Source organism: Harpia harpyja, chromosome 7 (assembly GCF_026419915.1).
Source record: "Harpia harpyja isolate bHarHar1 chromosome 7, bHarHar1 primary haplotype, whole genome shotgun sequence".
NCBI lineage: Eukaryota > Metazoa > Chordata > Aves > Accipitriformes > Accipitridae > Harpia > Harpia harpyja.
The window spans coordinates 44,249,333-44,382,873 of NC_068946.1; the positions used below are offsets into that span (position 1 = coordinate 44,249,333).

Below are 133,541 nucleotides of genomic sequence, written 5' to 3' on the forward strand. Positions count from 1 at the left end.
GACTGCGGCCAGAGCTTAAGATTTTGTGCCAGTCTGTTGTTGTCTAGTGAGAATTAGGGTAGCAGGCTTGTACTGCTCTCCCAGTCTCATTAGGAGTAGCCCCTGAATTCTGTTCAGGAGATCGAAAGAACAGATGTAGGCACATTGTTCACCTGAATGCCACCCAGGCTAAATGAAATATCTACTCCAGAATACAAATATTTAAAAAAATACCCACCTAAAGTCATTGAAACATAATTATTAAAACCTTTTATGTTACTCTACAGTACAATGTAAATTGTTCCTTTCAATTAAATTCTGAAATACACTAGATTACATCATTTAAATAATCGCAAACTTTTAAGTTCACTATTAGTGGTAGCAGAGCTATATTTACATACACTTCTGAGATATTTCAGATGCGGCATTATGTTCTAGTCCCTAAGTCAGTTAAATAACAGACTTTCAGTGGGGGTATACTGCTCTTCCACAGGTTCTACGCATATTTGGGGTGTATGTGTCAGAGAGCAAGAACTCCTATTATTCTTGTTTGCTTTTTTTCTTTTGCTGTGTGCATGCAGCTGAATCTGAGCAAATTGATACCTACTTGATTTGGATTAAAGATGAAAGACCTTTCTTTTTAAACAAGTATTTTGACTGAATATACAGAAGTGAATAATGAAATACAGTCCTTAGGAGTAGCAGTGGAAAACGTAATTGTCTCCAACTTTCATCCTCTGTTGCATAATACTGCACCTAATTTTGACCCTGACTTTACCTAATGCTGATGAAATACAGTCAATGGTGGAAACCTCTCTCATGTTGTCAAGACTGGCTTTCAACACGATCCATGCAATGGCAAGCATCATACATCATTCTCCTGCAGTGCAATATTAACAAGTTAAACTCAGTATTTTCCTCCAGAGATCTGCTCCTCGAGGGAAGCCCATCTCTGTATGTACATCAGCCACAAAACAGGTTGTGAGTCCTGAGCCTGGAGACCAGAATTAGGCTGTGATGCTTGCTTCCAGTGCTGCTAAGAGTCTTTGTGGGCCAGGCTCCTCCCTGTGTTGTCTACGGAGCAGAGCAAGTTCAAGCCACCAAGGCTCTAGATGGTCCTTGCACATGGCACTGGTCAAGCCAAGTCTCCCTGTGTGTTGCCCGTGCAGGACTTACGGCCTGGTGTGAGGGGTGCTGATCATGATGTTGGGCAGTGCGTTCCGCCGCTTCTTCCAGGAGCCCAGCTCCCTCGAGTACCGCCTGATCTGCCTGAACCAGTGGTGAGTCCGTGCCCGGTCACTGTCCCGGAACACAAACGCCTCCCGCCTGATCTCAATGAGTTCAAAAGTGTCGTCGCAGTCAGGATCAGTGGAGACAATGCAATTACTCAGCCTCAAGGGCTCCCTGAGCAAATGGAACTTCCCGTTATTTTTGTCCCTGATGAGTACCAGCACGGCATCCTTCACAGGCCCTGGCTCGGCTGATTCCAGGCTGGACTCGGACACACGCTTCATGTTCACCAGGAGGAGGACCTGCATGTTCTGGAACTTCAGGGTCTTGCTGCCTTTTTTCACCCACTGGCCATCGGGGGGCTGGGCCAGCTGCAGAGACCCCTCCATCACAAATCGTGTTTCCTCCCGCAGCCAGCCTACAGTTTTGAGGGCAGTTTCTCTCATCTCGATGTTGATGACTTCCCTCTTCTTCTTGCTGTCCTGGCGAAAGGATCGGAGGGTCCACGTGTTCCCCTCCTGCTTGGTTTTCATGTTGATGTGCTCCAGGTGGGACTCGATGCGGCTCTTGGCCTCCCGCAGGCTGCCATGATCTGGGTGGTACTCAGTGGTGGCCTTGATGATTCTGCTGAGCAGCAGTGGGTACTTAGTGACTCTTTGCAAAGGGGCCATCAGGAAGGACCTCAAGTTCATCCGCCGCAGTGCTGTGTTGTCATTCTGGGAGACATTGAGGAATATTCTGCAGGGATTTAAGAAGAGAGAATGAAATGGTGGCTGTTCTGCCAGCAGATGCTGCAATCCTAAATGCAAATGGACAATGTGGTGCTGACAGCTGCTGGGCACCGCAGCCCCCCCTCTGGTTTTAACAGCCTTGTGAATTCTGTCTTCTCAAAAACTAACAACAATTTCTGCAGCTGTGTTCAGCTGCAGAACAGCAATGAGGTGCCTGGGACACTAGCATGTAACATCCTAGCAGTCTTCTATTAAATCGTTGTAAAACAACGAGGGTGTGATCTTTCTCTGGTACACACTGATGTAGGCCTGAGGCAGATACATCAGCTTATATCAGATTACATTCATTTGTAGCTCCTTTCATCATTAGATTACAAAGCACTCCAAACAAGAATTTGGTACTGCCATCATTTTAAGCTGTTGCAGTGGAAAGAGAAGTGACTTGCCTGATGCCCAACAGGGCTACAAATGGGAAATAAATTCAAATCATGCATGCTTCACACAGTGGCTTTCCCCAGTGGAAATCCAAATCATGCTCTGGTGCAGCGACTGAGAGCTGTTCTCAGCTGGGTGTTACTTGGTGATAGTTCAGCGCAGTGGTCAGTGGGCAAACACTGCTACCACAAAATACAGTACACCACTGGGGACCAACTGGCTGTCTCAGTGGAGATAACAAGGACTGAATATCTTTTGGAGAATAAATTACTCTCCTCACTCCAGGAGAGAACAGCTCATCACTGAAGAACATTAGCATCAAAACTTTGATCTAGATGAGCTGACAAAGGCTTCAGCCTCAGCCTGGTGCCTTCCTGTCCCCAAAACCTGGAGGAATACGCTCAGCCCTTTTCTCACCTGAGCAACTCTTTCTCCTTCTCCAGTGCGTTGAGCATATTCACGGAGGAGGACTGCTGAAGACAGTAGGTCTGAAAGGCTGGCAACATGTTGACGAACTCTAGAAACACTTCGCCAATGCACACGGTCATCAGGTCGTCATCACCCTACAAGCATGCAATACAGCCCCTGCTGGGTTAGTTCAGGAGAGGCACAAACACAGAGCCTGCATTCAGTCCTATCAGCATGCACCTACTGCAGGATCTGGTGAACACCAGACCAAAGGTGGAACTGGGCTCACCCCTCCTGGTGGAAAGGCAGTCCCTGCAGGTCTGGAGGGAAGCAGTGCATGGGGAGGGGAAGGAAAGCTGGTCTAACTGCATCTACACATACAGAGATGTCTTCTCTGCTTCTGTGGGCTCAGCCAGCTCACCGGAGCAGGGGCTCAAAAGCCAGAGGCCAGAGTGAGCCTGCTAGTCAGGAGGGTGTACTGGGGCCCTTCTTGCCGGCAGCTCTGCCATATAAATTAACAGCGAGTGTTTAAGAGCAAATGGGCAGAAGAGGCATGTAACTCAAGTAACAGACATAGCACGTAACAACTTCTGCAGCTGATCCCAGCAACTGGCCTGGCCAGGAAACAGTCTCCTTCAGTTATGCTCTTACTGGCTACTTTGATGCCTAAATGAAAAATAAATTTCATGGTAAATTGTTCTCTGATTTCTGGATGTGCAATAAAATAAGGGCAAAGTAAGAATCTGGTGCCACATGATGCTCTTAGCTTTGTCTAGGTGTATGCTGACACGCTCTGCAATCCCTACTCATTTGAGCAGTGAGAGAAGGAGCAGTTCTCTGGCTGCTGCAGCTTTTTGGTGCAGTACTGAGCTCTGACTGCAAAGGGCAACATGGAGGAGGAGATACAGAAACCCACAGCTGTTTGTAGAAGACATTTTCTCAATAAATTAAGCACAGGGGACATCACACCCACAGCGCACATCTGTTTTCACTGTGCCAGGTGCATGAGAGTGGTTGTCAAAGTTGCCAGTTTTTGAGACATGTCGCTCAGTCTGACGTGCAGGGTTTCAGAGAGGGAAAGGAGGGATGTGTTTCCTAGAGAGCAAAACATCCTGGTGAAACTGATAAAGCAACAAGTGGGTTTTAGGTTTCTTGAAAAAAGGAGGCTGTGGAGCTGTTTATATGTCCTTTGGAGTGATTGTCTGCTGCTCTAGAGTCTTATTTCCATGTCTCTGCCGTCTGACCACCATGCTGGTGGGGCAGGGAAGTTCCTTGTGCAAGGCAGCGTGCATCAGTAGAAACAACTGGTACACAGAGCTGCAAGGGCCAACTGTCACCAGGGCAGGGGGCAGTATGTGCTGCCTGGCACCGCAGCCAGCCTAGGGGCAAGCTGCGATAAACTGCAACCCAAGGCAAATACACCCAAGCCAGCCTGAAGCAAGCCAGCTCAGGGTTGCCAGAGCGTGGCCTGTGAGCCAGATCAAGCTGATCTCTGTGCCCCCATGGTCACACTCTTATCAGTGTCCAAGCTAACTGGCTTAAAGCTAACTTTGGTAATGGGACAGCTAGGTCCTGTTAATGGGATAAATGAACTAGACTGCTGATGGCCTGCTAATGTCAGTGGCATTACCACAGCAGAGAGTGAGGCCAGCAGCTGTGACCTGGCACAGGCCTACTGAGATCACTGGTTTACAATAGCTGAGGAAGCAATGGACTAGGTAGATGACCAGAACCCAGGAGTCCTACCCCCTGATCCTCTGCTCCACCTACGCTGCCTCACTAATACAAAACCTATTCCTGTCTGCCCAGTCTGGCCCCTTTAGAGCACACAGTGTCATACCTGGTCAAAGGCCTGATCGATCTCTTCCTGGAGTATCTCCAGGAAGTTCTCGTTGAGATCAATGAGCTCCTGGATGTTGCTGAAGATGCCCAGGAGCTGCTCCTGGCTTAGCAGCCCAGCCGCCTGCATGGGGAGGTAGAACTCCTCTTTGATGATGCGCAGGTCCTCTCCATAGCTGGCCTCTGTGTTGACAAACTCCAGCACAGACTCCTTGCGCTCCGTCCTGCGCTTGCGGCACTTCTCACAGAGGTCAGCCCGCCTCTGATTGCAGTTCTGCACATCCGTCTCCACCGGGAGGTCCCTTTCTCCACAGTCAGTGCAGGGACGGTGGGCTTCCCAGGCCTGCAGTGAGCTCAGCGTTTCAGATGCCCTGTTCCTCCACTTTCTGGCTGGCATCTGGCCAATGCCACTATCTGCCCTCCCCACATCCGTTGACTTGGTCCGAGTGGCCTCGCTGGGATCCAGGTCATCCCGGACATCGTTCACACCAACAATCCCACTGTCCGTGCTCAGGCTGCTGACATTGCTCCAATGATGTCTGGAGCGGAGGGAGCCACGTGGGGCACGGTGGGTCTCATCGAAGCTGCCACCATGGCCAAGGTTGGCTTTTGCTACCACTGGACCTGAGAACAGAATACAAATCATTACAGGCATTGCCAGCTGTACAGAGCTTACCCGCGGAACTCAAGCTGGCACAGCCATGAGTGCAGGAACTCTGTAGGAGGGGGAGATCTGGTGAAAGCAGGGCTGTTAACCCTTCCTCCCCGCCTCTTTTGCTGCTGGGAAGGGCAGGGGTCGGAAGTAAACGGCTCCCAGGTAAAGCCTGGGGCCTGTCATCCCTGCACTGCCCATACCTGTAAACTCATTTGGGCTCTCTCTTCCCCTGCCATCTGCCAGTCAGGGACAGACACAGCAGAGTAGATCCTGACTTCTTGCACGCCTGGGTTAAACCCAGAATGCTTCCCTCCCCTAGGTCAGTAGAGCTACTCCATATTTACACCAGCATAGCAGGGCTCAGCATCTGGCCCATCAACCACCTCTGAGTGTGCAGAAATGTGGATACCGTAGTCTCGCTCCTGCCGGCGCTTCTGTGCATGCTGCCGTGCTGCAGCTGCGATCTTCAGCTCCAGCTGCTTCCTCTTCACCGAGTCTGTCGGCATAGGGTCACTGAAGTGTGGCCGCAGCCGGCACTCCCGCTGGGCCTTGGCACCATCCGTGCTCTCATGAACGATGTCAGAGCTGGATCGACGGCAGCCAGGACTGGGGGTCTGCAAGAAAAGCAAGTGGGTTTGGAGCAAGGAGGTGGTCAAAGCAGCGCCTGGTTTGCAGCCACTGGACTTCGGTTGCCAAAGGAGTGAAAAGGCAACTCATCAGCTGTGGAATTGTAAATGCAGCTCTGCTACATGAGCATTAGGAAATCTGTCACCCCAGGTCCCTCTGTCTTGCTTAGTCCTAACAGCAAGGACCCCTCTCCCTCTGCTGTTGTGTAGCTCCGAGTACCGTGGCTTTGTGGTGGCTGGATCACAGCTGTTAAATAACCATGAATTAGTCAACAGCATAGTCCTGGCTAAAGGCCTAAAGGGGTGCCTAAGCCTGTCCTCCAAGGATCTGAGCTAGCTTGCCTCTGTTCTGTGAACATTTCAGTGCTGCAGGGTCAGGAACTCCAGCCTCCATGCCTTACCTACATTAGCGGTTTGACCAAGTGGGATCTAGGAGGGATTCTGTGATCTCCTGGGCAGTCCAGCAATGAGGGGCTGGTGGCACAGTGAAAGCCATAAGCCGTAAAGGAGTTACTGCTGAACTCCCTGCAAGAGATGCAGCAGCAGATAGGCAGGGGCACAAAACTGACTCCTGTTTCGTTAATTGTAATAGAAAAGGCACTAGAAATGCTTCTAACAGAGTTTAATCACTCATGGGAGTTGTTGTGATTTCAGATCCCAGGCTCCCAGTCTGCCCAGTTCCTACAATGAAGGGATCCTTTAGAGCTTCTGAGAAGAAAAAAATCCTAAACACATGCTCAAGATGAGAGGGGAATTCCTCTCCCTTACATTCCCTGCAGGTGGAGTGTCGCTGGATGTCTCATTGCTTGGCTTGTCCTCCCAGGTCTCTGTTGCCATGGACATCGCTGTGGGCTGCTGGCTGTCCTGCGGAGGTGGGAGATCAGCTTCCCTCAGATCACACTGTCCCTTGGAGGGGGATTTGGCAGCAGTCTCAGCATTGCAGCTGCAGGGGAAGAAGCAGACTCTGATGAACGTCATGCATGCAGTTCACCTGCCGTTCCTGACACAGATGAGACTGAGCAGCAAAGCCCAGGTTCAAAGAACCAGCTGCACCAGTTCGGGAAAAGTGCAGGCAGGAATCTAGACTGGTCAGCATGGATGGCTGTACGTGTGTTTCAGGGGCTCTAAACATAGCTCAGTTACAGCAGTGCAAATTGGGTAATTGCACTCATGGCAGCATCAGTCTGGGGTATCAAAACTCAGGTGTTCACAGGGCGTTTTTGTGTCCATAAAACATGAGGTTCTCCCATAGGGACCAGAAAAACCTTTCGAAGTAGGCCATATCCATATTTGCTGCTGTTTAAAGAGATGTTGTCAACACAGAAACCATATTGCTCATCTGGAAGAAAATCACCTGCTAAAAACCGTAATACTCTGAAGAGATTAGAAGATTAAAGGAGCTTTCCTTCTGTTCTTCATCTCATATGATCCCAAGCCCGCTGAAACCACTGGAAAGATTCCCTCTGCTTTCAGTGAACTCAGGATCAGCCCTTCTGGTGCACTTAAGAGTCCCAAAAAGATTGGCAGAGTCTGTTGTTCTCACTTGGCAATTCTGGGATGCTCTTATTCACGGCTGTCTGGTGCTAACAAGGGCCTGGCCTAGCTGATACAGGCAGCCTGTTCCAACCCCATGTTCCCCTCTCTGTAGACAACACCACCTCTCCAGACAGACGCAGTCTGGTACAAAACCACTGACTTGACAGAGTAGTTGGCAGGCTGTAGTTTGTGATATTACTTGTGATACATTTTTTTTTAACAGACTTTCTAAGACACCTTATTTCCATGCATAATGAAGCCTGCTTGGAAGTATATTAATTTTTTCATTTTGGGTTTACTTAATTTTTATGGGCTTGGATTCCTTTAAAAAGAAAGGTTGTGAGGACTGGATATGGATGCTTGTACATACAGGAAGCCAGTGTCTGGAACATATTTCAGGTTATGCATGTATTTTAGGCTTAACAAAAGTCTCCTATGACGAAAGTCTGCTTCTTCTTAAAGGCTTCATTTGTGAACTTATGCTGGTAGGCCATACTGCTAATGTGCAATTCTAACACTGTCAGCTACAACCAAACACGTGAGACAGATGGGCATTTTCCTTACAATGAATGACAGTTGGCTCCGATAACAAACCATCAGCCAATAGTGAAATCACTGAAGAGGGAACAAATCTCCCAGAACACAAACTGGCTCTGATGTCAAGCCAGAAAAGTTGGTTTCAACTTTCCAGCTGATGCTTTTTCATCTTCATTTATGCTTCCAGGTCCCAGATGACACTACCAGAGAATTTACCAACTTTAAAAGAGTGTAGCCATGGCTGTGCAGCAATGACACAGTGCTAACAGCAGGCTCCTGGCTTTTACTTTTTGCTGTGCTAACTCCCTGCCACGTGGATTTTGAAGCATCGCTTCATCCCCTCAGGGCTCTGCTCCCCAGCCTGTACAAAGGGGATACCAACATCAGTGCTGTCATGGAGCAGTCTGCAGTACAGACTGCATTAGCCCCCTTACAGGCTTGCAGTAAGAGCAGCGCAGGCACACAGCAAGGCTGTGGTCCCACCATGGTACTGTCCTGGCCTGGTCTGGCTTAAGAGGTTCCTGTCTCCTTCCTCCCTTCCATCCCCAGCTACACTTGGAGTACCACACCTTCGGCCAGTCCAGTGTAACTGTCTGTGTGGCCATGATCTAAAATCGGTCTTGAAATCATCTGGGTTTAAAAAAAATACCCTCCCTCATGTACTCCCAGCCAGATAATTTCATTGATGTTTCATTGAGTTGGGTAAACTATGAACAGTTCAGCTGGGCACACCTGTGGGAGGGACAGCAGAGGTTAGGGAGCAAGAAAGCTCTTCAAGAGGATCTGCCATTGCCAGAAAACCACCATTTCCAAAAGCTGCTCCTACTCAAACAGTTTCTGGTTGAAATGTGCAGAAAGAAGGGACCATGCTGAGGCACAGAGAGGCAACAGGATGTGTCCAAGGTCAGTAGCAGAGCTCAGAACTGGAATATTATCTTCTCTTGATCACCACCATACGGACCATAGTCTCAGAAGGAAGCTGAGCTTTCATTTGTCATTTTTACAGTGCTTCAAGATCATCCACTTAAACATGGAAAGTACTCCAGAGTATATTACTGCTCCTCTTAAGTGAAGCTGACAGCAGCTCTCTGCTGATAAGGTCTGCGGACCAGATGCCATTGCTTATTGTGGTTTCCGTAACACAATAGGGATATTTTTTAAAAAATCTCCAGACATGACCTGCAGTGGGAATAAGCCAATACTACCCAGAGAGCTGAGCTAAGGAAGTGTGACTGGAGACTGAGAAATTCAACCCACCCCATGGTTGGTCAGCTAGAGGTAAGAAAGGCAATGATGCAGAGCCCACATCATGTGAAAGGAGATTTCCTCATCCCTGGTTTGACTGCTCTACTTCTAGTTGTGATTAGATCCCTCCTGCATGATGTACTGGCCATGCCATGTTGGGGTAAGTGCTGCTCCACAGAGCAGTCGCTGTGCACCGCACCATTGGCGTGATCAGAGGGATGTTGACAAAACAGGGAGGATACAAGCAGTTTTGTAGAACTAAAACTTAGGGCTGCTCCTTTAACCTTTGCCCCTGGGTTAGGAGGAAGAGGAGACATTGCCAAGAAAAAGGGATATTGGCCCTTCCTCCAGATCCTCTCCCCCTGGCAGAGATCTGGGCTGCCAGCATGTCCACCCCAACACCTGCTCAAGCCATCCCCTCTGCTCTCACGCAGAACTGCAGGAGGGGGCACTCTGGCACGTTTCCTTCTGTGGGATCAAATCACTTATTGGGATAGGATTTTTCTGCCAGTCTTCCCTGTTCTCTCCAAGATGGACAGCGCGCTTGGGCCAGCACAGGGACAACAGGTTCTTTCCAAATGTCCTTTTAAACCTCCGGGCCATCATCTCTGAATCCCATGGAAGCAAAGGCAGTGGGTGTGTGGTGTACAACAGGAAATGCACCTGCTTTGCTTCATGGTCTCTATGGGCCTCTTCATGGTTGTTTCATTGTCCATGCCAGCAGTTCTCAGCCCTGTCCACATGTTCCTGGCTCTTTCTGACCAATGGAAACATTTTTGACCATTGCTGGCACCTGCCTTCAAGACTTGGAGTCCTCTGCTATGAGAAGCTGTTATTGTACCCACCATCCTGGTGTCATCCTAAATACACCCCATCACTCTTTTCAGGAAGCCTTCTTTCTTAGTCATGTCCTTGGCTTCCTTGTGCAGGTTTTTATTGTCACCTTGTCCCCCATTTCATAGACAGGAACCCCAGGTCCTTGCATGTCCTTTTCCTGAGCAATTAGCTGCTTAAACAATTTCAGAAATTGGACTATTGAAATGCCTACAGGATTTCCACCTAGATCTCAACACCCCTTCCCACCCAGGACTACAACCTAAGTTAAAGGTATCCAGTGACCTATGAGGGGGCTAAAGCCACCATAATTATGAAGCTGAAAATCAAATCTTCACTGATGAAATATTAAGCCATTTGAATGAGTCTTAAGTAATTAACTATGAATCACTAGGGAGGCAATTAACTTATCAGACAAAACTGCTTTGTAAAACTGTAATACTTACACAGAACCACTAGAAAGAGAAGACAATTTCATCTACCTTATTCTGTGATGCTCCATCACAACATCTCTATCAAAGGCTTGCTGAGCTCAGTATCTGGAAATGGGACCAAATCCCCAGCTTTCAGCTCATTTCATTGGAGACTTGGAGAAAAAACATGGCCTGGATGTCAGTGATCATAATTTAGGACCCCAAAACATCCAGACAAAAAGTCTCCCACCTCTGCAGTGAGAATCAGCTTGAGTTATAAATAATATTCAGGCACATTACAGTCTCAGGTGAAAACCATGGAAAATAACTGAGAAATTTCCAGACAAAGGAAACTGGAGTTTCCCACTAAACAGTACCCTGACACTGCCAACAGATTTGTTTTCCTCCTGCTGTCCTGAAGAAATGACAATCTTTATCATTAATTGTTATTACTATGGAAAATATACAGGCCAGGGTGGTTCCTTCACATGAAACAACTTCTCTAATACTGGAACCACTGTCATTCTCATTTCTAGATCAATTACCATTTTGGTGTTAATAAAATCACCTCATATATTTTAACAAATCCAACTAGGGAGACTGAACACATTCACAGAAACAAAAACCACCATGGATATTAAAAGCACAGAAACCACACTGAAACCATAAAGGCCCTGGGCAGAAAGTGTTTGGAGGCTTGGAAAGTAGTGGGAAGAAAGATCATATGCACCACTCATTTCCTGTATACTTTGCTATGCGTGCACCTTGGGCTCCAGATACTAGTCAAACCTTTCACCTGCCTGGAGACAGCTGTTCTTATGCTCTTACTCATGGCTTGTGCCATTCTGTGTACTTCATTTCACATCAATGATGAAAATAGCCTACTCAATGAAAATGGTTGTATACCGTAACTTTCTCATCTGTTTCTTCTTTGGGTTTTCATACTCTAGAACAAAAGCACAAATGCTGGACAGCTGAAGGAAGCATTTAGGGCTCTGACACCACCTACTTCCCTTTGGATTGTAAAGTTGCAGAAGTACTTCTGCTTGTCTCTCTGGCTCTGTCTACACGGGGAGCTTCAGCTCCACAGAAGTTCTTTCAGACGACTCTCATTCCTGTGCAGAAGTCACTATCATCTCCTCTAAAACCTGAGTCCAGTCTCAGACCTCTAGCATTCCAGAAATACCAAACCAGTGTACAAGGTTGATGCCCTGGCATTTCACACACCGCATCTGTGGATGTCGGAAGCAGCCAGGAACCAAGTCAAATGTAATTCTTTGCAAAGCCAGTCCTGAAAGCCAAGCATATGGAAACAAACCATTCCACCAACACTTACTCCTCCTTTTCCCATCAGCCTTATCTAGTGATAAAACAGTGATAACTGCCCCAAATTCCTAGCTTCCAGAACTTTGCTGATTCCTGTTGAGCCACCTGCCTGCATAGAAAGGGATCCCCATTTCTTTGGCAGGAGGGAGGTAACAAGGACTGCAGTGACCAAAACCAGGATAGAGAAAGCAGTCCTTGTGAACATCTTACCCAGAGAAGGGAAAACACTGGTAGAAGAGGGAGGAAGGCTTTACGCAAGTATTTTCTCTCACGGCTTACACTGTCTGAGTTGGCAGAAGGACAGTATTTGCAAGTACTTTCACTTGCTGCCTGTGCTGGTCTCCAGAGGATGGTTAAAGACTTGTAGCATCCATCTTGCTCTTATTTGCTAGTTCACTACATACAGGCAGCAAGTGAAAGCACTTGTTGCTGCATGTCACGCTACCTAAATTCATGTCCTGCAGTGGTGGGACAGACTCTACATCTTTTTTCAAAAGAATCTTATTAGTACTTTGCATCTCTCGGCTGTCCTCTACTTTTAACAGGTGTTAAAAAAAGAAAAAAGATATTTCAACAATTTATTACAGAAATAAAATGGGTGGGAAATTGGCTGTCAGGACTACTAATGGCTGCTGTCTTGACAGAATTTAGGTGTACAAAAAGGCAAAGTCTAGATGAAAATGCTTTTTGATGTTTAATCCCACACAAAGATGGAGTTTAAGCTCAACAGCTTAAAGACACGTCCATGTGGCTATCAGAGACCCCAAGATGAAAGGCTCTGCCAACAATGTATTTATACAGGAGTTAAATGTACATATCAGGAGAGAGACCAGATTGTTAAAAAGGAAACTGCTTTCAGGTGACCCCACAGAGCATGTTACCTTTTCTTAATAAGTTCCAGGGCTGAGCCTATGAATTCATCCTTCATTTTTTGTAGCTTAGCTCCATAGCTGGATAAGTCTGTGGCTTCTAACAGCAGCGATGAACAGCAAGAGGACTGGGCTTCAGAAGCCAGCGACTGCCCTGCAAGGTGGAGAACATCATTTAATTGTCTTGTCTCTCCTTTCTGCTGCTCATCACTGAAGATCTCCTGCCCAGCTCTGTGTATTGCTACTGCCTGTAAAGGTGATCGTGGAATAGGGCTAGAGCAAATGGGCACTGGCGATCTATCCAGGCTGGAGATCTGGAAGGTTCTGTCCTTCACCTCAGGGCTGCTCATTCTGAAACCATCCCATGTGGCTGGATACTGGGAAAAGCCAGCAGAGGTGTGGTTTTCATGGAACACATCATCATCATCCTCTGCTGTAGCAGCGGCTTCATTCACAGCTTTGGTCTCCTGAGCTTCTGGACAGATATTCTTATTGCTCTCCTCCTCCAGGGTCTGGTTTGCAGGCAGACCCTTATTCAAGCAATCTGTTGGCCCACTGCTCCTGGCAGATGAATTAGCCTCCTTACTTCTCATTTGCTTGAATTCCTCAAAGGTGGGTATGTAGAGCCTCCCTTTGCAGCGGCCTTTCTTGCTCTGTCCCAGTGTGGCTTTGACATCTGTTTCCCCACTATATTGTTCCAGGGTTTCTGCTGTTCTGGATTTGGCCATCTCATGGCTTTCCCCAGCATGCTGAAGGGGCAAATTGGGGGAGCTATTCTGCCTTCGGAGCTGAAGCCTCCTCTGAGCCTCCTGCTTGATGTCTTCTGGACTGATGATCCTGTGTGCAAAACACAGTCTCTGCCTCCCTGTGAGGCTGTGCCTGAAAGCAGCGTGTTCCACCAAAACTGTGCAGCAGTTGACAGCACAACCGTTCTTGTACTGCCGGCACATCTGGCATTCAAAAAACTCCTGGGCCATCAGGTCAGGCAGGGCCACCTGTGGACGCACTGGCTTACAGGGCTCTGCCACCTTACTGCTCTGCAGTCTCAGCTTCTCCTTCAGCTCTTTTTTGGCATCTCCATGTAGGGCTCTTTCCTCTGCAGAAGGGAAGAGCCACTGAGGCACTTTGGCAAAGGGAGGGAGGAGCACATTCTGTGCCGATCGAGATGTCTGTTTAGCACGGAGAGAAAGGTTTCTCAGAGAGTCCGATGTGCTCTGTACTGGGGCCACATCCACACAGCCTTCTGTCCACTGACTGGTGCCTCTATAGCGAAAGATGATCTCATTATCCAGGCTCCGGCAGTGAGAATACAGCCCAGAGTCAGCAACTGTTGCCCAGTGAAGGTTCTCCACGCTCCGATACATCCGGTTTTCCACAGGACTGGCCAAAGGTGCCTTGCCTGTGTGGCGGTAGTCTAGAGTGTGGAAGTCCCCAGAAAAAATATGAGTGTCTAGGTTCTTTAGTGGATGCATGCTGCTAACTGAAAAATCCTTTAAGCCATGTTGTGCATAGAGCTGATTATTTTGGCAGCTCAAGATCACCCGGCAGTGTTCCTGTCTCTCATCAACACTGATGTATGTCATAGCAAATGCACATGGAGGCTCTAAGACAGTGGCGTCTAGGGGGAGAGGAGGGAGCTGGGGTGTCGCTTAGATGCCAGTCAATGTCCACAGACCACAGACAGCAAAGTGTGCTGCTGGGTACTCACATAAGAGAGCTCTCACATGGGTTGAGTCGCCATGCGTAGAAGACCTGTGAATGGAAGGAAAGATGAGTTACTGAAGCAGCCTGGTGATGACTCGCAGGATGCAACAGCAGGTCTGCTTCCAGGGAATGCAGAAGCCAAACACCAACAGCTTGAGTAGAAACAGAGCAGTATATCTAGGAGATGAGCTGTGGGGCTTGGGGCACTGAATCTTTTCCATCTCTAGTCAAGCCAAGAGTGGCCTTACGCTGCCCATCTGAATTTGGAGAAGTTTATCCTACCTACCCTCAGCAATTCCCTCACAATAACACTGCTCAACTGTAGTGATGAATGCTCAGAAGTGCTTGCTGCAGGCTCAGCTTACTCACACAGCAGTGCTAAGGAGATGGGAGGTTTACAAGAGATAGTGAGGTTCTTTCTCTTAAATGGGGTGCAGACAACAATGTGTGGGTTAAGGAGGAGGCTGGGGGTGGGAAAGGATGACATGACAGTGTGGTGTCCTGGAAGGCTCAAATAGCAAGGAGGAAGAAGAAGCCTGACTGGTGCTGGTTTTGTCCCTGAGAGTCACACTGCAGGCCTTTAACGGTCTGATTTACCCTTCACAGGGAAGATGCATATGGTTTAGTGACTGGTAGCCAAGCATTTCCACGGCCTTTCCAGTGCAGAGACAAAGGTATCTCACAGACTTTCACAAATGTGCCATTGTCACCCCTTAGCAATAGGCCCAAATGATCACCCCCCCTGTGACAGTTCAGCGGAGGCCCAGAAAGAGAAGGTGTGGTTTCCAAGGCTGTTTCTATGATCTGTGTTCAGCATTGTAAAGCGCAGTGAATCTAAGTGACTAAATCACGTGTTCAGAGCAATGCAGAGAATACAATACCAAAACTTCAGTTTGGGCCAGCAGGATGAAGGCTAAGTGTCTAAGTCATCCTTGGAAGTGGAAGGAGCCTCCTTACATTGAATGGGGAGACTCCAAATTTCTCTTAAGGATTTAGGCCTCAGGGACTTGCCAGCAGTCACATAAGACATCAGTGTCTGCTACAGCCCTGTCCACTCCCTCCCTTGGCAACCAGAGCAAAGGGAACGAGTGAGTGCCATAGGTAAAGTAGACTAAGATTGGGCAGGGGATATGGGGTTAGCCTGAGATTTGTAAGGGAAATGTAGAGCTGGGATGGTGGGACATCAGTCTCTAATAATAAGCCAGGCAAGAACCAACCAGGTTGAACACCCAGGAAGAGGTCTTGGTAAAGCAAGACAGGACCATGTAAGTTACAGACCAGAGTGTTTGCTTTGTAGTGCAGCTGGGTTCTCCACATACTGCCAACCATTCAGGCAGCACAGCCACCTTGACCAGGAGGGGAATGAAGACGCTTGTTACTCCCTGAAGGTTAAGACACCTCAGGTACCTAACCATGTGAGGCACCAACAGACATCTTCCACCTGAGGAGAAGTCTGAGGCAGTGTATTGCCTGGAAGCCAATCTTGGTAACTCACTGGTAGTTTGATTCACCTCTTGCTTAGAGTGGTTCAAATCAGCATACTTTCCCTGCATTAATGAAACTCTCTCTAATCTAATCCCAGAGCGGGAAGGCAGAGCTGCTCCTGTGGATCACTGCTGAATGGAGAACATTATTTCTGTCCTTCATAATTGCTAAAAATAAAAATTAAAACTAGCTCTCAAAGTGTGGCTGTTCCCCAAGATGTCACAGGCACTTCTCACCCAGTCTTCTCATGGTGGGGCTGGAGTTCCCCCTTCTTCATGGCTCTGGAGGAGCCCACAGGTGACAGCAGAGAAACGTGAGGATCAGGACTTTCTGTGATCATAGGTTATAACATGATCTGTCAAGAAAGAGAGAATGAGATGATGTGAGAGCCAGTCACTGAGTAGGGAACAGGGCTCCTGGTAGTGCTGAAGGGCTCCTGTGAGAAAGTGCTGTTAATGAGAGATGCCATGGCCTGTCAGGTTGTTCTGTGATCAGGTCACAGCCACGGGACTAAAAGCCACGGTGTATTTTCTGCACTCTGCTTTCAGACCAAGTAGAAAGAGAAAACAACCCTTGCTGTAGTGAGAGCTGAGAGTAAAGCTGTCCTCGCCCAAGGCAGGGAGCTACATACAGTAAGGCCTGAAGAGAAACCAAGGCCCCTGTGAGGCAGGTTCTTGGGCTACACGCTTGCTCGGCAAGCTCTGCGTGTATGCATGTGAGAGCAAGGGAGCCGGAGAAGGAAGCGCACAGGCAGGGGGAGAAGCAGTCACGAGAAGAGCAAGGAAGCAGAGGCACAGAAACAGCGGGGTGGGATCTGTCTGTGGCTGCTCCCTTCACCAATAGACGGGGAAGCACTGAAAATACAATTGACTTGTGTCCTCACGGTCTCTCTTCACGTGGAAGGTCACTGCTGGGGCCCGCAGCGCTGACCCCTCTTTGGGCTGCAGGACAGCTGCAGGGACACCAGGCATGGGTGGCCACGGCCACTCTGCCCCTGCCTGCTCAGGTGCGTGGCACAGACCACGCAGGGGGGGTTTGCATCCCTCCGTTACATGGGGGAATGCCTCAAACCCTCCAGCAGGAGAGGGTACCGCTTTGCCCCGCAGGAGAGCAGAGGGCCATGTCCTCAGCGGGTGTGGAAGGTGCCAGTGCAGATGAGCACTGCCAGGCAGCAGGGACTTGCTGCTGCTCTGCCAGGGCAGGATTTTCCAGAAGATGTGCGTGGGGCAGCAGAAGTTGCTTTCAGGGAAGGAGCAGCTGGGAGAAACCTCCTGTGGGCAGAGTGGGGCAGGCAGAGAGTGAGGGACAGAGACAGGGAGCCAGAGGCAGGTTTGCAGAGGGGAGGACCCAGAGAAGACAGAGAACGGCCAGAGCTGGCTGTGAGAGATGGCAGGAGACAGAGACTTTCCGGAGGAGGCTGTGCAGAGTTTGCTGACACGTAGGCAGGCACTAAAAATTACTAGATTAAGTGAAGGAAAAGGGGAATTTTCTTTCCAAATAGTTTATTTTAATCTTTGTCACCCATCAGAGCTTAGTTTTCTTTCTCTAAAAAGTGAATTTTTGCTCTAAGAAAACACTTCAGACATGGGAATTCCCTTTGGTACTTTCAGGAGAGCTCAGAGCAAAGGTCTGAGCACATGGATGGAGCTCACAGATAGGTGTGCAAGGGGGTTTGGTGCCCTGGCTGGAGTGAGAGGGAGCCTCAGAAATTAGTGAGCTCTGTTTCGCCTCACGCCTGCAAGGCAGCTGTGGAGATCTTGTAATAGCCAGCTCGGACAGGAGCACCTTTCTTCCCTGTCACTACATACTTGAAAGGACCATCTCTTTCCTACTAAACTCTTCTAATCTTGCCCATTCCCCCCATGTCACCACCCTGAGGGCTGTGCACAGCATGTCAGATAGCTGAGTTTAATTTCGCTGAGCACCCAGGCCAACTGCTGCCCGAGTCATGACCTGTGAAGGGGGACCAGCTGTGCTGAGGCACAGCCTGCTTCCCCCACTGCCCAGGGATGTTTGGAGTAGGAAGAAAGCAGAGGTCTCTTTACAACACCAGATAATTCTGACCTGGCCTGTAACAGGAAACACTGAGCCCTTCTCCATCCTTCCGCTGTTCTTGTGCTCCATTCCTCGTGGCACACAGCAACAGCATCACAGTTTCAGCTCAGATGCCTGCATTTGTCAGGTCAGTGACACTGCTATAATATAAAGCATGTGTCTACACACTCAGCTCTAAAGTAACATGACCACAAGCATGTTCTAGGCACTCTGCTGGAGGAGAGCACGAGATGGAGACAGAAGAAAACCATCTGAGTTAATATGCTTATGGTTGATATGCTAAAGATGATCTTTCAGCACACCTTTGCAGGCTTACTATACATACAGAATATTTAGCTGCAGTCTTACATAGTCACCATTGAAGAAACACTGGGAACTACAGCAACATGAAAGAGTTTGCCCTCCCACCACCTCAGAGCTATAACTACGGTCTATAGCTACAGCAGGTGATCCCAGGTATGGAAACTACCAAATATCACAGAAGTGTGAGGCAATGGAGAGAAGTAAATGATGATCACTCACATGTGACCCAACTCTGGGTCCTAATTCACCCTCTCCTAAAGGTACACAGCAGTCCTAATGCACACTGTCTCTTCCAGTTAAACCAAGCAGTGACTTGCCAGTTCTTTGTTGCTTCCTGGTGTATGTGAGCACTGTGGGTTGACGCTGCCCGCCGTTTACCAACCTGGGTACTTCCAGGTAGTCCTGTCCATACTTCCGCAAAGCTAGGGCTTTATTCTAGTTCAGCAGTCCTCCAGGCCAATGCTGATTTATTCCAGGCCAAATAACAAAAAGGAGCTTAGTGTTGGCTGCCACTGTGGGAATGGCACATCATCGCTCTTTGATCACGTTGTCTGTGCAACATTTGCCTGTTCCCTGGCTCAGGGACTGAAAAGCTCCTGGTGGTTATGAGCCTCATGCCTTAAATAAGCATAAGACTAAAGGCATCGTGGTCTGCTCAGCTTATTTTCTACCATGTGATTCTGTTTAATCAACTTCTCCACTACTCTGATAAGTGCCTGCTTGGAGACTTGCCACTAACCTTCATTTTCCTGCAAAATCCCCCCAAAGAACTTATTTCTCAAGGATTAAAGCTTGAAGGATAAATTATTTCTTCCCATACACATAAGAACCATTCTGCCTGGCTGACCTTCCCAGCAAAGCACCAGACAAAGCGTCGGGAGGATGAAGCAGGCAAGCACAAGAGAAGTTGTTAAGTGCTGGTGAAAAGCACTGTGGAGAGGACCAGTCATGTCCAAGGACTCCAGGGACATCAGGACAGGGGACCACAGAGCCTCACAAGGCCTCAGGAAAAGAGGCCACCAAATCTGGCAGGGCCGAGTAGGTTTGCCAGTGCTGCTCCACAGAGCTCACTGCAGCAAGATTTGCTCGATAGACTTGTCAAACAGGGAAGCTTGTTCCATGAGATGGTGGAGAGCAGCTTGCTATTGTCTGGCCTCTCCTGCCTTGATCAGAGAGATCAACTGAGTCTTGTACATTTTTCACTTTCCACATTTACAACATCTCAGTCACAAGCAAATTAACTTCTGAGTCATGCCATTGCACCAAACTCGTTTCCAGGGGAGGGGAGTAACCGGAGTCACTTTACTCCATCTTGAAATAAGAGATCAAACTAAACTTCAGGTCTTATTCTAATTTCTCTGCATTGGGTTTTGCAAATTGCACCACGGAACAGAGGTTGGTTTATTCTGGAGTACAGTCTCCCTTTTATTTCAGAGATCTAACCAGCTAGAGGGATGTGAAAGGCACATTTCAAAGAGCTGTACAAATGATTTTAGCAAGCTATGATACTGCTGTGAGTTTTCTGCTATCTGATACAGCAAACCTCATGGACACAGCATGATCTGTCTACTGCCATGTCATGCACATCACTTCAGCTGCTTAGCAGAACACCAGCAATCTCAAGGGAAAGAACGCCAGATACATCTATTTTTTGAAGTTAAAGGTTAACAAGAAAAATAAAGGAGCCTTGGCTGTATTTGCTTTCTTAGCTGTTCACTTAACCAGAGCTGTGCTGCAGGAACTAGTTGATGCATTAGGATGATTAGGTGTATTTCTTGGGTTTTTTAGTCTGTTCTAGCAGCTGAAACAGGAACAGGGCTTATATAGTGTCTGTTAATTGCAGCAGGAGAGGTACAGCCACAGTAGTTATCTAAACCAGTGCAATTTCCTGGGTTTCTTTTCCTTCCTAGGGTAAACAGCTGAGCATAACTTTCCTTGAGTTTACAGTATTATCACTGCTTTCATTGTCTGCTCTATGGCACAAATCAGGATTGCTAACAAGAGGAACAACTGCCATCTTGGTTTCAAAACTAGGTAATATAGAGAAAACTATAACCTCTATAGTCTGCTCACTGTATTTATAGTCCTTGTGTTCTCAGCTTAATCATAAGCATGGACCATGTCATCTCAGACACAGCTTGGTATGGGGAACAAAGTCTCTCTTGAACCTCTGAAGATCCAGTGCAGCCCAGGGTCTAGGGGGTTGCTGAGAGCACAGGCAATAGCATTAAATTTCTGCTATGCAATGAGCTGCTTGTCCCATCACATGATATTGTCCAACCATTTTCCTCCTTTCACATCTCTTCTCCATTCTTTCAGGTTTTTTTTTCCTGCTTCCCCCACTCTTCCTCCATCCCACCGCATTCAACACAAGTTTACACAGTCCATCTGTTGCTGCTGCTTAACAGGTTCCACTTCTGAAGCATCACCACCATTACCATTGCCTCCAGAAAAAGAACTGGTCTTGGCCATGGTCAGGGCTGGCTGACCAGAGCAGCCCAAAGGTATACACCTGCCAACCAGATGTGCCAGAGAAGAATATGTCCACATTATCTGTTGATCATCATGGGAACATCCTGCTACGGTACACACAGTTCCAAGAGGGAGAGTATAGGAATCAGCATAATTTCATGTGAATTTCTATTTTGGTCAGATTGGCTCCTATATAGTCTCAAGGCAGTGGAAAAGCTAATCTCAAAATTTTATGGAATCATGTAAGGTCTTAAGCATTCTTGGCTCCCTTTCTGTGGGATTTTTAAGCTGTTTGGGAACTTTGCTTTATTGACGTGAGAGGTTTCACCTGAGAAGCCCTACTGCTCCACACATCTGTGCACTTGGCAGCAGTGCCTTTGATGAATTTCTCTGGCTGCTCTCTAAGTCTGAGCAGCTTCTCCTTCTTGTGTCACAGCATGGTTTTCTCCTTGTGTTCCTCCTTCAGAAAGGCTGTGATGACATAATACTTCCAGCCAACCTCTAAGGGCAGGCATTCCAGTGCACTGATTTCAGGCAGCATACTTTCAAGGTGACCTGCATTCCCTCTTGATTCCTTGCTTTGGGAAAGGGTACCCTCTTCTGTTTCACCAATGCACCATTCAACCTCTTGGACAATACCACTCCAACAGGCCTGCTGACAATGCAGCAGAGGGAATGGAGCTTGAGAGGATTAGCATTCACCTTGCAGCAATGGAAGGCTGAGTATGTTGGTTATTGTAACAAATGATCCTGGATACACCAATGTGACACCCCCATCATGTGTCCTAGCTAGAGCTGCTTGGCAGCATTGGCTGTGAAGCGCCCCAGGAGATGGCATCACCCATCATCTGCAAAACTTTCAGTGAGTCAACACCCTGGCTGGCCGCAAAGCTCTTTTGGATGACTCCTTCTAAGGAGGAAGAAAGTCCTATTTGCAATAAAGTCCTCTCCTGGGACAGATCACCCGCAGCACCTATGAACCTGCAGGGTGCCTCTTGATCGATAGATTCTGCACTTGTCTGTAACACCATGAGCCACTCTGCTCCCCTCTTATAGCTGGAGAAAGAGCCCATGGGGTTTATAACCAAGCAGAGCCAATGCTTAGGCTTGAGTTAGCTGATGTTTAGGACCCAGGTGGTTTCCCCTGTCCTGTGCACACACCATGAACCAAGCATTCCCATGCCTTTGGGTCATGCAGAGCAGATCTTGCCCACCAGCCACCTTCGTCTTGGCATACACACACAGCAAGCACTATTAGCCTCACGAGGAAGAGATGTGAGCTGAGCACAGCCTCCAACCCTGCTCCATACCTGGCTCCAAGCTCCCTGGCTCAGACACATGCAGTTCTCAGCGGCAAACCTGAGCCAGGAAAACCTATCCAGCCCCCTGTGAGATCTGGGAAGTATAAAGCCACATGTGAGCCCGCTTTACAGCCTGGCACCTCCACTCCTCCTTCAAATTCCTGCTTTGCACAGATATAACATCAGCCCTGACTGCAGAAAATGGTTGCAATATGGCTACAAGTGAATTTATTTTTACTCAGGGGTGAGGGGGCAGAAAAGGTCAAGGCTGTGACTTGAAGCTCAGCTCCAGCAAAGGGTCCAACATCAATCATGAATTCCCAGTGCCAGCTCTAGATGGTTCTTCTCTGGCTTCCAGCTGACAGAGGTGCACCCCCAGCACAACACCGCCAACGCTCAGTCCATTGCTAGACATGCCTTTGTGAGTCAGCCCAGTACTCCCAGCCTAGAGGCCTGTCTCCAGCAGTGATCAGCGGCAGATAATTTTGGAAAGAGCAGACACAGAGCACGTCTGCAGCAGGTAGCTGATGAGGTGGAGAACTACATCTCAGGTCATCTAAAACCATCTTGATCCCCGGCATGTGTTTTGTGAAGGCGGAGGGGACAGTGCAAAAAATGCAAGGGGGATGTTGGGTTAGGCGAACATGAGAATTAAGAGAGAGAAGTAAATCAAGCCAGTAGCAGGAAAGAGCTGGCCACACCCTTCCGCTTGCAGCATGTGATGAGTATCAACAGAGCCTTCACCTAAGCACTCAGCTGAACATTTTCTTCTCGTGTGCACTGAAGATCGGCTTTTCAACCACAATTTTCACTCACTCTCTGGCAAGAAAGAGGTAAAAACCAAGTCACACTAAATGGGAAAAAACAAACCCCAGTCTTTTTATTAACACCATCATTTAACCCATGATTTAATCTCATGATCTGCAGGGCCTGAGTCATGATGCTGGATTTTTTCAAGGTGGAAATACTCCTGGCTGGACTAGCAATACATGACCAACAGGGAACACAGAAACACAGCTTTTCTCATGCCCTGTTACATTGACTCCACCAGACCCAGGAAGGCAAGAGAAAACCAGTCCTATACAGTTGGATCCATCAGGGTTTCTGAAGGGATTCCTAATTCCTTGTTCTAAGATTGCCCCAAAAGTCTCAACCCAATCCTTCAAATGCATAGGGCAGAAGAAAGAAATCATACATTAATTCTAAGAATAAGCTGTACATCAAAAGTTTGCGCTCCCTTCCTTGCACCAGGAAGATGTATTTTGCAGCACAGCCATAAACTTCAAACTCTGAGTGCACTAGTGGCTTGCTGCATTGGTCTTCCCAAAAAGGCAGCATGAACCCTGACTCTCATCTCACTAGTGGATAAAAAAATCCCCCAGCCTATCTCTGTTCACCTCAGTTCATTAACTTTGCACTGGAACCTAGTCCAGCACCCCCCAAAGCCAACGGAAGGTGGATGAGCAGAGTCCTTCCAAGCCGGCAACGCACACCTCATCGGTGAGCTCAGAGAGAGGCCTGGGGGAGGAAGGAGGTGTTCAGGAGGGTGAGGGAGATGGATGATCTCATCCTACACCTTGTTTGGTCACATCCCAAAGCTGTCAGACACTTTGGCATATTGCTGGTGGAGGCAGGTTTGGCGTGAGGAAACGTGGATGGCAGTAGCGTCAGCAGCCCTGGCTGGGGTGTGGATAACCACGAGCAGTCACACTTCCCACTCCTCTGAGTGGGGAGGTACTTAGCAATGCTTCTACAGAAAACCTGGGAGGACTGTACCCGTCAGCTGGCTCAGTTGAGGGATTTGTCCTCAGAAGGTCCAGAGCCACATGTTGCCTTCTACCAGGCAGTGAGAGTCCGGACAGGCAACTGGTGCAGCTGGCCAGGCTCAGCCTCTGCATCAGCCCCAGCGAACATCACGAGCTTTTCCCTACCTACCTAGGAGAACTCCTCAATCCGCAACTCCTCCCACAGGCCTCTCTAAACAACCCCCTCCTTTTCAGATGCTGATGCTTTTCAGCTGATTAGACTGTGGGCCAGACCATGAGCTGGGTGTAAATCAGTATAGCTTGTCAATGCTAATTTACACCCACTGAGAATTTCCCTTCCTTCACCATTTAGCAGAATTATATGACATGTCTTTTATCTCTCCTCGCAGTTTAGCCTGCCGTTCCCCTTTCCTGGCCCCCGAGCCTCCTGCTTTGCTCTGAACTCCCTGTAGGTTTGCAGGATAAGTTGCTTATTTGCAATGTAAAGTGTCTCTCAGTGCCACAGCTCCGTGCAAACAAACGGAAGAGAGGCACACTTATCCTTACTTGTGCAGCAAATCCAGCCCTATCTTTTCCTGGCAGCAGTTCCCTACAACACACACTGCACATGACTTGCTAAGGGAAGAAATATGTCCCTTATTGCCACTACGCAATGCAGGACCTCTCTGGGGAGATGTAGGGGAGGGAAAACAAGAGGACTGATCCCAGAGAGACCCTGAGCTCTCGCCTTTCTCCTTGAAGCTGATGGCGATGGCTCATCACCCAGCTCAGCGCTGTGTAGACTCTGACTGTCAATAGGCAGGATACCATTAATGACTTCTTGTTGCTATGGTGATATTGATAGATAGTCCCTGGGGTTGGTGGGAATTCACAGAAAGCTAGCAAAAAAAAAAAAAAGTGGGTCAAAAAAATCCCCCAGGAAAATGTGAGTTTGCCTACAAATGGGCAGTTGTGTGACATCCTAGACGAATTCAGTGGCACTTCACACTTCCTGACTCATCCTCCCTCTTACAAGAACGACAGGGTGCTCTTCAGAGCCAGTGCAAACACTCCTGCTCGCAGCAGGGCTCTGGCGCATAGGCGCACTGCTGCAAGTGGATTTCATTACCAGACGTTATTTTTGCAGCTTCACCCTGGCAATTCATTTCACATACAGAATAAAAATCTTGGCTCCAGTGAAATCACTTGGACCTGTGCCAGTGGGCACAGAGCCAGGATTTTCCCCAGCTCTCAGGATGCCTTATCACAAGTGACAATTTCATTCAACTGCCATGATAGCCACTGGAAACCCCCTGCCTCTCCAGAGCTGTTTCAAGCGTGGAAAAGCCGCTGTTGCAGAGTTTTTTGCTCTATTTTCCTGAGGCTCAGCACTGTGCACTCTCCCACGGTGGTGGTGTGGGGTCTCTCACAGCTTCCTACTCTGCAATATGCAGTTTAGAGTAATCTTTTACCTTTCATTCTAGCCGAGTAATGACTGCTGGCAAGGACAGGCTGTGCTCCAGTCACAATTGGGCCCTCTCACCTTTCACAAGTGTTCTAGGGATTTGGGGATGAAGAAATCACCTTCCTAAAACACCATTTCTCTCTTTGGCCTTGCTTTCTCTGGGAAAAACATTCCTAATTCAGGTTGGTGACATATTAATGAAGAAGAGATAAAGTCCCAGTGGAACTCCCTCCTCCTCTGCACATGCTGTTTATCTAAGCCCACCAAGGGGTGTACAAACTGCAAGATGCCTTGTTTTAGGGGGGATTTTAGTATGATTAGTAAATTTCAGAGTATACTTTTTGTCCTAGCAAAGACTCATCTTTCCTGCTGTGTTTTATGTCTAGGAGTTGCCCTACACACACACAAACTTACTAGAGAACTTTTTACTCCAAACAGTAGTACCACTCCAGGCATGTACTGCTCCATCACCTGATGGGCACTCTTACTCCAGAAAGTTGTTACTGGTTTGGATCTGTTATTACAGAAGAAGTATATCCACAGGGGAGCAGTATCTATAGCACTATCATTAGACAGACAGTTTTGCTAGTAAATGCCCTGGTGTAGATCAGATCCAATTGATACGCCAGCTTTTCCATCTACCTGTGTGTCCAGATCCTTTGCCTCCATGTGAACTCAGGAACTGGAGACAAAATTATCCTGCCCCTCTCTTTTGCATCTTTTGATAAATGTAGTTTTAATGGACTATGGAGTCTGAAAGCACTTTACATCAGGAACAGATCCCAAGAGCAAAATTCAGTTAGTTTCTCATACATTACATGTAGCTGTTCATCAAATTTATTGAGCAAGGTTCCTAAGAACATGGAGGCTGGACCAGCACTGACAGAGGCTCTCTCTTGTATAGCAACCCTTTGATCAGACTGTCAGCATCATTTATTTGCTTGTGTTTCATATTCTTCAATGGTCCAGTAAGTTATTTTTCCCAGTTGACTATCAGAGGCAAAGGCTGCTCTTTCAAGTTGGATTTGCACCTCCTCCCTTCCCCTCCATTTCAATTAGCTATGGAAATGATTTGTTTGTTTGTTTGTTTCCCTAGCTCCTTTTGCCTGCCCATCTGTATTAGAAGCTTTAGGAACACCAATGGCTGGAGAAGACTCCAGTTGGCGTCTTCCCTATAGGAAATGTTGTGGCTTGCAATTAGTACGCCTAATTTCTCTGCTTGACCTGCTGCTGGCCAGGGTGGAGAGCACAGAACCAGCTGCAGTGTCCTGCCTTTCCCCCAGCTAGGAGCGAGGGGATGTGGGGGCTGTGAGTGCTGTGGGTGGAAGAAAGGAGGTATCACCACAAGCAGGTGGGGCCAGACAGGGGCAGGAACTGGTTTATTGCACTGAGAGACAGAGAAGGCTATAGGACATAATAGCTTCTTGAAATTGGATCTCTGCCTGTGGGGAACTGTTGTTCTACAGCGTATGCAGCTATTATTTTTCTTCTAATGACTCTGTGACTGCAGAGACATGGCAGGTGGTGAACTGCCCAGAGCAGCTCAGGGCTGAGCAGAAGTGGCCAGTTTGGACTGGGCTAGAGCTCTTGGGTTCCTCCACTTGCACCAGGGTAAATGCCTTTAGGCACAAATCCCAGCACACTGGGAAGAGCACATATTCCAGAGGGCAGCTTTCCAAGTGTGGTCTGCCCTAAACAGCTGGTCACCAAAGGTTTCTCAGAATAGATCTCTTATATCAAGATATTTAACTTAGAATGATGGCAGATGCATTCAAGATAGGAGAATCTCTCTGGGCTGTCTTTGACCCCAGCTGGGCATTAACTCCCAGGTGACCTGACAGGAATGGGATTTGGAGAGATCAAACTGGGATTTCTCACCATGCACAAACGTGGCTTCACCTGCCCCCACACGCATCACATCATGCATGGTTTACTGGCAGTGTTTTTAAAGTTGCCATTAAGAAACAAATTCTAACACTGATTAATACCAGCGCATATGCTCTTGGGATGCTCCTAACCACATCTATATAACTTACCAATATTGCCAAGGGACTCTTTCTTTTTGGTGCTCTACCAGTTCCTACTCTATAGTGAAAGGTGGAGGAGGCAGGATATGCCCCTTTGTTTAGAGCCAGCTGTAAGAAAATGGTTTTGTTTGCTCAAATGCACTGGATACTTTGTGCAAGTAAGCTGCATCTCTTTGCAGTGCAGGTTAGCCATTGAACATGTAAGATTGGGAAGAAAAGTAAGAATACATGCAGTGCTTCTGCAGCTCTTTCTAAACGAGTGAGGGAGAAGGACAGTGAACCAGATCCCTTCTCTCTGTGCTGTGATTTCAGATATTAGCTACATCACATAGTCCCCATGACATTAAGTGTGAAGAAGACCCGCCCTGGATCCAGAGTCACAAGATACCCCATGCCCCTTCCTATGCCACTAACTTGCTGCAGGGTCTGAAGCTGGCTGCTCCCAACCAGCTCTGGGCTCTGTATTTCCCTCTCAATCAGAGTCAGGTATCTTTATGTTCATGCCATTTTGCAAAACATTCCAAGTGCCTCATGGAGGTTGCTACATTCTTGTTAACCTTTTTTTTTTTTGTAATTGAGAAAAAATAAGACACAGATCATAGCAGCTGATGAGAGGCCTTGCATGCACGTTTATATTACCAAGGCAGTGCTAAGAGCTAAACTAAGAGCATCCCAGCCGAGCTGCAGGCAACCAACCAGCTTTCTTCTAATAACACGGCTCCTGCACAGCACTGAAAGTTGGCAGCCTTTGTGGGTGTCTCAAAGTACCCACACATACCCAAAGCTGAACACTCTACAGCAAGGAGAGACAAAACCACTCTATAGATACAACCTGGTAATATCAATCAAAAGAGAGGAAATATTGTCTATGCAGACACACAATCACTCATGGGAAACAGATATGAATCCTCCGTAAACACCTTTTTTAAGGAGTACTCCGAGAAGATAATGGTGGGGATGCTGCAGCCAACATGATGGTAAGAGTCTCATGCAACACAGCATCTCAGAAAAGGATTTAACCTCAACTTCATAAATACTGCCCATCAACAATTCCTGCATGTAGCTATAACACCTCAGAAAGTTTAATTACCACTTAAGAAATGGAAGACAAAATGAGCTATGTGACCTTTCCCACCCCAGATCCTGTAGGTCAGCATTATTTAAGACAACTGGGAGCCTGAAAAGCTAAACATTAGTGTTGGCAGATGAACAGATGGATGGATCACTGCCAGCATAATCCATCTTCCCACTTGCCTCTGTAGGTCTGGGTGACATTAAAAACTAACTACTTCCCTGTGCAAAGAGAAATGCATACAATGCAATGAGTAGGCTTTAAAATGGACTCATTAGCCGGCAGGACCAGTGGTAAAATGCTTTATGGCTGCTATTTAATGTTGCAGGCGAGGCTGTAAACAAGAGGCATCAGGCTGTGACAGAAGTGGGGAACGTAGTGACCACAGTGGATTTGCTGTAAGCCAACCCCTGAGCAAGTTATAAAAATGTCAGGATGTTGTCATGTTCCCTTTGTGTATAAATGCTCTAAATCTAATAACCTTTTACTCAGAGAAGATAAAATTATGGTGTTATCATGAAAAGGGATGCTCTATCTACAGTTTCATGAAAAATTTCTATCTCTGCTCAACTTGGACTTTTTTTTTTTTTTTTGCTTGAGGCTCTATGAGTAAATTCCCCAAACACTGAAAAGTAGAAAAGAGTAAAGTCCATTTCATAGGAGATTTCTTAATACAGCCAGTTACTGTGAAGACATCAGCTTGCCTGATGCCAGATGGGACTCAGTCCAGAGCTTTCAGATCCAGCTCAAATACCTGTTGCCTGAGCACAGAGAACACTCCCGCTTCCTGACCGTGGCAGGCACAACAGCAGCTGTGACGCACTGCACCAGTATGAATCACATTACCCTCCCTGACAGAGAGGGCACTGAAGCCCACAGACTCCTACATATCCCACGACTTTCTGGTGATCAGCGAGGATTCAAAAGTAAAATAATTTCCTTCATCTACTAGCTATAGCAGACTGTTCCATCAGCTACTAGACTACAATGTGACTTTTCTAAAGTGAACAAATAACTCTTAACGTGTACCTTTGTACCTATAGTACTCCAAAGGGCAGTGATCTCTGTCTGACTGGTCTACAATATCACCCAGATCAGGCTGTATGTTGTGGGGTTTTATTTCAACAGCTGAAGTCTTCAGGATTTTCTACATCTGCTGGCAAACATCAGTACTGCTGACCAAGTCAGTCAGCACAGCCAAGTGCTGAAATAACCCCAATCAAGATCTGAACCTGGGACTCCAGGTGAATGAAGCTTCCTGACTAACCCCTTGCAGCATCTGGCTTCACTGAACTTGCCTGTGTAATCTGAACCAAAAAACCTACTCATCTCCATTTACCATTGCCCTTATGCCACCTTTAAATATACTTAACATATTAGCATTTATGCAACATTCAGTACAAAATCCATATGGCTCCTTTCAGCAAGCAGCAACAGCAAGGAGGGCTAGTTGCAAAGAGAGCCTGGAGATGGAGCTTGTAAAGATTTTTTTCTAAGCACCATATAACATTCATTGCAGATGGACAGTGATGGAAGAGTTGTTACGACCTGCTCCAGACGGGCTGTGTTTTCTTTTTTGCATGAAGCTAAAATGGATTTCTTTTATATGAGGTGTCTACTAGCAGTCCCTCTGGAACAGAAGTTGGGTAGCAGAGCAGATCCAGGCCTAGGTTAAGGAGTATCAGAGCCTGTAGTACAACAGCCTCTAATTACCTTGACCAGCCTCATCTGGAACCTCCACCCTTGCTCCTGCCACCCACTGGCCTGGGAGCTGCATTGAAGTCCTTACCCTGGTCCTTGCCTGAGCTAGGCTGCATGTATACCGATTCTGGTCTCGCCAGCTTGACTTCTTGGGTGACATCAGAGCTGTGCTGGGACTATGGCTTTCTCTGGGGCTTGTTGGACTGTTGGCTGAACCAAGATATAGTCATGGGGCCCACTCTGGTCTTCCCATTTGGATGCAGTGGGACTGTACGCCTTGTCCAAGAGGGCTGTCTCAACCTGCCCTGCTGCCTGGCTTCCACCACACCTCCCTTTCCAGGGACGTCCATCCTTACTTGCTCCCTAACAAGGGGTTTTCTGAGCTCTTGAGTTTGGTGAGTATTACTTCCCCAGGTTAAACAGAAGAAAGAAATGTTCACATGGAACAAGAGAGTAGAAAATCAAGAGTTTTCAAATGTCCCATGCAGAAACCACTGCCTGGAGACCTTTCAGGATGTAGGAGCAAAGCAACTCAAGCCTGTCAAAAGTGGCCTTCTGACTTCTGAATGGCAAACCACCCAAATGAGAGCCTTTGAATGTTAATGATTTGCTTTAACAGATAAAGGGTAAAAATGTGGTTGCTGTCACTGCCTAAATCACAGAAAAAAATGTGGCAGCCAATTAACTACTTCTGGATAATGCTTACCTTAACCATCAAGACTACAAGACCGTTAAACTTTCACATCCACTGAAAGAGAAAAAGGCTACATGCCTGTAAGACACTGCAGTCAGAGTGGTAAATCAGGGGCCTCATGCTGCTATTACTCCCAATCTTATAGATGATGGGTTCTTAATTCCAAAAATTGTTGTATCCCTTGTGAGCACACACTGTGTTAGACTTAATCTTGACAGATAGCAAGGAATTGATCACAGAATTAAAAACATAACTGGTTGCTTAGTTACCAATGATCACTACACAGTTATATTTGCTGTGTGCAAACAGAGCCCAGTGCAAACCAATTATCCATCATTACGACTCTAAAAATGTCAGTTTCAGAGAGCTGAAAACAACTGTGAGCCAGGTAATAAAGGAAATTTGAGTAGAAAAATACAAATGATAATTGGGAGCCTATTTTTTTGCTAAATGTTCAAATAGCCACAATCTTGTGGCTGAGGAAAGTAAATACATTGGTTTGGAAAAAAATAGGATTCTTGTTTACTGGGAAAGTGAAAGCAAGCGTGTTATGTGTATAAACACTGGGAAAATAGAAAGGAGTAAATAAAAATGACAAGCTAAGAATTGCATAAAACTGATAAGGCAAAAAAGACACAGGGAGAATTAAAGATCTTCAGGATTAATGATGGCCTGAAGGAGCTGAAATACATTGGGTCCTGAAAACAGCGTAGTGTCATTCCAAAAATGAAGTGGAACTACAGTCAGTAGCAGTACCATGAATGTAGAGTAAGTAGAAAGCTACCTCTGTCAGCTGCTCAGGAATAACTGTCTTGGGAGCTCTGCAACATTAATCTGAGACGATTCATATCATTTTTTCTTTGAATACCAAAACATGTGATATGAGTGGCCTTAGATTTAGGTCAGTTTGGAAAATATATTTCATAAGAGCAGCACATTCCTGTTGGTTGGGAACAGAAGCTAAACTAAAGCAGACTACAGAAAGGTGCATGATTTCATAGTGAAGACATTTAACCTCTAGAACACTTTTCTGGGAGCTGTGATGATTAGTAGGAATGGCTCGGGCACAGGAAACAGCCCTATGTCTGTGTGAGGCAGACTAGGAGACCCAACAGGTGCAATGGTTGCAGGGATCTGCGCATGTCCCTCCTGCTTCTTGAAACACAGATATATGGATACTGCTATTCAATACACTGTGAGGAGCCACACTCTTTATTTCTCACAATTAAGTGCTATTCTTTCATGTTCCACCCCCAAAGATCAAATCATTAAATCCCCCATAACTCTGACCTTCCTTTAGCAAGGTCTGTCTTTCATCTATCAACCAAACTGAGCTATGGTGCCAGATCTGTGGATAAGCTGCTGTACTTGGGATGCCTTACCAGTAGCACATTCACAAGAGTATGCACCACATAGATGCTGGCAGGTTGGATACTCATGGGCTAACCCACGCACTGAATTTATCACCACAACTGTAAACAATTAATGCTCAGCATTGCTGGTGTCCAGCTTCTCTTCCCCTCAGCAGTTCATCTTCCCTCTCCTAAAATACATAAGAAAGCAGCTACAGAGATTTCTGCCTTCTTTGCACATGCTGTAAAGTGCAGCTATGCTATATCCGATCATGCCCTCATGACAATTTAAGCTCTCTGAAGACAGGAATAGTCAGGGCTGGATGCAGCCACAGTAGAAATGGGTTTGGGCTGAACGCTCTGCTTCTTTCCAGTAAAAACTGCATGTCCTGTGTACAGGAAGGATAAGGGCCATAAGTGCTACACCCTCTACAAGACCTGGGTTGGAAAAATCCCCTGCCCTGAGTAACCTGCAGTTTACAGAGGAGGAAAGAAAGGAGGAAATAGGTCAATCTGACTTCTTTATGCAACACAGCATAATATGGTAAAAATAAATTCTATAAGCAACATAGAGCATCTTTTTGCCTTTGACTCCATTATGAGATTGGTTCTTACTTGGCCAGGAGAGTGGAAGCAAAGAACAGACTGAACAATTTTGAGGTTAATAGCAAATGAACAGACAAGTGTGTTCCTGCCTATTGAAGAGATGTACAGAAAGTGCTAATAGTGCTTCAGTGTCAGAAAGTATTTTCTGTTGTTGAGTTTGAGCAAAAGCTGAAGGAAAGACAGGTTACAAGAGTCACCAGATCAATGTTGCATTTGCTGTGGCAGCTATTGCACTGTGAAGTTTATCAGCAGCCTGGATAGGATGTACACAGTGTTCTGAGAGATGCTGCTTGCCTATGTATTAACAGTTGTGCATGGCAATGCATGCATGTGTTACATATAAGATCGATCCACGTAGACACTTACTAAATGGGACTGGTTCGTAAACACCACAATCTGCCTGCTCTGGAGAAATACTAGACACCTAGGAACAATTTCATGAGAGAGCCTGTGTGAAAGATGGGAAGTGCCTCTCAGCTGCTGTGGCCTCCAGGCCATCTGTCTGAAGGGTTATACTCTGCCCTGGAGGTCAGCACGTAGCAGCTGAGTCCGTTTCTGCACATGCAAAGCCATCTTCCCTGTGTAAAGACAGGACTTTGCCACCTCCTGAGAGATGGGGGAGTTCTGCTGCCTTTTCTGCTCACTGTAGATCTACCCCAAATTAGCACTGTCTGCTACTAATCTCTTGTTAACTGTAAAGGCCTTCAGGTATGTAAACCTGGACCAAATGAAAAAGGCCCCAGGAAATAATAGGCTTACCTCATCATATACCAGCTGGCAGCAATGCCTAGAACATGGTGGAAAACTTGATTTATTAAAATTAATGAAGGAACTGGCTAGTCTTGAATAATTCATTACATATCAGCTGCTGCTGAGGTAACAGGAGCTCAGCAAGATCCTCTTTAGCACTGCACAGTGCCTAAAATCTTTAAATAAAATGAAGTCAAAGATTGGCTAGTTAAAGATTGAAGGGCTTTCTCCATGTGAAGTGGGAGGCCTTGATTCCTGCCGCTGAGGTCATCCAGCTGCCATCTGCGAAAATCGATGAGGTCTCTCAGATGGAAGCCAGCCGGCTAACATCACCAATTTTTGACAGGGCACAAAGAATTCTGCCTCAGCCATCAACTTCTGCAGAATATAATGGCTCCACTTTTCACTATTCTTACTGAAATCAAGTTTAGATTTCAATATTTACCATAAGCTAGGGATGTCTGAGAGTTTTGGCTTGCTTTTCTGATCATTACCTATGAAAATAAATCAGCCGGACATGCAAAGAAGTAGGCACTACCATCTGCATATGCAGATCTTAAGGTGCAATCTCTGCTGCTGCTGCTCAGGGCTTTCATCAGCACCAGCAGAATCAAATTACCCACAGCCTGGGCAGCATCAGGGCTGGATTTTGGAAGCATGTCAGAAGGCCTGGAACAGAATCCCGCTAACTTAATCTGGTGCCACTTGATGAAATAAGGGCTCTTTTTCAACTCTGCTGAAGTCAATGGTAAAACCTTTGATAAATGTGTAAAAGCAGCAGCAAAATCAGGCACTGTAATTAGATGGCTGATACTCTTCTTCCTGTATGTCCTCCTTCTGCAGAGGTCAGCGGAATTGTAGTTAATAAAGAGGAAAAACAGATAATGCAATGAACACCCTCCTGCCTCCCAGCTGCTGCTATGGGGTCTCCTAATGCAATCACAAAACTCTCCACTAGCCACAGCTAAAAACCCTCCCTGAAGTCCATGACTTCTCTCCTTCCAACTGGTGATGATGGGAACTGCCCCCACAGGCCAGCACCGTGTCCAGTGATGGTACTGTTCTCAGCTCCAGCTCTGGTTTGCATTGCCTGTCTTTCTCCCCCACTGGACACCTAGGAATTTGTGATGCCCTGATGGTACAGCAGCTCTGGATCATATTAAGACAGTTGGACAAGACAGCCTTTGACTCCAGACCCTGATGAATAGGGAGAGATCCTGATGCCTTGTTGATTGCCTCAAGTCAGATTTTATTTCCAGATGCCATTCCTGCTTCAGCCAGAGCAGATGATTTTGGCCAGGCCTCAGTGTCTGAAGTATTTTGGCAGAAGTACTCTGATGTAGGCAATTGGCATCATGAGACATTTGACCTAGCCCCCAGGAGACTGCCAGTTTCCTTTCCCCTCCAAAAATACTGCTTCATCAATAACTTGTGAAAGTGTTTTAAAAATTAAAGCCAACTCCCCTTGCCTTGAAATGAAGGCAGCACTTTTTCCTCTTGCTGACTGTTAATACCCTCTCTGCGGGAGGTCACAGGACATTGATTTACGTTCCTGAGCTTTTTGTGGACACAGGTTAAGATCATCCGGAGAAGCCACAAACTGACATTGTGACTTCTCACCCTTAAGTGTATGAATGAAGCAAACATTGTAACTCTCACAGGTGCAGGGTGGGAGATGCTGTGAACAGGTTGTAACCTGGTAACATGCGAGACTGATGTCTGGTCCCTGACCTCCTGGCGTCCTCCCAGACAAGACACTCCAATTCCTGTATTTCAGCTCCGATATCTGTAAAAGGAGATAATAAAACTACCTTCCAGCATCTGTGAGAACTAGACCCTTCCTCTCCTTGCAGTCTTTGAGCACCAAGGAAAGTCGGGTATGGTTTCCTAAAACTGAAGTGTAATTATATGGAACTAACTGAACTCTAGGACCTGTGTTAAAGTGTAACAGCTCCTAGCCGCTGTCTGAGCACAAGCTGGCATAGCTATAGCTACCTCGAAGGACACAGGTGCCTTGCCCTCTCAAGCTGTAAGGAAATGCAGGTATGTGGGCAAGGACAGCACTGTGGTATCAAAGGACCAGTCCATGAAGCATACATGCCTCTCTTTACACACCACCAGTGTAACTGTGTGTGTGGTTGTGTCTTTGCAGCTGCTTTTGGCCTTTCACCATTGTTTTCTTCTTTTCTTTCTTTCTCTCTCTTTTGCTCTCTCTCTCTCTCTTTTTTTTTTTTTTTTTTTTAAACAGTCATCTGTTATGTTCTGGAAAGGGCACCTGACTAGTGATGATGCACAGTCACTCTGGGAGCTGGTTTAGGAGGCACGGTGCCCCGCTGACTTGCCAGACAACAGCAGTTGCTATGTGGCTTCCTTTGCTTTGTTCCTTCAGGAACCAGGTGGTATTTACAGCATTTTCTCTAAGCAAGGCATCATCCCTGAGATATGCTCATGTGAGAGGGCTTCAGGGAATTCCAGCTGGGAGGTGAGAGTAAAGGATTTCATCACTAAAAAACAAAACAAAACACCACACCACAAAAAACCCCCACAAAACCCCAGAGAAATCCTAGAGGAGATGCTGTTTCCTTCCAAGTGATTCTGTGAGGTAGGGACTGTAAGAGAAGTAGGGAAGCAAGAGTTTTACCAGTTCCAATACAGTCCCGTTTTTTTCAGGAAGCTATTAGAAGTCCATTTCAATGCAAACCATTTTGGGGAAGGGTAGAGGCTGGAGACTGTTCCAACATTCACCTGGTTTCCACTTTTCCAGCTTAAACAGTGAAAAAAAGTTAGAGAAGGGCACAAAGCAGCCTAGTTCTTACTTCAGGCAGAAAGGAAGGCAAACTTTGGTGTAAATCAAGAGTAGCACAATTTAGATGCTTCTGTTAAGTCTGTTTGTTGGGGGGTTTTAACCTGAAAGATAGAAAATGGATGTAACTGAGCTGGCTAGGACTTTGGGGACACTGGTATGGCTGGGCTGGGATCACAAAACGGTCTGAAAGTTGCTTGAAGACACACATTTGTTTCCCTGGAGTGCGGCAGTAAGGGAACAGAAGTGCCCTTCTCCCAGTTCTCCCAGTTCTGCCCTCAGTGGTGGTGTGCTGAAGGCAACTCAGTGGCACTGACAGGTAAGCCCAGCTAAGTGTTAAACTTGGCTTAGTCTAAGCAGGGAAGAAAAAAAAAAAAAAAGTTAAATGCTTTTTTAAATTTTCTCTAAGGATATGGTGGAACTAAGCTGAAAGTGTGTACTTGTACTGCTTTGCCTAAGGCAGCATAAGCACCTTCTCTGGTGATTCACTAGTTCCCCAAAGCTTTTGCTCCTCCTAAATGAACGCCAAGTAGCCTGGGGAAATGCTGCCAGGTAGAAGGACGCTGTGACACCACTGGGCTAAGGCAGGATGGGTGTCCGTGGCTGAGGCTCTGCAGGATTCTGCCCCAAACTCCCTAGGATGATGACGTTTGGGATCTAATCCCCAGTATCTGACTTTTCACTGTGCCCCAATTTACCTCAGTTTTTCTGCCTAGTGCTATTTTCTAATCTTCCAAAAGCATTTTTCCAATCTGTTCCCCAGTATCTCTCAGGAAGCTGGTGACAGCAGTTCCTCACTGTTCAGGGGCCAGCATGAGCAGGATGTTGGCAGGTAGCTGCACAGGAAAGCTTTGGAGGTGAAGGAACACAAGAGATGGACAGAAGATTCCTGCCACCATGATGCTATGGACAAGTCACACACAGCAAGGTTTGGAAACAAAACTTCTGTGAGATGGAGATAAGGGGGGTGGGGCAAACCCACTCAGATAAATCTGAGGCTTCTTTGCAGCTACAGCAGCCATGTTAACATGTACTAGATGAAGACCGGGCTCAACTGTTTTGATGTTAATTGCTTGGCTGCTTTAATTGGATATAGGCTTCTAAGTCCTAAAGTCAGCTGTGTGACAAGACAAACTGATATTTACCTCTCATCTCCTTTGTCTTGGCTTGCCCAGTTCTGCATGGTCAGTACATATGTTCCCATGCGTAAGAATTGTCCACAGAGCTGATGGATTTTTTTCCAAGAGGAAAAAGTAACGTTTTACATCTGAAGTGACTGTTTGGACTCTGAGTTGAGGCAAAGCTACTCTGGCCTGAGTTCAGTTTCTGCTCCAGGGAATGCCTCTAAAGCACCCATAACCATCATCAGCAACCAGATCATAATCACTGAGCTGCGGGGCTACTCATCTGCAGTGCACTGACTGCACTTGGATACTCGATGGCCTCTGACGATGTGACACTTCCATCACTCATGCAATGCAGTCAGTGTCCCTCTGGACTTGCTAAGGGACACACTAGTCTCATGCTGTAACTACACACGGAGCCAGAGGATCAGTTATCACAAAGCAGTGTTTTGAGCTGGGAGGTTATGAGTATGGCTGAGGGCGAGGTAGCTTTCTAAGATGGGTCCTGGCACACTGGGCTTCCTGCTGCAGTCTGTGCCAAGGGGCTGGCACGTGGAGGCATGCAGGGCTGCTGAGTCCAACTTCTGCCTTTCTCCTCCCTTCCTCCTTTGGCTCTTTGCTATCCAAGATGACATAGGATAGGAACACCATGGAGGACAGAAAACACCCCCACTGCTTCTGAGCACCGCGCTGCCCTGTGAGCTAATTCGATGAGGTGGAACACCAGGTTTGCAGCCAGGCCCAGCAAGCCACCAGCCGCAAGCTGTGTGGTTCAGAGCCAGCGTGTGCTTCCAGACTAGGGCTGGCTGTGCACTTGCACCAATATACTGATGCACCCAGCCTGACTCCACTGGGGTGCCTCTGAGCCTGTGGAGCAAATTCCTGCTAATGTGGCTGCAGGTTATCTTATAGTCACACCTGTTACAACCAGCAAGACATTGTCAGGCTCCTTATCTCAACCTCTGGTTGGGCTTTGTATTGAGAGAACTCAGGCTCTGTCCCCTACCCCCATTACAGCTTCAATGATGTAAAAACAGAGGAAAAAAAGACATGAATTACTCTGCATCAAGGAGTGCAGGGCCTTTCACTAAAGAAAATGGGGGAGGATCCCTCAGTAGGGTGTAGTCTCACACCACAAGCTTTGCTGTCAGGTTCCCTCACTGAGAGGGAGGCCCCGAGGCTGAGCCTCCCTGCTGCTCCACAACCCCATGGACAACTGGGCAGTGGTGCAGTCTACCATTTGCCCATCAGCCAAGCTTGGCACATGGGGACAGGGGCAAGAGGCTGGCCAGTGCCTTGGAAGGGGCTTCCTGGACAGGCGTGTGCTTGCAGGAGCGCTTCCAGAAGACACCTCTGTCTGCAGCTCTCCTCCCTCCTTGCAGGACAATTCCCTTCACTGAGGGCTACCCCTGTGTGCTGGGCCTAGAATCAGGTCCATCTCCATCAAATGACCACAAACCAGTCCTCACACTCAGTACATTGAACAGAAAGGAAGCTGGGAGACCTGGACTATTGCATATGAAAAAGCAGTACCGTAGGCTTGAGTTTATCCTCAGTTACATGGATGTAAATAACCTGATCAGATGCAAGCAAAGGTACCTGATCTTGGCTACTGCCAGAGCAAGGAGGACACTGCATGGGGTACAGAGCTACCAAGGGAAGCTGCAGTGAAATCTCCCATCTCTTCGAGCCATTTACCACATCATGAGGCAGGATGAATCAATAATATGTATTGAGCTGGGAAAGTTAATCTGCATCCAGAGCATCATAACAAATTAAAAGGAAATAAAATCAGTACAATTCCACTGGCTCTCATTACTATCACAGTGAAGAGTAATTAAAATCCATGGGCCAAATTCAACGCTGGAAGAACTCTCCTGAAGCCAGAGGCACCATACAAGGGCATTGCTTTTTCCAGATGCCGTGTGTTTCAAACAGCAGCAGGAATGGCAAAATGGGCAGAGAGGATAGGGCAGGGTAAGAGGGGAACCTATTTAGGAGCCAGGCATTCTGCTTCTCGCTCTTTCTTACCTGGAGTCATGCTGCCCGTCTGCTGCTTTGGTGCTTGATGGGGCTGAACCTCAAAAGCTCCAGGCATTTGTATGTGGGGCTACTGCTCTGATTACAAGGCCTTCCCAAGCCAATACACTACTGCCATTCATCAGCCCTGGCTAACACCCCTGTGCTGCCTCTTCCCCGCGCCACTGCCTTGCCCTGCTTCCTCTGAGCTCCCTTCTCCTCCCCACTTCTCAGCACAGCCACCCCTGCTACACCCTCTCTTCCTTGCTACAGAAATTCCTTTCTTTACCGCAAAGCACCCTCTGCTATCCTGTTGCTTGATGAGGCTCTCAACCCATCTTTCTGTTCTTTCCTATAAACTCCTTGTCCTTTGGCCCTACCATGTCCCTGAAGAACAAGCTGAAGGAGGCCATAGCCACTTGCACTCCTATTACAGCTTTGGTCCTGCCCTGAATGAATTACGAGCTGAAGCTGTGCTATGAAGCAGGGATTCAACTTGAAGCAGCATCTGCCGCCCACACCTTGGTACCCTGCCCCTCTGTGAGGCCCCACTGCCCCACGTGGCTCTGTCTCAGCTCAGTCCAGCAGCTGATTCCCATTGAGTGGAAGGAGATTGTGTGATGCACAGAAAGCACATCCTTCATCACCGCACACAGCACTGTGTCCAACTAACCAGCACTGCAGCACAAGGTGAGAGTGCAGCCACCACACAGTGATACCAGTTGCTGGCAGCCAGCAGGACTGGTGATGTGAATGCCAAAGTTTGGTTCACAAGGCTCAGGGGTTGGAAACAACCATTAAAGGAGAGAGGCATTGGACAGAAGCAAGCAGTTTGGGGAAGGCCTATATCCATGTCTAGCAAACCACTAGATCTCAGGATTCTTGTCCAGCCGTCAAGTTTATGAACCTCTTATCTCCTGTTACCAGACCCTGTGCATGGCTTCCACCTATGGAAGCTACGCTGACATCAGCAGGATTAGGCAGCTACTAAGTACCATGTGTGGCAAACTCCAGTCTGCACATATACATTACTGCTGAGGACTTTTACACATGGACACATTTACTATGCAATAATTATGATAATCTACAGCAATAATCCAAAGTGGATTGTTAATGCTATTTTACAAATTCAGGTAGTATGGTCCTGCAGGTGTAACCATGGACTGAGAGTTGTATTTCCAGAAATACCATGCTCTTGTTCACTGTCTGGAAAGGTGGACATCTCACTTGACCTAGCTTTGCCTCGGTATGCCTTTCAAAAGTTCAGTCACTCTACTAACACATATCCACCTCTGTAACCATGTTCATATCCACCAATGAACAGCACAAAAGCCTTATCCTTAAAAGCGTTCAGCGCCAATATTCATAGCCATATTATCACAAAACATGCTACATCATTTCACTAAAAGTAAGTGCTCGCACCTTTCAAAACAGTTCAGCAGGAACTGCAGAGACCCTCTGGAAATCTGCCCCTTAAATAAGTACCTATCTAGGGGCCGACCTCCTTCATTTCTCTAATTTCCATCTGAAAATAGCAGACCATCTCTCCCAGTCCAGAAAGCCAGGACTTCTCTGCTAGGACACCTTTTTAGCTAGCTCACTGAAAATGAGCAGCATGAGCTTCTGCTGTGTCATGCAAGCAGGTGCACTCACCTTGGCTGCTGTGGGAGGGAAAGGCTGGGTCTTGTTCTGGGAGAAAAGCAAAAGGCATGACCAGGTAAGGGGAAGTGTTTCTTCCACAGATCCTAAGAAGGGAAAGTATACCTAAATTTTTCTCTTTCTGGTGGGCTAGGAACATTATTTTTAATGAGGTACTACTTAGCATATATATATCATCTGCCTTTCTTATTACAACAACTTGAGTTGATTTGTATACCATTTAGACACTCTCAAAGGGATTACTCTTTATGGTAGCGTTAGTTTGAGGCATAACTGGAGTTTTGTCCTGAATATGACTTTAGTCAAAAAGGACTGCGTTTTGACACAGTCTTTGTATGAGGTAAGATACAGGTAAAAGCATGGCTTCTAATGCAAAGAGGAAATAAAGTTGCTGACTCTCATCCCTCTGGACAGGCCAAAAAGCCTGTCCTGTCACAAAAGCCATCCTGTACAAAAAAAATCCAAGCTATGCACTGTCATAAGCATGGAGGTGATGGCTGACATGGCTGTGGGCTATGCTAGTGCCTGCAGTTGCTTCTGGGCTGGGCTAGCTCTGTTTTATGGATTTACTTCATGCTACTGCTGAAATGAAGAAAAGCCTGAGGAGTGTACTGAGAGCCAGAATAAAAAGTATTGCAAAGTTATTGCTCTACTGTTTGCATGTGACCAGAAATAATGCACCACTGTGTACATGAGCAATGACTGTGTCCCTTGGGGATGTCACTGTATGGCAACCAGGTAGGACAGAACCCGAAATAAAGGGCAGAAGATCCTCCCTGAAAGACACGACTGGCTGTGAAGGCACTTTTGTATTAGCAGACGTGATTCTCAGAACCAGGAATGGGATGTCAGCTCTTCCCATACCTGCTGGAAGGTGTCCTAAGACTCAAGTGGTAGATCAAACAAGCAAGCTATGCACCTTAATCTTAAAATGCTGATCAGCTCAGGGGCTGCTTATCAGTAAGGAAGGCTTCCATGGCCTTCTCCTTCTTCTTTCAAAAACAGATTTCCTACTTTTTTCTCCTGTGACTTTGGCTGATGTTTGTTCTCAATGATACTGAGCTTTCAGAGAAGCTGAATGACTGACTTGTGAAGTCTCCCTACTGCAAGTATGGCTTCCGCAAGCATAAAGCACCAATTTCCAAAACCATGTCTGGTCCTTAAACTAGGAAGAGGGCTGCCACATTGGGGCTCGCAGACAGGTTATCCTGTGTTGTGGAAACCTGAACCCTGATTGTCCACAGAGAACAGAGCTGTTGCAACAGCTGTGGTAAAAAATGGGGCACATCAGTGCAAAACAGTTAAGTACCGCAAACCAGAACTCCTGAGGGAGTGTTCTCAGATCTTGTAATTGAGAGGTCTCATTTCAGGCCTGAGGTTTTTCCAGGTTAAACTACCACAGCACAGATTAGCAGTGAATCTGTATCGATCCTTTATGAGAAGCATTTACCTCCCTAGCTCTTGAAAGGTACTTTCTTGAACATGGTCTTTCAAGAGGGACCTCCTCTTGAAACGGGTTGCTTCTGTCTACTCCTAGAAGCAGGCTGGAAGGGTCAGCCACATGTCACACCACCATGAGTGACAGGAGTACTTCAGCACAGAGCTGATTGATATCCCCAGGCACTGATGTCCTGTTAGTCCAGAGGGCTCAGCTTCAATCCAGTACCAGCCACGGCTGGTGCTAATTCTGCTCCAGTCAAACTTTGACTGTTTTGCCTCTAGACCTCTCTGCAGGGTGGGTTTATCAACCAAGGTGCCCGAGATGCAAAGGTCCTTAAGGTGAGCAAAGACTTGATTAGAGGGAATGGTAGGTGAGTTGTCCTTGAGACAAGCTACAATGCCAGCAGATAAATCTGTCACAGCAGCTCTGACTGGCTGTGACACTAGAAACTAATGTGCATCACTTCTGTGCTAGGTCTGAATGGACCTGTCTCGCCTCAGTGCCTGAGGGTCTTTAATTGCCTTCTTCCTGGGGGAAGAACCTTGCATGGAGAGTTCAGCTGTGTGAACTCCAAGTCTTGTGAATCACTCACTTGTGGTCAAAGCCACTGTCATCTTTCAGTCGCTAACTGGCTTCCTAAACATGCCTGCAGAAACAGTCAGATTGCTGTGTTGCAAACAAATGAGTTTTGACAGGACGCTGCCGGCACTGCTCCCAGACGCCAGGGAAGCCACAAGATGGGCTGCACAGTGTCTGACTGGAGCAGCTCTAGCACTGGATCCACAGCTAGTGCAGTGTCTGGCTGCTTCTGCAAGCACTGACAAAGAACCAAGCTTGTAAACTCCCACTAGCATCTGCTGAAGCTTCATATTCCAAAGGAAAAATGGATTTTTGCTTACATGTATCTTTAAGCATTTCAGCAGCAGAGAAGGCATGGGCGTAGACACGCTCTATAGCTAAAAACACAAAGCCATGTTTTTTCTTTATAAGAAAAAATTTACTGCTGCTCCTTGACTTCCTGTCTAGGACAGGAGATGGAGAAGGATTTCAAAAGCTTTAGTTCCTTTAGCTCCTTCCTGGAAAGACGTCTTTAGGACAGGTCCTGTTTAATTCCCAATCAGGTTATTTCTAGAAGGCGAGGGGACTGTCTCAAACCCAGGTTCCAAAAGGTCTGCAGAAGGCCCTGAGTTGTTCCAGGGCCTGAGCTGTTACATGGCAAAATGAATATCAGCAGACAGTGGAGATTTTTTTTTTCCCCTTCTGCTTCACCTTGAAGCAGCTGTTAGCAAAGCCAGAAAACTCCTCTGCCCCTCAGTGTATTTAATACAGCCTTGGCAAAAGAACTGCAGTCTATCATCTCATGAATATGGGAATTGCCTAATTCTCCTGCTATTCTTATTACCTCACCCTGGGGGTCCCAGATTTCCATAACTAATTCCTGAAATCACAGACTTTCCACTGTCCTTGCTGTCCTTGAGCAGCAAATCGCTGCTCCTCATATAACTGATGCGGTGTCTGCTGTGGTGACACAGGTTTTCCCAGGGCCCTCCCTGCGCAGGGATGGCACTGTGGACAAGGCTACTGACCCCAGGACTCCTGTGAAGTTCCTGGAGCTACTCACCCTTTGATGCTGTAACTTACAGCAGGGTGTTTTGAAAATAACAAATGCTGCATGGCACTCTGCAGTGGCTCAGGGCTGGCTGAACAGCTCTGAAGCTTGGGCAGCGGACTGGCAGCAGTAACACAATCCATCCCTGACAGCAGAGGAGATCCCTCGCCCTGTTCCTACAAGCCACGGAGCTCTCTACCTCCTTCCACGTCCTACCTCATCTGCGACTCCAACAAAGTCTAGGGATTTGCAGTGCCTTCCACCTGTCGCTTCATTTTCCCCTCACTGTCACGTATGTTCTCAGTCTACCTTCCCTCCCTGTGCCCATGCACCTGTTTTCTGCTCCTTCAGTATTTTTCCTAATATGACTGATCCTGCCAGCCCTGTCTGTCCTCCCAAAGACTCAGAGCTAAAGCTGTTCCTGTGCTGGAAGGTGATAATGGCTGCCAGGAACCAGCTGTTAGGGCTCCTGTGAACTGCAAAGCAGCTGGAAGCTGAGGCTGAGCTAATTATGAAGCAGGGACTGCAAAACTTGTGGAGATTCTGGCCAGAGGTGCCTAGTTTATTCCCGGAGACAAATGGGCACATCCTTTGAATGCTGGCAGGTGACATGCGAGCAGGAAAGTCACCGAGCTGTGGACAGCTTTACAATCCTGGCTATGGAGTGCTGCATGTGATGCCTCCTCATCTCACAAACACCCACGACTGCTGCTGCCAAGCTGCTCTGGACAAGGAGAACGTGCTCACACGCTGCAGTGGCAGCTGAGGAAATCTTAATGCTGGTTTCAAGGGCTAGATTCCTACAGAGCATAGGCAGGTATGAGCTTTTCTCAGAGGCCAAGAAGTACCTACAGTAGCACAGGTTACTGAGTCAGGGTCATGGCAAGGTGGAAAAAACACTTAAGTTCTTTCTGTTTCTTTTGTGACACGGGAATTTTTCCCTAGAGTTTGCCAAAAGGGTAACTGCATCAATGGTAAGCAAAAACTGGATTGTGTCTTCTAGTAGTTAATTTCTTCTTCATGGTTCAAAACTGGCCCATACAGAAGCTGCAGAAGAAATCACCTTGGAAGTCCATGGTTTTGTAATCAGAACCTCCCTTTCAATTAGTCATATTATAGGGCTGTAAATACAATAATTCCATCAATACTATGGAACAGTCATGCTGCATTTGTATTAACATAAACAAGTGCTAATGTGCCATAGAGCTAATCTGATATGACAGTAATTGGCTGATGCCCAGCCATGGAGGCCCTGGAGCTACACTTGCTCTCTCTTCTCTAAAAGAACTGTCCTCTGAAACACTGGAAAGGAAACAAACTGTGATACCATATCTTGCCTGCCAGCAATGAATGATGCTTCTTGCAACTGCAGCACCAAGGTGTTTGGGGTTGGGGGGGATTGTTTGTTTTGGGGGGACTGTATTTAAAGTGGAACTTGACCTCCTACAAACTTACATATTAAGAAATCAGGATTTCCAGAACACCTTGTAAGACTAGACCAGACTCAGCAAGCACCCAATGGATATTAAACCCAGAAAAGCCATAAAAGCATTCCATCTCCTCCTTTACCTTCCCTCTGAGACTACTGGGAGCTGTACATCATCACCTAGTCTGCAATAGGCTTTTCTTACACAGATGAAGCTTAAGAAGCTTAAAACTTTGTAAATGCTTTTAGGCTACCGTTGTTGCCTTGTGCAATGCTCTACGGACAGGGCAGCAAGACTTAAATCTGAGACTGCAGCTGGGGTTCTCTGGTTAAAAGCCTTAAAGGAGATCAACATAAGCAATGCTTAAGGATGGGAACCAGATCTCAAACGCAGCCCATCTCCTGTCTGGGCCATGAAAGGAAGTGGACAGACTCAAAACCAGGCTAGATCAGGAGTCTTCTGGGTTACAGTCACAATAGGAACCACTTATTTTGCTTTTGGAAATATGCCCTTCAAAGAGAGTCTTAGTGAGGAGAGACCCGTCTCTTTTGTGAGGGACGCTGTCAAAGAAGTCATAGCGGATATCTAGGCTTTCTGTATTTGGCTCACCAGCTCTGCGCATGCTTTGCTGTCTGGCTGTACAATGCCTTGCCTAATGCACTCTCATTCATGATGAAGCTCTTGGGTTCTACCCCAGTACAAACCAAAGAACAATCAGAGACTTGTTTTAATCAGAAACCATTCTTCTCAACAGTATGGCACTAAAGGCACATAATTTTTGGCAATATGCAAGAGCAGTGTCGCAAAATCCCAAAGCATACATGTCCTGTCAGTGCCCAAAACAGCTCCTGGAGCAGCCAGTAAAATTAAGGGAGAATTTCATTAAAGGAGGTGGGGAAGAACACCCTAAACAGAGGATTTAGGATCTGTGAGATAATGGCTTAGGTTCTGGATTTGACTTAAATCTTTCTAGGTCTCTGATTTTCTCCTCCATCTGTAAAATGGGATCAATAAAACCTCCCCGACTTGCAGCAGGGCTCCCAGTCTTAATTGATGTCTATGAAGCATTCTGAGAGCCACGAATGAAAGAAACCAGTACCAAGCCCTCAGGCTTTACTATAATACCAACAAACAATGCAGAGTTGTTTATAATGCTTTTCAGTGCCACAATGACTAGGAAATGAGGGAAGGCAAAAGTGTAGATGCACCCAGCGCTGTTTTGCTGCAGCATAAATAAAAATGGTAGGAGCAGGTTTTATAGATCTCCCTCTGGGGAATTCTGTCATAGCTACTAATTTCAACAATGCAGTAAAACTTCTACCTCTGTGGATTCAAACAGATGCCCTTGCTAACAGCTCAGGTATTGCAACCTACTATGAATTTGGGAAAATGCATCCTGGAGTTGAAAACGTTATGAACCACATGGAAACAAATTAAGAAATGACTCACTTGCACCCCGCAGATTTAAAGAGCTAGGTGCTGCTCAGCTACCCCTTACAACAATTAAACTCGGGCTAATACCGTACCAGCACACAATATTCCACCTTGCATAGGACGAAAGCCCCCAGGCATCTAAAAGGCTCTAACCTGCCAATTTGCAAAGTTGCCTCTGCGGTTGCTGTTTTAGGACCCGGAGAGAAAAAGCCGGGGGGCTCACCCGAAGCCCTGCGCAGCGAGGGCAGCAGCCGCCTGCAGCCCGGGCGAACAATTTGCCCAGAGCAGAGCGGTTCAGCCCGCTCTTCTGCGCCAACAGGAGCCATCGCTAAGGGCTGCGAGTGAGGAGCTAGCAAATGCAAGGGGGCGGGGGGCATGCGGGAAACGAGCAGGTGTCAGCCGGGAAAGGTGTGGAAGGGTCTGGGAAGCGTGTGTGTCCCCCGCTCCCGCAGCGCTCCCCGGGCTGGGCGCGGAGCTAGCGGTTGTAACCCGAAGAGCCCCGCCGGGGCAGGCAGAAGGACCTGGGGAACGGAGACCCAACGACCAAATAAATACATGAAAGGCTGCGCCCGGTTCCGCTCCGTGTGCCGCCCCGAGAGAGGGGCAGAAGCCCGGCAGCGGCAGGGAGGCCACCGCCAGCCCCGCAGCCTTCCCCGCCGCGCAGCCATTTGCCTTTGTTGCGGCCCCGCGCCCGCAAGGTGCGGCGCCGGGGCCGGGGCCGGGGCCGGAGCCCGCGCGGGGCCCGGGTCGCTCTCCCCTGAGGAGAACGGCCCCCGCAGCGCAGCGGAGGGGAGCCGTCCTGCGGGAGCGGCTGCCGAGAGGGACCGCCCGCACCTACCTACCTGCGGAGCCCTCCCGGGACGCGTCGCCTCCCGCCTTTGTTATGCATGCCCCGGCAGCGCCGAGCCGCCGGCCCGCCGCCGCCCGTCCGTCCGTCCGTCCGTCCGCCCCCTCTGCGCCCGCCGAGCCGCAGCCAGGCCCCGGCTTAGCCCGTCGCCACGGCAACGGCGGGCGCGCGGCGGCGCGTGCGGCGCGGGTGGGGTAACGGTAACGGCCGCGGGGCCCCGCCCGCCGCGCGCCCGGGCTTGTGGGGGGGGGGGGGGGAGGGGGCGGCGGCTGAGGGGACAGAGCTGGGTGTCCCCCCGGGGCGTGAGGCGGGCGGGGGCCGGGAGGAGGCGGCCCCTCGGCCTCGGCTTTATGGGCACTTGACTTCGGGGAGGGCTGGGCGAGGGCTTGCGCTGCTGGAAGGGGAGAGGGTGGCAGCCCCGCCAGCCCCTCGCCGGAGCCGGCGGCACCGCGGCGGCTCCTGCGGGACCCGCCGCGGCCAGGACGGAGAGGAGGAGGAGGAGAAGGAGGAGGCGGCGGGTCGGCTCGGCAGCCACCCGCCCCGCTCCCCAGCCCTGCTCCCCTCCTTGCCTAGCGTGCCTGGCAGTTTCCGAGCTGGGCTGGGGTTAGCTCTCGCCTTCCTCTTACGGTGCTTGGGGTCCTTCATTTTCCATATCGCGTAGCTTTTCTTTAGATTGACCGCCTGGGAAGTCCCTAATATCTGGTCAGATTGGACGTCCTTTTGTCCTAAAGCAAGCGTGGCTCTGGTGACTTTCGTGACTATCTTCCTGTATCAGCCTTCACAGGCTTCTGCACGTGACAGGCAGTCTCGCTGGAACCCTAATAATAAAGAGAATAAAGCCAAGGCGAGGGTAATGCCTCTGTTTTTCCCTGTTCCTGAGCATAGCAATGAGTTGTATCCCGCATTTGCAACTATTTCATTTTAATTCACCATTCGTTTTAGGGGTAGCAGTGCCAGCTTGAACGCCTCTTTGCTTTCAGTCAGTCAGGACTTGGCAAACTTAATGGTTGCTTTGATTGTTTCTAGGATTAAATGTCACAGTTCACTGGCTCTATCATGTAATGCTGGGTTGAGCTAGGTCTTACTATCTGTTGTGTATGTGTATATGTTCATCTTGTTCCAAACAGGCAGGTTCTGGATTGGTGAGATGTGTTAAATGAAGTTTCCCTGATCAGAATTGCTCGCTTTCATAGGTTTTATTAAGTGATCAAGCATAGGTAAAGACATTGTTCCTGTTTGAGGACGTAATTAAATAGAGAAGAACTAAATTCTGCAAAGAAAAGCTGAATTTGGAGAGAAATAAATAGCATGGCAACCCTGAGCTCTTTCTGCATGTTCAACATCTGATTATACAAATGTTTTTTCTTCCTGGGGCCTGTCAAACTCCCATTCCACCTTAGTAGAAAGCAATTTCAGTGGCACTGGGCTTACACAGCATCGTCCACTGAAGGCTCTTAAATTACAAATGCAACATATGAAACCTCCTCAGTAAGCCTCATCTGAGAGAGGAAAAGACAGAGGCAGAGACAGAATGTGCTCAAGGTCACAGAGGAGTTCTCCGGCACAGCTGGGAAAATTTGCCAGAGCTGCGGTGTCCTGACCTTGGTCCTCACCTGCCAGACTTTGCCTTCCTGTCCTAAGATGACAGCTGGAGTGAGCCCAGCCCTGCCTTCAGGGGATGGCAGGCACCTGTCCTTTAGTTCCCCTTGGTAAATCTGGGCCCATACATCACTCATTTAGTAAACAATCTCTTTATCACAGAGTTTTTCACTGTACGCAAAGATGTCAGGAGGATGACTGGGTGTTACTGTGCTATCAAGAAGGATGGTAAGGAGAACTTGGAGACCTATTGCAATGATCTTTGCAGCTCCCGCTGCAAAGAGCTGCCTCCTTTTCTGATGCATGCTAATTTATAAATAGCCCCGATCCCGCTACTTGGAGAAAGCTTTCATTTCTCCTTGTACTTGATGTATGTGATACTCTGCAGTGGAGAGCAGATGTTTGTACCAGATTCTGCTCCCATGGAAATCAGCAGTAGACGACTTGGAGGCGAGAGGTGAAATAGCATCAGGGTTATCTACTGTCCTCAGCTCAAAGCTCCTGTTACAGCCCATCTGAAAGGCCAGGAGACGCCCTTGGACTTAGCAGCATAGTCTCAAGCGCATGCCAGTGTCTCTGCTGGAGATCAGCATCCTCTTGTTTGCAGAGTCCAGTTACACCTAAAGCTGAAAAAAAAGTCTATCTGTCTGCATAAATAGGAATTTTCCTCAATTGCAGGAGCCAGCAAAGGACACTGCTTTGTCTCTGGCTCTGAAAGGGCTGAGCATTCCTTTTTTTTTGTTCCTTTTGCTGCCTTCTTCCTGCTCCATTACTCTGGTGGCACCTTCAGCAGAAGAACAGTCACTGTCCCTTCCTTTTTATCCATATCCATCAAAGGATTTTCTTTTCCAGGTTGTTTGCTACTGCCGAAGCTGTATCAATAATGCTCCTGTATAGCTTTACTTAAGAGAGGGAAGAAACAAAACCACATGACAAATTGGTCCAATTTATCACAGCAACAGAAACCTGCAATTCAGCTAAATCGCCCCCACAGGCCAGCTTAGACAGCGTCAATATTTAATGACCTGAGCACCGCTGCCTTTGCAGCTCCAGCTTCGCCTCTGCCCCTCCTCACGTCACAGTGTGCCCCCCCAGGTTTGTCACTCCCCTGGCAGGGGAGGGCACCCCTGCACTTCCTCCAGGGCAAGCAGGGTCTCTCTCCAGGCTGCCAGGGCAGGCCTGCTTGCTATCTGAAGTGGCACAGCCCAGACCTGCTGGGTACGACCAAATTCTGCCCTTTTTCCTACCTGGCTGGACTACCTGTGCGGCACGTTTATGCCTGAGTAACAGCTCCCAGCTTTCTGGGTGTGCCTGTGGTCTGTGACAAGCAGACAAGCGGGAGCAGGACTGGACCCATCTCAGCTAACAGCCTCTCCTACAGTCTTTTTTTGCGTGATCGTATAACCCAGACAGGACTGTTCACCTGGTAGCAGGCTGGAGGCAGCTTCCGTTCAGCTGTCTACATCTGTTCCCATTGTTCAGGCAGGAATATTTTATCCCAGAAGGAGCTGCAGTGAAATAAATCGCCAGCAACATGTCCTGCGTGTGGCGCAGGAGGACCTGAAAAGAGGATGAGCCAAGATATGCCAAATCCCTCCCACCCGTGAGCAAAGGGGGGAAAGCAGGGGAGCACGGGGATCTCTTTTGCTGGGCCCAGACTCCAAGCTGGCCACAGCAACTGGCATCCAAGAGCATCTCCCAGCTCTGCCCCGGCATGCTGCAGTGGCTCCTTTCTGGCTTGCTCTGCCCGGGACAGTAACGGGAACAAGTGACAGGTTAGATGGTTATATATGGCCATAGGCATGTTCCCTCACGGCTCTCCTGCCTTGGTTTCCTTGGTCTGTAAAATTGAGATGACTGAGATCTCCTGGTGACAAGCACAAAGTAAGAAGAGGCATTTTTATTTATCAGGGCAGTGGTGGGGAAGGGTAATTGGCACTGCCGAGCTGGTAATAAACCACCCAGCAACTTGAATTCCTCCAGCAAGACTGCACCTTCCACCAGGCTCTCTGTTCACTTCAAAACCCCCATTATTCAGCAAATTGCATATTCCAAAGGGGGAGTTCATTATCCACTCCAATGGCAGTGAGTGGCAGATGCCATTACAATAAATGGCTTTTTGGCAAGATGGCTCTATAATGCCCTTGGTATTTAACACTGGCCAGGGGTGCTCATCTCTTTACATAAAATACATTAAGCAAAGCACCCCTGTGAACATCCCTCTGCGCTAAAGAGCTGTTATAATGAGGGTGATTGGGAATAAACATAACAGCAGAGGCTGCTGTCTCAAAATAGCTGGGTCAGTGGCTGCACAGCAGAGAGGACTATGATGTGCACAGAGGACTCACGTATTTGCGAGGGAACAGCTGGCTTGCTGCAGTTCATCCAGAGACACTGAGCCTTTTCCAGCACCAGAGCTTGGCAGCTGCTGGGGGGTAGCTTCTATCCCCTGGAGCGCTTGGTGACTGCCCCCCAGCCCCTCCACTCTGGTGGTTGTAGGGCACCCGTGTTGTTATGGGCATGGCCTAAAACTAATAGCAGGGCTGTGCAGAACAATATGTAAGTCAACAGACACATGCAAGTGCCCTGGCAAATAGTTAATGGATTGTTCCACCAGTTAACTCTCCAAGAAAGGAGCTGAGAGCCAATTCAGTGCCTTCCAAATCACAGTTCTGCTAAAAAAATTAACATAGAGCACAGCTCTTCCTCTTGGCAGCTGTCCAGTTATTAATTTCAATGTATCAGCTGCATCTGAATGGGCTTGGGCTTCTGCCCACTATTTCCATTTATTTGTTTTCCATTCATCTCCACTAAAATTAAAAATCAAAACCTTCTAGAAAGAATGGAAAACAAACATGCTGAACCAGTACTGCTGCCCACATAAAACTAGCAGAATTCACTGCACTTTCTCCTTGTCTGCAGTGAGGTAAGATCCAATTCTTAAGACTCTCTGGGCCTTTCACCTAAAAACGAGTGCAGGCACTTACAGCACTAGCTGCGGCCTTGAGTTCTCCTCGCTTTCTAAGCACATCGGTAAGCAGCAGCCTTCGGCCCTTGACTGTAGGTTTTTACTGTGTACTGGGTCGCAGTGACTGCAGAGGCCCTGTGCTAGAGACCTTTCTGGATTAAACAGCATCTGCATGGTTTAAGAAGACAGAGCTGATGGTCCAGATGGTCACACTGAGGCTACAATCCCATGTAACAGTTCGGACTGTGCCCATGTTACAATGCACTGCATTGGCTGTGGAAAGAACTGCATGCTTTTAAAGGAAAACACATATAATCCAAGAATATTGGCATTGTTTTTCCTCCCCTTGCTTTTTCCCTCGTTGCTATCAAGCAGCTGGTGTAGGTTCCTCAGGCCAAGCTTTGCCTGTGCTAACAGGAGTTAGCTGTTTTACCCTGCCGTAAGCACACAGCCTGCCTAGTGCTTGCTTGACTTCTTACTGGTGTCTTGGTTTGTTCTGGACCCATCTTTATCTCAAAGTACATCACCTGATAAAATGTTTTGCTATAAAATCCCAGGCTTTTACAATGGCATGATTCTTTACGCATCCGAGTGTGAATAAGAACTGAAAAGCCAAAGGTTATGAACTTACTTTTAAAGTGATACAAATTACAAAATATCCTCATTTACAACTACAGTATTTAAATCTTACTTGCAACAGCACAATCAATAGGATCTAACTGTTGATGTACAGAAGAGTTTCTTAATAACTAAAATGCACTAAAATAAGGCTTTGGTCTTTTTCAGTACTTTGTCTTACAATTCCAGTGTTTTCCTTCCTTAAAAACACATGCAAGTGAATGCACAGTGCGAGGTAAGTCTAGCTGAGTAAGAAATTCTTCTGCCTGTTACCTAAAAGGGTTTCCTTCCACCAATAAAAAGAGTTCCCAGTTCTGCATTTAGGGCATCACCAGGAATGACATCATCCTCCATAAACTCATCTCCAAGCTTCTTCCACCATGGCCAGCGAGTGTACTTCAGCATAGTGTTGTGGGATTGTCTTGCCTTGGTAGCTACAGGGATTGATCGACTCATAAAGACATCAAGATCTTTTTCTGTGGTCTTTGCTAACCCTGGAGCACCTGTAAGAACAAGGAGAAGAGTTTTCTGTATTTTGTTTGCAGTTTTATGGGTATTTCAAACAAAAAAAGAAGGAGCACTACCCTCCCACTTCCCACTGTCTCGGTCACTCCTTTCCCCATGCTGGCATTACAATTTTATGGCTGCATGATAAACCTGATTGGAGAAGCAATCCAAATCAAGGCTAATCTGAAAAAATAAATACATAATGTGGGAGGGAGAAGAAGAGGGGAAAGCAGGACTACTTCATTCAGGTGCAGTGGTGGCACCCACCAAAATGACTTGTGAAACTATGACCTAAGAGAAAGAAGAGCTCCTGGTCGCTACTGCTGGATCAGCGCTCCTTGACACAGGGTGACATCAGCATAGTGTTTCCACTGCGCTGGCACAGCAGCACTGTGTATTCCCTGCCTGGGGGACCCAGCACAGTGTAAGAGCGTGCTGCTGATCTGCCTGTTCAGGGAGCAATGAGCTGCAATGACACAGCACGTGACAGACTAAATAATGGAATTCAGTAACTTGCTGAATTTTGTCTGGGTTGGGTGCTCTCTGGTGGCTGCAGTTTGCTATTCTCGCTCTTTCACTCCGGGCTACTTGTCTGGAATTAAGATAGCATAATAGTGAATTCCGCTTCAAATAAAGCCAGGCCAGAGAAAATGAAAACATGACTTGGAATTCATAGCTCAAAGATTTCTCTCTTTATCTGGAAGAGGTGAGAGCACTTCAACCAGTGGGTTACTTACAACACAAGAAAACAGAACAAAACAAAACAAGTGCATAGGAAGAGATTGCGCGAGATCCCCTTCTTAGAAATTTTAATGCCTTTTACAGGGCGATTGCTTTTCTTGTGAATGTATCAGAGCAAGACTTTTAGTAGAATAAGATGCTCCTTGAAAAGCAGGTGTGTATACTTAACCTATAGCAATACTCAGATAATCTCTAACAAAGCCTGAATCTCAAGATAAGGCATATGGCAAAAGAAGAAAGATATTTCAGATTTGAAATGAGGCTTTACCACTGTTCCCTCTAATTTTGTCTCTAAATTAGTTTAATCCAAATGGTAATCAAAACTATGACCAGAGCAGACACATACTCATTAGCAGCTCCACATCGGTGTTGACCTGAGCCAGTAAGGCCTCTCTTCGCTGCGCTGCTCTCTGATCCAGTCTGCTCCTCAGCAGGAACTGTGCCAGCTTTTCCTGGGCTTGCATATGTAATTCTTTACTCATTTCTTCTGACATTTGGGAAGCCTGGAGGAAAATAACAGTTTATTACCATTAGGAGCTAGTTATTTTAAATCTTTTGGGGGCAGAATAATGTCTAAACAAGGAATGCAAATGCTGTTCTTGTTAACTTAATAATTTTCCTTCCTCTGCAGCCTTCTCCAAAGCTATCCATCATCGAGTATATAAATTTTCCAATTACAGTTTGCTTTGACCCTTTTTATTAGATTAATGGTTAAAATCCCCAATTTCCTAGTGCCTTGCTGTCAAACAAGCAGGGTTAATATATGCATACCTCACATGGATTATCTTGATCAGAATTTATGAAGCTGAATATATTTCATCCCTACAGTATTTTATGTTGCATCATTAATGCAAATTATGAAATGACTAAGAAACAGACCGGATGCAATTTGATGTAGTCATCCACCTTCTGCTGCAAAGCTAGTCTCTGCTCATCAGTCAGTCCCTTGGGATCTTTCCAAGGAGAGAGAAGTCTCCTCTTTCTTCGTTTTTCCAAGAATTTACAAGCCTTTGTAAAGAACATATGAGAATATGACAATCGCAGGCAGGAAGTTTGTCTTCTTGCTTTGTTTGTAATCAATCAGTGAAAGAAGAATGTTTCAGTACTGCATCTGTTAAAGTGTAAATTTAGCTATGATGCTGAAAAGGCAACATACAACGGTCAGCATGAATACTAAATAGTAAGTAAGAACTCTCATAGTACATTACTGACTCATCTGTAGTATGGTGAAATTCCAACCTTAGGTGTCAAAGAAGTAGCTCTTGTAGTTTAGTTACAGGACTGTATTAGGCTTTGTAACCTATGCAAGGTTTAACCTGTCTAAGCGCCTTATGGCTCTGGACTATCATCCTCCGAATAATTTTTTAATAAATTATGGCTACATCGACAGTAAGAGAATAAACAGAGCTTTTTGAGGGATTGCAATAATCCACTCAGTCCTGTCTAATGTTAGAATAAAGTATATATACTTACTGCTCTCTGAATGACAACAGCTGCTTTATACTCCTTAAGAGATTGTTTCTGTTGATGAAAATTTCTTCTTGCTCTATACCCTCGCCAGAATCTCTGGATAGTTAATGCTGATTTCCCTTCCATTTCCTCCATGTACTTATTTACCTGACCTACAAATGTTACAAAAATCCAGTTATAAGACTGTGGGTTTGGATCTCTTAACAATTTACATTTTTAATCCTCAAACTAGATAGTACCAAAAAAGCTTGGGTGCCATCAGTTAAAACCCCCCCTTCCTCCAAGGTCCGCTAGCTGTGGGCCACGCCTCAGAGACCTGTAGCTGCAATGGAGCTTTGTAACACAAGAAAACTTGGTTTCCCTTTCTCCTGCACCATTTTGAAGGCAGCAGATCTTGATCAGTAGTTACTGAGCCCTTATAGAACTAGCATGTTCTCTGTCAGATAATTGGGTCAGGAGAAGAGACAGTAAGACTACAGTGCAAACAGATATGCAAGATTAGGAAATATATTTGGGGAAACTATTCTTAAGGAGACCCAGACAGTTTAATCTTCTGATATAGTTTAATATAAATCATACTGGCATGGATTATTTCCAGTAAGGCCAGCTGTCGCTCATGGAAGAGTCTCATGGCCCTCTGTCTCTGAAGTTGCATTTGCAGTTTTAGAGCCTCATCTTCCTTCTGTTTTTTTAAATGCTGCAGCTCCTGTTGCCGTTTAGCTCTGCAATACACAAATACATTAACAATTAGCTTAAGTTGTACATTTCTTAAAAACATCTTTCTCCTGTTAAATGGCCCAGCATCAAGGGAGGAAATCCACAAAATAATCTGCCATCCCAGCTGTTGGCTGCAGGACCACACCAAGCAATGAGATATCACCTGCAAGCTAACAAATTACCACACTATCTATCACCATGAAAAATTTTGAGCCAGTCATTCAATCTGGTATCAAATCAAAGGATATATTTTTACTTAGGATAAAGTTCTAAGGACCCTGAAGGGAACAATGTTCCATGTGGGACATTCACAGCCAGCATGAACTAGAACAACAATTTTGATTCCATCATTTGAGGAAGAGGTAAAGCAACATTAGCCGTCTGCTCCAGTACTCACCTTTTCCAATGCATCCATCAGCATGTATGGCACCTGCTTTCCATAATACATTCTATTATTTTTGTACCGACTGCAAGAGTAGATCAGAATGTTGGCTGTTAAGGCTCACTTCCTAAATTTAGAGGGATTTTTTTTCTCCAGGAAATCCAGCAGGAAATCCAGACCATCACATTTCCTCCATCAATTTTGTTAACAGAACACTAGGAAAGAATTTTCTCGTAAATTCTTCCTGATCTGTACTAGCTGTTGTAATTTGACGTTAGGATGTTGCCTCACTGTGCTTGGCATTGGAAAAGCCCCAGCAGATGTTTCACAGATGAGACAACTGAAAACTGTGTAACTGGCCCTGGAGTGTTTAAGCTAATAATAGCCTGTACATCAATTATATATACACACTAACATTAACATAGAGACTAATATATTAATACTAAATACACTGATACATTGATACTAATAATTACTGAGACCACTTTGACATGGTTTCAGTGAAGCATGAAATGCTGTGAGCTAGGACTCCCCCTCCCTTCACTACCCCTTCTCATCCCAGTGGCCCCAACCTCATTAGCAGCTTAACGCTTGAGACTATGAGTTTACCCTACAATGAGGTAATGATGTGACTCCTCCTCTTCTCCTATTGCAGCAAAATCACTTGCCTGCTCAGGACCTGAGTACCCCCACTGGGCCCAGAGCTCTGAGTTCTGCTCTCCTTTAGCACTTTTCCAGAGACAATGAAAGGAGCACCTTAAGCACTAGGAAAGAGAAAAAATGGACAGGGCACAGGCATAAGGGGTGTCAGAAAGGGGGGAAAAAAAAGCCATGGACTAGAACTAATGTCCAGCAATTTTGGTATTGCTGCATGTCACATACCTTTAGACTCACAGTACTATTGAGTTATTTGTGTGTTTCCCATCGCTAGTATAAATTGAGTTGTAATTTTTCCACCAACCATACTTTCTCCTCAATCTCCGTAACTGGGTGGGGAAAGGTGGGATGGAAGCTATTTTGTGGAAAAGATGCTCTGGATTTAAAGATCTGGTCTGAACTGATAAAACAGCCTCCACCACAATCTGAGAGACCATAATCCTTTTATGACAGTAATGCAGACTTGAAGCGTGCCCACACATCTACCTACAGAGACAGATGATGATATATGTGATTACATCAGAATGGTCTCAAGGAAACTAGAGGTTTTCCGCCCACACATTTCTGAGAATTAGAGCTATAAATCTTTGCATCTTTAATTCAGGCAAGCACATATTATACTTCTAGGTGGAATGATGTCACAGGATCAAACAGGACTTTTGATGACATTTTCTTGATAAAACTATTAATAATTTTCCCTAGAAATTTTTATCAGCTCCACTAGGTGGAAAACTACAAGAATGTTTCATGAATTTCTCAGATGTGCATCCACGAAACTACCAATAGTATCTGTCAGGTATTTAAATGTTTCGTTTGATACTGATTCTTTCCTGTGTAGTCTGCAAAACACATGCTCTTCTTCATTCGCTGTTCCTCCTAATGATAAGACATATTTACTTGCACAAAACCACACTGTGAGAGGGAAATGCCTCTGAACACAAGCAAAACACACACAGAGTAAGATCCAAGCTTCCTTCAGCAGTTCATGGTACAGATCAGCCTTCCTCTGATCATCTCTTTATATGTATAAAATGGTTTGATTTTTGATGCATGATTAATACAAATTATTGCTATTTTAACAGTTCTACAATTAGCTATGTAACAGTGAACTAACTTCAAGGAGAGATTACAGGCTTTAATATTCACCGAGGAGACATTTCTGAAACCACAGAGTTTCAGAAGTTTATAACTTGCAGAGTTTAAGATCTTCCACTGCAGCTGCAGGTGAGCCAAGTTTGGAGTTTCAACCTCAGCAGTATTTAACCACACTTGTTCTAAAATAAATCTGTGAATATAACCAAACCCTGACTGTTAAAAATTAAAAAGTCCTCTTGCAAGCTTTTCTAAAGTCATGCTTACAGTATTCCAAACACTATTTTTCAGCATAACACTAACTGCAGCTTTGACCTAGACAGAAAAAAACCAACATTGGAGCTGTACAGTTACCGTATTTACTCAGTGCATTGGGACTGACTGAGCCACGAACACACAACTGTAAGGATATTAATAGATTTCCATTCCTCTCAATATTAAGCAAACACATTCAAAAGTCCATTTAAATGACTCAAGAACTTCTTAAGAGGCATGCGCTAACACTTACAATACTGAAAATATGACACAAGAAAGTCAATTATCTTGTTGATTGCCAATAGCTTCACCACCCTTTCCCTTCTGCTTTACCATGTTATGTCTTAGCCCATTATCCAAGTTTTCTGGGCTATGATTTTGGCTTGCAACCTTGCAAGGTGCCTGGTGAGGGCAGGAATATTGGTTCAAAGTGTATAGTGGAGTAAAAAGGAGTGACAAGGATGTCATTCTCGGTCTTTCAGCACAAATGCTGGAGTCGCTGGTGGCCCTCAATAGACACACTGCTTGTCCTTGCAAATCTTCCAGAATTTAAAGATTACACCCTAGATAGTCCAATATCTTCTTAACACCAGTCTAAACGACAAATCATAACTGTCTGCTTCCTAACACCTTGATCATAATGCAATATGATTTGACTAATCGATTTCTAAGATCTAGTTTTGATACAGTAATGCTCAACATGTGCAAAAAAAGGTTGAAAAAATCTGCTGTGGAGTCTGAACTTGATCTAGATCCCTTAACCTATGTTAAATTTACAATAAATTTCTCAAAAGAGTTAGCCTAACGTGCTAACATTACTGCTGAAATCCTACTTCAAGTAAGACAAGCATTATTTATGTAGCTTCATTCTTCTGTGGTGCTCCAAGTCAGAGGATACTATTTTTAGGTCACTGAAGTGACTCCACTTCCAAGAGTCAAAGATTTCAAATATTAACGAAGAACAACATCTTGCAAGGACTATGGCATGGCAGATTGGAAACTCCAGGACAGCTCCACATTCAATTTATGGTGGAATTTTGTGTCAAGTTAACTGTGAGCCAGTGAACTGTTCTACCACCAGTACATCATCTTCTAGTGCTATTTAGTGCAATCCCATGCTACAGCGTGACACACTTTTTTCTATATGCCTTAGATTTTACACAGAAAACATATAAAAGCATCATAGAAGTAAAGTTTTTTCATGGAGAAGTCTGGCAGCTGGGAAAAGGACAGGTACTGCTGGAAAAGCACATTGTTTGGATGTCTCTGCTAAAAGAATCTGTAGTGAAAGAGCTCATATTGGCATTACGTTACCTTTATGCTTCAGAAGTAACAGCTGACTGGAAAAAGGCATCTTCAAGATGAAGGAACTCTTGGTCAGCCCAAACTTATGCCCTGGGACATGGGAGCAAATCCTAAGGGAAACTATTTCCAGGAAGGACAGGAAGGTGAATTGGAATAGCCAGCATAGATTTATCACAGGCAAATCATGTTTGACCAGCCTGATTGCCTTCTGTGATGAGATGACTGGCTCTGTGGATGAGGGGAGAGCAGTGGATGTCATTTTCCTTGACTTTATCAAGGCTGTCATCACAGTCTCCCATGCAGGGCAGGGCTGACACTCAGAGGAACCTCCACAAACACAGAAGATGGGTCAACAGAAACCACATGAAGTTCAAATGGGAAGCTCTACACGTGGTACAAAATAACCTCATGAACGAGTGCAGGTTGGGCACTGACTACCCGGACAGCAGCTCCAATGAAAAGGACCTGGGGTTCCTGGTGGGTGACAAGTTGAACACGAGCCAGTAGCATGTCCTTGCAGTAACAAAGGCTAGCTGTGTAGTGGGCTGCACTAGGAAAAGCAGAGGCAGCAGGTCAAAGAAGATTATTATTTTGCTTTACTCGGCACCCTTGAGGGCACACCTGGAATATTGGCCACACTTTACCGGGCCTCCCAGTAGAAGACAGATATTAACAAACTGGAGGGATAGAGACTGTCCAGAGACAATTAGGGCTATGGAACATATGATATACAAGGACAGGTGACAAGATGGGTTTGTTTAGCCTAAAGGATGGGAAATCTAATTTCTGTCTTCCACTACTTAAAGGAAGCATTACAGAAAAGACAGAGCCAGACTCTCAGAGGTGCACAGAAAAAGGACAAGAGGCAGCGGTAAAGAGCTGCAACAAGGAAATTCCCACTGGCTGTAATGGAAGCGTTCTTCACAAGGCAAGTCATTCAGCACCAGGACAAGGACCAAGTGAGATAGTGGGATCTCCATCCTTGGAGACCTCCAGAACTGGATACAGCCCCGAGCAGCCAGATCCCGTTTTGAGGCTGGCCTTACTTCAAACAGGACATTGGATTAGATGACCTAAATTTTTCCTGTCACTCTGTGACCTGAGAAAAACCAAACCAAACCTTCTTACTAGATTCTTCTCTTTAGTGCTTTTTACAAAGCCATACGGTTTACCTGAAGCTTCTCTGTAAAGTGGTCACTGCTTGGGGTAGTTTTTTCAGCCTTTTTCTTGTCTGAAATCCCCTCCACATAGCCTGGATTATACAAGCTGCTTGATGCTGCCTCTGAAATTAATAAAGCAGTTGGTAGAATATTTTCTCTGCATATAAAAACACTTTATTACTGCTTGCATATTTGGAACAATCTTAACATTTGGCCAAAACCCAACAGTTTTCAAATGCATCAAAATTCAGTATTTGTAACAGCCTGGGGAACTTAAGGTCTTATAAGACAGTTACTATCATGAACCCTGTACTTGCTCCAAGGCAGCTAATCTGATCATCTGGATTGATGCTCTCTGTGGTAAACAAATGAATCTACAGCACAAATATGAAATATATATTAGCTGCATTAATCAATTTTAGAAATTTGTATTTAAAACACCTGAAGCACTTGATATTTCAAATGGTGATTCAATCAGAATACCTACACTAGAGATAACAGAAAGACAAGTTTGGAGAACTAGCGCCAGGAAAAATGTTACATTTGCAGTATGATCAGAAGTCACTGAAATGCAAGAAACATAAAATAAAAATCAATGCTATTCTTAAATGGAATTTAAAAAAAAACCAAACCACAAAACACCTTACTCTGTTGAAGATGAAATCAGGTCTCTACAAACACAACCCTGATTTCCTTTAAAGTATCGTCTCCGAGAAACCTGCATGTAAAATTCTGTTAAGAAGTTCATAAAACACACGTTGTCTCTTTTATTGGGAACACAGCCCAGAAGACGTTCTTACTGAACTTTTCTCTATATGACTTAATTCTATGTGAATGCTGCCTAGAATTCAGAGATCTAAATTTGTAATACTGATGTGAGAAAAGCAGATACAGTTATTTCTGGTTTATAGTTAGCAAAACAAAATTATATTTTTTTTCCCCTACAGTTGTATAGAAATCTATGCTGAATCCGCAACAGAAAGTCAATCTCTCAAGTCACAGTCCCATACCTTAATCATGGACAATTTCTTGATGTCTTCAAAGATGATGGAGGGAAAAAAATTAATAAATAGGAAATTTAAAAATCTATTAATATAGTGAAAAAATAACACAGGCTTTGAAAAGCATCACCAAAGTGATAAAGTAAATCCATTCTAAACACAATAAATCACATGTAACTAGGATTTCACATGCAAAAGTCTTATTAAACTTCAGCACCTGCATTTCTCCTTTTCCACTGGATTGTTCCAAGTACAGCAGGTCCAAGAGTTGACTGAGATCCCTGTCAAATCCTTTGCCAGTCCATTGTTTACTTAAAAGCCCTTTTAATCCTAAGAGAGAGAAAAGCAGCATGTGATACCACTAAGGTGAATTTTTCTTTTCAGGATTTCAAACTAACAATTTTCAAGTCAAAAAATCAAATCTGATTCTATGTGCAAAGGAACACTAGAGCTGAACACCATCAGTCATCTTTGACTTTCAATGCAGAATATTATCAAGTAATATCTGGTGCTCCAACTATCACAGAGAAGTATTATACAGTGATTGTAATTTTGTATGTCCAAGTCACTATCTATTTTGTCTACATAACTAGCAGTTAAATTATCAATGTACATTCAGTGTCTTATCAGTAAGTCATTGTAAAGTACTAAAAGGATGTAAAGCACCACGCAAGTGCTAGGTTTTATTACTACTGCTTTCATATTTTTCGTAATAAAATTTATTTATTTATAACTGGAATTCTTTGATGTCTTATCTGTATAGCATAGTGTAACTGTGAGTACATGTGCATCCAATCACTGAGACAAAATAGCTTTTTAGGTTCGCAGTAGCTAAAAAGCACACTTGTGCTCGCCCCACAACACACACACTCCCTGTGCTGCACACAGGACACAAGTAGACACTAAAACATGCTTTTTAGCTTTGTATCAGACAAATCCCAGAGCTTGAGAGTTATGCAGGGAGTTGGAGGGAAAAGAAAGGAGGGCAGGAAGTAGACACATGTTTGGATAGCCTCCTGAAGAACTGCAGATTCAAGTAACTCTTCCATCTTCATATCATTGTCCATAAGCAAATTCATACACTGGGCAACTCCAACACTCATATATACTTACAGGATCTGCACATGGAGCACAAAGTCCTTCATGCAAACAGAAATGGCACCTCTGTTCTGTCACATATGCACCATTTTGGAAAGACAATGATGGTTAAACACTTCAGGAGAGAGACAGGTGAGACTCCAAATGGAGTCAGTGGGTCCCCTAAGGCTGCCTGAGCTCTGCAAAAGCACGTATCCTGGCTACACAAGGCAGTTCCCTCACAGAAGTCCTGTGGGTCTGATGCAACCATTTGCCAGTTTCTGTATGGACTACACAGCCATATGCACCTTTCAGCTACTGACAGGGAGTAGTACCTCAAGTGTGCTTCTCAAGATGTGTCAACCCAGGCAGACAAAAAGACCAGAACCTCCTGGAAACCTGATGTAAAGACTGTGCTAGTCTTGGAGATGTGAGGTTCAGGTGATGTCCTCACCTCCAGAAGGCTGCCTTTACTGACAGAAAGCTTACACTGAAGTACCTCATACTGGCAATAGCTCTGAGTCACTGTGAAGCCAAGTTACTTCAATGAGATGGCCAGATGGTGGAAATGCTGTAATGCTTTCTTTGTTGCTGCTATTCCTCAAACTACCTAAAGGATTCCAAAGCCTGAGTGAAAACTAACATAAGGACTCTAACATAAAAAAAAAAAAAAAAAAAAAAAGGAGGAAAAAGTGGTGTTTTTTTCTTAGTGGAAGCAGGAAACGTGTACAGAAGAGAGATGAAGAGCCTCTAAATGACTGTGGCATATTGTGATTCCAGAGCAAAATAAAGCATAATCCTTTGATGGAGACTTGCACCTCTTCAGATAAGCCAGCATTCTACAGCTGGAATGATCAGACCATCACAGCAGCTTCACAAGAATCCACAACATGGTATCAGCCTTAGGCATGTAACGCTTAAATTCGTACCAAAAGGAAACCCTCCTCTCTCAATTCTGTAGGCAAAAGGGTGGCAAAGCTGCCCCTCTGGTCCAGAAATTTATCTGGCTGGTACTGCCTAATAAGTAGTCAGCACAAGAGTAAAAAAAGGGAATTGGACATTTTTGTCTAGCATACCCACTTCTTACTGTCCTTGTCCCCAAAGGACTGAGGCTGCTTATAAGTAGTTTTGACGATTGATAACATCCAGAATACAAGAGACCTGGCAAACATCAAAGCCTCTGTCTTAGTTTCCATGGGCATGAGAGAGGACTAAAGGGTTTCCTGGAGCTCCCTGTGAGGCTAGAGACAGAAACATTAAATAGGACACCTCATTAAATAATGAATAACATAGAACAAATTATATGCCTACTTGGCCTCCTCACCTAAAGGCACCAAGACAAAACAATAAACTCATTTCATGAATTTTTGGAAAGAGTTCATTCCAATCACTTGGATATCAAAAGACAGTCAGCTCCTCAGTAACAGAACAGCACCTATCAGGTAAGCAGACATGTAACAGCCAGGGTCAGAAGTTGGTTTTAAGTAAAACTTTCATGCTTCTAGACTAGTGAGCCTTAACACACTGGCAGATGTCTGACACACGGCTCTTACCGTGGCAGTACAGGCACCCTGCTACTAGGATCTCTCAATATCCAACCTGCACAGGAAAAAGAGAGGCAGAACATCACATAGAAAGAAGTAAAGCCAAACAGGTTGGAAGCAACAAACAGCAGCTTTAAGAGACAAGTTGCCACATGCAGAGTCCTCAATACACAGAAGATAATAAATCCAGGAAACAGAAAGAGGCATGGCACCTTAAAGTACAATCAAAATGAACAGAAGAGAAGGAAAAAAACCCCAACACAGCACTGCAATTTCCTTCTGTATTAGATAGTTATTGAACCAAGATGGGAAACCTCCATCTTTGTATTTTTACAGTGAATGTAAGAGGAGACAGAGTGATTGGTCCCATGCATGTTTACAAACCTTTGTAGCGAGCTGTGAGTAACTTCACAAGCTGCTTGCAAAATTTTGCCACCGATAATAGCAGTTTTGTAGCAGCATTCCCTATGACAGGATTGGTGGTAGATGAAAGCTTATAAACAAGTTCATCCAAAACAGAGTGAAGGGTCTCTTCATCAACCTGAAGCAAGACAGAACTTTAAAAAGAAGAAAAAAGAAAAGGCAGGGAGGGGGACAGAATTGAAGCGTTAATTACAGACTATGAGCTTTTTAACAGTGACTTATTTTTAGCTATGTCAGGCATTCAGCAAGCCAACATACCCAGCTAGCTGGACCAGCAATCTGATCCAGGCAGTACTACTGTTTCAATCAACTGATTCCCATTCCCTCAATTTAACAACATGATAAAGAAAATAGCTATTTTTTCTATTCCTACAACAAATATTAGGAAAACAAAAAAACCCCACAACAATTCTTGTATATGAAAAAGTTCTGTTTTACCAAGCAGTAATGAACTGAGTTTTAAATTTAAAATTCAGAAAAATCAAAGATATGAAAACAACTAACCTATTGACCCTCAAAATATTGTGTAAAACAGACATCATTGTAATTGCTGTTTCAACATCATCTGTTGTTAACAACTGCAGGAAGTGATCATTTTGCAGTACTGCAAAAAAACCAAAAACAAGCAAATAAGAAATCATGCAATCAGAACCAGACTTGAAAATACCATAAAACAAATAAACTTCATTATGGAACATAAGCCATAGCAAGTAAAACCAGATACTCTTTCTGGAACAATCTCCCTCTTTTATAATTTTTACACTGAAATTTACTAGAATAAATAAACTACTTCAACATCCAAAAAAGACGTTGAGCCCTGTTTTTTCTGCCTTTGGATATCCCTCTGGTGTTGCAATGGAATAAAAGCTTTAAAAACCTTTCATGTTACACTAGTACCAGTTTCTTATTACAACAGTGGAATTATCACTGGGGCAACAGTATCTGGAAAAGATAAGGACTTCAACCTCGACAGTTTGTTACACCAGGTTTAATGCAAGTCCACTGATGTCATTAAAGCACCACCTTTTTTATTCCAGTGTATCACTGTCTACATATTCAGTAATTTTTATGGCCATGTGTGTTTTTAGTTACGCTACTTATGATCCTTAGGGGTTTGTTCTGTATTAGAAACAAAACCAAATTCTGCTTTTTAAAATCAGTGTGATTAACATCAATTTAATTGAAAGGTTATTTTGGTCAGAAGTGTATAGTGAAGTTTGTTAGGTATTTGTAAAATTTCCTGGCATGACAACAACTTCAGAAATCTGTTTTCAAGTCTATCCACTTTTCAGGGCCGACAATGTACTCTGGTCAAATTTCTGCATATGTTAATCACACACAGGCAAAAAGATCAAATGTATCTTACTGGAAAAAAATCTTATTTTTTTAAGGTATAGAATTACAAAGGGAAATTACAGGAAAACCCTTTTAATGTTTGTCTCCAAAAGACTAGAAGGGGAACTCTAGTTTCCCTTTGGTGGCTCTTTTCCATTTTAGATATTGCTGTTTCTGTTGAGTGGACTACTTTAAGAGATTGATTTAACATCGTCTCCAATTTAGAAAACTAGGTGGAGATTAGCTTAGAAGTGATTCTTGATACCTGCAATTGCCAGAAATGAATGTTAAGGTGTTTTATGGGTTTACTTTTCCCTTACCGCATGCTGCTAGTTGAATATGCCCACCGAACAGCCAGCAGATGGCATCAGTTACTGTTTGGAACCAGCGTAAAAAATCTTGTTTTTCTTCATCCTAAACAAAAGAGAGGTAGGTAAAAGCAGGTGTATGTATCTTCACTGAGGACTTCAGCTTGATGTAGTGGGAAGGTTTGTATGCTTCAGGGATTTGGAGACCAAAACTCCATCAAATTCTTGGATGAGGTTGGTGAAACCATAGGAACCAGTCAAAAAAGTAACTTGCAAGTCCTTCCAAGGCTAGAGATCAATCAACAAACTCTAAACATACTAAAAAAAGCATCCATTCCTGAAAAAATCGTAACAGTGAGAGAGGAGTCTTGTTTGCTCCTTAAAAAATATTTGATAGCATAGGAGGGCTAAAAAGACAAATAATAGCTCAGTACAAATGCATCATAGATTTAATCCACAAAGTGGGAATTATATTATTTAAGGTTAAAGCACAGGAAAAAAGGGTACAAAGTGGGCAAGGACACAGTTAAAATGGAAAAGGTTCCTAAAAACTGGCATGGTGAGGCTTCAGAAGCACCTCCTAGGTGGAGGTCTGGGAGCAAACACCAAACCACTATTAAGCTGAATTTTGATCAGTTTGCCAAACAGACTATGTTATGTGCTTGCCTGTGATAACACTGGACTGGAAAAAATGACCAGGAAGAATCCAGGTTTGAACACGTGAACACACATAGAGACACACAGCCTAGAGTCTATGTTCCAGGTGTGAGCTACAGGCCACTGGAAATCTAAAATCTTGGTGTGTGGGACAGCAAAGGGGCTTTTGATAGTACTACATTGCTGAAAAATGTTGTTATAAAGCACTTGGCCTGATATCTCCCATACTAATTGAGCCTCCACAAATGAAACTCTGGAAAGACTATTCCTAGATCTGTGCTGTAAGTTCCAGCCGTCAGTCATGGCTTAACTTTGTATTTGGTTCTTACTGACAATGAAAGAGAGAAAATCATAGTAATAAGTTAAGCTGTAATACTATCTGTTCTGTGTTTTGGCAATACGTCAGCTTCTGAAAGCTATTTCAGTACTTCCCTTGACTTCAAAGACTTGCACAAAAGGCAAATGAGGGCAGAATAAACTACAAATCTCCACTGGTAGAGTGGGACTTCCAAAGTTCCACTGAGCAAGCATCAAGTATGGGTGCCCAGTCACCTCTGAGACCACAAGGTTTAAAAGCCAAAGTACTAATTATAACGTTGACTGCATTTGCATTCAAAAGAAATCTTTGCCCACAAGCATGACTCAAGTAGCATGTAGGCTGAGACATAATAAGAAAGTGTGGGGGAAATTACATATTGCGGATAAGACTCGAGTCTCCTGGGATGTCATTCAGGAAGCTTCCTTCTTAAGCACTAAATGCACTTCTGAAGTATTGAACTAACAGAAAGTATGTTAGTCTACTGATACTTTCTGAGAATTGATTGTGATTGTGGTGTCCATCACAATACTCCACAGGAAAACTCTGACTAAGCGCAAGAAGCCAGTGAGCCAAAAAATGAGATACTACGGGGAAACGGGGATATTAAAAGAAACTATCGGAATCCATGAGGTTGGTTATTTAAATTATTTGTGGGTTTCATTTGTTGGTTTTTCTCCTTCTGATTCTGGGACTCAGAATGCTTCAAAAGCATGAAGGAACCTAGCTGGGCAAAACCCTTCTTCTCTGCAAAGAGGGAGAGAAAAGTGAGAAAGTGTTCAAATCTACAAATTCACACAGTCTGCTTCTGAGGTTCCCAACGTGCAGGTTCAGCAGCAGTGAGCATTTTCGGAATTTTTTGCCAATTTCATGGCAGAAATTGTATGGCAAAACAAACTTCAACAAATCTGATTTAAAATCTTAAGACTTCCTAAACCTTTTTTTGTAAAACCGAATAAAGCAGTGGGAACACAGCTGTGACAAAGACTGAACTAATTATATGCAAAGTTAAAAAGACACTACCGTGACTGGGATGCTGCCTTTTGTAAGGCATTTTTTTCTATCATACGGCTCTAATTCTACCATCCTACTTCTACTGCATTCCTTCCCCCTACCTTTAAAACTTGTGAAAGGTAGTAGCCAAACTCTGTACACAAACCTATGGTAACAAACTAGCTTTGCACATGTAATGGACCAAATGGTCCACAATAAGAGATTTCAGTTTCAAAGCTCCAAGGCATAAGAAAAACTACTGTAATTTCTGGAAAATAAATTTTCATAATACAGTGTCCCTAGAATAATTTCCTACTTATAGAATATGTAACCTTGGAAAGTTGACAGAGGTTCTCTGCTCTTTTAACTATGAAATTTAAATACCTTGAGTGCTCGGATAAATCGTGCTTGCAAGCGTCTTCCCAAAACCAGCAGGTTGTCTATAGCTGAAGGAAGAAATTTCTTGTAGAATTCCTCAGGATCTCCTTTCACCTCTAGTCCTACACAACAATGACTGAAATGGGGGGGGGGAGGGGGAGGGAAGAAAAAAATCAACCTGAATAGTCGAGGGCCTGTTTGAACAGCTTTGAATGAATGTCACGTCATCAGAGAAGAAATGCTTCACTGGCATGGGACAATGCAACACTGAACAACAGTTAACTGCTGTGACTGGCTCCAAGGTAGCTGCCTCAAAAGGAGGAGGAATCACTGGCAGGCTGGAGACAGCAAGTATATTACTACTTATTATAGCATGTCTCAAGTTTAAAACATATCAAGGCACTTTCTCCTTTAGCTTCATAGGATCTGTTCAGGCTTGCTCCACATGCTAGGGAAGGGCTCTGATGGTCATAAAGGAAAAAAAAGGCAAAATAGAAAGGTAGACAAAAAAACTGATACAGGAAGCCTGAAGATGAAGGGGGTGCAGATCAGGTAACGAAAATATGTATAAAAAAATATTACCACAAAATCTTCAGCAAGTCTGTCTACAACTTTCCTCCAACTGAGGAATACATGTGGGCTAGAAATCAGTTCTTCAGATCTCAGTTTTCTTATTTTACTCACTGCCAACATGTTGGTCATTTCTGGAAGACTTTTTACAAGAAACTGCAAGTTTTACAACTGGGAAGTTTTTCAATTCTGTACGCTGCACTGATACTAGTTCAACAAAAGAGCCTTCCTAACTTTTTATGAATTTTACTTTCTGACATCTTATCTAGGCTTAGCTTTTTGTGAATGCACACACATAAAGCTTTGCTTACCAAAGCCCTTGGAAAGCAAATTCTAGGCATGAAGCTGAGATTCATCTAGTTACAAAAGGACATTTTTATAGCTAAAATAAATTTCAGTTTTCCCTGCAAACTGAAATAGCTTATAGGGGATGATTTAAGTATCACACAACTCTGGTGATAAATCTTGCATCTCTTAGTGAAATTCCTGGCATTAAAAATTCATACTGCAGATATGGCATAAATAAGAGATGGTTGCCTAATTGCTTCATGCCTCAGAATTTTGCTCCCTAGTTAAGCCAAAATCAAGTACAACTTGGGGAAGATTTAATACTTATTATTTGTCCTGACATTGAAGATTGAGATTGGATCACTGGGGATTTGAGTTTAAAGTTGTCTTATTTACTAGCTATGAATTAAACTTAATAATGCCATTCTTACAAAATCACTACATCAAGCTATCTAGTCTGTATGAACTGTCTCCTTTATTATGTTTAAAATGTAAACAGATATTTAAAATAGGTGTATTAAATAGATATTTAAACAGAGTCAAGCCAAGATGTGAGTCAATCAGGCTAGGAGATTTTTGCAAGATGAAATCTCAGTAAACAAACTTTTTTAAATAACTGCAATTCAAAATCAGCAATTACTGGGTAAGAACTGTGACACTGATGAGTACTGTCCACAAAAAAAAGGTAAAGCCAACCGAAAACTGTTCCCACCAAGCAGTCTACCTAGCTCCATGAAACACAATGCGAATGAATTAAACAGGATCAATTAGGCTATGCCTGACCCCTCTGCTCTTGACTGCTCCCTGCACTTTAACCCCGGCCTTTCCTGAACAACAAGCCTTGTTCTAGATGGGAGCCAATGTATTACAGCTTGAAAAGAAAAAGAGCAAGATGAAAGGCCAGAAAGAAAACAAGAAGAGAACTTCTTAGCAATTTTTTTTTACCTTAGTATCTCTGCTAGCTGGGCAGCAGTAGCCCAGCCCCCACGCAGTCGAGAGTGGTCTTGTCTAAGGACCAGCATGCAGTACTGTGTAAGATCATAATCATATATATCTTGCTTAATTTTTTTGGATTCTTCACATCCCAAGGAAGCACTATTTAAAATTCCTGTGGGAAGAAAGCAGGAGAGACACAAAGAGGAGCATAAGATTCTCATGTGCAAGATTTATTTTGTCTTTTTCCAAAACGTAAGACAAATATGTGTAGACAGAGCCAGGATTAAGGTAATTCTAAAAGTGCTGACAACAGCATAAAATATTTTGTCAGCATTTTTCACTCCTACAGCTACAATCCATTTGTTAGATTTGGGAAGGACAGCTAAACTTAGGTTTCCATTTTCTCATTACACATTTAGTAGTAAAACATACATTACCTGGGATATAGCCCATTCGTACGAATTTCCTAGGCCAGATAAAACCACAACCACTGTGAAACATATAGCTTCCTTATAATTACATCCCAATTTAGAACAGGACCTAACTTGTTTCTACCGTTTCTATGAGCAGTGGCTATGTGGCAAAAAGAAAGACAGGGGGAGTCACACAGGAGCTCGCAATTGCGTTTCTATGTTAAGACTTAAAAAATTGAATACTGACGACCACTCTGGCTCTCTACCCAAAAGCACTGGGAGAAATGGTTTGACCGAGTGTAAGATCCTTGCCCACATCAGCAGGGGTCTCACAAACACGGTGACAGCTGAGAGGGAGAAAAGACTTCCCCTCCATTTGCTCCCCAGCTCCTCCTCCTTATTGTTGCCAAGCCAAACGCCACTCAATACCACTCTCAGGAAAAGCCGTATTACCAACCTTCCAGAGTTTCCAGCCCTGCCAGAAATATTCAGGAAAACCTTCTGTATATAAGAAGGCAGAAGGAAGATGAGCTGTCCAGACTTTACTATCTCATCCTTTTATTTTAGAAACGGTATTAATTACCCTTTAACTTCAGAAGTAGCAGGGGGATGTCCTGTTCTCTGCTCTCAGTGACCTGAGCAGCTAAGGCCAGTACCCGGGGGTCTGCAGCTGCCAGCCCCGCGCTGGGCGCGTTGGCCATAGGAAACGGAGAGAGGCCCGCAACACCATCGATTCAAGCCTCTTTCCCTTTTTAATTGTTTCGATGCGGGCGCGGGGTCCTTAAGCCACTACTTCCATCAAACCACCAGCTGGAAGCTGACGCTCCGCTCCGCGCCTCGGGCTGCAGGTCTCCCCCTGAGGAAGGAAACAAACACGGAGGAAGCCCCATCCACGCTCCTTCGCGTCGCCTCTCGAGGCCGCGGGCAGCGGGGACTGGCTCTGCCAGCAGCGCAGGGCTCCAGCAGGGCAGCCCGAGAGAGGCCCCACGGGGCGGGCAGCCGGAGAGGCCTCCCTGAGGGCTGCCAGCATCACCTCAGCCACGGGGGGGGGGGGGGGGGGAAGGGGCCGCGGAAGGGCGCTGCAGGCCAGCAGGGCGGCGAGGGACAGGTGCCCTCTCCCACCAGTCACCTCAGTGCCCCCCCCAGCCTCCGCTAGTGGCGGTCCCGGTGCCACGGAGCCCCCGGGAGCAGGGTCCCCACGACCCGGGCCGTCAGGGACGCTCTGAGGGAAGCCCCTTCCCCTCCCTCCCCCCCGTCCCCTCTCACCGCCGTGCGGGGGCTCCCCCACTTCGCGGGGGGAGGGGGTATTGGAAGACCGAACCCGCCGGCTCTAACCCGACCGCTCCCCCACACCCCCCTCCCCTCACAGCTGTGTGGTCGCGGCCGCGCTCCACCAACCAGAGCTCTCCCCTGAAGGAGGAGGGTGTCATTTGCATATCCGCGTGCGGGCTAGCACCTCCCACAGTTCCACTCGTGGAAATCTACAGAGGGCCGCCTCACCGCCCAATCCAAGCCCACGTTGCCCGTGACGCGCCGCTTGAAGGGGAGGGGCTCCGCCGGCGACTGCCTGTGGCAGCCCGGGTGGGCAGGGCCTATGCCGGTGGGGGTGTGCCCGCCGCCCGTGGGGGCGGGTGGGCGTGCCCGGGCGGTGCGAGGGATGTTCGGTGGCGGCGGCAGCGGCGGGGGTCGCCCGGGTTCGCCATGGTCTGAGGCGCCGCGATGAACGGAGCGGTCCCGTCGCTTTTCGACCCCAAGGAGCGGGTGTTGAAGCTGGGCGAGAGCTTCGAGAAGCAACCGCGCTGCGCTTTCCACACCGTTCGCTGTGAGCGTGGGGATGGGGCAGACCCGCAGGGGACCGTCGGGCCCGGAGGCGGCGGCGGCGGCGGCGGCGGGGGGGGGGGAACCGGGTGCCGCCGTTCGGCGGCACCCGGTTCCCCGCCCCCCCCGCCGCCGCCTCCGGGCCCGACGGTCCCCTGAGGGACGGGGAGGTTGGCCGGGCAGATACTGCGGCCCGGCTTGGCCTTGCTCGCAGGCCCGGTAGCGGAGGGTGGGTCGAAGCAGGCCCGGGCGGGCATCGGTGTGAGGGAGGGAGGGAGGACATGGCGCGCTGGGTTCGCCCCCGCCCCCGGCTTGGGCAGGTATCGAAGCGCTGTCTGTGGAGGAGCTTATCCGTTCGGTCGGCAGGTCGTACCGGGAGACTGACGGGAGCTGAAATATCAGTCGGTTGCTCAGGCAGGGCCCGGGAAGCCGAAGTGAGTTGGCCGCCTTCGTCCCGGGGTTTTGGGGCACACCTGGGAACCGGGTCCCTATGGCTGGGGTGCTGGGCCGGGGTCTCGGGAGCAAGGCGGTGCAGATCAGGTTTCAGATGGCTCCTGGGAGCGCGTTGCTGATGAGGTGTACGGCCATTGTATCCCAGTGCTGCCCCTCGCTTACTTTCTGGGCACAAACTTCGTTTTTTACACCTTTTGCATCCAGCGTTCTGTCTCGACGCAGTTCTGCTGAAAACCGAACCGGGCTGAGCCTCCGGCTTTGCCCTCTTTCCTGGTGCTTAGTTTTTGGAAGTACAATTCAGCAACCAAAGGTTAAAGGCAGTATTAATCACAAAGCTGGTATACCCTCCCTGAGTACATAATTACTATCTCGAGAGGTGTGTGCTCAAAGATTCTGAGGGTAGCTAGGAAACAAATGCTCTCAGGATTATAGTTCTGGTAATTTAGGACTGCTGCTTCTGGTTTTGATGTCTCATTATTTATAGACTGATTCCCCAAGATTCAGTCTCACGTACGTTCTCTGGAGAATGTCCCGTATGCTTTCACGCAGTGCAGTGAGATGGGTAATGTGCTTTCTGTGAGCAAATGGAACGGCACTTGGTAGGATTGTCTGCAACTGTGGGAGGGGAAGAGAGGGAAGGGAGCGGGCAAAAGCTATAAATGGATTTAAACAAATGCTGTAACTTGAAATTTACCCTAATTTCAAAGAGGACTAAAAACCACGTCTGGTACCTCCTACCCTTACGATTTCTTGCTGACTCCTGTAATTTGATGATTTATTCTGAAATCTGTTTTGAAATCTCTCTTCCTTTCCAACAAATGAGACACAGAAACTGGCAAGTTCATTGGTTCCATGAAATGCACATGCAAAAATATCCTTCCCTGACACCTGAAGTTTTTGTTAACAAATGAGTAAAGGGGAAGACATCTGCTGGTTAAAAGCTAAGATCAGAAGTCTGTTTATGGACACTGGAATCAGTATCTTAATTTTCTGAAGTATTAACCACCCAGTGGCCATATATTAAAGCAAACATTCTCTAATTTGATGAGAAACTTTGGAACTATTGAATGCTTATCCCTGTAAGACGACGTGTGGGGTTTTGCTGTAAACGAGGTTAGCAGGGGCTGTTACCTGTGTCTTAGCTCAAAGCCTTCTGCTGCGTGCGCAGTCCTGCCCACCCGCTCTCGTGGCTTGGTTTTCTTGCCCGGTTGGTGTGCAAGCTGGAGCCACGGTTCCCAGCTGTGGTCTGTGCCGCCTGGCCCGTGGGTTGCAGGCAGCATTACAGAACTGGGAAGCTCCCCAGCCATAACAGAGCGCTGCCGCCTGTGACAGCAGTGGGTGGCGTGACAGGTTGCGCGGCAAGGAGCGCGTGCCGTGCTGTGGCCAGGGAGCGTGCTGCCTAATGGGTCCCCTTTAGGCGCCTGGTCCCTCTGTGCCTCCCTTCAGCTGCAACTGGGTGCCGCTCCTCAGCGTGCGAGGCAGGGCACCGGACACCCCCGGGTGCGTTTGCTGGAACCACAGGTTCAAACCCACATATGTTACCACGTGCCTTGCAGAGCCTCTTGATGCCATCCGATCTCCCTAGATCTGTGCAGGCAGGCCTTTTAAGCTGTAGCCCTTCCTTATTCATTTGTGAATGAATGGGAATCAATAGATTTGGTGGAAGTTATATATAATGGTAGCATGTTATATAGCTGCAGTGCTGATACCTGAACACGTGCTCATTTTCAATGTCTCAGACTTTTGGGAAAGGACCAGAAATTGGTATCTTCTTTTGTTTAAAACTTATTTTAATCAATACTTTAGATGTCGAAAAAGACAAAAAGGAAATGAATATTTAATTGGGAAATAATTTCACTTTTGATAAAAATAAATATATGGAAACTCAAGTTTTGGTCAGCTTCTGATGTGCATGTTATAGTAAAATGAGAAATGGATATTGAGGATTGATGTTGTTGTTTGCATTTTCAGTCATTTGTCTACATCTCCCATGTTTGGGATCTACCTTTTCAAGAACTAGTTATTGATTTTTCTGAAAGTAATTATGTGAGGATTTATCTTTTGAAATATAACACAGCTCATTCGGCCTCTTTATCCATTAAAACCTAAAAGCATTTTTCTAATTTTAACCGAAAGGTTTTAACACTTGTAGTGATTCTTGAGAAAACCATCTTGACTTTGAATTCTACTGCCTTATGGAATTACCTGCGCAGGGGAATGCTAGATGATACACTAGCAAAAAAGGCTTTAACTTAATAGTTTCCAGCTGCAATTAAAAGGTGTCTACATTTATAAGATTCCTGAAAAGCCTGTAAATAATCCAGTTTGTTTTTATATTTAGATGACTTTAAGCCTGCATCTATTGATATGTCCTGTGAAGGAGAACTTAAAGTTGGCAAAGGTGAACAGGTGACAATAACACTGCCAAATATCGAGGTGAGTGGGGTGGCTGAAGAGTGGTGAGCCTAAGGGAATAATTTGTTTTGTTGTCATAAGTATATACTGAATATAGAAGGATATGAAGTTTCAGTGCTGTTTCAGAGCTGCTTGTGTGATTTTTACAGTAGAAAAACGATTGCTCTAAGAATGTAGAATTACAAAAGACCTAAAGGTTAAACAGCTGCACTGTAACTTTAAGTGTGTTCACTGCATTGGAAATATGCTGTAGGATGACCCAGAAGTGTTGCGTACACAGAAAAGCTTCATGTGGATGTTGGCAGTGCAAGTTTCCCCTTGGTATTTATTGCTCTAGTGCAGTTCTACAGCAGGAGAGACTGGAAAGGGAAAATTTACTACCTGCCATGCTTTACTGCTCTGCTGATATGGTAACTGAAACCCCTTTTGGTAAAAGGAGTCCTACAGTGAGCATGCTCTCATTGGGAAATAAGCATTTAATCAGTTTCAAACTAAGCTAAGCTGGGTGAAATCCCGTTCCAGTCAAACACCAGCTGCTTTTGGTCCTGGCTACTGTGAATCTAATTTGAATTAACCGATAACATTTTTAAAGGCTAGAAATGATCACTTACAGTGAACTTGTCATCACTGTGATGGGTTGCTGTTTCTAAGAAAAGAAAGACTACAGGAGTAATGCTTACTGAACTTCTGATTTAATAGGGCTCAACTCCACCAGTGACTGTGTTCAAGGGCTCAAAGAAGCCTTACCTAAAAGAATGTATCTTAATTATCAACCATGACACTGGAGAATGTCGCCTAGAGAAACTTAGTAGCAACATCACTGTGAAAAAAACCAGGTGGGTGATTTACAGGAGAAACAACTGTGCTTTACTCATTGTGAAAATCGATTTGTTAATGAGCCTAAATTGAGATACATAACTACCCGTTCCTATTTTTAGCAAAACATCATTTTTTGAAAGTACCTGGCCTTGTTTAATAGAGTGAAAAGCCTGCTTTCTCAGCACACTGACTTCACAGCTTTCGAGTCTTAACTGGCAGAAGAAATGGGAATTTTTTTAAATTTTATTTATTTATTTATTTATTTACTAAAAAATGTCACGTTGAAAGAGATGGTAGCTATTTTCTGATGAGTTGGGGGGGAGGTACTGTTTGGAAAGTAGCTTGCCTACTCTATTCTGACTTCTAAATGAGGAAATAGATAAATTCTGTGACATATTTCAGTAATATTAATGGCTTGTTTTTCTCATACCAAGTTTTTGCATGTTTGTTTTTTTTTTTTTTGCTGCTGCTGAGTCCATAGAAGTAATTTCCAGCAGAATTATTATTAAGTGATCCTGGGTAGCCAGGTATAAAAACAACTGACAAAAGGTTAAAAAGTTATTAGCACTGTATTAAAAAGCAATTTTTAATACGGCTATATATAATTATATGCCAGTATAATAATGTACCTAGAAATCTAATGATGCTGTTTAGAAAGGCATGACAAATAATTCCATAACTTAAGATACTGTATCCCCTGTGTTCTTGCCTTTTTCCTTGCATCTTGTCTTCTAGTAATTAAAAATCTTTTGCTTTTACGCACAGAGCTGAAGGAAGCAGTAAAGTCCAGTCTCGCATAGAGCAGCAACAGCAGCAAATGCGAAATGCAACTAAGGTTCCAAACAACGTTAAAAATTCTCCACCAAAAGAAAAGATGTTTCCGTCTTCTCCTATGGATGATATCGAACGAGGTAAGCTCCACTGGCACATAAGTTTCAGAAACTTTGCTCTTAAGTAGCAATTAGTTTTTAAGAGCCAGGGTTTTTTCATTGTGTGGGGTTTGTTTTGTTGTTTTTTTTAATTTGAGATTCACACAAGCAGCTGATTATGTAAGTACTTTAACCTGATATGGAAATGACCACTCTGGCTCAAGTGGTAACAAAGCAGTATTTTAAACTTGCTAAGGTAAAAAATAAGATGAACCATTAGGCTTAATAATACCAAGGGTCCTACTGCTTGCTCTCCTTGATTGTCTTCTGCTGCTACTTTAATCAATATATAGTTGGTTGTATTGTGGCACTGGAACCAACTGAGTCACTTCCATTTGACATCACTCCTCATTCTTTCTCTGTACTCAGCAAATGTATAGGTTACAATGCTTTACAGCTCAAAACACATTTTAAATTACCGGATAAGACCTTGTGAAAGATGAGGTTCCAGTGAAAAAGACAGCTAAACACCTGCATAAATCAACCCTTGAACAGTGCTATGTACTGTATTCTTGAGAGACTCTGGTTTGGTGCAACACTCATATTTCATGAGTATTTCCTTTTGGAGGATAAGGAAGATGGCAGGTGGTAATTACTTACTACAGAAGTGCTGACAGGTGGCAGTTTCATTGACTGGAATTGACATCTGCCTCCCAAGATGTTCTGAATTCCTTTAAACAGATTTTTTTTTTTTAGATGTGTCATTATGAAGGGTTTGGTTTTTTTTTTTTTCTGGTTTCATCTTAAACTCTGACCAGAAATCTATACTACAGAACAGTACTAGAATACATCTAAGATTGCAAAGAGGAAGGAGTACTTGAGCACATGGAATAAGATGATGCTTTTTCTTGGTGGTCTGTTGTTTTGGGAGTAGTGGTGGTGTCAAACACATTGCAAGTCACCAAAGGGGCTGCTAGCATGTGTCAGACTCTTGTGTTGTGTCAGTCCAATTTTGAGTAGTACTAAAGATGTGGAATAATTGACAAACAGGGATAGTAGGGACCTTTTGAAGTCATCTAGTCCATCCTTCTGTCCTAAAGTCAGATTTCTGACATAATTTTTTAACCTGTTCTTAAAGCCTTCCAGTGACAGATCCTGTGTTCCCTCTGGCAACCCATTCCAGGGCTTTGCTCTCCTTACTGTTCAGGTTCTTCCTAATAAATAATCTGACAGTAAGCCCGTTACTACTTTCATATTTATCATGCAAGTATAGACCAGATTACTCTGCTGCTTTTGAGCAGTCCTTTTTGTACTTAGAAGCTGCTATGTCTTTCCCATTCTTTATGCAAAATGATGCCAGCTGGTTCAATCTTTCCTTAGAAGTTAAGTTTTCTAGATCCCTGATTCATTGTCTCTCTATCTATCTTACAATGAGGCCAAAAACTTTCTGAAGTATACTGCCTAAATACATTTACTGTTTCAGCTAAGGTTTTAGCAGTGCTAAGTTGAGCAGGAAGACTGTCTTACAGACACTATTCATCTTTATAAACAAAAACCCAATAGTATCACGTCCCAGTGTAATGCTTGTCATTTCTGCAACAGCATGGCGTGGTAGAACTGTGCGTAGTGACCCACTGTAACTCACAGACTCTTCAGAAGTGTTGCCTGCTTAATGGTTCTTCATCCCATGGTTGTGTAACTGACTATTCCTGCTTAAGTACACTACCTTGAACTTGTTACTCTTTCTTGGGTGGGGGAAAGATCATTCTACCTTTGTCCTCTAGTGTACATGCAGCCCTTCCTTCACTGTTTGAAAATACTTCATTTAAATTCTGTCAGATTAAATTATGTCAGAATTCAAGGCAGAGATCTTATTGCTCAGGTTTTGGTATTAACTTAGCCTTTCACTTAAAATTTTTCTCTTAGACATTGGTGAGAGCAGGGAGGAAGTGGAATTAAATGCATAGGACTTGAGCTGTATCTTTTAGTTAGCTTACAGCTCCAGATGTGTGGTAGATCAGTTGTTTCTTTGACCTTTCTTCTCTAGAATTAATTTTGAAATGACTTCTTGATTGTTCTCCTAGCTGCACCCAAATTTTTGCCTTAGCTTTTTTGTCTTCTTTTCTGTCCTTAAGCTGTTCTCCTATACATGCCCTTAGTAACAGGAGGATGCCTCCTCTTACACACCCGCCCCCCCCACCCCCCTTCCCTCCCTCCCCTTCTCTTTCTGTATGTTTGAGTCAGCCAGTATGGTCTTTTATTGTACTTTCTGTTCTTCCTAGGCATTGGGTTAGTTTGTCCTTGTAGCCATAGCTGCACTATTTCAGGTGCCATTTTTCTGCAACACCATTTTCCTTTAGACTGGCCTTTGATAAGGCTGACTGGCCTAAGTACCTTTCCTTCAGAGTGGCCTTTGATAACTCAGAATTGGAAGGCTTGATGGAAGTTTGTGTTGAAGGTTATTCTTTTGTTCTCCCTTCTTCTCTTGGTTAACCTCTGAGCCGACTTGCATCGTGGTGACTTTCATCTTCAAATTTACCCAATACAAAAGAACACGTTGAAGTGAAATGAGCCACTCTCCTACTTGCTTTTTATGTCTGCTATATTAAAGCTCTTCCTGAAGTATTCCAAGTGCTTGTAAGACCATCTTAACAAATGTCTGGGTAGTTACAATCTTTTATAATTATGAACTTCTGCACTCTGGGTAACTCAGGTCGCTGTATAAAATCTCCATCCACCATGATTCAGTCGTCTGTTTCAGACTTCTCACTTCAGCAGCACCCCTATTTTTCACAATTATTAAGTGTACTCTTTCTGCAAAACTTACTTTTTTTTTTTTTAACTTTCTGCAAAACTCCTCTGTATGTTGGAGTTTGGCTAGTATATATCAAAAATGCATACTGTGCAGCATGATCTATCCAGTCGTACTCTCCTAAATATTACGGTAGTCAGGTGAGTTATTTCATCAAGAATGCAAGTTGGTTGAGTCAGTTTGATCTGCTGATTTCCAGTATTTCTTGTCTACCTCATGTTGCTCTAGCTTCCCCCACTGCTGAAACCTATAAAGAGAACAAGGATTTGGTGAAATCTTCCTAACAGTAAACTGTGGATGGTTCTTTTGGGTATTCTTCATGCTTAACTTGGTGTTGAGTGAAATATCACATGGTCCAAACAAGTGTATTGATTGTCATGCCGAACTGCTGGGAGGCATTGTGGGTGCAGCTGCAGACATCTTAGAGCTAACTAATCTGTGATGTAACTGCAGTTTTTAGTCAGTGAAAGGCATCCTTGGGGGTGCTAAGAAAAATACAGAAGACTTGCTAGTTGCAGAAATTAAAGGCTGTGTAGGATGTGCTACCCTGTGGAATGTGAGGTTAGCTTTTGGGTTCGCAGTCACCCTTGTTGTAACGCTTGGCTTGAAGGGGAGGAAGTGCCCAAGCTACGAGAGAAGAAAACCACATGACAGGCTGGATGCTTGCTTGTGCCCTTTTCTTTGTTCTGAAGAGTTTTGGTCATTTTTGGTTTGGTTTTGTTTGTTTTTTTTTTAGTTCCTATAATGCGTGTACCTGATTTCTGTTGTCGATTTTTCTTTATTATTTTTTTCCCTCCTTCTTATATTTCAATTATGATGAATGTTAACTGAGAAACAAATCATACTGTTTGCAGAGCTAAAAGCAGAAGCCAGTATCATGGACCAGCTGAGTAGCTCTGACAGTTCATCTGACTCTAAAAGTTCTTCGTCCTCTTCATCAAGTAGTGAAAATAGTTCTAGTGATTCTGAAGATGAAGAAACGAAGCCCTCTCTTCCTATGTCAATGCCGTATTTGCAGCCGCAGCCTACTGTGTCTGCCATACCACAACAGGCTATCCCTGACAAAGACGCCAGTCATAACAGATCCCAAGAGAGCAGTGGTCATATGATGAATACACTACGTAAGTACAAAGGCTGTTCTTTTCTTAGTGCACAATTCCAGACATCAAGATTCTGAAAGGAAACCATATTGTTTTTAAGTATGTCTCTGTTATAATTAAAACTGTGGGAAGTGATGCTAGGGTTTGATTGTTCAGCAGCGGTCCGAATTAGACACTGGGCTAGAAGGTTCTTGGTCCCCAGAGATATTAAATTAAAGCTGATGGAGTTGAAAATATTTCCTAAGCTCTTCTGGCTTCCTACCAGTTATATACATTGGGACTGGAGAACAGTAATTTTGTATTGAAAATACTTGAACTAACAGGGCACTCCCAAAACATATGCTTATAATTTCTTGGGTAGAACTATGGGAAAGATACTGTACTCGCAATACTCTGAATTACAGAAGAGATGGCGTATTCTTAGATACTTCAGTTACTATTATTCATGGCACTGTTCCACTGGACAGCCTGGCCAAACTGCCCTTTGCATATAAGGAAGGAGGCGATGTGCTTTCAGGTGATACTATCTTATTCCACTCATTCAGGCAACTAAAAATGTAATTTGAAGAGCAGCTGCGGTGTTCTTCAAGAAGTGGTTGGTGCGCAGCCTGGAATTGAATGCTCAGTGTATTCAAAAAAGTAGAGGTAGGACAGAAAAAAAATCCCACCAGGTAGAGAATCTTAAGTTCACTACCTAAATAGCAGTATTCAGACATAGAAGTGAGTATTCAGCTATGGTGAGTCTTCAAAAATTATTACATTTTTAATTACGTGCTTTGCTGCAGGCTCCCAGTTTGAAAAGATTCCCATCGACCCTGGTTTGCAGCCTAAGTTCTTTAGGGCTTATCATTTATATGTAAACTTGTTATATTGAAATCTTAGACTCTGGCAGATCTACTTTTATTTCAGTACTTAATGGATAACATGAACAGGTTTTTTTTGTAGCTAGTATTTAAATACTTAATTAAATATCTGTGCTGGTTATTATGTACTGCATTAACAGATAAGATCAGACTGAAAAGTCCTGTGACTTTGTGTGCAAAGGACTAAATGCTGCTTTCATTTTACTGTCACTGTAGAGAACAATGTCTTCATGTTTATAATTTGCGTAACTTTAGAATGTGCCATTTATTTCAACGCTTACTCACAAATGGGATTTCCCTTTCTTCATGCTTTAAATAAAACTGTTATGAAAACGAGATTAAGCTCTATCCCTAGTGACAGAATCCCAGCTGGCAGAGCTTGCACTGAGAGATACACTTACAAGTACAGGTGGCCAAGTCCACCAGTTCCAACAGTCATAGTGAGAAAATGCTGCTTAAAACATGGCAACATCAAAACTCTTACAGGGGAAGTTGGTGGCTTGATGGTGCTCAAGAACCATGTTGACAGGTAGAACCTCTGTCTGTAGCATCAAGCCTTGGGCTTGACTATCTGATCTTGCCTAGATCTTTAGCTTGATCCTATTTACTTCTGTTATGGTTACAGATCTATTTACTGCTTAAAATTATTCTGTCCCAAACTTCCAGTACAGTTAACACTTAAAATACACTTCAACTAGACAAAGATCAAAATAGTTACTTTCAAGGAGAATGTGTTTCTCTAGCTCTCTTGCTGAGAGAGTTTGGCAGGAAAGTGAAACCTGGAGAAACTAAATGGGTAGCACATCGTTCTAGTTTGAATGGCAAGAGTTCTCAGTTGGGGTCCTGTACAGTAATTTCTTCCATCTCAAATAATGTTTTACAAAAATACAATATTGAATCAACAAATGTTAGCACAACCTGTTTGCTCATCTAATCCTGTTTTGAGGTTTGACTGCTTATGTGTGTGACTAGTTTTGTGCACCTCTGTAGAATTGGGGCCATACTGGGTAATTAGTGAAGTTTTTCTTTGCCTTGCTGTGTGCAGGCAGAAGACTGGGGGAAGGCTTAGAGAGCAGAGTTTCATCTGGCATGTAGAAATCATACAGCTGAGGTTTTGTAGAACTTGGAAAACACAGGAGGTGGTGTCTAGAGCATGGTAACCACATACTTCTATCAGATATACATAATCTACCTCTTCAGGAACCTGGGGCTCAAGACTGCCCCTCACCCCCAAAATACTGCTTCTTCCCCTTGCTACCTTCAGAAGCTGACTATATAGGCTTACAACGTGCCTTACAACAAAGTCTGTAAATGGTGGCACTAAATGAATCTGTTCTTCACAAGTATTTGATGATATGTTGCTTTACATCTACTTTTTGTTTAAACAAGAGTTACGTTAAATAAAGTAATTTTCCAAAGAAAAACCAGCATAGATTGGCTATTCTGGGGCCTTTTGCCATGTACATAGTATTCAGCACAACTTCACTTCTTTTGGTACATAGTGCTGGTTCAAGCAGCTAGTGATGAAATAATTTTCCCTTGTATTAGTTTGGTGTTGGTGTGACCCCTAAGATCTGTGAAACACAGGTCATGCCTATGAGTTTTCCCATTCCCTATAACTCGCAATTCAATTGAATGTATTATAGTCACTGATTTAAAAGTTTAGGAAATGTCATAACTTGCAGTGCAATCTATTTCCCCAATTAATATTACTAATAAGCAATTGGCACTGCGAAAACTGAATTCAACAGTTTTCCCCACTTTATTGCTGCCTCATAAGTACAATAGAGTCTAGATGTTTCTTCAGAGTCCTAGTTAACTGAACTTTCCATTCTTGCACCAAACCCATCTGAAAACTACCAACTCTAGTCTGTGTTGTTTTGCCATCTCTCTGAAGGTGTTTTCTGGATGTAGGGTTCTAAAATGGGGCAGAAAGCTTTCCCTGAAGTAAATCCTAATGCATTATTTCTGACTCTGGAACTTGGAGTTCTTGCTTTTCCCATCTGCTGGTTTTCACAAGCATTGGTATTTTTGGCTGGTGTTATAGGGTTTGTGTAATTTCTATAAACTATGTTGAAATAACTTTTGAAGGCTGCAGAATCACTATTTGGAAGGTTATCTTGTTTGTACTCCCAGTCCTCTGTTAAAGTAGGTAGTGCATAACAGGACTGGGATTTCTAAGAATTCACTGTAAGTTTTCCTTTGAGTGATAAATGCATGAGTTTAATTTACTAATGCTATTCTCTGCCTTGAAATATTATTTCTTAGGATAACATATTTTCCTGAATAATTATTGATAAATTACTTGATTTTGTTCTTTCAAAATTGCTTTTTAAATTTATATTAAAATAATAGGGCTGTAAATGTTGTCTCTATAAAGGATTGGAAAAAATTTGGCTACAGTAGTACTTTAAAGATTGCTGGAAACAGCCATCTTCACTATTTTTGTCTTACATAAAATGTTTTCTGTTTTGTTGCAGACAATCATGTACCACTTTCTAAGCTTTAGTGATGACAGTGGAAAACAAAGGGCGGCTAAATGCAGCCATGTTAAAGACTTCAGTGTTCTGGCAGAATTGATATGCCTGATAACAAAAGATCCAATCTGAGTGTCTTGTTGGGTTTACCTTCTTGAGGTTACTTTTTTTACCCATCTGTAAAAATGATCTGTGAAGGGTGCTGCAGCTGAGGCAAGGGCATGTGAAAATTGTGTGCCTACTCAGTTTCAGTGATTTTTTTTTTTTTTTCTTTGCTTTTTAGGCTATTTCAGCACAACCTGAGATGCGTTCCCTTTTTTTTTTTTTTTTTTTTAATGGCTCTTTGGAAAGGGAGGTGTGAATGAAAGCATACTAGTTGGAACAAATTCTTAAAAATGCGTGGGAAGTTGCTAGATAAGATGTAGATTCTGTATAGCATGCTGCTATGGTTTTTTTTGTTAGTTACCTGTCATCCTGGAAAGATTCCCTCCCTCCTATCCCCTAAGCTTATGGACATCCATTGCAAGCACAATATAGTCTTTCTTCTTACTTCCTCATTTTGAAATACATATAGCCACCAAATTAAAGTGCTGTGTAAAATTTCTTTTGATGTTTTGTTTGTTCACTTGTTTCAAAACCTGTTTGAAATAGTAGGTCACTGATACATCTTTAAATGGTACATCAAAGAGCTGCTCTTCTTGATTGAGACACCACTGTTTTCAAGCACAGCTGAGTAGCATTCAGATGTGTGTTTAAAAAAAAAACACAACTCATTTTTCACAAAACTGCATTCACCAGCAGTTTTCCCACTTATGAAGCATGAAAATGTGGGTGGCAAAGATAGCTAGGTGTTGTCTTTTGTGATCTGGTGATACTAAAGAAATGCACTTGTAGCTAATAAGCTAATGGCTTCCTTGCCAAGATTTTGAAATTGTAGAAAAGTGATCTTTCTAAGGTTCTGTCACTGGGCAGTTTGGTTGTACACCTATTTATTTTCTTATCATAAAATAGTTTGGGTTAGAAGGGACCTTTTAAAGATCATCTAGTCCAACCCCTCCCAACCTGTTTGGTATTAGTTCTTGTAAGCCTTTAATTGGGAAAGGGAATATCTTGAAAGAAGAAAAGTATTTCTGTGAAAATGACTAATACGATGACTCTCTTTCTTCTAGGAAATGACTTGCAGCTGAGTGAATCTGGAAGCGATAGTGATGACTGAACACATTTTTGGCCTTAAATGTATCACCTTTTTTGCTAAATATGTCTTAGCATCTGTTTTGCACTAAGATTAGATTACCAGAGACTGGAATGAATGTCCTCGATTTTGATAATAGACATCCTAATTTTCTACTGACACATCATGTCTATAATACAGCAGCATTGATACCCTGTCAGTGCTATGGTTATGTGTTTATCTTTCAAATTACTGTATTTACAGTAAAATTGTGTATGATCCGATTTTGATTATTTTTGCCTCAGCCACCTGTTTTACTTGAAACTGATTTGTAACAGCTAGTTACTTTATATAAATAGTTACAGAATGGAGAAATTTCTGATATTTATGGAGGCAAGTTTCCTTTCTATCATTTAAATGCTGAATGCTGATCTCGCAACTTTTACTTGGAGGGAGTGAAAGGGAGAACAACTAAATGAGGTCTGCTCTGTCAGCTACACTTTTTGTTCAGTTCACAGTTCATACCTTTAAGGAAACTGCTGAATAATGTGGTCCACTAGTGCAGTTACAGTTTACAATTGTTCAACACATTGCTGAATTCTTAATTTCATTGTATTATAGGACTTTATATTTCTGAGCCTCAAGATTCCTAAGGGAACTTGTCTATTCTCTGCCTTTTTTTTGTAACTTGAATAGACTGGTCTTTTTACAACCTTTTTGTATCTAAATTTAGATAACTGCAGTGACAGCAATGAATTTCCTTCATTTAATTCTGTAATGGAAATCAGAATATTTCTTTGTAGGAGTATAAAAGTAATTTAATAAAGCAATATTTATCATTTTCATGCATCTGACTGTTTTTACTGGTTAAGAATTCCCCTTTCTACGTGTAGTAGTCCTGCCAGTGAAAGGGTTGTGCAAGGAAATAAAGTAGTGAAACGGTAGCAATATGGACTGCCCACCCCGTCTGCAAGACTTAAGTGCTTGTTGCTTTTGCCTACATTGAAACAAACCGAAATGATTCTATGAAGCCCTAGTAAGAGCTCGCCAGAAGTTTATGGTGGTACTAGTGTACTGATGAATGTTGTTTACAGGTTATATCCAAATGCCATTGGTAAGTGATACTGTGTTAGACAAGAAAAGGTGTTTGCCTAGTCTTATTTTTTCCTTATTTGAAATTATACTTCAAGACCTGAAGGGCTGCAGGTAGGAGTCCAAATTTCATCCTGTAGTTTACTACTGAAGAGTTTTGTAACTAATCATAGCGAATGTCTGTAGGATGAATTCTGATGAGATAAATCTGGTCAGTCTCGCACAGAAGTCTCCTTTGCTAGATTGCAGTGATTGGATTGCAGCTCTGTGTCTGAACTGTGAGGATTGAATCCTATATGTCTGCACGTTCAGGCTTACATGAAAAAATGCACACTCAGGAAATTTATACAATAGATGGTATTAGACTAGCTTATTCTCTCAACTGTGCTGCAAGTATCAGTCTGTGCTTACCTCTAGACAGACAAAGATGCCAAAACGATGTCCACCTCTCATAGAGGAACATCTTTTGGTACCACCAGGCAGAAATTAAATACTGGAAATGCTGTGTTCTGATGCTTCCCCACCTTGCGCTCTGTACCCCAAACTACGGCACTGGTCCATGCTCTGCACCAGGTAACAGCTTGCTAGTTTTCCAGCTTCCTAAAGTTGGTATCACAAGAAGTGAAACACTTTCTTGTTTTTACTTGAAGGGAAAAGCTCGAGTTAGTAACCATGGGTGAACAGGTCTTTGAAAAGAAAAGGACTAATGAGCAACCTTGAAGGATGCTATGTAATAACCACCATAAGATACTTGGCACTTTCTCAAGGGAAAGGGTATTGAGTTCTCTGATGGATCATAGCTGTTGGTATGGGAACTCTAGCAGAGTACATGGTCCTTGGCATCTGCTGCTAAAAAAGTCTGCTAGGGTGATGTGAGGAGCTGAGAAGTTGCAGGCAACCTTAGGACCAAGGAGCAGCCCTATGTGCTGAATAGAAGGGGGTGCATCACAATGCAGTGTCCTGAGCTGAAATGTCCTCTTTTTGCCTTTCGCCTGTCCCCAGTGGTTTATTTGCATCAAAGCCTTCCTTTAGGCCTATGCTAAATTCTAATTCTAGCCAGAATGCTGCTGTTTTTTCTGAGTAACAGTGCATTCAGGGTGTATGGGAGTGAGCAGATGTGTGGAAGCACTGACCAGGCTAGGGTCTAAATCATGGAGAGTGTGTGTACTCATGGGTTATAATCACTCTTCTAGCAATCAAACGGGTGAGTACCATCTATCTGCCTGTATCTGAATATAATTCCACTCACATATATACAGGTGCTTAAATATAGCTCTGGGAGTAAAGGAGATTTCCAGGTTCCTGAGTGTCAGGACTGTAACAGCCTGTGCTACCTTTAGAATTTGATCTTTGGGTTGAAAGCTTTCTAGGACGGGAAGAGTCTCCGTTAAGCTTTTGTATAGCATGTAGTACAGAGTGATTAGTGGCCAGTCAGGCACTACCCAGTATAAATAAGTATGTGATCTAGATGGATATATTCTGTGAAATGCACAGTTGTGATAATTCAAGAAAGGCTCCCTTTAAATATCAAGACAGGAGATAAGATTCTGGAACAGAGTTCTAGAAATAAGGGGAAAAAGATGACAGGCCTTAAATATGTGAAGGAAAAAAGCTCTGTATGCCGTATCCAGCCCAAATGTACGTGAGCTGACTCCCCTTCTCGATGTAGGTGTCAAACATAGGCAAGTGAGCTAAAGAGCCTGCTTGGGCCTGTTGCTGTACAGAGGGGATTGGCTTGGATCTCATTTGACTTGCTGGGGGTATTTCCTCCCCTAAGGCTTAGTTTGTGTGCCCTGAGCAGTGCTAAGCCCCCATATCTCCTTCTGCAGGGTGTTCTCAAATGGCAGGAATGAGAAGGTGGTTGCATTGAGATTTAGAAGCATGAATAAGGGTGGTATTCTAGCAATAGAAAAACAAATCATGTTGTCTTTTTTGATGTTGGAATTATTTTTCGGACCCTGATTAGAAAATTCTTTTCTTCTCCTTTAAAAACAGTTTTATTGCTGTGATGTCAACTTAACTAGAAATGAATAAAATCAGTAATTGCTATAGGTTCCTATGACCACTCTCCCTACGACCTCTGTGTGCCTCTTTCAAAATAATCTTCTGAAATATATCTGCTTCTATCTTGTTCCTTTCAGCTATTTTGTCTTTACATCCAGAGATTTAAAGTTTATGTGTGTGTATGTATCTCTAAGCAGTACATATATTTGAAGAATATTTTATCGTGACATTATATATTTTATTGTGACACTATAATTAAGCTGTTGTGTATGTTTTGGATTTGAGGAACATCTGTGTATCACTTGCATTGATAAATCAAAAATGTCTTCCAAATGCAGCTGGAAACTTCAAAATTTTTTGTCTTCTGACTACTGCAGTGCTGAGGACCACTGCAGCCACAGCTCACCTGAGCCCTTCTCTCTACATGGCACCTGGTACATGCACAATTTGTCTAGTAACTCTCTCTCTTCGGGGTTGTAGGATTCAATCCCCGTTAAGTCCTGAAATGGTGATTATGTATGCTTACCAATTGTAACTACCTTGCCTAGCAGCTTCCAATTTTTCTAAGATCTCTGTCCTACCCTTGTTTTTCATGAACCCTGCCTTGGGGCATGTGGAGAGGCTGAGGTGATCTCTTCAGGGCAGCCCTGGCACCACGACTAACACTGGGATTGCCATTTACTTGAGGTTTTCTGTCTATCTCTAATTCCCTCTTGAGAACCTTGCCCCTAATGCTGTAACAGGCCTGTAGGAAGTTCTAGTTTATAAGCATCAAACTCAATATAATGTCTCTGCATTTTGTAGTCATTTGGTAAGTAATAATCTTATTTCCCATGTAATCTCTGAAAATTATTTTGATGCCTAGGCATGGATTGCTGAAAACAGCTGCTCATCAAATCATGGTATCAGCATCAGCTGGAGCACAGCTCCTTGCAGAATTTATTGTCAAGGCACCTGATATGATCAGCTTCATTGCACCAGCTTTGGTTTTTATTTTGGAGGAAGGTGAGAGAGAACCATTTTTCAGAGTAAAGGACTTCAGTAAGTTAGTTCTGTGCTTACAGACACTGAATCACCTTAAGAACAGAACAACAGTATTTCTAAGACAAATTATTTGTTGGGTCTTTCTTGACCTATTTCTGAGGAACCAAATATGAACAGATCATCTCAGATTACAGTTTGCTTTGGTTCTCAAGATTTTGGCCCACAAAAATTGTATCATTTCTGGCCAACACTTTTTATTTTCTTTAGAATTTCTACAGGAAGGTTTCTGAGAACAGCCAAGCAGACTGTTGAATTCTGCTTAAACAGAAGAGATGAGGATGCCTAGGCTGGACAGAAACAAAGAAGCCCAGAGGAAGAAAGAGAAGATGACTTTGCTTATGATGGTTCCTAGGCTGAATGCTTGCAGTACATGTGAATTCCTCCTCTCACCACTTTTTGAGGTCATCCAGCTAACCACATAAGGTGCTGAGGACAGACTAAGTAGATATGGAGTTCAGACCAGCTTTTTGAGATGTAAAAAGAATGAGGAAGAGAGAAGTTTTGAATAAGGGTGTTTGCCTTTTGTTAAAATATATATTCCTGCTGCTTTTGGGGGAGGTAGGGGAAATGTGAAAACAAGGTGAAGATGTACTGAAATGAGGAGGAAAAAACCATGAAATGGTAATCTCTTTCACAGTTTAGACCTAAAACTTGATAGGAGTAGTAATGCATATCGGGGGGGGGGATTGAAAGACCTCTGTGTCTCATTACACTGCCCAGTTCAATGAAACTGTGGTGACAGCTTCTCCCAGTTGTTAACTGGTTAGTGGTTCCATCCCAAGTGATCTTGGTCCCCCTGCATAAGAATAATTCATGATGGCTTGGGTATTTGCAGACAGCAGCTCCTTGCTTACCAGCTATATGCACAGGAATGGGCTGAATTAGTGGAAAGCTCTAAAGAATCTGTTACTGTGGCTTTTATTTCACTGCTTGCAGATTCTCATCTTGGAGAAAAGCTCCCAAAGGGCAGACTTGGAGCTCAGGGTTTGTGTTAGCAGGAAGAACTATTCAGCTCCTAAGCAGAGATACCAGCTTCATACAGGGTTTTCATAAAACCCATGCTATGTCTGCTGTAGTGAAGGGTCTGGCCTGCTGGGCAACAGCAAGGGCTTGGGCTCTAGTTGTTTCTGTGGTTTTCTGAATCCATAGAAGAAATTAGTGTGTTCTCAGATTTTCCTTCTCTCAAAAGCAAATCCCTCTGCTGTGGTGAGGAAGGAATGGAGGTTAGAGGCAAAGATGAAGGAGCCTTTCATTCAACAGAGAAGGCTTTGTTGATGTACAACGCATACCTGGTGAGTTAGCTGCTGAGACCTCTCTTGACTTGCTTTGAACAGGGCCCTTGTTACAGAACCTGTTCTCCGTCTCTCATCTCCCATATGCCGTCTTTTCTGTGCAGCTTGGTTTGTCTCCTGAAAATTCATACCTGGCTTGTTCTCCTAAGTGTGCTTACGCATGACAGAGGATTATTTGCTCCCTCTAAGAGATGAGGCCTTCTCCATGCTGTTATTTAAAGAAAAGTGGAGTGTCTTAAAAAGGTAATTAAAGAAGACCCAACAACAACCCAAACTGTTCTTTAATCTCTTTAGTTTCACTTCCACATGCTGTGTATCTTGTTCTACCAGTTTCAATGCTCTTGCAAAACAGTTGCACAATGACTTCCTCTTAGCAACCAGCAGAATTAAACTTGAGCTCACCTAATTGGCTGGACCTTTTCTAAGATCCTCAATATATTGAGTTTCCAATAAACTCTGCAACCCCCCCTTTTTCCTGCCCCTTTTCATTGCCACAACTTTTGGAATAAATACTCATGGATATCCTCACATAGAGCTCCCATAGAGCTCCCATAGAGACATGGGAACTGGTTGCAGCCTGGAACACCAACTCATCCCTTAACCAATTTCCTTTTTACACCTGACTCTCTGCACATTGACAATTTATGAAAAGATCTAGGCTATTACCAGAGTTTTGATGCGAGTGTTTACAGTAGTATTAAAAAATGTCCCACTATGAAGTGTTCCTAAACGCTCAGGCTGTTTTAAAGGCCAATGTCTGATTGAGATTCCCCCTTCAAATAAAAAGTTTTGTGCTAGTTTCTGATTTTGCTGGAACAGTGAGGGCACAACAGAGGCAGCACAAGGTAATGGGCCACTCAGTGCATCGGTGTCAGACAACTATTTTGGAATTAGCTGTCCTTCAGCAACTCTTCTGGAAAGGTTTGTATGCTTTATGATCCTCTCCCACCACAGTGTGGAACAACTTCCACTCCCATGCTGGATGATAACCCAGGGTTGAGTTTTTTTGCCCTGTGTGAAAGTTACCAATAGAAACGTTCAGTTAACATCTCATAAATGCTTTTTTTATAAATACTGGTCATCAAAAATGTTTGCCAAATGTGACCTGAATGTAGGTGGGGAAAAGTCCATGCAGATTAGCAGCTACACTTGTGTTGCTCCCTTATTTGAGCTCCTTTCCCCCTTACAAGCCAGACTTTGCCTAGTAACCTTCACCAGGATATGGCATTTGTCAAGGATATTGATGATCAGTGGCTGTGGCTATGTTTAACCAAGGATGCAAGACCGTTAAGCTATTTAAGAAGTTCTTGCCACAATGAGTACATTTTAGAAAGTAGCACCTGGAAGGAGTGTACTGAGCTTAGTGGGGACTTTTTATCCCCGTTAATTTGTAAAACAAAATGACTGCTAAAAGCTTAGAACCCATCCCTGCTTTTGTACTTTCCGTTTGACTCCCTCCTAGTGATGAGAACAACAGCTACTCACAGGTGAATAACTGAGGTCCCCAAGAGAGAAACTTGTTAAAATTTTAATAATGTCTCAGCTATATTTATAATTCTATAGAGAGGCTCTGAGCTGAGCAAGCCAAAGAATCTGCCATGTTACATCAGAGCCTTTGATCCAAATGACCTCTGTTCTGGAAACGAGAAGTGCTTATGCTGCACAAATCTCTCTAAACCTAACAAAAACATGCGTGAGATTGTGCTGTACTGGAGAACGATCACTGTCAGGTTAACAACAGCCGCTGTTAAATGGGAGCGGCTCTGTGATGGGAGGTTGGTAAACAGCCAGTGTCCATGGGATGTGTATGAGGGTGCTGGTGGATTGATCTGATGCTTCCCAGCACCTTGAGAGCAAGCCCCAGGCAGGTGCATTTGTTGCTGGAAGTGCAGAGACTGCAAATTGCTCCCTACTGTGTGGTAGCTTGTGAATCTCCTGGGTCTTATCAGCAGCTCACACCACGCAGAGACCTCCTGCCTGATATAGATGCTCAGCTGTGAGAGGCTGCCTTGCAGCTGTGTTTTCTTCACCTTGTACTTCTTTGACAAGGAGGAGGGGCTGTACGAATGGTAAATTTGTTTTCCAAGCTAAATGAAAACTGTAATTTCAAGCTTGCTTGCCTTGGCGCTTCTCACACCTTTCCAGTTTACAGGGATAGTGGCAAGGTGCTTGGCAGGGAGGGAAATATTTTGGTCATCCCACAATAAGGGGAGGTGACTGTTCAAGGTAGTGCAGTGGCTCAGCAGCAGGACTCCTCACTGCTGGACTCCGCTCAAATGACAAAGCTGCACAATTTAACACCCAGCCAGCTTGCTGCTCTACCACAGCCTTCCTAGACTGCCCCACAACATGGTTCCAGTGAAATCAGGCCACTTGGTCTCACAGGTTTCTTTCCCTCCATGCTAGCATGAAGCATGAACTTCCCTCCTGTCTTCTGATGGGAGAAGGTATTTAGGATTGTGTTAACTGCATCTGGTATCAGGAACTGATGATATGCCCCTGCTCCTTCCTGGCTTTGCTGAGGCCTCCTTAGCCTGGTCTCATGCAGTAAACTACTGAAGTTCCTTCCCTCTGCCTTCCCACTGCATCAGGGGAAGAAATTAAAACCACCTTTGCAATGCACACAGCTGCTCCACGCCCTCCGACTGGGGGAGGTGGAGACAACTCTTGTGTCCCTCAGCCTTAGTGGCAAGGACCACATCAGGTACCTTCTCTGAAGGCTGAAGCATGACTATGCTGAAGTCAAGCTGGAGCTACAAAGGAACATCTGGGTTACTTTGCATGGTGGCATGTGGTTAGGTGGCCCATAAAGTGAAAAGAGAAATGGGGCATCTGTGTGCCCTCTCCTGGTCTCCCCTATCTCCTTGACTTGGCCTGGGGCAGCTCTGTAGCAGTGCTGCACTGCTTCCTTGCAGACATACAGCTGCGATGGGTGGCAGGTCCTGTGTCCATAACCAGTGGGCATGACTCTCTTACCCTACTCTTCATGTAGCTACTCTATATTGGTCCAGCTGATGCAATAGTATTTTACATCATTGCTGTGTCCCTCCTGACAAAAGGGAATGAGGCCCAGTCTTCCTAAAGGTGCCACTTTCAAAGCATAATGAAAGAGCATCTCAGAAGGGAGCCAAGCTATGGGAACCACACCAGGTAGTCCTTTTCCCTCTGGGTCTAAGTTAGTCATACGTCCAAGCTCACAGTCCTGTCAGGGCATAACCCACCCAGCTGCGTGGTCTCCCAGCCTCCGGCACTACCATCCATAAGGAAAGAAAAATCATAAAACACAAATGTTTGAGTCACAAACAAAGGGTGGGTGAGTAGGATTAGGCGAGGCTGTGCTGACTAACCCACCCCTGCAACAGGCAAGTATTGCGCCCAATTTGTATTGAAGGAAACAGATCTGGATGTGCTGAAGCTCAAGGTGGTGTTGGAAGGTGCTGCTGGTGCAGAAACCTCTTAACTCTGATCCTGGGCCACCCTGCCACAATTGCATGCCAGGTCTGGGTCTGGCTGGATTTACACGGAGACATCACAAAATCGATGATAAAAAGCAAACCAGCGATATATCGTTGCTACTGTTGCATCTGACAAAGGAGAGTTGAATCCCTTGAGGCAGAAATAATTAATCTGTGGGCCAAAATGACTCATTAGGAGCTGTTTGAAACAATCAGCGTCTTTGTATTGAAAAGGCATGCCCTGATGAATTTGGCAAGGACACAATTTCAGATTATATTATAGTCTGCTTTGTAAAGCTGTACACAGGGTTAATGACAGTTTAGTATTAATTGTGTATCTCTGGCAATTTGCGGAGAGACGTTTGTCTGACTAGAATCTTGTTCCTGCTTTTAAGATTTCTAGTTCTTGAGTAACAAAACAACTGGAAATTAGAGTACTGCTTTCTCAAATGGCTTTACCTGAGGCTTTCAGGGTATAATACAATTAAGCATTTAATTGTAAGGCCCTGTATGGACAGCATAAAATTTACTCATCCCCAGCCACAGTGCAGCCTCCCCCAGACTAGAGTGTGACAGCTGTTTGGTAGTGACTGGCACTGGCAAAATAACTCTTTGGAGAGGCAGGCTTACAGCTGGCTGGCGCTGGGCTGGGAGGAAATGAGATGGTCAGGACATATTTAGCAGTAAACCAGCTTACCTGTTCAGTCACACTGACAAACAGATGCATAAATAAAAAAGTGTGGGTTCTTATCACAAGCAACACGTGTAAGCGTGGTCTGAGACCCGGCTGCTTTGAACTTCCAGGAATTAGCTGGTAATGTATTAGCTGTGTAAAGATAAAATGGTGTGTCTGCAAGGCCTGCCGTTAACTCTCCTTTGTGTGTGTGTGTGTGCTGAGATACAGACAGGTCTGAAGAAATAACATTTGGTGTTGTAGATTCTGGTCTCGACTTCAACAGGATGAAGACAACTGTTACATGGCAATTGTTCAGTGAAGGGCACTTGTTCAGTGCAAGGGAGAAATGGTTGATAAATTTCATTTTTCATTTACAACGACTTTAAGTGCCTCAGGGTAGTAACACGGATTTTAAATTCTGACCATTATTTAAATTAACTGCGAAATTCTAACTGACTTCCATGTGACCAAAATGACAACTTGAATTTACAAATATCCAAGGCATTCTTCAGGGCATGGAAAAGTAATTTCCACGGGGGTTACATACATGCACAATGACATCCACAGTCCCCTTTCTCAGCTTATTTTGAATGATTGGTGTGGTTTGGTTGGTCTTTCTGCACTTCATTCTTCTAACGATTGCCAGCAGGACCGTTCATCCCTATGCACTAGCACAGCTGGGCTGTCGTTGGGAAAAGTGTAAAGGCCCTGAGAGCATCTCCTCTCCTGCAGGTTTTGGTGCCTGGCCATGGGCTGAGCTAGAGCTAGAGCTGTTCTCCAGCAAAGAGGAAGTTTAAATCCAAGCAAGATTTTTTAATTTTTTTAAACTGCAATTAAAAGACACCCCAACTGGTGAAAGTACTTGCATTTCATGTGCTTGCGGGTTTCCAAAAGCCTAAACTTGGCATCCCAAATAGTTCAACCTATTTGACTAGATTGACCGCAAGTCTAGTTTGTACCCTCTCTAGGCAAACCTTTACTTAAGTTTCAGTTCCTGCAGATACACACCTTTTTCCAGGAGCTTGTGTTTCCCCAGAGAGCTACATTCACATGCTGGTGGAGCGCATAAATAACTTTCCTTAAAACTGGTGCTTCAGCACACGGCACTGGGGGATTTGCGTGCGAGACAGGAGGTGGTGCTGGTTTCAGGAATAGTTTGAATCCCTGGACTCTTCGTTTGCAAGGAAATCTGAAGCAATTTGGTTTGGGGCCTCTTCCCACAATGTTCTTAAACTTGTTATTTTTGCATGCTGCGTGCTCTTCTTCTTGTGCAACCACAGTTTGCCAAGGAAGGCAGACCATTTTTCCACAACCTCAGATTGAGAGTGGAGAGATCCTCTGAGGCTTGGGACAGGAATCAGCCCCATGAGAGCTGGTGTCGCTATCGATTAGGACTCACACAGCTCAGAGGGCTTCCCAAGGTTATTCCACAGAGCCGTCCAGAGCAGGCCCTTCTACTAACAGATTTCTTAATGATTGCCTGGGTCCTACCAGATCCTCTAATGAAGACACCAAGAACTGGGCACCTAGAAGATGAAGCTGATTACTAGCAGGTATAGAAAGAAGAAAAGAGAAGACAGACAAACAGAATGGAGCTTTTTGAAACATCTCCCACAGAAGGTGCTTCCCCTGAGGGAACTCTGACAACAGTTGTACAAACACCCAGATAACAGCTGTGTGTGCCCTGTATCTGGTGGGCTCAGTTCCCTGTTGGGTCCCATACAGCCATGCCCATGAGCTTTGCTACCCTGCTTCTCCCCAGCTCCTACTCAATGACATTCCCCTGCCTTGCTCCTCCAGCAGGGATAACGTGCCTGGGCACTCAGGCCAGGTGCCAGGCTGGGCAGTTGTCCAGAGTTTTGCTGTCTTTGAAGAATGCCGGTGTTGGGGATCTCTGACTCCCTTTTTAAAAGTGCTCTTGATGTTTCAGTTTGTCTCGTGACACTGTTTAGCACTGCTGAAAAATCAGGCTTCGCTGTTGATTTATAAGTGTACGTCTCCATATGGGTGAGATGAGAGTAACTCCTCAAGGGAAATATTTCCTTTCTCAGTTCCACCAGAGACTGCCATGCGTCCCAAGGACCGCCTTCCCAACAGCAGCCGTGAAAGAAAAACATTTCCAAAGAACCACCCATGTAAAAAACCCCCCCCAACTTTATGCTGTGTGTTAAGTGGTTATTATCTCCTGCATTTCCTGAGGTCTGTCGCAAGCACCTAGTCCCAGCTGTCACGTCAAACCTTCCCTGACAGAATTCTTGCCACAGCCTGAAAGCACCAGGCTGGCACCGAAGCTGTTTGGCAATCACTCAGCGGCGATCTAAAGATTTAAAGGGAGTGAGGAGAGCACCAGGGAGAGCATTACTCCTCTGCAGCCCGATCTAAAGGAAAGATAAATACTCTCCTGGCCGCAGGTCCAGGCCTAGGTGTCCACAGGCCGCCTCACCCGCTGGTTCCCTGGACTGCTCCGTCTGGTGCCTGAAAACTTGTTCTGTAGGCAGCAACTGTCTGGTCTCCGCAGGTCACGGTTTAATCCTGCCTGCTGAAGGCTGCCATGACAAGAAATGATGTTTTCCCTCCCAGGGGTGACCCCCTACGTTCCCGTTTCCCCTAATCCTGTGTCAGCGAGGCCGGGGAGCTCTGCCCGGGACAGGCCGGGCTGGAGGCAGCCGCTCCGGGGAGCGGTCGGGGGTGGCCCGGAGCGTTCCCCGGGGCTCCCCAGCTCTCGCCGGCGCTCTGGAGGCGGGCGAGGAGAGGCGGGCAGGGGCCGCAGCAGCGCCCGGACTGCGAGCCAGCATCGGCGGGCTGTCCCGCAGGCGACTGTCGCTCGCGGGAGCCTTTCACACCGCGACCTGCAGTTAAAAGGCTTCGTGGGCGATGGCTCCTGTTCCCCTGCGGGCATGGCAAGGGGCTGTTTTATTTTAATCGCTGCCCCGGGGGGGGGGGGGGGCTGGGAGGTTTCCTCCGTCGTATTTTAACTCTGCGCCCCGCAGGTGCCCGCCTGCCCCACCGGCCCCCGCGGCTTCCCCGGCACGGAAGGCGGCGATGGCTAAGGGGCCGGCGCCATCTTCTGGGCTCCCTCGCATGGCGGAGGGGGCAGAAGGCCGGGCTGGGGAGCGGTGGGGAAACGCCGCTGAGGGAGCATTGAGGATGGGGAGCAAAGGGGAGCTCAGAGGGGCCTGGAGGGCAGCGGACCCCAGGGGCTGGGGGCGCAGCGAGCGCCTGGGAGGAGCTGCAAGAGCTGTTGGGGCTTTCATGCCTCTTCCCGCCCTACGGCCGCTGCCTCCGTGAGGAGAAGCCCGTCCCTGCAGCCACCCTGGAGCACTCCCAGGCCTGGCCTCGGCATTGGGATGAAACACCTGCACCAGGGCTGGGAGGGAAAATTCAAAGTACAGCTGGTGGTATGGGTAGAGCCCTGGTGAAAAATGGGGCTCAGGAGCAGCCTGAGCAATCATGTCTCCTCTGCCCAGGAACCCCTCCTCACTGCCAGCAAGCAGCTGCTGTCAGAAGTAGGGCGGACGGCCAAAAAGCACTCAATATGTTGCGGTTTGGATTTGTTCTCCCCTCCCTTTCCTCACTTGGTGACACGGGCTTTTATCCTTTATAGGATGTGTCTCTCAAACATCTCGGTTCAGGGGCAGAGAAACCAGTGTGGTACCTCATGCTCGCCAGCTACTGAAAAATGCGCTGCCTGCTGATGGCCGAGTGCTTGTGTGGTGAGGCTTCGCACTGCAGTATGATGCCACACGGTCCCTGTGTCCCTGGGACTCCTCGAGCTTGCTCCACCCAGCAGAATGCTAATTACAAGAACGTAGGAAAGAAAATGTACAAATCTTATTTGTGGCAAGAAGCCACAGGAAGGGCGCTTTGCCTGGGTGAAGGTGCTGGGACACGTGCTGTGCTCATGTACCGCCCCGTCAGACACACGTTCTGAGGACTGGGTAGGTACCTCGACACTGCCGTGAGCCTGAGCAAGAGCAGGCAGTGCTGCACTAACTGTGCTATGTATTTCCAGGCAGGATTTGGCTTGCACCAGGCAGGTCTGAGCTTGGGACTGGTGGACCTGTGCCTATCTGTGCAGGCATGCCCACAGAGTCTGGGGTGATGTTAAATACAGGTCTTCTTATATGCACTTAAGAGCCTCCTGAATTCGGTGCCCCCTGAGGAGGAGGGCGTAACGCTCAGTCATTGCTAAACATTGAGTGAAGCTGGGATTCTGGGGAACAGAATTTAGCAATCATGCTGAGATGTCACAGAGCTGTAGGAGTTAGAAATAGGCAAGGTGCACTGCATCCTTGTTCCCTCAGTTCATGCAGGGCCAGCCTCAAGAGCTTTCTGTTGTTTTTATTCGATGGAGCAAAAAGGAATCTTGTCGGCATGTCCTCGTCCTGATGGCAGCCACTCTGCATGGAAGGAGGCAGTTGGTGTTGAGTGAGGCAATGAAGAAAGTCTCAGTAGTAACCAGTGAGAAATGGGAGATTTGCACAAATCAGTTGTGGTTTCTTGGTTAATATACATTAAGGAAGAAACTCTGGCCTAGATAAGCTGCCAGTCTGCTGCTGTGGGAATGCAGAATGAATGCTGTGGAGTCACTGCCTCTCTCTGCATTTGAAAGGGACTAACACTTCCCATCGCATCCTTCAGCTGTCTTCACAGACTGCAAGCCCTCTGCTCCAAGGCCTGTCTCTCACTAGGTTTGGGGATGACATCTCACACAATGCAATTGTTGTCCTGTCTGGTGCTTTTAGGCACCACTCTGATATTTCTGCTAATGATTATTCCTCGCAATAACCCCTGTCGTGGTGTTTCTGTTGCAAATCAGGAAACTGTAGAAGTAAATCTTTTCCTTTCAAGGGTGTTTTGTGGTTCAAGCAGAGTTGCAACGCAAGAGCTCTCTTTTGCCTTGCCATTGGCTCAGCGTGACTGTAGGCAAGTCATTTCCTCTCTCTCTGGAGTAACTTTATGTCTCTGAAAGTCTGAGGAGCCTGTATCTAACATGAAAAAGTGGTCAGGTGTGGAATCACTTGTGTAGTGGTAAAGTAAAGGAGTGTTTTGTCCTCGCTTAGTCGTCTTTTATTACTTACTACATCAAAGAAGAAAATGGTAGAGGTCATCAGCATAGGGGGGAATGCCTCTTGAGGAATACTTAATTCACTGAAAAATACAGTTTTGCAGGATGAAATTATTTAGGAATCTGGGCTGAGTTCAGTGAATTGTTTGGGCCAAAAATGAAGAGAGAGAACTTTTCCAAAGAAGGTTTTTGTTTCTGACAGCCTCAATAAAATGTGACACATTTTGTCAGAAGGGATGTTTATTTAAATCACTACAATTTCTGGGGAGGAAAATGAGACATTTAGTGTGACCTGGAGGAGGGAAGGACTCAGACTTGACTGAAAAAGCCTGAAAAAAGCCTCAAACTGTCTGACGTCAGCCTGTTTTGTGGGTTATGATCATTTTTTTGGCTCATCCATCATCCAAAGCTGTAGGTCCTCATCATGATAAACCTGGGCTGATGAGAGGACTCCCTGACACTTTTCTTATCTCAGCGTTACAGTTTGCTGCTGCTCTCACGTGCAGGAAGAATTTGACTTGCACCTCAGTGAGGAATGCAGAGGAGCGGTCCCAATTTCCAGCCAAAGAACCACTTGAAACTGGTGACTGTATCCTACAGCTCTGCAGCTGGCTGGGCTGTAATATACTGAGCGACCCCCCAGAAGGGCCGCCTGCCTTGCTTTCATCCTCGAGTAGCAAGTGCTCAGCACCATCCTCTACGTAACTATCATGACACAGAGCTTTGTGTAACTCGAATGACCGTGGGAGGGAGACCCACTTTCGAAGACAAATAGTGCCGGATTGAAGCTGTTTTCAGTTAAGATAAATTGTGTTGCATTCATGCTGTGTTCTAAACTGTTTGAATTGCAGATAGATTGTCTTACAAAAAAACTCCTAATAGGCAAAGCCTGTCTATCTGTTAGTTCAGTAATGAGCCCTAAAGCCCTGGAGGAAGAGGGAGAAACTGCTGCAGCTCTTTCCCAAGATCCGGTGGTGACTGTGAGGTCTTTATGTCAGGAAATGCTGCTTTTTTTTTTTCTTGAACCTGAGGGAGAGTGCTTGGTGACTATAGATATTTATGTTTGAGTGTGCTGATGGGGAAATTGAGGTGTCCTTCTGTAAGGGTCAAGAGTGATAAAATGTCTGGAAAACATGTATAACAACATCTTCAAAGCCTGGCTTATCCATCAAATTGTGGATGTCCATGAAGAAGGAGTCTTTCCTGTGTGCTGGATTGCACTCCTGTATGTCCCTGATGCAGCAGTGACTCACAATGAGCTCTGCAAGTTGGACAGTACATCTGTAACACCACTGCTGTAATGGGTAGATGCAAGGTTAGTGGAGCACATGCCAGTCCCTGGGCTGGCCATGCAGTGGCACTGAAAGCAAAGCTAAATCCCAGACATCAACTCTGGCAAGGTGTATGCTGGCTACAAGGGAGGTACTGGGCAGGCTCTCTTGTGCTGGGAGGATGGAGGGGGGATGTGGAAGGAATTAATCAGCTGCAGTTTGCACAGCACAGGGGAACATGCTCAGTCCCGTGCCATTTGGGAGTTTGCTCTGTTAGCCCAATTGCTCACAATATGCTTCTGCGCTCCTGGCTGACTTTCTGGGGCTGGATTTCACCGAGGCTGTTACCAAAGGAAAGTGAGGGTCCTTGGTGCCTGCCTGGTTTGCCCTGCAGAATGACAGAGACTTCAGCTTTCCCTTCTGCAAGAGATGTGTAATGTCAGTCCTCTTTTTGTTCTGCCTTCTCTGTCCCATGAATGAGATGCTGACTTTGCTCCTGAGTGTATCTGCAAAGTGCATGGAAGCAAAGAGAAGCTGGAGGCAGAAGTGTTGTTAAAAGCACACGGAAAGAAGGGAGTGTCTGCAGCAGCAAAGGTTCTTACTGTAGCTAGCAACAAAGGCAAAGATTGCCTATTGATCTGCTAAATTGCAGAGTATGCACAATGCAACAAATGGATTTGAGCTGTTGTACTTGAAATGGCTGAAAATATTTTGATGAACTACTTTTGCTCAGAAAATACTTCTGAAAAGGGAGGTGGTTTTGATTAAACTGCTTGGATCAAGGACATACAGAGAAACGTTTGCATGCTCTGTTACAGTGCATAGCATGGGCGTTGCAGCACTCATCTGGGCAGCAGGAGCTGTAAGAGACTGCTGAATGTGAGCTTGGGTGACTGTATCCCAACTTCATGTACCAGGTTCATGAGTATTTTGGGGCAGGTTTTTATCAAATTGTCCTACTGAAACTGTTCCACTTTGTAGAAGAGAAATATTCATTAGCCCTGAGAAAGCTGGGTTCAAGTCACTGTTTGGTTGAAGCAGTCATATTTATGGAGTGCAAAGAAGCTCCAGCAACAGAGGTGGTGGCATGCCCAGTAGCCGGCTTGCAGGAGACCTGCTGAGAAGTCAACCTGGACTTGAAGAGTCTCACCCTGTCCCAGTTGATAGCCCCTAGCCACTGGGGTACGCATGCATTTCTTTTCAGAAAGGATTTGAGAGGCCTTGGTTTTATTCTAAAATGGGATTTTTCAAAGTTGCAAAAATCTCTGTGGGTTGGGAACCCATTTCCTACCCAATACTTGTTTCAGCAGAGCAGCCACAGCAGTGAAACGCAGGATTTATTGTACAGTGTGTTCGCATGCATGCAGTAGCTAATGGAATAGGACAATTAAACTCCAACTCAATAGGTTTCCAGATAAGTTCTAACTGGGAGCATTGCCCAGAAGACTTGCTGGAAATCTTTGAAAATACATAAGCATAAGTTTCCTTTCAAACTGTATTAGGTATTATCTGTTAAATAACTATGCGAGCACAGAGCAAGCTAAACCCCTGACCTGCTCAAATTAAACAGTTCTCTGGGTGAATCTGAATTAAAATAATCCCACTGGATGGCAAGGCTCCCTTTCTGCTTTGGCTCTGCAGATCAAACACTGTGTAAACAATCTCTCCAACCTTGTGCTCTTTTCAGAGCATCACCTGCCTTGTTCTTGTACAATATCTCCTGCGCTAGTATAACAGCTATTCCCCTCCCGTGTGAAGGGACAGAAAGGGTGGTGGACCAGCGCAGTCGTACTGTGGATTGCCAGTTGACTCTGTTGGCAGACAATCTAGTGCCCCAGACTGAGTTCATGTGCAATATTGTTCAGGATGTGCTTACTGCAACATGGGATTATCAGCTGCTCGCCTATCTTTGGTTGCCTCAAAGTGCTGTTCTTTCCTCAAGGTGTCTTTAAAGAATGTAGCTATTGCAACTCCCTCTGTTTTTCCAACCTCTGAACAAGAAAACAGATCAATTTTGCCTGGTGTGTTTGGCCTTTAAATTGGTGGAGGAATCATAGGGCTTTCAGTTAGCAATGATCTGCACACTGCATCTACCACCGCTGCAGCAGTGAGGGGCTGTGGGGTGCAAACAGACCTGGAAGAAGCCTCTTCTTTGGCCTGTGAGGTCCTGCAGTTTTATGTAAGCAGTAGGTAGAGAGTCCCTGAGACAGGAAGGGATGGAACCAAAGGGGCTTATTCTGTCCTAAAATACAAGCCAAACATGCTTGGGATGCAGAATGCAGTTTTTCTTTCATATTTACTGCTAGCTACCATGCCTGTTGCCAGGCGGGAAGGTACAGGCACAAACCTCAGCTCCTGCCAGTCACAGCCCCTGCTGCCTGTGTCTTACATCAGCATTCCCCTCACCTAGCAGGTATATTGCTTTCCTCCTCTGCTGTCTGGCTCTGATTGATGCTGTCATTTGTGTATTGAGACAACCAGAGCCTATAAATCCTTCCAAATACCCTATTATTAAAAAGGGATCTCACCTTCAACTTTGGGGTGGTGAGAAGGGCTCATTATGCTTCTGTTTGTTAGCTGTGCTTATGCAGGCAGTGTCTCTTGGGGCCAGAGATAACGCTCAGATGTGTGGTATAATGCGGTCAGTGAGTAGGTTGCATGCGTCAAAAGGTATCTCGAGGGCAGGCAGGGATTTCAAAGGCAGCAGCCTGCAGAAAATGGGATTTTTACAGCTGCACTGTGAGGGCTGGTGATATGGGGATGGGCATTCATGAATGCCGGGTGACATCTCTCTCCTGAGTGGTTCAGAGTAGTGGCACCAGCCCAAGGACCCTTTGTTGCTTCCTTACCTATGGCTGAGGGTGAAGATGGGTATAAAACCTTAGCCTAGCGAGTGCTAAGCCTGACTCATGGACCCTGTTACAGTGCTGTTTTGCGGGAACAGAAACAGCCAGTATGAGCAAGGCATGTGCTGTCTTGAACTGATGAGAGGCTTCTCAGCCTGCTCCCTCCTGCGTTCTGGGGGCCCCGCTTCCGCAGGGGAGGGCAGGCATGGACTGGTCATGCACCAAGCCTCACCTACATGCCAGACTACAAAGACATCTATGAGAAGAGTTATCCATGTACAGATTTGGCAGTATTGACTGTCTGCTCCACGTCACCTCTGAAAAAAATAATGCTGAGATAAATGTCTATTTCTGTGCCCAATTGGATTGAGTTTTCCTGTGTTCTGGAGATTTCTTCCCCATTTTTTATTATTTTGCCTCAGGCTGAAGGGTCTGTTTTAGGGCCAGCGTAATAACTATCATAACTTTGTCAGCCTGACACATCAGTATGGTGCCAATCACAGTTATAGAGACCCTGGGACCACTTCATCACAGCAGCTTCACTCCAAGGCTCCTTTTAATCTTTCCTAATAAAATTTAAATGACAGTAGCTGTTCCAGTCATGAACCAAGAAAAGCCTCTCGTATTATTTCCTCCCTTTTTTTTTCTAGTGTTGGGTTCTCCATTTTAGAGTGACTAATTTATATGAGAGCTGACATCTTCCAGAGTCGGCTATGTGTGTTTGAAACAAGTGGCACTTCTGTTTAGTGACTCTCTTCTCAGCAGATAGGGTGTTTCCAGGGTGATACGGAAAATTGTATAGTTGGGCCATTGCCACCCTCATAAGAATCCAGGCTGTATTTCCTGATGCTTATGGGTGGTTTTGACCAGGAGCTGTTATTGAGCTTGGATAGAGATTTGCTGCAGGTTCTTCTAACCAGCCACTAGAGATCTGACCCACTGATGGTGCTGAGGTGCCTGTCTGCCTTTCAGTCCCACATTAAATGAGGAGAACCAACAGCTCCTCACACGCTTCCACTTCTCTCCCCAGCAGAAGACAACAGAAGGAGAACTTTAAAAAATCTGCACAACATTTTCACTTTAAGCATGAGTGGCATTAAATGGCCTGCCCCACTGTGAAACGGGCCTCGCACTTGGAACGAGAGGTAGGGCAGTTTGTAGTGCATTTTAGGTCCTGTAGGCTACACAGCCCACAGACTTGGACCAGCCCCTGAGAAAAAAGTCTTTGGCAGTAAGAGTCAAGCCACAAAAGCCAGTCTCAGCCTTTGTGAAGTGTGAGGGGTCAGGGAGCTGTTTGGAAATCCTGTGGCTTGAACCTCAGTCTGAGCTATTTGTAGCACTGAACACACTGAGACTGGAGCAATAATTTGGATTATGCCCATGTCTTTTGCTTATTTTTCATTTAACCTGCTGCTGGCTGCTGTCTTGTATTGCTTTTCAGATCTACTGAGAGCAACTCAACTGCTTGTGACTGCATTAGTGGGAATGGACATTTATGACTGAACCCTTGGTGGCTGCAAAGCCCATCATGCTCCATCAAAACATCACACTCAGCTTGGTTCAAACAGGTATTTTTTTCTGGGCTGTTCCTCAGTCTGCTTCTAGCAGAAAGATGGAGAAAGCCCAGAATCACTGAGGCTCTCAGAGTATTTGTGGGAAAGAGGAAGGATGCTGGCATGGGCAGGGTGGTCAGTCTGGTGGGGTGGATGCTGCCCCGGTCCGAACACCCCGCGGGCAATAAGCTTGTGTGCTGGGGTTGTGTGCTATGGGTGGGTAAGTGCAGGATTGCTGACCCAGACTCCAGGCATTGCTAGGTTCCCTTCATGTCATTCTTAAGTCATGAAGCTGGAGGAAAAGCAGGAGACTGTGCTGGTAACGTGTGAAATCCAAGTGCTGTGGCAAGGATGTGAGAGATGGGGACTGACGTCCTTTCTTATCTCAGTTAACCTCTTCATCCAGTGAGTTTGCACTGTTCTAGTATGGGGAAGACCTGCTCCAGCTACTGCACCAGCACAGACCCCCCCTTTGACCTCAGAACTTCTTCTTCCTTTCTTTTAGCAATTGGCCAAGTCATACGTGTTAAGGGAAAGGGCAGTGAATTATAATCAAGGCATCTTCCATCTATTTTCAGAATACATGTCAGGGAAGGTGATATCTGGGGCCTTATTAATACCGCAGTGGTGAAATGTCACCGACTCTGTGGCACAAGCAAGCCTTGATTTACATGAGTATAATAGAGATCAGACTGAGATCCTCAGACTTCAGTGTCAAAGGCCTGCAGGGTTGTATTACATTTTCTTCCCTGCTGATGAAAATGAAGCCCTGGGGGAAATGAGTGGTTTGGTCTCATCTGAATTCTTCCTGGAGTACTGTTGCCTTCAGAAACTCTGACTGGCAGTCAGTGCCTCTCTTCTTGGCAGTCTCAGCTGGAAAAACAAGGAATGAGTGGTCTGGGAACAACATTTTTGGCATCTCTCAGCCATCTGTGTTATCTCATTTAGCTAGAAGAGGAGTTGTTACCAGGAACATCTGTTTGTCATGTCTAGGTGGAGAATGAGGTAACATTTAGAAGACACACTATGCATCCGAATCTCTGTCACTTTCTAGAGCCAATCCCAAACAGACCATATTTGAAGGAGTTGACATCTTTGGTTACATTTCCTGTCTTTACTCAATATCCACTGTCCTTCCATCAGCCTACATCTTTCTGCATGACTGTTTGACCCATACCCACTGGCATCATTGCCCTGTTGTGCTGATACCTTTCCAGCATGCCTTGTTGGAGATCTGGCCCTTTAGCAAGGCTGCATGTTCTTGGGAGACTTGACCTTGGAAGACTTCTGGCCAAAATGTACCTATCTCAAGAGCTTGGTTGTTACAGGGCATCACCAGCTCTTTCTATCCTAAGTTACTTGCAGTTGGATCATTCAGAAAACACTGCCTAGATTGTCATTTGCTTTGATGCCTGTTTTCAGTACTTATTACTTCTCAAGTTTTAGAAGGTGTGGGGGAAAGTGAACTAAGCTCAGATCTATAATAGATCCTAATGTGAAGTTAGGTATCCTGATCCTTTGGCCTGTAAAAGTTGTTTTTGTTTTGGTAGTAAGAAGAGAGTTCTGGCTTGCTGCTGCTGCAGGAGATGAGTAGAAAGACCCTGTACATGGGTGCCTGGTGGCTGGACTGGCCTGGGCTGCTTGTATCCCTGTGTATCAGTGGTTCTCACCTATTTCTTATTACAATGATCTTCTTGGGTCCCATTTATCTCCACTTCCCTTCCCTAAGACTTTGTTACAAATTACAGCAGAAACTAAGAAGTTATGGAAAAGTTGGGGCTGTTTCTATTTTTCTTCTTTCCAGGTATATGTCCTCCCAGGGTATATGTACTTGCCCCATTCTAAATTGCAAATACCCCCTAAGGGTTGTCTCCCCAAGGACAACCTTGTTACCACTGAGGCAGAAACAAAGCCACACATGTCATATTGATTTCCGGCAGCAGACAGGCTGAGTAGTTCAGGGGCGGTTTTCAGGGTGGATGAGGACCTTGCTTCTCATTTTCAAGGGACCAAATCCTTTTCAGCTCAATCTAACCCATGTAAAGATTTTACAAGATGCCTAGAGCTTGCTACAGACTAATGCCATCCAGAGACACTTTCTCCAGTCTATTGCTTTATGGTGGATCTGTGAAGAACATCATAAACCATCAGTTTTGCAGCCTAATAGACCCCTAGCGGGTAACTGAGGCTCAGAGTTACAGTAACTCCGACAACATCTTTTTAAACTCCTTTCTTTTCTCTTACAACAATTTAAATCCTGTACCCCTGTGCCATTTTTTAGCATGTACCAATTTGCGCAGTTTCTAGCAGAGAGCAACCAAAGTTCTGTTTATGGGGGACTTGTGTATGAATTATTACCTGCAAAGCTTGCAGTCAAGTAGCGGGTTATAGTACTAATTAAGGCAAATGTCATAGCAAGAGCATGCTGACGTTGTTGGAATTAATGGCCCAGAGCATTACTACTTAGCACACCTTTTGAAGTTAATGGAATCATATTAATTGGGATCTTGGAGGGACTGAGGGACACAGAGTACATCACTCCTGAGCAGCACCTCTGTTATTACATTAGGACTGGAATAACATCCAAGTTCCTTCTGTCTTTTGTGCCCCTTTTGCACAGCCATTTCACAAATGGATGGCTCTGACAAGGCCTGGGGGAAGGTTATTTGGTCCTAGGGTAAAAGGTGAAAAAGTCTGTTCCAGCTGTGGTTGCAGAGAATCACTCTGCCTCCAGAAACCAGTGCTGAGAACTGCCAAACTCCCTCTGGCATAATCTTGGAGGAACAAGGAGGTGTGTTCAAAAATACTGTGTACCCTTGTCCCTGGGTCCGATTCTGCAAATTCATCTCCCCTTGATGGAGCTTGTTCTGATGAGCACAACCCAGGGTATTGGTGCAAGGCACAGCGTCAAAGCATTAAAAAAAGTGTCTGTCAGCAATACTAAGTCCTTTTGGATATTAGCCAGCTGCGGTAGCAGTGAGACTGGTGCTGTGTGTGGTTAGACCTAATGCCAAGAAAATTTTAGTTTTGACAAAGCAAAAAGCAGTTCATGGAGGGTATCTGTTTTCTTTGAAAAAAACTGAGACACCTGATATTTTCCCATAGAAAACCAAAACTCAAAACTTTTAATACTGTGCTTTGTGCAGTTGAGGAAAAAGAAAAAAAAACCCAACAGTTTTCTACTGAGAATTTTTATTCCAAACCAGCATGTTCTCATTTTCATCCAAGTTTTCCACATGGGGGAAATAATTTTCAAGCATCTCTCATATAAAGTAATTAACCATAAATGAGGAATGGATGACTTCAGAAGAATAGGAACACATATTATCTCTAGATAATGATATTAAATCCATTGTGGACTGGGAATGGAAGTTTTTATGATACTGTAGATTTGCCATGCCATTTTATCCTTGTTGAGTTCAGATTTAAAAAAAAAATACTTAGCTATGATACAGCATTTTCTCTGTATTAAGAGGAGTACAATTATTAATTGTCCTTTGCAACATTGCTGGGATGTAGGTTCATGATTATCATTGACTAAATTTGTAGACTTTAACATAATCTCCTGGGTTAGCATAGGGGAAACGTTCATATTTGCTTGAAATGATGATGATTTGATGTCAGCTCAGTCTCCCACTGCATGGAAGTTGAAACAACAGCATGGTCGAGCTGGTGCCGCCTGCATGGGAAGTTCCCTCTCAGCTCCATGCTGGCCTCTCCTCCTGCCTCGGACACCTTGGAAGCCTGACTGCAATATCCAGAGCTCATCATGTATGGCGTTGCTGAGCTGGGCAGGAGCTGGAGCATGTGAGCTACAAACTTACTGCATGATGTTGGACACATCTCAGCCTTACTGCTGGGTCTGCTGTGCAGCCACCTGTAACTGGCTGCAAGGGACAGGCAGGGTTTGCCAGCAGAAAGTCCTTCTGTTCAGGGCAGTTTCTCTCAGGGCTTGTTACCCGGACCTTAGCCTGCAGAACCGCTTTGCGCCCAAGCAAGTGTGAAGTGCTCCTGGCTGTTTAAATCTATCACAGTTCTGTTTGAATTGAAAGATTCCTCTGTTCCTCTGTGGAGTGTGTTGTAAAACAATCAGTGACATTTGTTAAATGGAGAACACGTAGGGCAAGGACTCCATCAGCTCTGAGAAGACAGTGAGTAATGGTCTCTTAATGTCTGAGAGCTTTAAAGCTACTATAATATTCTTCAAAGTCAAGATAGTGCGGTGGGGCTCCACATTGCTATCCCATGTTCAGGGGCAGGCCGTCGCTGAGCACATAGCCAGCCACCATACTTCAGCAGCATCTATGCGGAGGGGAAGGAATTAGTTGCTGTGCAACATGCATCACAGACGAGACAGATTTATTATTTACTTGCAAGCGTTCCTGCAGCACCCATCACTCAGCTGGTTACCCGCGCCTGCTAGACACTGCTTTGCACTTCTAGTGGTGTCTGCTCTGCCCTCTTCCCAACACAAATCAATACGCTAAGTCTCAGTGCATTTGGGAAGGAGGTAAAAGTTGCACAGCTGTCACTGCAAAAGGGGGTGCGGAGGGGAAGTGCCTGTCTGTGATCAGATGGAAACTTGCGCTACAGCTGGACACTGGTCTACTTGTTTTGGATCCCTCCGACCTGTGGTGCCAGTGATCTCTGTCCAAGGGCTCTCTGTCTTGCCCCTCAGGCAAGGTCCTGTCTCTGGAGGGCTCAGAATAAAAGGCAGGACAATACCTTCATTATGAGTCCTTTACTGGGTTTGGTTTAAACTGAGTGTCTCCTCCCCTCAAGTGCAGAGCTCTTGAGCTGAGGGGAGCGGCTTAGCAGAAGAAGCTGTCCTGAGCACATGCAGGACCTGTGAAGGCTCTCTATCAGCCAGCATTACTGCTCCTGCCATACACAGTACAGGGCTGAACTGATCAACCTCGTCTGTCACCAATACATGAAGATGCATATTAATGCTATTTGCAACTTGGCTGAGTAACTGCTACGTGGTAATGAGCTGTGCAATTTTTAGCTTCAGAGTCTCTGGGACAGACGGATGGAAGCAGAGGGATGATTGATATCCTCAAACCTGTTATTTACAAGCAGTCATGTTCCTCATCTTCCTGTAGACAAATTGAAAGAGTTGTAAATTTGCCATATACAGTCCCTTGAGCTAATGCTTATGGGAGCTGTAATTTAAAACATTCATTTGTCCTGGAGAACTGAGCCTGAACAGCATTGCCATGGAAATAGGTACAAAACCTGAAAATAGGTGGACGCATTCCACACAGTCCTTACTATAAAGAATTTACTGTCCATATAGACACAACAGAAGAAGCTGGAGGGAAATTAGGTCTCCTGAATGGCAATTCACCTTATTAATCACTGCCACTAGTGACCAGTTAAGGACTAATTAAGGGCTAACTGTGGATCATGAGACCTGAACCAGCTACCAAATAGGCATGACAGCATTGGGCATTTATTCCCTAACTGATCATATAGACCTGAAAGTGCACCCCCTGCTTTTAGTAAGCATGGGACTACTGACTATTTATAATTGATCTGGAAAACAATTCTGCCTTGTTTCTAAGGAAAAATCTTGTGTGTGTTTATGTGGGAATACAGCCATTATGTGAGATAAGGTACATAGTGTGTGTGTGCATCAGGCCTTAGAAATATTTGCACTTCTTCCTTTCTGGACACTTTTATGAAGACAGCGTTGTTCAGTAGGAGTCACTGCATGCAGAGGCATTTGTAAGAGCAGAGGTGGTGAGGGACTATTCTTTTCCTTTGCAAGTAGTCCAGTGTTCTAGTATCATCATTCCCCAGTGCCCGTCGCTTACCACCCATCATCCTGAGTTTAAGGAAGAGGTGAAATATAGCTATTTTCTGTACTTTGTGTTTCCTGCAAATTTGCTTTCAGCCTGGAATATGGATTTTTGAGGGTGAATGTGGAAGTCAGTAGATCTAGTTAAATGGATCGGATTACCTTTTAATTCTAGTAATTGCACTGGCTTGACTGGAGTTGTTACTGATATACAAGAAGGAATTGCCAGTTGTGCCATGGACTTCTTATGTGAAGGAAGAGGCCAAGCCGCTGTAATATTTTGTGCCTCAGTTTCTCCTCTCCCACCTTCACAGTCTTGTTTCTTGCTGTGAGTGGAAAACACCAAGTACAGGGAATCCCCAGTGTCTGCTCTGGCTCATGGGCAGAGGTAATGGCAGATCCTCAGAGTTCTGACCAGAGGCTCTGGCATGAGCCTTCTTGCTGTCCTACTATAAGACTGCCACACATATCTAAAGCACATATTTTTTTCCTACTTGGATATTATAATGAAATAGGGAGAGGAGACTTTACCTATTTGTCCAGGGGTACCTCAAGGTAATAAGCAGATTGCCAAATTCCTCTGTGCTCTGGATCTGCCTTTCTTCCCGTGTGTGCACGGATCAACTGTACGTAGGAGCTCTGCAGTGCCTGATGAAATGGGACTTCACGGAGTAGCTGCACCAGTCTCATAGTCCTGGGGCTGTCAGGGCATCTGCTTGCCTGCCTGGTCCCCCGATCCCACTTGGGTATCTCAGTGCTGTGCTAATACAGCAGCAATATTCCAGTACTGATCAAAATACGTCTATTGTGTTCCTTTGCTAGCACTGCCGGATGTTCTTCCTTAGATCTGATGCTCTCTGGCTGCTATCCTCATTTCCCGCACAGCTGTTAGGTGTGTTTTCTCTTTTAACCGGGTGTTGCATGTATCTGGTCATGGTGAATGCTCTATATTTTCCAGAACCACTTTTGCTGCGATCTGCACATTATCTATCCCTTTCCCTCCCAGAGATATAGTCCCTGTCATGGCATTGGGTCCTCCCTTCCCTGCAAAGAGGCAGAAGGAAAAAAAAATCACTTCATAAATTCCCCCATTTCATCACCTGCTGACTCCAGTTCACCCCTATCATTTTTACTGAAGTAACCATCTTGTTTACTTTCTGTCTGGTACAGACTTGTCCACAGTGCGTTAGGCTTCCTGGGAACCTCTCTGTAAGTCTGATACTCAATATCTCTTTCTGGTTCCTTAATAATCCTCCTAACTCACTTTGCTGTGTTTTTATAGGTCTTCTAGTCCCCTTGCTAGGTAGTTCATATCTTTAATACAATTCTCTTTATTGCTTGTACTCCTCTTTACCTTCTGGTATAAACACATTGGCCTCTAATGCCTTGGGTTTTGCTCCAAGTCTAGACTCCTGTAATTAGCACTGAGCTCACAGCAGGTGAAACAGTAATTTTCCAGAGTCACCCATGGACCTGTGCGTGTGAGAGAGTATCCAGGGGCAGAGCCCAGGTTTCTCTGCTCCCCAAACTGTCTGCCCCTGATGCTCCAAAGGCCTCTCTTAGTGCTGTTCCCTCCCTTTTCTACAGCCTGTTGTTATTTCAGGGACTAACTTTGCCTCTTAATAGGCCTGTTTGGCATTTACCACAGTGGAGCTGGGCATGCAGGTGTCTCCCACTTGCAGGTAAGAAAGATGTCCCCCTGGTAGTACTAGTAGGGCCATTATCTCTCATTTTTGGGCTTATATCTGCAGAGAGTCCAATGCCAGCTCAGTGGAAGCAGAGGGGTGGATTTGACTGTGTGCTCTAAGGCATGTGGAAATTCACACTGGTCTCTCTACATGGGCACTTTTCAAACCTTAAATGTGTAATTTAGAAAAAAATCTGAGGATATCCCAGCATTGCACTAAAGCTGGGAAGAACTCAGGAAATTCGTGACTGATGGAAATGGATAGTGGAGGATACTAGGGTGTTCTGTAGATGAGGCTCTCTCAAAGCAAGCGTGAATCCTCATGATAGTCTGTTCTGCTTCATGGATCTCTTTTAGATTTGATGTAATAGATTATATGTGCAAGATTGGTGATAGCTATCTGTAACTAGTCCCCAGTTGGGTAAGCATGTGAAGCAAGGTAATGTACGTGCGCAACTTCTTTTGCTCCAGTATCAGGAACAAATCCAAGCAAGGTTTCATTCCATATCCCAGTCTTCATCCTGTACCCATGTCAGAACTGATTCAGTGCCTCCCTATGAACCACAGCCCTGCTTCACCAGCACGCAGGCTGGGGGCCTGTTCCATGCAGTGTGGCCTGGGGACACTAACAGTGGGTAAATGACAAAAAGACCCTCATCCAGTTCAGTATCATTCCCACTGCTGTCTTCAGGCTCTTCACAGCAAGCTGTGCTAAAAAGAGTATAAAGACCACAGATGAATTTTCTTCTAATCCCAGATAGAGAACTTTTCCTCTGATCAATACGTTGGCTTATCTCCATATGTAATGCAGAAATTCTTCAGATGGACACAGGACTCCTAACAGGAAGGGAACGTCTCTACAGGCAACACGTTAACAGAGTGAAAATAAAAATCCTTTCTCCTTCACATTGCCAAGATAAAATGCTCTCCATGTCCCTGACCTGTCACCCGAGTTCCTGTCTTGCCTTTTTGTCTGTGGCAATAATGATGATAAGTGACTCAGCAGGATGGCTTTCCACTGAAGACCCAAGAAATGCCAGATAGCTGAAATACTGTGAGGTTATTCAGAGAAGCAAAGATCTTGAGGAACAATTACATCTTTTTATAATGGCAAAAAAGCTGTGCCAGTATGATTCCATCTTCCTGGTGCACAGAAGCTACAGATGTACTTTAAAGGCCTACAAGCATTGGCATGTGCATAACATGTCTTGTGTCTAGTATTGCTCTGCTTTGTTGCTGGAATTTTGAAACACCAAGGCTTGCATTAAAGTGAATGAGACCAAGACCAAGTGAGACATAAAGGCATCATAGTAGAGTAGTTATGATTCTGGCATAACAACAAGAGGCAGTGAGGACTTTTGATTTGAAGAGGAGAATGGTGCTGAGTACTCCTAGATTCTTTTGTTTTCAGAACCAAAGTGTGCCGAGCAAACCTGCTTGCCTTTCTTCCTGGATACCATTACAAAAATTAATAGATGTTGGTAAGAACACAGTGTGGGGAATAAAGTATTAGAGACACTATTTCATGAGATGTTAAAAGAAAAATTAATTTCAGTTGGCTGGGAAGTAAATGCTACCCCAGGGCTTCAGGGACACATTTTGGATGGCTAGAATATGAAATGCATACTCCTGTCTCAGAGAGGGGTGTGTGTATATTGCTTTGTCTTGCTGGAAGAGACAAAACCAGTGTGTTCTGAGTAGTTCCCCAGGCCTCTGTTCCAGCAAGACTTTGGCACTCAGCCTCCTGAATCTTCTGGGGCAGGGGTCCTCTCCCCTGCCTGCAGGCCATCTAAAAGTAGGCTGAGGGACCATCTCAATGAGTAGCTTAGACTACAGGTGTCACTTCTGGATAGCTGAAGGTGGGTGAGAAGTGTCCCACACCGTGATTACACTTGTAGAGATATTTAGTGGGAGTTACCTGACTGTGTCTATACTAAAAGACTCTGGAAATTCTTGTATTCTGTAGACAACACCTTGAGGGCAGCTGGGAATAGATGTGAATCATACCCATTGAAAATACATGCTCCTGAGTACTGGAGAAAAAAATACTTTCCAATTTGAGCATTTGGGGAACAAAATGGTAAGATAAAATCCCATCATTCTGATTTCCCTTTTGGTTTCCATCTTCTGATTTCCGTCTGTTCTGACATCAGTCATGAGAATGCTGGCTGTGGAGTTAATGCTGCACAGTGCCTTGGAGCAGAGAACACCAGCGGTCCTGTGCCGCCTCTGTTTTGAGGATTCATAGGAATATTAGTTGGACCTGAGGTGAGATCTGGGAGGGAAAGCAAGACAGGCATCACAAGGAGATGATCCTTTTTGAAACGATTATTTTCTTTATTTCATTCTCTTTTTCAAAATCATCCATATTGTCTTCCATTCCCAATGCCTCAGCAGTTTCAGAACACTTAATTAGAAGGTCATATTTATCTATGCCTGGCGCCCTAGATAGCTTCTGGTTCCACTTTCAAGAGAAGCTAAAATTCCCTAGTGAGGATAAATGGGGAAAGTATTAGACCAAATTGGGTAGATACAGTTTCTGTGGAACACAGGGAAAAGGAAAGCATATGTAGAAATCACATCTCCTGACAAGACTGCTCAGGCAAGATATTAGTCACAGGCTGGGAGTCAAATGGCTTCCTGAATAACACCAGGAAATAGCAGCTATCATCAAATGACACATCGCAATATGATACTTTGGGGCAAATTGCTTAATGCATATGCATTTCAGCTTAACTCGCTGTGAAATAAGAACACAGTGTTCACTCATCCCAAAAAGTAAATACGTAGGGAAGGTAGTAAGTTCGCTACATATTCATGTCATGGAATGATACATCAGAGTGTACTGTGCACTGAAGCTTATACACTGCTGCCTGTTCTTGACAAACATGCAATTTCATATGGGGATATCTGGAAGCATCTACTTAATCATCCTGGATTGGAGAGGTTTCACCAGTGTCCTGAGCAGGAGGTACCGCCCCATTCATGAGAAGTGCTCCTACCCTCTGACACATGTCAATTAAATTTCTGTACTTGAGCACTCTGAATGTCATATGCACATTTTTCCATGCATGCCCTCATGCGTATACATGGTGGAAAACTAAATAGTCTACATTCTCTTACCCCTTAAGCAGAAGGTTATTGAAATGTGAACTCCATAGTTAAAGTTGTAAAGCCAATTTCATAACTCATGTAGTAATGTTCCCTCTATTTAATAAGGCAATTCGTTGATCTGCAGCAGCAAATTATACTTTTTGAGCATTTAAGTAATACTTCCACTTGGCTTCCAGTTTACGAGGCAATTTAATATTTCCCTGGGCTCACTAGTGCTGACTGTACAGAACTTCTGATGTTGGGCATTTATTCAGCATAGAAACTTGAACAAAGTTATTGCTATTTTATGCACAATATGGGAACACTTCCTTTTAGAAGTCTCCCCTTTGCCCAGCTACCACCAGTGCCATTGGAGTACGCCCAATGCTGGCAAACAAATCCAAAAGGAATAGATTAATCCAAGTGAGCTGCATAGGCAGCCAACATCAGGAACACCTGGCCCAAATGGGATATGGTGTCAGATTTCTAAAGCTGGCCTGACTTGGTCACCATCTCTTCAAAAGCACCGAAGGACTCGGTGTCTCCCCTGAGAATTCAAATATAGGAATCAGGTGCCTTGAAGAAAACTATTTGGGGGAAGCCATTGAAAAAGAACTGGTGGTATTTGTGTTGAGCCCTAAATGATTTGAAGGAGATATTTTTATGACCCTAAAGCTGTTTTGGTTTCCTCTTTAGGTTGACTCATGTAATGAAAGATACTGCTCCTGTCTACAAACCTTTTCTCATCTGTAGGCTTAGACCATCGCCATCAAGATGGCCACAGCTGAAGTCCTTGCAGTGCTGACAGCCGAAGTCCCCTGGCCCCATCCATTTGCAATCATGGTTGTACCTGGAAATCTGCCAGACACTGGAGCTGATTCCTGGAGACAGAAATATCCTGCTTGTAATATTCCTTTTTCCAAATGGATCCTTCTTCAGCTAAAAGCTCACCCTAGCCTGGAAATATAAACAAGTTTATTCCAGGATATTTCAGAACATTTTTGAGAAATTTCCTTTAGGTGGCAGCAGGAGTACAAGAATATTCAGCCTCTTCAATACTCTGGGCTGCTGCGGTGGTGTGGCTGCATGCTGAACATAAACCCAGTTTTACAACCTTTTCACAGCCTAACACACATGAGTTTTTATTTTCATTATTAGACCAACTTGCTGATATGCTGAAGTCATGAGTCAAGACCCCCTCACCTGTCTGGCCAGTCCCTTGGGTATGTAACTCTTATGACAGTCTGGACATTTAACAATATGGAAATGATACAGTCCCTGCCTAGGGGAACTCAGCCAGGACTTGGTATCGCCTACACATAACATTGCGATGGAGTGTGAAAGGCAAGGAGATAGAGAGGAGAATGCTCAAGATTACTGTGTTGCTTGTTCACCTGTTTTATGAGTCGCGGCAAAACTATCAATAGTCTAACCACAATTGCAGTAGAGCTGCTAAACTTTGCAGAATTCCCCATCTCTGGAATGGCCCTACTGCTTGCTTATCTGCTGGGAAGCCAAAAGATATTTCTCTATTCCTCCACTCATTTTCAGACTCTTTCTTCCTTCAGGTCTTGTTTGCTTTGGAAGGAAATTCCCAGCTGATGTGTCCATCACATTGCCTGGGAAATGCTTTGAAGCTTATGGTCTGCTTGTGAGACAAGGAAGCCTGCAAAACCCTTTCCGTGTGGACACCGGTATGCCTAGGGGTCTCTCGGGAAGAGGAACAGGGATCTGGAAGTGTCAGCTCTCTGAACTCCATAGGATGCCATTCAGGCACTTCCATCCAGCTGGAAATGAGCCAGTAGCTCTCAGTACTGCTGAGGGGGGCCTGCCTCAGGCCAGGCTGGCCTTGGGCTTGTAGGAAGCAAGGCAGAGGCTGAACTATAGCTGTTTTCTCTCACTCACCATTAAGTGACTGGTGTGGGATCTAGCTGGGCACCCATGGTTGGGGGCTTCAAGTGATTACTCACAGGATGCTGTAAAAGAGCCTGCTCTGCTTCAGACCCTTCTGCTTTCTGGGCTTGCTGGTCTCAGACGCCTCAGTTATCAGTGCTGCTCCAGAGGAAAAATCATGTTTTTCCTGTATGTTGGGCTCCTGCCTTCTCAAGAGGGCCTTGAAGTGGTATCACCTTTTTGAAGAGCAAGCAGATGCACCTGATCTATACATTGCAGTGACTTGTGGAAGCTGCTGGCTGGGTGGTATAGGTCCCAGTATCCTGGTGGTCTCTGTCATGCTCAAACCTCCTTCCATTCATCTGTCAGTGAACAACTACAGTTGCCTCACACCCTCCTGGAGCCTGGCCATTTATCCAGCTTTTATGGTGAGTAAATAATATGCTCAGTTATATGTCTGGAAATAAGGTTCTGTACAAATTCCTCGGGCAATCAATATACAGAGTCGTTTTATGTTAGAAATAGCTTGTTCCAAATGGCCATATATATCTTTATTATACTGTAAATTCTCACACTGTCACTGGAAGCCACATATGCCTTATTACCCAGCTTTGGTTGCAGAACAAACTCCTTCCCTCCTTCCCTTTCCAAGCCTCTTTCTCTCTCCTCCTGTCCCCTTGGCTCAAGGCTTAGGAATTAACTAACCTCTCCAATACACTGCAAAATCTCCTTCTCTTCCTGATACAAAAGTGTCCTCTTGGGATTTTTTTCTCCCCTTGAATGTCCCACTGCAGCCTTCTTCCAAAAAAACAAATCAGGCTTCAAATGTCCATGCCCTATAGCCTTACTATTTTAGCTGTGTTTTCTCTGTCAAAATTATTTCTACGGCAAAAGCCTTGAGAGCTCCCAACCAGTACTGAGCCCCGTTCTGTCAGGCACTGTACCCAGTGCACAAGATGGCTTTAGCCATCCTGAACCAACAATTTTATCAGAGGACATCTGCATCCTCTCGTTAAGGTCTCTCCAGATCTGGGGACTAGTCTGAAAGGTTTGTGAAAGATAAAGTTGTGGGACCTGGGCGGTCAGATAAAGTGAGGACAGTTCTGGCCACATCATGGAATGCAAACTGCATTGGCACCGCAGGATGGCATGGAGGAGATGGGTGGTTACTGCCCCTCAGCCACTGGGGGGATGCTTCACAGTCCTGTGCTTTAGCTAGAAAATTGCTGGCAGTGGTATAGGAGGAGTTTTTTTGGTAACTGGGAGGCTTCTCTGTGGGGAAAATGTAAAAAAATTGTGTGAGAGGCAGAGCGCAGTGATATTTGCAGATGGAGAATGAGAGTCCTCGAATACAGGCACAGCTGACCCCCTAGAAGCACTCCCATTCTCCTTCCTGAGATGGTGAAATGAAAGCTATTTGCAGGGTTAAAGTTACAGGCATTGGAGACAGCAAAATAAACAATAATGGCTTGAAGAGAAGACAGGGAGATGAAGCATGGCTGTGCCTTGGGAACAGTGACTGCTTGCTCAGCATGTCTTGCTGCTGTACACCAGCTCAGAGTAGGTCCCACCTTCAGACTTTTAATAACTTTAGGGGAGGTATCTGTTTTTACTGTTCTTAGCACCGTTGAGCTCCGAGACAGCAAGCAGGGATGTCTTGCTCTGGCGCAACTGTTAGTAAAGCTCTGGCTAAGTGACAGCCAGGGACTGCTGTGGAAGAGAGGTATGATGCTCACGGGGGTGAGAGGCATGTGTTGTAGCTTACTGTGGGTCCCAGCTAAGCTCAAAAGAAAGAAATTTCTTTTAAAATCCAGCATGTTTGAGCAGAAGTCCTGAGGAGGCAACTAAAGTGCCTCTCTGGGAAACCATTTTTTGTTTTTCAGGATGAGGGTGGATAATCAGGTATATCCATGTTGCAGGGCTGGGCCTGGATGGAGGTGCTGAGACGTGGCCCACAGGTCTGGGACTGAGAAGTTTCTCCCCACCCGGTAAGAGCTCCCCTTGGAATAAGAGTATTTCTCTATGCCAGGGGCTGGTGCTCTGCTTAGCACAGAGGTGCCCACACCTTCAGCTGTGGAGATACTGGCTGTGGCTGAGCCATGACCTTGTGCCAGGGCTCTCAGTGGAGACTTGCTGCCAGCTCTGCAGTCTGACAGAGAGGGTATAAGTGAAGTTGCTCAGTGTGGTTACGTGACATGTTTGGGAAGGCTGTTAGTAAAACACAGCCAGGAGGACTGGCTCCAGCCCCCTGGAACAAGGCTGGCATCTGAGTGAGCATCACCTCCCTGCGCTAGACAAGGAGTGAAACCCCACCACAGCCCCCTGTGGTAGGGGGGGGCCAGCACCGCTTGTGTGGGGAGGCAGACCTCTGCTGGAAAAGCCACCGTAATCCTGCAAAATGAAGTCACAGCTGGAGGCAATGGGCACATCCTTTGCTGGTGTAAATCACTGTGACCTGATTGATTTTAGGGCCAGCCTTGGTATTGAAGATGTCGCAAAAAGTTTCTTCGAAGGAATCTTTAGAGAAATGTTTCCCCCTTGGTCTCCTGTTAACTTGCCTGTGATAATACATCTGCAGCATGCTATCAGTGTGTAACTTGCTCACGAGAAAAATAAAGAAGGAGAGAGACTGCTGTTCATCTTATTGACTACTTATTCACTTCTTTAAAAGTAATTAGGAGTTTAATCAGAGTTTCTATGGATTTTTGGGGGAATCTGTAATTAAAATCTGCACAGTCCCCTTGCATTATATACTTAACTTTGTCCCAGAGCTGCTCAAATATCTTTAATATTCTCACTTCCTATAATGGAAACTGTCAAGTACCCCAACATAAAAATGAACAGCTAACGAAACCACTGCAACAGGCTGCCAAACCGCAGCCCCCAACAGTTTTTTGTTGTTAGGAAAGGTCTGATCTGTGATAACAGCCCAGGCTGTAGGTTAACAGGCCTGATCGACTCCAAGCTGCTTTTTCTCTAATGAATAGAGATGTTTCTTTTCATCAGTGTAAAGAGTGCAGCGTATGGAGAGGGGGAAGGGAAGGAGAAGAAAAAAAAAACATCTCACTGCGTAGGGATGGAGCCAGTCTCTTGATAAGCTTTCAATTAAGAGCAGATTAAAATTAGGTTTATCTTCTCCTCAAAATGGCAATGACGTTAATATAATAATACAATGTAATAACTTAATAACCCAGTTGGAAGTGACTCATCCACATTGGAAACATTACAATTTGGTGCCTAGTTCTGGGGAGGTTAAATGTGCCAGTCCCTCATTCCTGTGGGTGTGCAGGCACCTGTGGGGAGAGGCAAAGCTGGACAGTAATTCACGGCCTGACTGCTTCTCCTCCCTTGCTGGTCCTCAGGATGGTTGGGTCATCTACCCTTAGGGCTGCTGGGAGGTGAGAGTTGGGTTGAGTGTGGCTGGGGAGATGATTAAAGGCTCTGATTTCCCTTGGAAGGCAAATCTTGTGAATATTAGTGTATTCCTGGAGGAAGATCTTCACCTGCTGGCAGGCGTTGCATTTGGAGGGTAGCCAGGGCTAGTCCAGCTTGCTTTCTCAGCGATAGACTTACAGTGCTTGCTTCTTCATCAGCCCTGGTCTGGTGGGAGGGCCGTGTGTGCTTGGCCTATGCAACCAGGAAGGGACCAGTGGAATCCACTGGCCCCAAGGGGTGGTGAGACCCTAGTCTGAGCCACAGACAGTAAGCATGTTTGCCTCCCTGTGAGACCCGGTGTTTGGAGCAGCTGGTGCTTGTGTGCAGCCAAGTGTCACCACCACTCCCTGACACACAGCCCAAAACATGGGCATAGCCCTGGCATGTGACTTCGTTCAGGTTGCCTCGGGTCTTGTCTGAGAAAACCAGTGTGATCTGGTCTCCTTTGTCTTTCCTCCTGCTCTAATGTTGGTTGAACTGCTCTTTGTGCATCACTTTGAGTTCCTTGGTGCTGTCCTTCACAGTTTAAGGCCACAAGGAGCTGGTTTGGCCCATGTGTCTGAGTTTGCATTCAGACATTCAACTGCATTCAGATCTCCCTTGTAAGTGAAGAAAGTCTCTTTTCTTGATCACAGCAGCTGAGCAATGTGCTCCTGAGCACAGTCAGTCTGGCAGGCTGGCAGCTATGAGAGAGGATTATCTTCTCTGTGAACTGCCCCCAAACTACCTGTCCCCTCACCCCTATGGGGCCCAAGGCTTCCAGCAGCATCAAGAAAGTTGGTGCCCAGCCAGCTGGTTTGGAGGTGTATGTTGAAGCTATGCTGACTCAGGCCACCGCTGCAGATCTGGTCCACACCAATTCCTCCTTGGCTCCTCTCTGCATGCCACTGGCTTTTCCCAGTTTCTGAACCCAACCTGGTCCCGGAGGAGTACCCTGTTGGCATTTCTCTTGTATGGTGCAGAGAGGCATACAGTTCTAGGTACTCTTATTAGCACGTGGTGCCTACCCCCAAGCAGTTTGGTGTGACTGAGATTTGAAGTGTAGAGGCGTGTGATGGGTCTGTGTGTAGAAACAACTGTTGAGGCTCAGCAGAGTCCTCCAACACCTAGACCTCGCCATACCCAATCCCATTGCTCCACCAGGGAAAGGACAAAGTCCTAGAGCTTTGAGGTGTAGCAGTCAGTGTCTGGCTTTGCTAGGAAAAGATCCAGGAGTCAAACACTCACAGCTGGTTGTTCCCTACTTCTCAGTCCAGCCCATCACATGCATTAAGGACTATGAAATCTGCTGGCCTTAGTGGGAGTTTATCTCCTCTGTTCAGGTGAATGAAATACATTTCCTCTGCCACAGGAGAGTATTCGTGAAAGCTGCCCTGTGCAGTGCCCTGAGCTCAGGTGTTGACCCCTGCAATTAACCCAGATTGTCACCTGGGAAGAGCCTGATTGAACTGGTGTCATGGGAGAGTGCAGCTGCTCATTCAGCTCATGTCTAGATGATCTCAGGCATGCCCCTTGCTTTCAGGGACAAAGCTGGTAAATCCGTTCCTACAATCCAGACAAGGTAGCATTTTCCTGCTCTTCCTGGACAGAGACTACACTGATTTATTTATGTCTGGGAAAAACACAGTCAGAAATACTTCTTAACTTTTTTTAATGAACCCCTGCTTAAGATCATGGCAGTCCACCTTCCTTCTATGTCTGTGGTGCTTTGAATGCAGGATGCATGTCTGGTTTACAGCTGCTGGAACCTGTAATCCCACTGCAGATTCAGGCCTGCTCCTGCAATGAGCTCCAAGTCCTCTGCTTATAAAACTGTGTGGCTTTGTATTAAATCCCTGTGAGGGCCAGAAATCAGCCTCCCAAGGGCCTGATTGCCAGAGCAAAACCTTTGTAGGCTCTTCTTCTATAAGGGCCCACTAGCTGGAATTAACCTTGATGCTTACCAGCTGTTTGATATCACTGCATTGCTGGTCATTCTGCCCAGAGAGTTTTACTGTTGACATCAATCCATTACATCTCCTGCTGATCAGTGCTCTGTTGTCAGACATGAGAGAATGCCTACTGCCCCCTTGGAGGGCTGCTCATATTTGGTATCCTCTGCACACCCTGCGGAGTGGATGTGATATGGCCGATTTTGCACCGTGCCGTGGCAGAGGTAACTGGTGCAAGATGCTAACACCATACCTGGTGCTTAGCCCCTCCAAGAAGCTGAGATGATCAGCCTCAGAGGGAGAGGCAGGAAGGAGCTTCCAATGCAAGGTAATCTCTGGTGTCTTTAGCTACCTCTTGACTGGGCTCTGCCAGTTGCCCTCTGGATTGAGGAGATCTGATTTGGCTGGGGATGATTTGCTTATCTCGTTTCACGGGTCAATCAACACTGTAGCCTGTAACTTGTGTGTCAGGGAAAGGTATTTGTCTCTGTGCCCTACATGGTGTTTTATGGAGGAGGGTACAAAACGCTTCTTTTCCCTTGTCATGAAGGCTGTCATCTTGGTCCAGAAACTGAGCAGTGAGCTTCACCCATGAGAAGTGATCAGATTAAATGGATTGTCTTCCCAGACAGAGCACTCAAAACCTCTAAATAATAAAGTGTAATGATATAGTAATTTTCAGCTGACAATGTCTAAGCATTTGAATGAGTTACCATGCTTTTGGGCACTGGCCACTCTGTTATGGCTGGAGATTTCCTGCACTTCAGCATATCAGTAGCTTGTTTGTGCCCTTGAGTTTATTTAGCTGAAAACAATGAATTAAAGCAGCTTTCCGGTAAGACAAACACTTACCTGTGCCCAAATGCAAACCCCTTCAGAGCAGTATTTACTCATGTCTGACCTCTAATGTGGGCCTAACACTTTACCTTTTGAGTTGAGCAACTCACTGTGATTTACTGCAGGATGGGCCTGCTCAGTCCAGTGCAGGTGCAGGGTGGACAAGTTCAGTGGTAAAGAAAGTGAAAAACAACAATAAGCAACTGAAGTAACAGGGAAATATCAGCCTGGAGAAAAAAGACCACATTTCTTTCCCTTTGCATTATAGGCTGTGGTTTTTCCATCCATAAAATGGAGTGTGTAGGACTCTTATGGTCTTAAAACTCTAGCTTTAATGCAGAAATGCCTCTAATGCACTGGAAAGTCATCCCATGGAGAGTGACAGCACAGCAATGATGTGGCCACAACTAATCCAGTTCCCTGTGGTTTTCCCTTTCCCACTCCTGATTGTGCAGCTGGGGATATTAGAGTGGGAAAAGAAATGGCTTGAAAGCAATTAAACTGGGAAGTAGTTAGATCTTCTGTGATAGCCATAGAAAACAAGAGAAAATGGGGAAAGGAAAACAAGGGCTTTCTCAGGTGTAAAAAGAATGTTGCATGAACTGCATGAGATGTGGCATCAACACTGGCAGCAGGAATGCATCTGTCCATCCTGGTCATTGGTCTTGTTTCCTTTACCCTGCTCTAGTTTGATTTTGAAGGTCACTCAGGACCCATCTGGGATCAGGAAAAAGTGTCCCTCATTCCTGTGTTTTGTTTGAGGTGATGCTCATCAGGTTGCTTTTCACCATTCATTGTATTGGTGACCTGGTTTCTCTGTGCAGGAACTTGCAAAAGGGGGCGGACAGTCCTGGGACCCCAGTTGTCCCCAGGTTTGTGTCTGACCTCATGTGTCTCTTTACACCAGAGTCTGTCACTTCAGTGCTTACTTGCGCATCTGTTAGAGGAGCTGCCTGTGTTGGTAGGGGATGAGATATGCTTTGTTGCTGATATTCAAGGCTAAACTTTGCAGCCTCTGCAGTACTGCTTGAATGTTCTTCTCTCTCAATTGTTTGAGGTAACAAAGGCAACAGTTTCTTGTTTGGATTTACGCTGCTTTAGCAGGTTAAGCTGTGGACTGCTTTTGGGTACTTCTGTGTCCCATCACCCATGCCCCATGACAGCAGATTTGTTAAGTGCCTGCTTAGCTGTATTTCCCTCCAGATACTTACCAGTAGGACAACTGCATAGATTTGTTAACACTGTCAGGGGAAAAGAAAAAACATGGGGTATTTTGCAATGGGAGTCTGATTTTTATTGTAGCAATGATATAGGCTGTTTTCTTGAGCTTTGACCTGTATTATTTTGGCCTGATTTTGAAGCGCTTGTTTTATAATAGTTTTTCATTGACTGATACAGGAGGCTACTTGTAAAATTGTAACAGAGAAATTCAAACGTTGCACTCTATAGAAAAATAAGACATTCATGTTGTGCATCATAAACAGGGAAATTTCACCTTTGACAGCAAGAACAAGCTCAGCTGATTGTGGATGTTTCTGCGGATGCTTTCTAGCTTTGTCCCCTCTCAACAGCATAGTCAGGACCGGACCTCTTACATGGGTGTGTGAAAGGTCTTTGTCTTTATTCCCGGCCAGGGCTAGCCAACATTGATAACAGTGTTCAGTGTTCAATAAACTGTGTTTATTGTTGTTGGAGAAAAGTAATTCCCCTTCTGGCAGTGAAGAACGTGTGATTTGTAAATAGAAGTCTGGGAGCGGTGCTGTGGCTGCAGATACAGCGAGGGTTTGACAGAAACACAACAGAGCTGGATTACATATGTGTTGGTGTGTGGGAGCAGAACAGCCCTGTCAAAATGCAGACTCTGCCTGCCAGAGCCACTGCCCTGGACGAGACCCTGCAGAAAGCAGACACTGTGCAGAATGGCTCATGTACCGTAATTTCCGGCCATGCTTACTAAGGGGGAATTCTCCAAATTATATGGGACTAGAAAAACACGCCTAACAGCTTCATTTGACATAATTTCAAAGGTGAAATATCTTTAAGAAAAGTATCTTACATTGGCCACATTGTAGATACTGAGATGCCTACTAAGGCTTGTTACACAGGTCATGGCTGTTTCCCTTTGAACAGATGATATTGCTTGTATATAGAGAGTGATGTTCTTTCAAAGGATCGCCACTCATGTGGCATGCTTTTGTGGGTTTTCAGCTCTCAGGAGACCTTTCTTTGCTCTGATCTCCCACCTGGGATTCTCTTTGTCATTAATTTCCTCTGGAATGGAAGCACTGAGCTCCAAACTCGGATGCTGGAGGAGCATTTGGGAATGTGCCATTTGCCCTGTTCCTGCACTTTTACCTGAGCATCTTTGGACGCAGTCAGAGGCAGGCTTCTGACCAAGGTGGGCGCACGTCTATCCTGGCAATGCTGTTCTTTTTTACTCCCACCACTTTGCCACCCCATCTCTGTGCTGAGAAGTTGACTGAGGACATACATACCTTGGCCTCTTCGCTAACTTGAGCCTGGCATCATCTACAGGCTGGATGTAGAGAGGGCAATGACCAATTTGGGTACTGATCCCTGGCTGCCAGTTTATGCAGCAACTCTGCAGGAGAAGCCTCCCTTTCTTAAATATAGGATTCTCGCATTAACTGCAGATATGCTGGATTGTCCCTCACAGCACTTACCTCCCTGATGTGTGCAGCTGGCTCCCTGCCCTGGGCCTGGCCACTATGTAGTCAGATATAGATATTTAGTCTGTTTTAATTTGTTCCTCACAAATCAATCCCAGAAGCCTCCCAGCCATTTCTGCTGCCTTTCTCCCGGTGCTGTGCAGTTTATTGATACCCAGCCTGCTGCTGGGGTTTTAAAAATGTATATGTGTATTTTAAAGCAAGCAGCTCTCTGCACTGAGTTCTTGGAGAGCAGCAACTGAAGGCTGTGTGCATGGAGGTGTACAGGGAGGGGAAGCTGGAAAAGGGAGGAAGATCCACCAGGATGCTTGCTGTCTCTCCCTGACCCCATTGAGGACCTGCTCGGAGCCCATGCCTCATTTTGAGTCTGTCACCTCAGTCATCGGGGAGCTGCTGGAACAGGCTGGGAACAAGCTGTGCTGGTGCCAATGGCGCTACACAAAAAGGCATTCACAAATAACGAAGCTCTGAAACACCCTCAGCAAAAGTGTCAGCAGCTTGAATTGGGGTCAGTTGTGCCGTGGAGAGAAGCAGGCTGGGCTGGGGGAGCAGGGAAGAGAACTCCCCCTCTTCTGCCTGGCTGGGGGAAGGGGCCTCCAAAGCAATGGAGAGCGATCCTGCTCCTGCTGACTGTTCCTGGGAAAGCCGGGCTCTGGCAGGGGTCCTTAACCCTGCTGCAGATCAGGGTCTGCACGCCTGGTCTTCTTCAGGCCTCATGTAGATACCCAAAAAAGCATGCTCCCAGCCACAGAGCTTGGCTTTCTGAGGCTGCCATAGGCAAACAGATGCTGCCCACAGACCAGCAGTTCACACAGCCTCCTGACTGTCTGTGATGCCCTGAGCAGACATGGACAAGTTGCCCCCTTGCTCTGTGCCTCAGTTTCCATTTTTTTATAACAGGATAATAATGCTGATCTACCAAGGGGAGGGAGGAGGTGAGGAAGGATGTTTGTGTCATTATGGCTGTCCCTGCCTGAGGGGCTGCTGCTCCCAGAGAGTGAAAGGAGGTTGGTTTTGAGACTAAGGCAGAAGTATACTTGCCTTTGCCATTAAACTAGTGGCTGGCTCTGGCCACATGATGACACCTCTTCATGCTGTTTCCTTAAACAGGAAGGCAGATCCCACCAGCTCCAAGCAGCACCAAGGGCTTTTTAAGCTTAGCTCCATACCAGCCAGTCTGTGGTCCCCATTTGACGGTGTCATGCCTCTGGCTAAAGGAAGCTCTTCAAGTTGAGTCATAAGGACCCACCACAGCAGGGAATGTAAAACATTGGCTTTCCACAGGCTATACTTGCTTCATGAATCAGCTTTGAGCGAAGAAGATAAGATTTTTAAGGGTGTACTGAGTGGGAGCAAAGCCTGCCCCTGCCTTCTAGGTATTTGATAGCAACTAAGCTGCTAAAGGACTTTGCCAGCAAAATTTCCCTGCAGTGCAGTACCTAGGGTTGAGCCACCAGTGCTACCTGCTCTGAAGACATGAGATGCAGACCTGAGGACGTGGGATGTTCCCTATACTGGAATGGTTAGTGAGTGTGCAGATACCAGCTGGATGTGTGTTCAGGGTTATTACAAGTGCAATCACCAAACGCTGTCTCCTGAAACCCTGGGGCTGCTTTGCAACAAATTAAAGAAGAGAGCAGAAGCCCATATGCTACTTCACTGGTCAAAGTGGGGAGAACAAATTAAACTGCCTATTTTAGCACAGTGAGACAGCTGTGCTCTTCTCAAGGCAGTTCCTGAGAAGCCACCTATCCATGCTTGATGGAGGGGAAAGCATCTGGCCTAGCAACAGCCAGTTAGCCAGAAGCGGAGGGGCTGGCTAATGCTTGCTGTTGAGGAAATCTCTGGATGACAGCTTGGCAAAGATCAAGGGGCAGATGTGAGCCCCAAACACTCCCCACTAAGCAGTGTCAGGTGCCTTTCATGGGACTGTCACATGCCAGATGAGAAGGGGCTGTGACCTACGCAATGGAACTTTTTAGGGTTCAGTGGCTGTGGTGTTAGGTGTTCAGTGAGATTTGTTCACTGTTGGTTGTGACTCTGAGTCACCATCAGCAGAGTGAACCTGGGGAACTGGGTTGCAGGAACATTCTTCAGCTGCTTCCCTGCAAAGGCAGGCAGCTACTTAAAGAGCCTGTAGTGGTTTTTAAGCAGTACAGATGTATTATGTATATCATGTTACTGTTAAGCCTTGGTGCACTCTGGAAATGTCTGGCATTCATATTCTTCTGTTAGCAAAATGAGGTTTAGGAAGTTTAAGTGACCAGAATCCTAATAGATTTCTGCATGAGGAGAAAATGGAAAGGTGGGGGTGTTGTCATGCCTTACCACAGGCATTAGAAGTGATGATTGGATGTTCTTAACTGTGCTTGTTCTTTATTTCTAACATAGTTTTCATAATAGAAACAAAATTGGAAATTAGAGAAAATGTCACTTCAGTGTTAATAGACCACAAGAACCAAGTTGCTGAGAGGATGTAATCCCTCCCAGTACATGTACATAGATGCTGGGTGTACTTAACTGTTTCAGCGCCTGAAATACTGTAGGGAGGTTCTCAGTGCTTTCTTTTAACCCCTTGCTTATAGTGTTTTGTATTTCATATGAGATGACTGAATTAATTTAAACCACACCAAATCTAGGCTGAAGTTTCCCTTACTTGGTGTTTAGGAGCTTACACTTTGGAATAAGTTCAGCCTGTGATATGCATGGTTTTGGGTGTTCCTGGGCTATTCCTATGTTGTCCAGAGCTGAGAAAAGTCGCTCTGTTATCAGGAGGTTTTAGTTTGCCAAGCAGTGTCTACCTGTCTCCTGAAAAAGTTCTTATGGATCCACAGTCAATAAAAGGTTGCAAATGATTGTTATAAAGGGCTGACTGCTTTAAGACAAAAGAATAGTTCCTTTCCTTTTCCAGGTGAAAACTTGTCCCAAAGATGAAGTGATTTTCTGAAGGTCCCTCAGAAAATGTAAAGCAGAGACAGGAGATGAACCCAAGTCACATGAAATCCCATTTGATGCTCACTTAACCAAACTGCCTGCCTGCATTGTGGGAAATTTAGCAAGAAACACGGGTAATGAAGCTGCCCAGCTGCCTGGAAGGATGACTGCTGCTATACAGCAGGTAATCCTTTAGATTTAAGAAATGGCATAACTTGTAAGGAGGAAGTTTACAAAATATGTCATCTGAAGACACTGCCATGTTTAATGCATTTGGTGCCAATGATTTGCTTTCCCTTGCTATACTATTTACAGAGCAGCTGGTGCAGAGCTGTTGAGCTTGCTATTGAAGATGAAAGGCTGGTTGTTTTTCAAAGCCCTTTGTGCCTCTTTGCTCCTAACTGGAGCTGTCAGTGCAGATGCTTTTTATTTCCTTTATCACTGGAGGTCTGAAGTCCCTTCTCTAAAGATTGCCTCAATTCAAAGGAAGATTTCTTTTGCTCTTAGTCCCAAAAGAGCTGGAGGGTCTTTGCTCTTTTGTTTGGGCTGAAGACTCCACAGGCAACACCAGTGCCTTCGAAGGACTGCTGAAAACCTTTAACCCCCAGACAGCCAATGTCCCATCTGAAGTCCTTTGATGAAGGCATGAGGAATTCAGTCTGTCCTGCTCATTTCTGTGGCCTGGGAATGAGAAGACCCTTCTTGAACTATATAGATGGAGTGAAAAATTTCCAGTGATTATTAATTAGTGGTGTTTACAATGGTACATAAAGGATGGAGCTTCCCCCCTCGAAACAGCCATAGAGAGCATGTGTTAGGTACTGTACAAACCCCCACAAAGAGATGCTCACTGAAGTTGTTTAAAAGCCAAGTAATCAAGGCAGCAGAATCTTCCCCATTTCAAAGCTGAGGTACTGAAGCTATGGAAGGTCAAATAATTTGCCCAAGATCATGACAGGAAGATGAGACACAGCTGAGAACTGAAACCAAGGTGCTGCTTTGGTACCTTAACAACGTGATTTTCCTCTTGTGTGCTGTCTCTCATGCACTGCAATGGGCTGAATTACAGGATTTTCTCTCTTTCATACAGTCAGCTGGTGGTTCTGTTACTTTGGTGGGGGAGCTATCTTAGAAATCTCTCTGATCAGTCATTAAATCTGCATGATCTCACTGTTTCTGAAATGTTCTAGCCAATGAGTTTCTCTCAGGCCCGATCTAATCGGTCCTTAATGGCAGTCTGAAGGGCAGTCCCTGCGATGCCCATTCCAAGCACACAGCCTTCCCACGCACCCTGCACGAGCAGGGTTGTCTGTCAGTCAAACTGATGCTCCTAAATTGCTACATTGCCCAACTAGAAAGCAGTCCATGCAAATCTCATAACAAAGCTGTACTGAAAAGAACTGGATCCTGAGTGTTCTCCAAAGCTCTCCCCATCAGTGTATTCAAGTGACTTCTGACTGATGAACTGCTCTTCAGCTAAATGTGCTTTTCATCTGTAAATGTGTTTTCTGTAAATGATTCATAAAAGTGATTCCAACTGGTATTTTTCAGGTTGCCCTGTAGCCCTGCTGCCAACACACAACCCTTGCTCACCACACAGTACAGTCCTGGAGAGGAGCTACAGCTGAGCTGCTTGTGAGTTGTGTGGGGCTGAAAAGCCCATAGGCCAGCCACTCTCATCTTAGCTGAATGAGAGAGAAACAGTCCCAAAGTCACAGTGTTCACAATGGCCACAGTGGATCTTGCTCTCCTTGCTGAGCAGTGTGAACACTGAGCAAAGGGTGAATCGATACTGAGTGTGCTGAAACCAAAGGAGGAATGCCTCTAGATACATTTCCAGTTTTAATGTTCTCCACTTACCGGAAAATGATGGCACCTGGACACTGGGAAATCCAAGCGACTATCTGCTTGTTTGCATAAAATGTTCCCTTCCTGTTTTATTTCTTGGGATATTGTTTATACAGCAAACCACATTGAGAATGCACATGAACTTCTTCCTCCCGTGCATCCACACGTGAGCTACTTCTTTGCTGTTAGGGATAACCCATTACAGAATCGAGATTAGGAATGCATGAGTGTGAGGAGGAGGACATCGCTGCCAAAGAAAACTTGTGTCCTGCGTCTCAAATGTCAGGTCACCGGTGAACTGTGTAAAGAGTAATCAAAATGCATATGGCTACCACTGAAGGTGACTGCCTCTTAGTAGGGAATATAGTTCTTGCTCAGTCTGTTGTATTTGGCCAAATTGCACAATATCTGTGCAAAAAACATTCCCCAAACCCAGAAGACCAGCTTCAGTCACACCAGAAGTCTGTACAAAACTGGAAAGTTAATGTGAATCTCTTAAATCCTAGAGCATTACCCTCACTTTGCTTTCTCAAACAGCCTGATTTGAGAATGGCACAAATTCTTTACCTGATTCTGTTACCAACTTTGATGATTTCTATTTTAAAAAGGTTTTTAAAGGTTGATTTTTATTTTGTAAATTTTAACCTCTTCAAAAAAATATCCCAAGTGCACTAAATATGTTATCTCCTGCCACAGAACCCGTTTGGCTTAATTATTAAGAGATTGATCACCACTAGCAACAGGCATAAAAGTTTAAATTGTAAATAACTGTTCTCTGTACTAATGCAATAAAAGTGGGTTTACTTTTACAGTGGTAATTTTAG

At 45.2% G+C, this 133,541-nt stretch overlaps 3 protein-coding genes across 11 annotated transcripts; 1 reads left to right on the plus strand and 2 right to left on the minus strand.

Moving 5' to 3' along the window:
* Nucleotides 1-234: 234 nt before the first annotated feature.
* On the minus strand, nucleotides 235-48,078 carry LOC128143895 (kalirin-like). 4 transcript variants are annotated; one of them, XM_052791819.1, is made up of 9 exons: nucleotides 47,754-48,078; nucleotides 40,995-41,086; nucleotides 16,089-16,207; nucleotides 12,676-14,415; nucleotides 6,672-6,846; nucleotides 5,687-5,891; nucleotides 4,624-5,246; nucleotides 2,793-2,938; nucleotides 235-1,947 (listed from the first exon to the last, which is right to left on the minus strand). In XM_052791819.1, exons 4-9 carry the CDS (start codon nucleotides 14,244-14,246, stop codon nucleotides 1,152-1,154), a joined length of 3,516 nt encoding a protein of 1,171 aa, XP_052647779.1. In that variant the 5' UTR covers nucleotides 14,247-14,415; nucleotides 16,089-16,207; nucleotides 40,995-41,086; nucleotides 47,754-48,078; the 3' UTR covers nucleotides 235-1,151. The 4 variants fall into 4 exon arrangements, with proteins under 4 accessions (XP_052647779.1, XP_052647778.1, XP_052647780.1 ...); XM_052791818.1 differs by lacking the exon at nucleotides 40,995-41,086; XM_052791820.1 differs by lacking the exons at nucleotides 16,089-16,207; nucleotides 40,995-41,086.
* Nucleotides 48,079-48,939: 861 nt separating this feature from the next.
* Nucleotides 48,940-72,995, minus strand: IQCB1 (IQ motif containing B1). 6 transcript variants are annotated; one of them, XR_008235872.1, is made up of 16 exons: nucleotides 72,735-72,893; nucleotides 72,052-72,324; nucleotides 71,065-71,227; nucleotides 69,268-69,397; nucleotides 66,930-67,023; nucleotides 65,779-65,878; nucleotides 65,236-65,408; nucleotides 62,448-62,560; nucleotides 61,242-61,351; nucleotides 56,241-56,383; nucleotides 55,665-55,813; nucleotides 55,071-55,199; nucleotides 54,538-54,694; nucleotides 53,217-53,446; nucleotides 50,781-50,917; nucleotides 48,940-50,259 (listed from the first exon to the last, which is right to left on the minus strand). XR_008235872.1 is itself a non-coding variant. In XM_052791443.1 (15 exons), exons 2-14 carry the CDS (start codon nucleotides 72,167-72,169, stop codon nucleotides 53,217-53,219), a joined length of 1,809 nt encoding a protein of 602 aa, XP_052647403.1. In that variant the 5' UTR covers nucleotides 72,170-72,324; nucleotides 72,735-72,893; the 3' UTR covers nucleotides 48,940-50,259. The 6 variants fall into 6 exon arrangements, 5 of the variants coding, with proteins under 5 accessions (XP_052647403.1, XP_052647402.1, XP_052647401.1 ...); XM_052791443.1 differs by lacking the exon at nucleotides 50,781-50,917; XM_052791442.1 differs by lacking the exons at nucleotides 48,940-50,259; nucleotides 50,781-50,917; nucleotides 72,735-72,893 and adding an exon at nucleotides 72,925-72,995 and having other exon boundaries at nucleotides 52,943-53,446.
* An 87-nt stretch (nucleotides 72,996-73,082) lies between these two features.
* EAF2 (ELL associated factor 2) lies at nucleotides 73,083-87,106 on the plus strand. The gene is made up of 6 exons (XM_052791446.1): nucleotides 73,083-73,290; nucleotides 76,081-76,175; nucleotides 76,854-76,990; nucleotides 77,739-77,884; nucleotides 81,509-81,775; nucleotides 86,264-87,106. The coding sequence occupies exons 1-6, from the start codon at nucleotides 73,188-73,190 to the stop codon at nucleotides 86,308-86,310; spliced, it is 795 nt and encodes a 264-aa protein (XP_052647406.1). The 5' UTR covers nucleotides 73,083-73,187; the 3' UTR covers nucleotides 86,311-87,106.
* The last annotated feature ends 46,435 nt before the right edge of the window (nucleotides 87,107-133,541 follow it).

Bases quoted from the DNA above. Each gene is read 5' to 3' on its own strand.
- EAF2 (XM_052791446.1), top strand. From the start codon at position 73,188: ATGAACGGAGCGGTCCCGTCGCTTTTCGACCCCAAGGAGCGGGTGTTG. The intron at 73,291-76,080 runs GTGAGCGTGGGG...TTTTATATTTAG, and splicing joins CGCTTTCCACACCGTTCGCT to ATGACTTTAAGCCTGCATCT. The intron at 81,776-86,263 runs GTAAGTACAAAG...TCTTTCTTCTAG, and splicing joins TCATATGATGAATACACTAC to GAAATGACTTGCAGCTGAGT.
- LOC128143895 (XM_052791820.1), bottom strand. From the start codon at position 14,246: ATGACATACATCAGTGTTGATGAGAGACAGGAACACTGCCGGGTGATC. The intron at 5,892-6,671 runs GTAAGGGAGAGG...CTTTTCTTGCAG, and splicing joins ACACTCCACCTGCAGGGAAT to ACCCCCAGTCCTGGCTGCCG. The intron at 5,247-5,686 runs GTATCCACATTT...TTCTGTTCTCAG, and splicing joins CCGGCAGGAGCGAGACTACG to GTCCAGTGGTAGCAAAAGCC.
- IQCB1 (XM_052791445.1), bottom strand. From the start codon at position 72,169: ATGGCCAACGCGCCCAGCGCGGGGCTGGCAGCTGCAGACCCCCGGGTA. The intron at 55,814-56,240 runs GTATGATTTATA...TAACATTTGTAG, and splicing joins ACTGGAAATAATCCATGCCA to GTCAGGTAAATAAGTACATG. The intron at 53,447-54,537 runs GTATGTGTCTGC...TTGTTCTTACAG, and splicing joins CGATGTGGAGCTGCTAATGA to GTGCTCCAGGGTTAGCAAAG.